Genomic DNA, 126,697 nt, shown 5'->3' with positions numbered 1-126,697 from the left:
TATAAACTCAATCAGATGAAAAATAACAAGAAATACACTATATTCCCCAAATTATTCACTCGCCCATCCAAATCATTGAGTTCAGGTGTTCCAGTCACTTCCACAGGTGTATAAAGCAGCACCTAGGCATGCAGACTGCTTCTACAGACATCAGTGAAAGAATGAGTCGCTCTCAGGAGCTCAGTGAACTCCAGCGTGGTACCGTGATAGGTTGATACCTGTGCAACAAGTCCAGGCACTGCTAAATATTCCACAGTCAGCTGTTAGTGGGATTATAACAAAGTGGAAGCAACTGGGAACAACAGCAACTCAGTGGGTTGGGGTCAGTGGATGCTGAGGGTCATAGTGCACAGAGGTCACCAACTTTCTGCAGTCAGTCACTACAGACCTCCAACCTTCATGTGGCCTTCAGATCAGCTCAAGAACAGTGAGAGCTTCATGAATGGGTTTCCATGGCAGCTGCATCCAAGCCTTCCATCACCAAGTTCAATGCAAAGCGTTGATGCAGTGGTGTAAAGCACGCCGCTGCTGGACTCTAGAGCAGTGGAGACGTGTTCTCTGGAGGGATGAATCACACTTCTCCATCTGCCAATCTGAGGGAGGAGTCTGGGTTTGGTGGTCGCCAGGGGAACAGTACCTGTCTGACTGCATTGAACCAAGTGTAAAGTTTGGTGGAGGGGGGGTTATGGTGTGGGGGGTGTTTTTCAGGAGTCGGGCTCGGCCCCTTAGTTCCAGTGAAAGGAACTCTGAATAGGATGTTCAGGAAGGCCTTGCTTCCTGGGAGTGGGTGTAGCTCAGGCATCCACGGGCCAGATACTGAACCCCAAGTTGCTCTCCAACCGTCGGAGTCTGAATGTGTGAATGTTCGACACATCATAGATACATCATCTCATTTTCACTGAAGATACTGACAAACATGCAGTACATGTACTTTATATACATACTACTGAATGTTTTTCATAATAATGCAACATAAATGCAGGGATTTGGATTAAATATGGGTGTCATGGTTAAAAAAAATAACACAGACACCTGCATTTCTTATGTATTACAAACTTTAATCGGATAAAAACAAACTCCACACAGGATTTCCAGAATCATGAATAATCATGTTTTTAGTATAATCTATCTGTAATCTAAGATTTTACTTCAAACACAAATAAGAAAACACAGAACGGTGGTCTGAGCAGAAAGCGTGCTCAGAAACTGAGGATCAGATGTTGTTGGTGACATCGTGGAGATCAGCCTCCATCTGTGGGCATTCAGCTCAAAAAAAAAAAAAAAGCTTATTTTTCAGGCTAAAACGTTGTCATATCCCTACAGTAAAGGTAATAGTGGCACCAACATTGTTTTTACACGTAAGCTTTGGCATCTGGATCTGATTTGGCTGTGGCCGTGTAAACCTTCTGTGGTGCATTTCCATAATAAGCGCTGCAAAACAAGAAGGACCAAGTCAGAGTGAGATTCTCAAAGCAGCGAGAAACACAAACCGAAATAACTGAAAATTTAAGAGTTCAAAAATAAAAAGTGATGAATGTGGGTTTTTACCCTTTCTTGCCACCAGGTGATGCCCTTTTACACGCACTGCAGAGAAAACCTCCGCCCAGGATGGCCAGAGAGGCTCCACCCCATCCCAGGTAGAGGCCAGTGCCGAGCTCAAACCTGCAAACATGTGATGAGTTTTAACCCCCAAATCAAACTTTACTTGATTGATTTCTGTCTCAAAGTTAAAATATTATAAAACAATATCAGAAGAACATTTGAAGTCCTGTCATATTAGTTAATAGCAGCAAAAAATAAACTGTGAATTTTGAGCCCTGTAGGAGAAAATAAAAACAATTTTATCATTAAAAAAGGATTTCAGTGTCATTCATCATCAATCACATTTTTTTAATCTTGGTGTGGGTTAGTTTAGGTTTGGTTAGGTTAGGCTAATGTAGGAGTATTGTTTACCACTATCATCTATTATCTGTACTTTCTGTACTGCAATCAGAGGCCCATTCAATATTTTGTACTGTATACTGGCTGGGCCTTTCCCACTGGCAGTAGCCACACTCTCATTGCGTCGTATACTGGGCGGGACTTTCCCCTGCCCACAGCAGTGGGACATCCATCATTCCATTCTATGGACTGTGAGGGCCACTCTTCCACTGCCAGGTGGGACCCATCCATTATCTCAATACTTTACTCTGCTTTCCCCATGGCTAATTACTGGCCTTGTTCCCAGGGGCCTCTGATGAGTCATTGCTACTTTCATTTACCATAACAAGATTCAAACTTGTGGGTTTGAATCTTCGGCCAAAAGGAACATGGAGACCCTAAGGAAATGTCACCAACACTAACCCCAACCCTCCCCGTGCAGTCGGATCAAAGTGAAGCCTCTGTGCGGTAAACTGACCTCATTCCACCGTAGAACGGGTCATTGAAGTCGTGGATGACTCTGGCTGCGTACCAGGAAACAGCTATCATACAGCAAACACCTGCAAACACAAACACAAACTATTACATCCTTACTTTCTGCTGTGGCCTGTGAGTGCAGCCAGAACATCACAAACACACTAAATGTTTTTTTTTTTTCTTTCAGTATATTTTTGTTTTGTTTTTATAAACTGTCCAACCACAGCACCGTGTCATTCAGCGCTCCAGGTACATCAGGTTTGGAGACTTTACATAAATCTCAGTTTTGCAGAATTTCACTTTATAAAGAAAGAAAAAACTTGTGGAGCTTCCAAGCAGTGACACAAACACACACAAGACGATTAAACTTCCTGTTATGAACATTATTTATCTGACAATAAATACAAAAAGTGCAAATGGCATAAACAAGAGTTCAATGTTTTGTATTTAGTACATGTGAGATGATATGAAACATTCTATTATGTGATGCTGTTTGCAGGGCACTGAATTCACTGTTGTCAAAATGTCTCTAATGGTTTCAGATCATTATGATGCACTCAGTGCCTAATGACCATCCATCCATCCATCCATCCATCCATCTATCCATTCTCCTCAGCTTACGATTTTGAATCAGTGTCTTAATGATAAAACAGTGGATTGCACTTTGCTCATTTTCCCTTCAGACAGCCTTCTTTTTCAGTGTTTTGGTGGAAAAATCAACCCCAATGAGCCAGAATAGAAACAGGAAGTGACTCACCAGCGAGGATGCTCAGGATTCCCCCCACCATGGTGAGCTTGCCCTTTGATTGGTCGGTGGCCGAGCCGATTTTGATGCACTTGAGTCCGAGCAGAGCGACGATCATGGAGCTGAGGCCGAGCAGCAGGCAGATGATCATCAGGGCACGACAGGCCTGTACGTGAACTGCAGAGACAGAAAGAAATCATCAAATAATTATTCATACACTAATACAAAAAGAGGTCCAATATACTACCAGCTAAATGTCTTTAATATATAAGGTTGAAAATAAGTGAAATTGTTATATACAATAGATTTTTGTGATTTTAGTATGACAGTGCCAGTGCCTCAAACAGAACAAGATCTAAAATAAAAGGTCAAATATTCCTGCTATACAGGAGAGGAGCACTGTAGCATTAATAAGACAAACAAAAAACACTGGGAGAGGGAGACAGGACAAAACATGCTGTGGAAGAGAGTCAGAGATTAATAATGATTAATGATTAAATGCAGAGTGGGGTATAAACAAAGTAAATAAGGTGCATGAAAAGAAACAGTGCATCATGGGAACCCCCCCAGCAGTCACCTGATCCAGCCCTAACTATAAGCTTGATCATAAAGGAAAGTTTTAAGCCTAATCTTAAAAATAGAGAGGGTGTCTGTCTCCTGAATCCAAGCTGGGAGCTGGTTCCACAGAAGAGGGGCCTGAAAGCTGAAGGCTCTGCCTCCCATTCTACTCTTAAGTATCCTAGGAACCACAAGTAAGCCAGCAGTCTGAGAGCGAAGTGCTCTGTTGGGGTGATATGTTACTATGAGGTCTTTGAGATAAGATGGGGCCTGATTATTCGAGACCTTGTATGTGAGGAGAAGGATTTTAAATCCTATTCTAGATTTAACAGGGAGCCAGTGAAGAGAAGCCAATATGGGAGAAATATGCTCTCTCTTTCTAGTCCCTGTCAGTACTCTAGCTGCAGCATTTTGGATCAGCTGAAGGCTTTTCAGGGAGCTTTTAGGACAGCCTGATAATAATGAATTACAATAGTCCAGCCTAGAAGGAATAAATGCATGAATTAGCTTTTCAGCATCACTCTGAGAAAGGATGTTTCTAATTTAGAAATATTGCACAAATGCAAAAAAGATGTCCTACATATTTGAGCATGAGAAGATCATTGGTAACCTTCACTAATGCTGTTTCTGTACTGTGATGAATTCTGAAACCTGACTGAAACTCTTCAAATAAACCGTTCCTCTGCAGATGATCAGTTAGCTGTTTTACAACTACTCTTTCAAGAATCTTTGAGAGGAAAGGATGGTTGGAGATTGGCCACCTTGAAGGCTTGTGGTACAAATCACGCCGTGATTTGGTGCTATATAAATAAAATTGAATTGAATTGAATATAGCCAACTAATAAAGACAGATTGATCATTTTTAAGATTGAAGCATCAATAATTGGAAAGACTTCTTTGAACAGTCTAGTAGGAATGGGATCTAATAAACATGTTGCTGGTTTGGAAGAAGTAACTATTGAAGTTAACTCTGAAAGATCAACTGGAGCCAAAGAGTCTAAACAAATACCAGCAGTGCTGAAAGCAGCTGATCATGAAGACATGTCAGGAGGTGATACTATATCACAGAGAGAACCAACATCAAGTGAGAGTGCCTCCAGTCTTAGTCATATGAGGTCCAAGAACAGCTGCTCCCAATTATAAATGACTGCACATGGACATCATCTGCTTTCGACTGCAGCTTTCCTGCCTGAACTGATGGTTCATGCTTCTACTCAGCTGGACTTTGCTGAGGGCCACTGAATCCTTTTAGCTCTACCTTTGGTGAAATACATTTCACCAAAGGTCCCCCCTCCACATGTATGTACTGTAAGGTTATCCAGCAGCTGACTTTCCAGGTCTGAGTGGCAAAACCAGAGAAACCAAGACCACAAAATACCCCAGAGATCAGTACTGTAATCAAGAGACATGCTTGTCTGGAGTTGTTGGTATCAATAAAGAATTTCTTCTAAACTATATTGAAGAATGTTTACATCTAAAATAGGTCGACTCCAAAGCAGATCAAACCTCTGACCTGGCAACCAGAGACTGGCTGTATGATGTGGTAGCTGTGGGCTCAGCCCAGTCAAAGTTACAAATGTCATTACACAGATAAAATAACAGTCCAGACAGCGACAAAGATGTCAGTATAATTTCTAACAGCTCCTATATTTAAACACATTAACTGATCTAATTTTTCCATATAGGTCAGTCTTTGCTATCCTAGTTCAACATTCAGTCTTTACATGAAACAGGGAGAAAATGACACCAGCTTCAAATCCACAGTCTCTGAGCTGATTTCTTTCTCTTTAGGCTAAATCTGCACCTCAAGTTTCAGACACATTGTTTCTATAAGCCCACCCAACAGTCTAAAACTAACCCTGACGGTGCAGCAGAGTAAAGAGGGAGGGAAACAGCTGCCTGTACCTGTAAAACTCCCTCATTGATATGTTATATTAATGTTTTCTTATTAAAAACACACAGAATGGTCAGTCAGCAATGTTAGGCGTGTGTATGTGTGTTTTACAGCTTGTGTGATCATTTATTAACCAAATGACTTCTGCTGATCATAAATAAAACTGCCGCGCCTCTTTATGAGCTTCAGGGAGTTTCAGGAGAGACGAGCAGAAAGCTGATTAGGAGTCATACAGGATAATAATTTGGCTTCAGTGACTGTTAAGATGTCACCTGGTATATAGTATAACACTAACGCTCATATAATAAAGAAAACCTTTGACTAAGAATGCACAAAAACAGTTAAAAGGACAGCAAAGAACAAAATCTGTTTTAAATATATTTTAAATTGGTGTAATTAATTAGGCAGGTGCAAAAACATATTTACATATTTATCACTGCTGAGGAAAACATTTTGGTTTGATGAGCAACAGTAAAACTGCTTTAGGGACATAAGACCATCCATATAATATCTGATTTCTACTTTCATACATAAACATGATACAGATTAAAGTCAAACAAAGTAAAGGAAGCATAAACAGAATGCACTGCTTTGTTTGGGTTTTGTTGGTTGTTATTTGCATCCATTTTGCTTTTAATGGAGGAAGTTCAAAATGGCGCCCAGAAGATCTTTGTGTGCAACAATTAAAGGCGGGAAAAAAATCAACCAAAGACAATCTAATGATAAATTAACCAAATTATTATTAACTAAATGAAGTTTTTTTCTGAAGGTGATTTTGGGACTTTATAACAGTTTGATTTTTGGCGGGAAAAGTCCGGTTGTAAAACTCGCCAACCTTTAGAAAACAACTTCTGAAATGGTGCCACGCAACATTCATTTTCTGATCTACCAAAGTGACGAAGGACATACTACGATGCAACTTCAGGTCTGGTAGGAGCTACGCTTTCTGACCAGATCCAGTTTCCTGGGAGATAACTGTTAGATTCTTTGGTAGCTTCACAGTGTCATTCATAGTAACAATATAACATTTGTCATCAGATTTGATCAGTGTATCTATTGTCACATCTCTTTTTTCAGATCTCTCAACAACTCTCGGCTTCAGGTATGAAACTTTAGGACTTGAGACTCCGGTCTTACCAGGGAGGGCGAGCATGGATTCAAAGTCCCGACATTCAGCAATCCCGGCGCTATTCTCGGCGCAGGCGTGCCACAAGTTTTCAAACTGCCTCTGAGAGATGATCACGCTGCCGGACACGGTGGAAACCTTCCAGTAGTCGTTAACCAGCACGGCGCCGTTAACCAGCCAGCTGATTATACACATGATGAACCCGGTCACCTCCAGTGCCGTCGACATGGTTGCAGGGTGTTCCCACAAAAATCAATTGAAATAAAACTACAGCGACCTTTCAAGACAGGCAGCTACCACAAACAGCCTAAAACCAGAACACTCACACAAAATTAACAGGAAGTAACTGTGTCCTCTAAACTGAAGCCTTCAGGTAACGTCAGAAACAGGTCGCAGGTGATCGAGGCTCTGGTCTCTCTCTTTCAGTTACGTCCTGTTAATCTGACATCTATGGCTCCAGCATGAGGACTTTACACTCTGACGGGGGCCATAAACAGCAGGGCCACTCCTTGTATTACCCCCTCACCGAGCAATCACCATGACTGATGACACAGGTGAGTGTTCAGCCACACCTGAGATACAATGATGCACAGGTTTTTATGCTGTTGTGATGGTTTCTGGGGTACTCTGCAGAGGATAGTGGGCATTTCTATTTCTAGATGGTTCGAGGAGATCACGATGGCTCGTGACACTCCAGCACTGGTTGAGGAGATGCTGGGACATTACACAGCTTAGATGGTTTTAATCATATTAAAATACTTTAAAAGGATTTTACAAACTATTGCTATGAGAGTCCAAAAATCTAGATATCAGCTAGCATTTAGCACTTCTAGTCATTTTTTAATGGGTTTGGTAAGTTTTATTTAGAATAGAATAGAAGAATAGAATAGAATGCCTTTATTGTCATTATACAGGATGTACAATGAGATTGGAGGGCCACTCCTGTTCAGTGCCATGTAACAGAAAATCAAACTCTCTAAAATGAAAATAAAAATATTATAAAAATATTATAATCTAGTATAATCAATATGATCAAGAGATATACAGAAAATAAACAATGTGTAAAATATACAAAAAATACTTCGACCCATTATCAGCAGTATAAACTCGGTCACCTACAACATTTCCAAACACCTCGCCACCATCTTATCACCGCTTGTTGGCATCACACCCCACCACATTGAAAACTCTACAGATTTTACTAACAAGGTCCAGAATCTTGTACTGGATCCAGATGAAACCATGGTGTCCTTTGATGTGGTTTCACTTTTCACTTGCATACCTACAACTGAGGCAGTGGAGACCGTCAGAAGACGACTACAGGAAGACGATTCCTTACTGAACAGAACCAGCTTCACCCCAGATCAGATTTGTGCACTTTTAGATCTCTGCCTTACCACAACACATTTTAAATACAATGATGGATTCTACAGACAGAAGCATGGATGTGCCATGGGCTCCCCAGTGTCTCCCATTGTAGCCAACCTTTACATGGAGGAAGTGGAAAGTAAAGCTCTTGGTTCTTTCAAAGGGAAGGCACCTAGCCACTGGTACAGATATGTAGATGACACCTGGGTCAAAATCAAAACCCGAGAAGTAGAAGCCTTCACTCGTCACATTAACTCAGTGGATAAATACATACGTTTTACCAGGGAGGACACCAGAGATAACAAGTTACCATTCCTGGACTGTGCGGTGCTTATCGAGGAAGATGGAAGCCTCAACATTGAAGTTTACCGGAAGCCCACACACACAGACCAGTATCTCCTCTTTGACTCCCACCACCCTCTGGAACACAAACTTGGGGTGATCAGGACCCTACAACACCGTGCGGAAAGTGTTCCCTCTAAGGCAGAAGGGAAGCATAAGGAACACACACACATTAAGAAAGCCCTCAAAACATGCGGTTACCCCAACTGGGCCTTCATCAAATCAGCTAAGATGCACAGGAATGAAGGCCAAACACAAACTACAGAGAATGGGAAGGACAAGAGGAACAACATTGTCATCCCATATGTGTCAGGCTTGTCAGAGAAACTCAGAAGAATTTTCTCCAAGAGTGACATCTCAGTATACTTCAAACCAAGTCACACCCTAAGACAAAAACTGGTTCATCCCAAGGACAAACCCGCCAAACACAAGATCAGCGATGTAGTGTATGCTGTTCAGTGCAGTGAAGAGTGCTCGGACCTCTACATTGGTGAAACCAAACAGCCTCTTCACAAACGAATGGCACAACATAGAAGAGCCACTTCGACAGGACAAGATTCAGCAGTACATCTGCATCTGAAGGAAAAAGGGCACTCTTTTGAGGATGCCAATGTCCACATTTTGGACAGGGAAAACAGATGGTTTGAAAGAGGAGTGAAAGAAGCCATCTATGTCCACTGTGAACAACCATCATTGAACAGAGGAGGTGGATTACGTCACCAACTTTCCCCCGCTTACAGTGCTGTCCTGAGCTCCCTTCCCAGACGTCTCAACCCCCATTCACACCTTTGTTCCAGTGACCTCAATAGGCCACAGGAAACAATGGAGCGGAGTCCTAAGTTGGTTTCAACTGAAACCACTGATTAAATATGACCCACGCCCCCTTCACACCTGGGCACATGTGTTCAAGCACATGATCAATAGAGGGTCATAACCACCTCCAGGGGACTACGCCCACAGGGGTTTAAATACCTGGGTCTCTCCACCATTTGGTTGAGAACTGAAGAAGCCTTTCGGATGAGAGGTGAAACGTCTTCAAGAAACAAAAAGAAGTCCAGTCGCCTTTTTCAAGCTCCAGAGACTACTATGACCTGGATAACTGAGAATCTACACAGATATACAAAAAATAGAATGTATAAAAATATATACATACATTGGTGCATCTGTACATTGTAAGAAAGTAAATGTGTGTATACATATAATAATGAAGATGATGAATATTGCACTTGGTGAATGAATATTGCACTAGTGAATGAATACTGGATATTACACAATATAGGAGTGATAGATATTGTTCAGTATGAATAATATAATATTGCACAGAGATGTGGGTGCTGCACAGTTACGGTGGGTGAGTGTGTGAGTTCAGGGTGGTGATTGCTCTGGCGAAGAAACTGTTCCTGAGTCTGTTTGTTCTGGCTTTGATGCACCTGTAGCGCCTGCCAGAGCGCAGCAGGTCAAACAGGTCAAAGCCAGGGTGTGAGCTGTCCTTGATGATGTTCCTGGCTCTGCTGATGCAGCGGGAGGTGTAGATGTCCATCAGGGAGGGGAGAGGGCAGCCAACGATTCTTTGTGCTGTCTTGACTACCCTCTGAAGCCTGACCCTGTCTGCCTCAGTGCAGCTGCCGTACCATACTGTGATACAGTACGTCAGCAGGCTCTCAATGGATGAGCGGTAGAAGGTCAGCAGCAGGTTTGAGTCCAAGTTGTTCTTCCTGAGGACCCTCAGGAAGTGAAGTCGCTGCTGAGCCTTCTTGATAACAGCTGTGATGTTATCTGACCAAGAGAGATCAGCAGAGATGAGGACACCGAGAAACCTGAAGGTGTGGACCCTCTCCACACGCTCGCCGTTGATGTAGAGGGGAGCTGGGTCAGTCCTGTGCTTCCTGAAGTCGATGATGATCTCTTTGGTTTTCATGGTGTTCAGTACCAGGTTGTTCTCTGAACACCAGGCTGTCAACTTCAGGACCTCCTCTCTGTAAGCTGCCTCATCTCCCTTTGAGATGAGTCCGACCACTGTGGTGTCGTCAGCAAATTTGACGATGAGGTTGTTATTGTGGGCCGGACTGCAGTCATGGGTGTAGAGGCAGTACAGGAGGGGGCTCAGCACACAGCCCTGTGGGGAGCCAGTGCTCAGTGTGCAAGAAGTCCTTGATCCAGGAACATGTGAGAGGGGGGAGGCCCAGGGTGTGCAGTTTGGTGGTGAGAATGTCCGGGATGATTGTGTTGAACGCTGAGCTGTAATCCAAAAAGAGCATGCGAGCGTAGCTCTGCTGCTGCTCCAAGTGGCTCAACACAGAGTGGAGAGCTACAGCGATGGCGTCCTCTGTGGATCTGTATGCAAACTGATGGGTGTCGAAAGTGGGGGGCAGATGGTCTTTGATGTGCTGGAGAACCAGCCTCTCAAAGCACTTCATGATTACCGGTGTGAGGGCCACAGGGCGGTAATCATTTAGGCTGGTGACAGATGACCTTTTGGGCACAGGGATGATTGTGGCTGTTTTTAGGCAGGGGGGGATGACTGCTTGGGCCAGGGAGAGGTTGAAAATCCTGGTGAGAATCAGGGTGAGCTGGTGGGCACACGCTCTGATCACCTTGCCAGGTACTCCGTCTGGTCCGGCAGCCTTCCTGGGGTTCACTGCCAGGAGCACGCGCCGTACCTCATGCTCCTGGACAGTGAGTGGGGTGCAGCCTGGTGGGGGGGGCAGGACCGGAGCAGATGGGTAGTCCTGAGGCATCTCAAAGCGAGCAAAGAAACAGTTAAGTTCCTCTGCTAGTGACACACTCAGGTCTCCTGCAGTCACATCACAGCCTCTGAAGTTTGTGATGTTCTGAATGCCCTGCCACACCTCCCGTGTGTTATTGCTGGACAGATGGGACTCTATTCTCCTCCTGTAGTCCGTTTTGGCTTTTTTTAATTCCTCTTTTCAGGTCAGCTCGAGCAGCACTGTACAGAGCTCTGTCGCCTGACCTGAAGGCAGCATCACGGGTTTTGAGGAGTGAACGGACCCGGCTGTTCATCCAGGGTTTCTGGTTAGGGAAAACCCGGATGTTTTTGCTAACAGTCACATTTCCGATACAGAACTTAATGTAGTCCAGTACCGTCCCTGTGAATGTTTCTAGGTCCTCGTGTTCGAATAAGTCCCAGTCTGTATATGCAAAGCAGTCCTGTAGGTCGGAGAGTGCGTTTTCAGGCCAGGTTGTAATGGTTTTACAGTAGGCCTGGCTCTCCGTCTGAGGGGGGTGTATGCTGGGGTGAGCAGCAGGGAAAGATGGTGGGACTGGCCGAGGTGGGGGAGGGGTTTGGCTCTGTAAGCGTGCTTAATGTTGGAGTAAACATGGTCAAGAGTGTTCTCCCCTCTTGTAGAACATTTGACATGTTGGTGGAATTTCGGGAGTACAGTCTTTAAGTTGGCCTTGTTAAAGTCTCCCGCGATAATAAGAACACCGTCGGGGTGGAGCCGCTGCTGTTCATTAATGGCGTTCAGCAGGAGAGAGAGCGCCATGCTAACGTTAGCATCGGGAGCTATATACACAGCTGTGACGATCACTACTGTTAGCTCTCTGGGTAGAAAAAAAGGCCGACATCTTACAGACATGTACTCAAGGTCTGGGGAACGTTTGTCTATGATTGTTCCGTTGTTACACCAGTCCTCATGCACGTAAATACAGAGACCCCCTCCCCTGCTCTTACCGGAGTCCTTGGTCCGATCTCCGCGTAGCAGAGTGCGGCCTGCTAGCTGCACGCTAGCATCGGGAATCTGTGGGTTTAACCAGGTCTCGGTGATAATCATTACACAGCTGTCACGAACATAGCGATTTACAGCCAGCTCTAACTCTAGGTTGTCCGTTTTATTTACCATGGACCTGGCGTTGGAGAGATACAGGCTTGGCAGAGGAGGCCTGTGTGGTTGGCATTTCAGCTTCAGCATATAGCCGGACCTGCAGCCCCGCTTCTGCTTCCTCTCCCTCCGCTGTCGGCGGCGCCTTCCAGACCCGATAACAATCCACGGAGCCCCCGGCGGTCTCGCTATAGCGTCTGGGATGTTATGAGTGTAGTGAAAATCACTCGATACTGATATCTTGTGCCGGTAGCCAATGTCCACAAGATCCTGGCGTGTGTAGCAGTTGTTTGCAGAGACAAATGCACCAAAACTAACAAATATGAAACACAAAAAGTACAAAAAAGAGCACCGAAAGGAAGAGCCGTGAGACGCTGTGTCTGTGCGCGCCGCCATCTTGAAAAAGAGATGTCTGAAATTACGTTTTTAGATTAAAAAAATATGTGAAAAACATGAAAATGTTTTTATACCACATAAGATACATTAGTAAATACCATCATGAGACAGGGACTCAATGGTGAAGTCAGGCAGCCATGGTCCACATCATTTATAGCCTAACATTAGCATGAAGTGAAATACACACAGAATTGCATGTCTTTATATAATCAGCATATGATCTGTTGTGTGCTGTATACTATTGTCATGAACTGGCTCAGAGTAGGTGAAAAAAAGGGAGTCATCAACCTGACCACGAGACAAACGTCACCAACGGGTTGATGCAAGGTGGAGTGGAAGAGAGAGACTGAGCAGTTCATCTGGGCCATCTTTTATATCAGGTAATCCTCCCAGCCAACCATCAGAAACAGTGGGAGGGTCATCACAACAAAACACATTTGTTATAATAATTATATTTATAATCACATATTAAAGATAAACATTTGCTACTTATTGTTGAAATACACAAACTTTGTGTCTGAGAGCCTAACCTGAGATCTTATATTTTAACAAGAATACATATTTTTTCAGCTTTGACTATCACTCCAACTGCTCAGACCAATAGACCCTTTTACAGTCTATGTCATCAAAGGATGCGTGCACACTCTGGCAACAGAAGTGAACAGCTCAATAAGATCCATAAGAACAATGAGACTTTGCAGCGATTAAATGTGATTTAAAAGCGATATCAGCATCAACAAGTCTGGCTGTTGCATGTTTGGCTGTCAGAATTTCTCCTCTACCAAAAGCAGACTGAAATTGTACTGAATTCCCACAGGATCAGAGAAAACGGAAGCGCCTGTGATTGCAAGCCATCAAATGTATTGATATGAGGACACGATCAGAAATGCTCGCGTTTGAAGCACCCGTTTTATATCAGGAAAAGTTATTTATCTACTCTGGTTTAACTGGGATGTCAGGTCTAGATAAATGCTAATATCTAAAGTAAACAACATTAGCTGGTTGGCTATTTAGCTTTTAAACTGTAGTGTGGTTGGCTATTTACAGGTGAGGTATCGCCTCCTTCGTGAATTGCCACCTTGTCGTGGTGGAGGAGTTTGCATGTCCCAGTGATCCCAGGAGCTATGTTGCCCGGGGGCTTGTCTCCCTGGTAGGGTCTCCCATGGCAATTTGGTCCTGGGTGAAAGGCCAGACAAAGAGTGGTTCAGAAGACCCCTATGTCTACAACAACGAGGGAACAGTTTACCCTGCCCGGGATACGATTACCTGGAACCAGGCCTGGGGAGGGAGCTCGAGGGAGAGCATCTGGTGGCCGGGCATTAGCCCGTGGTGCCTGGCCGAGCACAGCCTGAAGAAGTTACATGGGCCTGCCCGCCTGTAGGCCCACCACCCGCAGGAGGTGTTGTAGGGGTTGGGTACAGTGTGTGTCAGGCAGTGGCTGAGGGCGGAGGCCCTGGCGGACCAATCCCCGGCTATCAAGACTGGCTATTGGAGCATGGAATGTCACCTCTCTGGTGGGAAAGGAGCCTGAGCTAGTGCGTGAGGTAGAGAGATACCAGCTAGATGTAGTTGGGCTCACCTCAACACATGGCCTGGGCTCTGGAACCACTCTCCTAGAGAGGGGCTGGACTCTGTTCCAGTCTGTAGTTGCCCTCGGTGAGAGGTGGCGAGTATTCTTGTACCCCCCCCCCCGGCACCAGTGGACTAGAGGGTTGTTTCCCTGCGCCTTCAGGCCAGGGAATGGATCCTGACTGTTGATTGAGCTTATGCGCCGAATGACAGTTCAGAGTACCCACCCTTTTTGGAGTCACTGGGTGAGGTGCTCGAAGGTGCTCCTTCCAGTGACTCCGTCGTCTTACTGGGAGTCTTCAATGCTCACGTGGGCAATGACAGTGAGACCTGGAGGGGCGTGATTGGGAGGAACGGCCTGCCCGATCTGAACCTGAATGGTGTTCTGTTGTTGGACTTCTGTGCCACTGTTTGTCCATAACAAACACCATGTTCGAAAATAAGGATGTCCATAAGTGCTAATGGCACCAGGACACCCTAGGTCGATGATCGATTTTGTAATCGTATCACCAGATCTGTGGCCGTATGTTATGGACACTTGGGTGAAGAGAGGAGCTGAGTTGTCAACTGATCACCACCTGGTGGTGAGTTGGATCAGGTGGTGGGGGAAGATGCTGGACAGACCTGGCATACCTGAACATATTGTGTGGGTGCGCTGGGAACGCCTGGCAGAAGCCCCAGTCCACAACATCTTCAACTCCCATCTCCGGCAGAACTTTGACAGCATTCTGAGGGAGGCTGAGAACATTGAGTCTGAATGGACCATGTTCCGCATCTCCATTGTTGAGGCTGCTGCTCAGAGCTGTGGCTGCAAGGTGGTTGGTGTCTGTCGTGGTGGTAACCCCCGAACCAGATGGTGGTCACCGGAGGTGAAGGGAGCCATCAAGCTGAAGAAGGAGTCCTCTCGGGCTTGGTTAACCTGTGGGACTCCAGAGGCAGCTGACAGGTATCAGCAGGCCAAGCAGAACACAACTCAGGCAGTGACTGAAGCAAAAACTCGGGTGTGGGAGGAGTTCGGTGTGGCTATGGAAAAAGACTTTCGGACGGCGTCAAAGCGATTCTGGCAAACCGTCAAGTGACTCAGGAGGGGAAAGCAGTGCTCCACTCACACGGTTTATAGTGCGAGTGCGGTGCTGCTGACTTCAACTGCAGCTATAGTTGGACGGTGGAAGGAATACTTTGAGGACCTCCTGAATCCCACTGACACGCGTTCTGCAGTGGAAGCAGAGTCTGGGGACGAGGGGGATGACTTGCCCATCACCAGGGTGAGGTCACTGAGGTGGTTAAACAACTCCTTGGTGGCAGGGCCCCTGGGGTGGACGAGATTCGCCCTGAGTTCCTGAAGGCTCTGGATGTTGTAGGACTGTCTTGTTTGACACGCCTCTGCAACTTCGTGTGAAGATCTGGGGCAGTGCCATTGGATTGGCAGACTAGCGTGGTGTCCCATCTTTACGAAGGGAGACTGGAGGGTGTGTTCCAACACTCCTCAGCCTTCCTGGTAAGGTCTATGCCAGGGTGCTGGAAAGGAGGGTCTGCCCGTTATTCGAACCTCAGATCCAGGAGGAACAATGCGGATTTCGTCCTGGTCGCGGAACGCTGGACGAGCTCTTTGTCCTCTCAAGGATATTCGAGTGTGCATGGGAGTTTGTGCCGAACCAGTCTACATGTGCTTTGTGGACTTGGAGAAGACATTTTAATCGTGTCCCTCGGGGCATCCTGTGGGAAGTCCTGCGGGAGTATGGGGTGTCTGGCCTGTTGTTGCAGGCCATTCAGTCTCTGTACAGCTGCAGTGAGAGCTTGGTCCATATAGCTGGTAATAAGTCAGACTCGTTTCCAATCCAATCCAATCCAACTTTATTTATAGAGCGCTTTAAAAGACAACAAAGTTGAACAAAGCACTTTCCAGATAAAAGACAGCAATACAATACAGCACAAAAAAAAAACAAAAAAAAAAACACATAAAATAATAATAATAATAATAATTTAAAAGGATAAACCATAAAAGGAGTACTTAAAAGAAAAAAACAGTTCCCAAAATGACTCAATACTAACATAACATAACATTCCTGTGGGTGTTGGACTCCATCAGGGCTGCCCTTTGTCACAGATTCTGTTCATAATTTTTATTGACAGAATTTCTAGGTGTAGCCAGGTGGCCGAAGGCTTCTTCCTCAGAGTCTCGTCTCTGCTCTTTGCAGATGATGTGGTCCTGTTGGCTTCATCAGGGGTGGCCTCCAGCTCGCAGTGGAACAGTTCACAGCCGAGTGTGAAGCATCTGGCATGAGAATCAGCACGTCTAAATCTGAGGCCATGGTCCTCAGCCGGAAAAGCGTCCATCCGGGAGGGGCTCAGAGTAGAGCTGCTGCTCTGCGCTGCATTTGATTAGGATGCCTCGTGGTTGCCCCTTGGGTGAGGTGTTCTGGGCATGTCCCACTGGGAGGAGGCCCCATGGTAGACCCAGGTCACGCTGGGGAGATTATAATACTCTCCGCTGCCGTGGGAACACCTTGGCGTCCCTCCAGATGAGCTGGAGATGGTGACTGGGGAGAGGGAAGCCTGGGCTTCTCTGCACAGGCTCCTGCCCCCATGACCTGGCCCCAGATAAGTGGCAGAGAATGGATGGATGGATAGATGGATGGATGAATGAATGGATGGATGGATATATGGTATTGCTGGTCTCAGAGAGTCCTGATTTTTAAATTAATATTTAATTGCACTATAGATTCCAATATGCAGTGCCATTCAAAAGTATGAGCAGACTCACATATGAATGGTTGAGTGTGTCCAGACTTTTGACTGGAACAGTATATATATTTTTTCCTTTGTAAATTAATGAAATCTGCAGCTGGAAAACTCTCAGCAAGCTAGACAAGCTATCTGATGAAGTACTCGCTCTGCCACACAGGTACAATTCACTGTGAGGATGTAGTTCTCTGACTTGTTTACAATGACCCAAGCCTCATACACAGTGGTCGTATTTCCTTGTCACTGGCTTGGAAGAACTTCTGCCTTCAAGACACAAAACTCAGCATCTGTATTATAATATTTGACATTCGGTACATGGACGCAAACAACATAATTGTAAGCATCCAGTGACTTGTAGGCGTTTAACTTCTCTCTCTGTGTACACAGGGTTTCTCCACAAAATACACGTATAAAACCAGTCACTGGATACTGGGCCACTTGCTAACGTACCACAGGGATCGGGGAGTCGGTTCTGGTGGTCAAAGTTAATTTTTGCAGGTAGTTTTCACGATCTTTCATTGAGAATCCCGTCTTGTAGATTGAAATGCTATTGAACTCCACCATATTTCTGTTTCCAAAAGGCATCCATCCATCCATCCATCATCCATCCATCCATCCATCCATCCATCCAAAGAAGTTTCATGCAGATTTAAAATAAATTAAAGCCACAAGCGGCGATGATCGGGCCCTCACACCTGGTGTACGTTGACCCGTGCCATGCTCGAAGGCTGTCGCTGACAGGAGAGTCACGGGCTCATCTGGATGCTGTCATCCCAGCAAGCTACCTGTATCTTGTGTCGTTCAGCTACCAAACATCTCCCGTGTCCACCAGGTGGTGTCGGTGAACGCCCACTAATAAAATGTCATGATGCTGTATGTAATGGCTGCACTATCAATGAAATTGTAATGATCATAGGATGGTGATTATCAGTGCACTGCTGATTTCCTGTCACCACTAGGTGGCATTATGAATGTGATACAAAGTTCGTAGATGGGTGTGTCCTGACTCACTCACCCAGTCATGAATCATGTGAAGTTTGGGACAGATTAGACAATGTACATTTGAGACGTGACAATTTGGTGACCTGTGGTATATGATTGAATTCCCAAATTCAGACGGTTGCCACACAGTTGGAGATTCTATAAAACTTTGAATAACTTTTGATGGGCTATTTGCGTAGATAATCTGGAGCCATTTTGGTGTCACTGCGTGAAATGCCCTAAGAGAAGATGATTCAAATAGCAGTCTGCAAATGGCAGAAAATGCTGCAAAAATGACACATTAATTTGAAGATGCCGGACTTCCTGTTGGGTTTCAGGTATGGGTCTAAGAGACGTTTTTGTACATACACACACACACACACACACACACACACACACACACACACACACTGGAATTCCAGCCCGAAACGTCACTTTTTTAAAATACTGATGGATTAAAATTTCTCAAGGAGCTTTTTGGTGTGCGAACCTCCTTTTTCATTGAGTTTTGCTTGGTCCAGCACCCTGGTTAATTTTTTGGATGTGCGTGTTTCTCTTTTATTAAGTAAAACACTGAATTTTGCCATCCTGCCAGGGTCATGCCCTTTGTCAAAAACTCACCATTTTTGAAGTCTAGATTCCCCCTGGTGTGTAGATAAGACAAAACAAATATGAAGTTGTTAACATCCAAAACCATCCAAAGTTATTAGAGAGAGTATGAGGGCAGGAAATCGCTAAAATCAGCCATTTAATTCAAAATGGCAGACTTCCTGTTGGGTTTGGACCCTGGGGTCTTTTTTGTTCATCTGGACATGTTACATATGTGTACCAAATTTCATACACGTACGTGAAACACAGCAGTGGGAACTGAACTAAAGGTGGCGCTGTAAAACCATTTTGAAAGGGCCGTGCCTGAAACCATTAAAACACTTAAATGTTCACCAGACCTGACATGTGTGGAAAATTTCATGAGTTTTTGAGCATGTTTAGGCCCTCAAAAAAGCAATTAATTTGCCTGAATGTCCAAAGCAATTACAATAGGGCCTTCGCACAGGTCCTAATTAATGCAGAACCTCAAACTGAGTGAAGCTGTTATTGCTTTGAGACTGAGATAAGTTTTATTAATGATGTCTGTGTAAAACCAAACAATGTAACCACCACAAATATATTTATAAAAATATATTTATATCTTCCTTTGACATTTATTCAGCTTATTCTCAAGGCTATATTTTAACTACATGGGAAAAGAGTAAAAACATACTTGATGAAAGGAGTTTTTTTATGAGCCATCTGTGCTGGTTTCAAGCTAGCAGATGATAAGTTAGCAGGCTGTATGAGATATTCTGTGTTTTATGGTTTTATGGTTGGTGACAGTTAATATTTGATCATCATGAGAGTCCAAAGTCTGACTCGTCACACTCTGTTTTCTCTCCACAGTCTGAGAAAAAATCTCTAACATGAACCTGAACATTCAAAACAGAAAAAAGTTGTGCAATTAGATCCAGATAAAAACATTTTATGCTTTTATTTCTAAATGATTCATAGCCACAAACGTAGAGCACATGTATGAATAACTATCATTTTAGAAATCCACCCTTGCTGTTAAGAGGCCTGTTCAGCCTATAATACACATATTCAGCTTTGGTACTCTCATTTCTTCTGCATCTCTGAATCTCTGTTTTAATAAACTAATTACATCACATCAGGTGTAACCGGTCACCGTGGTAAATAAATAGATGAGCAGCTTGCAGCTGATGGTAAAGGTCATTAATCTTATCAAAACATGTTCTCCCTCAGAGTGTTTCCTGTAAGCATTTTTACAGCCCTGTTTTCACTTTATGAAATGATTTAAACCCCACAGCAGGACCTGACACACTGGTCGCTGGTTCTACATAAAAAAGAGAGAAATGTTAAATTGTCTTTTGAATTTAGATCATATTGTTTTATATAATTTGTTGTAAAGTCTGGATAAAGACATGAAAACAATGATCCTTAAACGGATGAATGTGGTTTGATGTGGAAGTTTGATACCTGCACAGTGACTGAGAATGAGCTCACAGCCATGAAGGAGTCATCTCAGAGCTGCTGAGGTGTTGTATCATTTTTGCTCCTCCCTGCCTACAGGTGGCGCTGTTCGCTTTGTTCTGGGTTGTGTATTTATGTAGGCTCAGAGCAGCAGTGGCCATTGGTGAGAGATGGAAGCACCAACTTTAAACTTGAATCTGATGAGGCTGACTGGGCTCTGACTGCTTCCTGATTCCTAACCAGACCGTGTGTGTGTGTGTGTGTGTGTGTGTGTGTGTGTGTGTGTGTGTGTGTCCATCCTGTTGTACATGAAGAAAAAGAACATAAATAAAACTACAAATCTCGCTGTAAAAATCATCAGAGTTTGATCTCCTGGGAATGAGGCTGGGTCAGGATTAAAGTCACTCCTGAGCAGCGTTTGGTGTGACTCAGCCGTCCAATCCATGCATGACATTCTTTTCCACACAATTTACAGATGAACTTTAAGAGCTGGTCGGGTTTGCTTTCTGTCTCCTTTGTTTTCTTCTGTCCTCTGATTGTTGATAAAACCTTTCATATATGGCATCCTGCCAGTGACTGCAACTTGCAGAGTAGTTCACCTATTGGTCGGAAGCAGTGGCGGATGCTGGTCTTTCAAGGAGGGGAAGCTCAATTTCGGCCTACATCATAAAATGTGTGTTTATTTATACAGCAGCACCCGCTGGACAGAAACTGCGATAGAAGTCAGTCTCCAAACACAAGGAGCTACAAAAAAACCACCAGAAATAGAAGCTCGATTTGTCGCTAGTCGTTTTTGTTTTTGTTTGTTTGTTTTTTTCGCTAGTCGTTTTTAACAACGAAAATGCCGCTAAGAGGATTAGGAAAGTCTCGGTTCAACTCAAAACAAAAGCTCCCATGGATGTTTACACCAAAAGATTGTTGATTCGCTCATTTCGCTGTCAATCAAAAAGGGATTCAGCCTCAGACAGATCATCCAATCATCATGCAGAAGCTGAGTGTCCGGGCCGGCCGAGGCCAGCCCACTGCCCCATAGACCCCCAGAGACGCTGAGCGTCCGATGGGCGGGACAAAGCCCAGCATTTATCCAATGACTCGTCTCGTTTCGCTGCTTTCTTTGCTTCGCTATTGAACTCTACGGACGCTCAGCGTCCACACTGTTTAAAGCACTGTGAAGCTGCGGGAATGAGTGAGAGGAAAGCCGCGTCGTTACCAGTGATAAGAAGCTGATTCTGAACAAAAGTTGAGTGCGTTGGAGGGCATATTTAGTCAATGACATGTACACGCAACAGTATATGTTTGATCACTTATTTTTTGACATTTTAGGGGAAGCTGAGCTTCCCTTGCAGTCTTAGAGCAATCGCCTCTGGTCGGAAGGTTGGCGGTTCAATTCCAGGCTGCATGCTAAAGCATCCTTGGGCAAGATACCGAACCCCAAGTTGCTCTCCAATGCAAGGGTTGGAGTGTGATTGTTAGACAAAAAAAGCATTTAACTTAGTTACTCATGGAAGTGCTTGTATGAATGGGTAAATGTGTTGTGTGAGTGCTCAGACAGAGTAGAAAAGCGCTATATAAGAACTAGTCCATTTACATCTTTGAAACACAGTGCAAGGTCACCTACAGACCTCATAGTACCATATCACCCCAACAGAGCACTTCGCTCTCAGACTGCTGGCTTACTTGTGGTTCCTAGGATACTTAAGAGTAGAATGGGAGGCAGAGCCTTCAGCTTTCAGGCGCCTCTTCTGTGGAACCAGCTCCCAGCTTGGATTCAGGAGACAGACACCCTCTCTATTTTTAAGATTAGGCTTAAAACTTTCCTTTATGATCAAGCTTATAGTTAGGGCTGGATCAGGTGACCCTGAACCCTCCCTTAGTTATGCTGCTATAGCCCTAGGCTGCTGGGGGGGTTCCCATAATGCACTGTTTCTTCTCATTCACCTTATTTACTTTGTTTATACTCCACTCTGCATTTAATCATTAATTGTTATTAATCTCAGTCTCCCCCTCACAGCAGATGACCCCCCCCCCTCCCTGAGCCTGGTTCTGCTGGAGGTTTCTTCCTGTTAAAAGGGAGTTTTTCCTTCCCACTGTCACCAAGTGCTGCTCATAGGGGGCCGTTTAGACTGTTGGGTTTTCTCTGTATTATAGTAGGGTCTTTACCCACAGGTGACTGTCTGTTGTGATTTGGCACTTTATAAATACAACTGAATTGAATTGGTTAGCAGTGGTTAGCACTGCTGCCTCACAGTTAGAATAACATCTGAAAGGTCTGGGTTTGATTCCACCTTGGCCCAGGCCTCTCCCTCTCTCTGTGTGGAGTTTGCATGTTCTCCCCGTGTCTTCGTGGGTTTTCTCCAGGTACTCCGTTTTCCTCCCACAGTCCAAAGACATGCACTTACTGGGGTTAGGTTAATTGGCTACTCTAAATTGCCCATAGGTGTGAATGAGAGCGTGAATGTGAGTATGAAAGGTTGTCTGTCTTTCTGTGTTGGCCCTGCGACAGGCTGGTGACCTGTACAGGTGTACCCTGCCTCTCGCCCCATGACAGCTGGGATAGGCTCCAGTCCCCTCGCGACCCTGAACAGGATGAGCAGAAGCAAATGGATGGATGAATAGAATAGAATAGAATAGAATTGAATTCAATTCAATTCAATTCAATTCAATTCAACTGTGCGCTGTCCTTTGACCAGCTCTTTATACATAATGTCTTCTGGAGTCAAGCTGTCCAGCATTTCATACACGTGCCCCAGCCAGTGTCAATGGTGTTGGCATAAAGCGCTTTCAGTGCTCAGCTACAGTACAAAAGGGCTATTTAAGAACTAGTCCATAGGAGGAGGTGCATATTCTGGGAGCCAGCTTCTTGCAGCGCAGCAGGATTAGTGAGTTTGCATTGCCATGTGATGGTGAGAATCCTTCATAGGCAATGAAGGTGGACGTTTTCAAGGTATTTCTCCTGAATGGCAAACTAGTCAGACCGCGTTTCCCAACTGTACAACAAGCTACTTAGCATGCATGCCTGATTACTTTGAGTTTGGTTATTTCTCCATACTCTCAGTTTTGTTAATACATCTTCTGCTTTTGCAATGCGGTTGTCTCTGTCAATGGACAGGTTGTTAGTGATGGAATGTAGATAAGTAAAGAGGTGATGATGCTGAGCAACAATGGAGGGCACCCAATCTTCTTCACAAGTTGAAACAGACCATTTGTACTCGCAAGGTCGAATGCCTCTGTGAGGCTGATGAAGGCGATGAATGTGAGGCAACTTTCTCCTGAAGTCAGTAAAGATCTGCAGATACTTCAAGACCACATGAGTCTACTAAGTTCAGCACAGAGATACATGATAGTTACAATCTCTGTGGTTGCCTTTCTTGAACAGTGTTACTATTGTTGCATTGCACATGTCTCGAGGCACCGTTGCTCCTCTCCAACAAAGAAACAAGAGCTCATAAAATGGTTCCAGTACCACTGATTTGCCACATTTGATGATTTAAGATCCTCGCCTGGTGCTTTACCACTGCGTAAGGTGTTAACGACTTTAATTAAGCTCTTCCACAGTAGGTTCCAGGTCCAGTTCCTCCGAGATAGGAAGGTCCTTAAAGCTGCCTAGTCCTTCATGAGAAACTTTGACCCATGAGCCCATTTGTTTGCTTTTTTTTTTTTTTTTGCCATACTGTAAATAGTTTTTGCAAAGAGACTTTCATATTTGATCAAGCAGCTTCTTGAGCTTATCCAGCTATGCAGTCTTGGTGATGTTAATTTTGAGCTTGCATTTATTCTTGGAATGGTAAAGTCTCCTTGGTTTCATCAGTTCTCTTAGAACAAGGACCAAGTCCACAGTCTGCATTAATGGCTACACTACAATAAACTCCTGAGGACAATAACTCTGCCCCAGTAGTTTTTTCTGTCACTTCTGAACACCCACCGACTCACAGGCAGGTAGGATTTGGGTTCAGCCAACATCCAAATCTTTTATAGATTTTCACCTGTTAAGAATTCATGGAAACAGAAAACCTGAACGGGCAGAATGAATGCACGACACTTCATTAGGAAGGTGAAAAACCGAACCCTAACCCTTCACAGGCTACATGTGACCTGGTGGACATTTTCAAACCTCAGCAAATGTCATGGTCCTGGGTCTCTGATCCAGAGATTTGAGGAAGGCTTTTTGACCTCTGAATTCTTTATTATTTAGGGTTCTGTTTGGTTCTTATTGATTTTTATGGTCTTGCTAAATATCTTAAGGCTCTGGTTCTCATATTGGCTGCTGTTTATTTCCACTAAGGTTAGGGCTCATTGGTTCTTTGTGTTATTTTCAGCCATATGGACTTCAGCATCTTGCATATGGGTCCCAACTCCTGCAAACTGCATTAGTTATTCACTCTGAGTTTAATTAACTCACATTTTAAGTGTTTCCACCCTCTGCGCTCCAGCTGACCCCGAGGTGAAGTGAAGGTGTGGATCAAATAAAATGTATTCTCTCTGCTGAAGTGCAAAATGAGTGCTTGTTATCGTTTGCATTTTAACTCAGATTCTATCTGAAGATGTTATTTACTGAATTAGAGGCTCTGTTTGTCTATACTCTGGAGTTGGGGGGGCACTTGGTGCTGCAGGCCACGTGCTGGGGGTCCATAAAGATTTACTATTTGTTGTTGACCGCAGAAACCAGCTGGTGTCAAACAGACACTTGTTTGCACTCCTTTGAGTGGAACAGAAACACCGTGTACTGACCACATTAATGCTGATAATCATCAGCACTGATCAGCTTTGTTTGTGTAGCAGGAGCTCAGCAGACACATTATGAGTTTAACCTGTGAATTACTGTTGACAGCTGTGCACCTCGGGGAGCTGATAACAGGTCGGACCGGATCTGCAGCCCTGAGTAACGCCTCAGCATCCAGACACACCAGCGCTGCAGATCAGAGAACAGCTGATTTATGGAGGAAGAAAAGCTGCTTCTGCCGCATGTGGAACAAAAAGGAAGACGGCGGAGCTCAAACTGAAAGCTGTGAATTCACTGCCATTAAGGTCTGAACGCCTGAGCTGACATGTTCACAGTGTGAAAAAAGGCTCCAGATTCTCTTTGGCAGGTTGTATCCTGACAGATTATTACATTGCCTGCTGTGGATCAGCCCGTGTGCTGGTCACTGCTGGGATCTGGCTATGAGGGAACCAACGCGACCATTTCCTTTCCTTCTGTCCTGGAGATAAACTCTGCAGTCATGCCTGTGAGTCTGCTGCTGCTGCTGATCATCACTCTGCCGAAAGGTGAGTTTACATTCAGCTGACACAGAGACCTCATTCCCACCTGGTCCCTGCACACCTTCACGTGGAGGCTCTGCTGTGTGTAATCCAGATCACCATGAGTGATGCGTGAGAAACTGAATCTAAATGAGGTGGTAAACACAGAGCACACAGAAAATCTCAGTATGTGATCAGAAATAAATCCAGAACTGCTGTCAAAAACATGCTTCCTGTTTTTAGGCACACGTGCAGCTCTGTGGGATTAAAAGTAAAAGTTTTTATACTTACATTATCCAAAGTAAAAGTACTCCTTATGCAAATACATGGCAGGTATTACTGCATCATCTCACTTTAATGTTTCAGCTGGAGATGCTTATAATTTACAGGCCTTATCTATAATAATGCAGTAGAAAAAAAAAATAATAATAATAATAACAAACATACACAGCTTTAATTAATTTTTAAAAAAAAAGTATTTATACAGGCAGTCCCAGTGAGACTCAGTGTCTCATTTGCAAGTGACCTGTCTCCAAAAACATAATGAATTTATAACAATAAATAAGTACAATAAATAGTAAGTAAAATGCCAAATGTGTACACAGTGATATTAATTAATTATAATTAATGTGACTGTATGACTGCAGGATGTTTTCATAGCCGTTTCTAAAGATTAGCTGTCATAGCTTCATATCTTTGATGTTTTCATTTTACTTAGTTGTGGTTGAACAGGTTTGTTTGCTGCACGATGTAATCAAAAGCAGTGATTGTGTTATCGTTCTGATCATTTGATATACAAAAGTATTTATTGAGCTCAAGTAAAAGAAACCCCACTCTAATAATCTGAATGCAATGGTGGCTTATAGAAGGCCTCTGACCTCCACATTTACATATATATATATATATATATATATATAATCAGTGAAGAAGGTCATCTGCCTAATAAACCTGTAATCAGCTGGTGTATCAATAAAACCATAAATGAAACCATTAAGCACCTTGTGTTTAATGGACAGATGCAGGTTTGTAGGTCGCTGCTGTTTGGTCTTTAATTTCCTTTTATTTTACATCCATTTGATGTTGAGATCATTCATTTGGAATCTCAGGATCTAATCTGGTTAATATTTTTATGATATCTGAAATATGACATTTAATCTGTGACTTCACTGCACTTGCAGATATTTGGATGCTGCCGGCTCCCAGCAGTGTTTTCATGGAGTCTGTCGACATGAGGCACATGCTGAGGTGGCGCCCCCTGCAGGCTTCATGCAACACTACTGTTTTGTACTCTGTCCAGTATCAGGGGTAAGATAAAAAAACGAAAAAAACTACATTATGAGAGCAAATATTTGCTTACAGTCAGATGTTTAATCTCACATACTGTGGCCTAAAATACACTAAAGCGCTCTGGATAAATGTGCCACTGAAACCATCCTTCCATTTTCTTCTGCTTATTCTTTTCAGAGATGTGCGTGTGTGTGTGTGTGTGTGTGTGTGTGGGGGGGGGGGGGGGGGGGGGGGGGGGGGGGGGCTATTGCTAACACAGAGAGATGGACACCCCTGAAACTAGTTTCCAGATCAAACACTGAAGGTTTATTAAAAGAGTAAACTGTATTGTGAGGTGTTTTTATGGATGTACAAGTTGGTAAATTTGGATGCCACTGCACGCATCCTCTACTCTACATTTTATGTATCATTAAATATTTTCAAAATAACTTCTAAATTGACAAAAACAAAATCCTGCTTTGAAAAACAGAAGGTAATCATTTTTATCACTCATATTTTTATTATTTATTGTTTGAGGCACCTAGAAAGGAATGCATTTTAAATTTCGTTGTGCAACTTGTACAATGACAATAAAGATTCTGATCTGATCTGATAATCATTGTGAGCAGGTCCAGAGAGCCTCAGCTTTCATATTTAGACTCTGCAGGTCCTTTTAAATGACTTGCACTATGGTTTCTGGCATGTACCACAGTTCACATGTTCTCCCTCAGAGGCCTCAGGGGGCCGTGGTGAGCAACCCCACGACTCCTGAAAAAGAACAACAAAAACCAAAAACAGTCTGATCCTGTTTCCTGCTCAGCTGACTCACTGCCTTCAGGCTGCTGTGGAGTTTCTGCCTGAAGACTAACAAAAACCTGTGAGTGGCAGCTCTGGAGTCAGTGGTGTTCACAGTGTGAGTTTAACAGGACACCTGGGTGGAAATATAAAAACAGCAGCTGTACTAGAAGCTGCGTGGATAGATGTAATCAAGCTTTTATCACACCTCACATCACAAATGGTTTCAGCTCCCAAATTTAGGTTAATAAAAACTGTTTTAAAAAGGGGGAACTTAACATGCAAACATATATTTGGCATAAATGGAAGCTCACACAGGTACACTGTATTTGAGATCTTATTTAAAGTGCTCCCGACTAAAGAGGACTAAGTTTGGTTTCGTTTTCTCAAAGACAAACAGATCACATTAACACAGCAGCCAGAGCTCATAAATAACAGCACAGCTTCATCTGTTACATATTTGCATTTGTACGTGTGACCTATTATGGTCCTCACAGAGAACCACGAAGAATTCACTGTGATGCACTTTGTCAAAGTGAAATATGTGAAATATGCTGCTGCCTGCAGCGTTATTGTGTTTGGGCGTTTCCACCTCACAGTTGTTTATTGAACAAATTCAGTCATGTGACTTAATATCTAAAAACAAATAACAGCTGTTGAATAATCAGCAGGTGTGTCTTTTATTCAGGTGATCAGTCTAAAGAAGATTCCTGTTTCTCTGTGAGCTCAGGATGAGTCAAAGTTCAGGAACAGCTGAGAGATGTTCCCGTGTCCCCATCACAAAGTCAGAGGTGTCTGAAAAAGAGAAAATAATATAACATCAAATCAATAACAATGACCTTATTAAACCTGCAATAAAATCCTCCCCTGTCCTCGGTGAGGAGGCCACGCTCACTTTCACTCACCGGTTTGGTTTGGACACCAAAGTCCTCGGTTGGTTTAGTTTGGATTAACAGCTGATGACAGTAACACTGTAACCTGGTGGATCAGGGTCTGAACACTAAGGACACAAACAGTGTTCACAAAAGTGAATTATTTCACACCATGAGAGTGAGAGTGGCCCGATCACGCAGATGCTGAAAACACGCAGCTGTGCTGCATATTTTACACATTTTACTGTAACATGAAATTCATCTTCGTTATAAACTTATAAACCCAAATTCAGCTTAAAATCTGTAAGAGCTTACTCAGAGGTGAAAGACGAGCAGGTTTCAGCCACACCTGTAAGCTCTGATGTCTAACCTGGGATGAATGCCGCCTGACAGGTCGGCCCTGCCTCAATCATGAGTCATTATTCTGCATAATCTTCATGTAAACAAGAAAAACAATGAGACTGTGAAAGCATGTCAGTGTGCAGGAGGCAGGACTGCAGCCAGGTGGTTTTAGAAGGATTACGTATGATGAACAACACACAGAGGAATTGACATAATTACCTAGTAATTAAAAAATCGCTACAAGTGCTCCTCGCTAAAGGAGGCATGACAAAGATTTATATCCACTGCTACATTGAAGAGTACATACTATTTATGGTTTTCAGTTTCCTGGAGAGGAAAGGCTCAAAATTTCATCAAATCAAACAGTCAGCATCACGTGTAGCTCATTTGTTCAGAAGTCAAAGTCAGCTTTATTGTCGAATCAGCAATATGTACAGGATCGAAATTCTGTTTCTCTCAGATGGTGCAACAATAAACAATAACAATAAACAGTAAACCTTTCACTAAACATCAGTAAACATTACCATAATATAAGAAAAAAATATGATACTATCTAAATTGTAAAAATATAGCAGGATAAATATATAAACTATAAAAGTATATATAAGTATAGAGGTTGTTGCATTGACATCTGTGTAAAGCGACGTATGCAATAAAGTGAATGTACACAGTATCATGTACGGAGAAGGAATCAAAGAGATCAAAGGTAGATTTAGAGCTTCCATCAATCTGCATTTTTAAATACAAAAGCTTCAAACAAGCTCCAGAAATCTGTGTCAGCAAATCAGATTAGCTGCAGTGATGCCCGGCAGAGAGCAGCAGCTGTCTGTGTCAGCATCCAGCTGTCAATCAAAGCTACTGCACCCCTAATAATGCACACTCTAAGCCTTCAGCCCCCACACAGTGCAGGGGTCAAACCATCCACTGACACTGATACCTTTGTAAAAGGAATAGACTTGCCCTGAGACAGGAGGTGTGCTGCCTCTCACTCTGTGGCAGCTGGGAGAGGCTGCAGTGTACGCAGTGACCAGCCTGGTCAAATTATAGCATTTGGTCACTGAATTTTTCATTTTTCAGCCTCAGTTATTTCCTGGCTCTCATGCTGCTGTCAGAATTATTTTTTGTGTCGTAGCTGATTTCCAAGCCCAAACTTCCTTTTGTTCACAATGTGGGCAACTTTTATAAACTGCCTGTGGTGATATGAGAAAGACTGTGACAGATGAGCTTAATGAACACAGAGGAGGAGGCAGACAATAAAGAAATGGAGATAAAAGAGGGTAAGAACTGGGCTGAGATTGAACAGACAGGTGCTGGATGAAGAAATAAGCATGTTTGTAGGTTTGTTACATCAACTAAGATCTGAGGGAGAGTTTCTGTTCTGTTCCCATCTGAAAGTGACTGAACTCTGTCTGTGTTTGATGCCCTGCAGCGAGTTTGAGCTGGAGCATCAGAACGGCAGGTGGATGGACGCTGCAGAGTGCCAGCTGATCCCCGACACGTGCTGCGACCTGACCTCTGACCTGGGATCAGACTCTGACTACAACATCCAGGTCGGAGCGCAGTGCGGCTCGCGGCGCTCGGCCTGGACCAAACTCAGCCGACCCTTCAACAGGAGACAAAGTAAGACATCAGCTGCCAGCTGTGACTGATGTTCAGTACATTTGTTCACCTTCAGCTGAGACCTGTTGTCTGTAATTGTAGATACTTTGAACAAACAAAAAGTATTTTATAATAGAAATAATAAAAAGAGAGAAACCTGTGTGCAGCCAATCTGATGGTGCCGAAGATGACAGTTAGGCCAGCAGGTGGCGCGCTTCAGGTGTCCTTTGACAGCCTTCCTGTGACCTCCACCGTTGATGTGACCGTTTGGAAAAAAGGCAACGAGCTGCAGGTCTTTATTGCATCTACTTTTTCTACTTTGTTCTTCCTCATGTTTTTATTCTTGTGTTTCATCCCCTCTTTAGAGTTCTTTCTTTTTTCTTTAACATCTCACATCAGGATTTGTCCTGTTTCCATTTCCCTTAATCCACCTTTATTTCCACGTTTTCCTGTTTTTCCTTCTTTTCCAGCCTGTTATTCATTCTTTTCCCTCAGTTTCTATTTTCCCTCCACTGTTTCATTCTGGCTTTGATTCTTGCAGCATTTATTTTTCATGTCTCCTCTTTTCTAACTTCCTTTGATGATCACACAAATGAAACTGATATTTTTTTTGTCTCTTTGTTTTCTTTTTTAAACACTGATTTTTGATCTCTGTCAGGCTGTCGTGCACTCAGTGCCCGCCGAGCAGGCGGAGCTGAACATCGCCGACCTGCAGGAGGGAGCGGTGTACTGCATCACAGCCCAGACTGTACTGAGCTCGACGCTCCGCAGCAACAACACTGCCCCCCAGTGTGTGTCCATCACAGGTGCTGGAGTAACACACACACACACACACACACACACACACACACACACACACACACACACACACACACACACACACACACACACACACACACACACAAAATGTTCCCAGATCTCAATTAAAACTTAAAATTAAATTTTTAGTAAAAGCTCTTAAGCTCAGAAAGAATCTTTGAAATGTTCTCTTCATAATATTTGGTGCTTCTCTGGAGTTAAAACATTTTTCTGAAATTCCAAGTCTCTGCTGAAATATCACTTTGCATAATAAATGTCTTCACTTTTCCAAATATTCTTTAAAAATATCCAAATTTCTAAATTTATTCTCCTCTAGGAAAAAAATGTCCTCGCCATCAAACCATCGTCTTCATAATCAGCTTATAAAGTCGTCGCTTCACACAAACAACATTCATGCTGATGTTTTCTGAAGTTTTGAAAGAAAAAATCTACTCACTCACTGAAAGCTCACAGAATAAAAAAAAAAACATTTGAAGAGTAATAAAATGTGAACATTAGAATCAGAGAAAGAATAAAATCCAGCAAGAACTTGACCAGAACTCAAAACCATCACAGCTCATTCCTGAACGCTCCTCTTTCCAAACTGTTCCAAGTTTTTACTTCCTTAAAATGTAAAAACTTTCCAAAATTTCCTTAATTCATAAAATCTGAGAATAAAATCTATACTCTTCTAAAATGTTCAGTTCCAGGTGTCCCAGGTGTTCTGATCCTTTGTGGATCCACCTTTAAAGCAATAATTACAACTTCTGAAACATCCCCACTCTCAGGATGATGATTATAAATGTATTAATAAACTATACTGTGGGTAAAGATGTTGCCATCATTAGCTGTGCTAACAGGTCTGAATCCAGTTCTGACATAAACAGTCTTTTTTAGAGCTCCAGTGAGCTCACAGACAGATGTTTCGTTCCTGACTCCTCTGCAGGTCCAGGCGCTCCTCCGTGGAAGACTCCGACCACGCTGACGGCCACTGTCATCGTCACGGCGGGACTCCTGTTTGCTTTATTCTGGTCCATCGTTCACTGCCGCCCAGAAAGCTGCAAAAAGTATTTCCAGAAAGACCCTCTGCCTCAGTCACTGGTCAGTGCCTACTGTCATCTTCACAAACACAGACACCCACAAAAATAAAAGATCTGTGGCAGGAAGTCAAAGTTTAACCATCAGAATTAACAGCAGCAGTACTTTAGCACCCCCTGCTGGTGATACCCTGTATTTATTGTTTCTGTTCAGTTAAGTTTGTCAGTCAGAGGCAACCTGACACCCAGAGCATACATATAACCATACATGACCAGTGTTACTGACTAAATTACAGGTTTAAGATGTGATCATTTTAAAGTAAAAAAGGTCTCCTGTTTAATGACGTTTCTGTTTCTGTGCAGAGAGGTAACTGGGACATTCAGATCCCAGTGAGCCCTCAGGAGAAGGAGCCCTGTGAGCAGATGGTGGTTGATGTTGCACTGATAACACATAAGGAAGACTAAACCTAAGGACTTCCCATTAGCCTCGGACTTTATCCATCCAAGCTCTCAGAGGAAGACTGCAGAAGAGGAAAGAGCATCACACTAATGACCTGCACCTCAGCTGCTGGAGGGTCCCACTGAGCAGCAGCAGCATTTTGTTGGTCCGTTTATGACTTGCTGAGCAGAGTTGGAGGAGGATCGTGAGGCTCCTGTGATTTCTGTTTTATCGATGAAGATGATGTTTCCTGGTGGCTTCTCTCCAGAGGGAACACTCAGGGAACGTGTCAATTCAATTTTATTTATATAGCGCCAAATCACAACAAACAGTCGCCTCAAGGCGCTTTGTATTGTGGGTAAAGACCCTACAATAATACAGAGAAAACCCAACAGTCAAAACGACCCCCTATGAGCAGCACTTGGTGACAGTGGGAAGGAAAAACTCCCTTTTAACAGGAAGAAACCTCCAGCAGAACCAGGCTCAGGGAGGGGGGGTCATCTGCCGCGACCGGTTGGGCTGAGGGGAGAAAAAAGACATGCTGTGGAAGAGAGCCAGAGATTATTATCAATTAATGATTAAATGCAGAGTGGAGTATAAACAAAGTAAATAAGGTGAATGAGAAGAAACAGTGCATTATGTGAACCCCCCAGCAGACTAGGCCTATAGCAGCATAACTAAGGGATGGTTCAGGGTCACCTGATCCAGCCCTAACTATAAGCTTGATCATAAAGGAAAGTTTTAAGCCTAATCTTAAAAATAGAGAGGGTGTCTGTCTCCTGAATCCAAGCTGGGAGCTGGTTCCACAGAAGAGGCGCCTGAAAGCTGAAGGCTCTGCCTCCCATTCTACTCTTAAGTATCCTAGGAACCACAAGTAAGCCAGCAGTCTGAGAGAGAAGTGCTCTGTTGGGGTGATATGGGACTATGAGGTCTTTGAGATAAGATGGTGCCTGATTATTCAAGACCTTGTAGGTGAGGAGAAGGATTTTAAATTCTATTGTAGATTTAACAGGGAGCCAATGAAGAGAAGCCAATATGGGAGAAATCTGCTCTCTCTTTCTAGTCCCTGTCAGTACTCTAGCTGCAGCATTTTGGATCAGCTGAAGGCTTTTCAGGGAGCTTTTAGGACTTATAGCTCCATGAAGCCTCAGAAGGAGGTCAGGGTTGATTCAAAGTAGCAACAGGCTGCCAGCTGTGAAGTCCTGAGGAGGAGACTTTGTTGTGCCTTTTAGCAACAAAGCTACTGAAATGTAGTGAAGACGGAAGGAGCACATTTTCACTGAAGTGCATTTAAAGACTTCATTTGTTAAATATATTACTTAAAGATTACATCAATAAACAAAAAGAGGGGGAAGAAAAACATCGTCCAGGCTCTACAGTAAAAAAATAAATAAATAAATAAAAAGTGAGTATGTTTCATGACCGAGGCATGCATACAGACACACACACACACACACACACACACACACACACACATTACTACAAACCACAGGTAGATTGTGTGTATGTGTGTATAGACATGTGAATAGGTTTTTGTATCTATTTTTCTGTTTTCTCCCCTTTTTTTCTTTCCTTCTCTCGTTCTCTTTATCCTTCTTCTTACCCCTTCCTTCCTCCCTGTCAGGCCTGGCATGAATAAATAAAATAAAAATAAAAATGCAAACATTAATTAACAAGAGTAGCCTGTAGAAAACTTTTAGAGCTGCTCTTGTTAAAGAAAATAGGTTAGTTACACCAGTGCATTCAGATGATCATTCTGCAGTGACGTGCAGTCAGGGGAGGCAGGTGAGGCACGGCCTCACCTGTCATCGTGGAAATATAAAATTAAAAAATAAATTAAATGGTTATATTCATTCAGTGATTTGTATTTTAAAGTTCTTTTCCATTTAACTACACCATTTTTAGATTAGTTTTTTCAAAATCGCTGAATTTTCGCATTTGCCGGTCAAATACTAAGAGACGAACGGTGAGGCACCAGCCCGGCGAGCCGCACCACGGATTGCGCAATCCGTGGTGCGGCTCAGTATAGTCATTGCCAATGACTACTAACTGTGCTGGCATGCTATGCAGTGAGACCGGATTACTTTCCCTTTGCATGTGGCTATTAAAATGTTCTAACACTTTTACTATATGAACTAAATTTCCATATTTTAGCTGGTGTATATAATGCACAGTTTTTTTTTTGTCTTTTTCATTAACAACTGTATGTGTGTGTAATGCATTCTTGTGTTGAGCGATCATGAAACTGCTGCGAAGAGACACTAGGTGAGGCACGCAGTTCTCGTGCCTCATGGTAGGGGGCGCTGGTGATCCCAGGGACTCTACGACTCCTCGGCGGCAAGCTACCATAAACAGTTAGCAAGGCCAGTTAGTTTTTCCTGTTGCTTGGCCTTATGTTCAACATGGAAGATTACATAACTCAACTGAAAGAATTTTCTAAACTGGACTTTCAATCGAAGCAGAAGATAATAATTAAAGGAAGACCAACACCGGAGCTAAAAGGTTTGCTTCAGACTATGTTAATGTTAAACAAAACAACTGTTGCCAATCAAATGGTGAATAAGCTATATGTTTGTAAATCTGATGTGATGACGTCAGTGCCTCACCAGTCACGACCCTCACCGCACGTCACTGTCATTCTGATTATGAAAACTGCTGCCACACTTAGCAGCATGCTGCCTAAAATAAATAATTCACTTCAATTCAATACAGTTTTATTTATATAGCACCAATAAGTCGACTGAGCTGCAGCAGCAGCTCCGACTGACTTCATCAGCTTTTTAGATCTTCTTGGTATTACCAGTTAGTTACACACTTTATTTATAGTATTAAAAAATGTTGATTAAAAACACTCTGATGGTACCCTCTGTACTCAGGATCTTTCAGTGCTGATGCATCTTCTTTCCTGTGAAAGCAACCTGTGTTGCTTCCTAGCTGCCTCTAAGTTCCTGTTTCCTTCACTAACACCTAATGACCCTGCAGTGAAGCATAAATCATCACTGTTGTTAAAGTATTATTTTATTTATCAGAAAATGTGCTGCAAGGATGAAAATATATCAGAGCACATACAGTGTGTCACGCTACTTTAAATAAGCTCTTTTTAATTGTGTGTGTTATTGTTGGGTGTTGTGGTTGTGTGTTGTTGTGATATTTATTTTCTGGTGGGTGGACCTGATGGTTCAACACAACCTCGGTAAGAAAACTGGTATCAGAAAGATGAGCTCGGGTTTGTGCCCTCAGGAGAGAATCAGTGAACTGTTTGCTCCCTGATGATTCAAACAGACTTTGAACATAACCTGCTGAAAGTTATGGGCTTATACTGAGCCCATAACTTACAGGGCTGGTTAAAGGACCTCAGTGACATCAACAGTCCATCTGTTTCATCTGTGTGTGAGAGTGTTGTCATTGTCATTGTATTGCTAGTGTTTTTCTTTTTTGTTTATTAATAAATCCTAACAAACTAAATTCAATGAATCACTGATTGTCAATTATGTACAATTGAATCTGCAGTCAAAAGAGAGTGCAAAGCAAAGACTCACAGCTTTGGCTAACCGCCTGAAGAGATATACCAGAGAGATAGAAACCAGGAAAAGAAACCAGATGTTCTCCATGAACAGCCACTGGCACTCTCAGTGGCAGGGGGACAATATGAGAACAGCACCCCCAGCAAGGCTGGAGATGGAACAATACTGGAAGAGCATATGGGAGAAGGATGCAACACATGACACCTCAGCTCAATGGCTAGCAGACCACAGAAACCTCCCTGAACAGGCTCCAGTACCCATCACAGTGGCGGACACCCAAGAAAGAGCTGGACAGCACCAGGCCCTGATATGATTCACACCTTCTGGCTAAAGAAGCTAACTGCACTCCATGAACACCTGGCAGCACAAATGAATCAGCTGCTAGAGCCTAAGACACACCCAGAATGGCTGACTGAAGGCTGGACGGTCCTGATCCCCAAGGACCCCCAGAAGGGACCAGTCCCATCCAACTACCAGCCCATAACCTGCCTCAGTACAACAGGGGAAACTCCTGTCAGGCATCATAGCAGCTAAGATGAGCAAGCATGTGGCACAATACATGTAATGACTTGTAATGACTTGTCATTCTGTAACTGTGATCATGGCGCCCTCCGTGGCAGACGTGTTTGCGACGCGCTCCCTACACCAATTTTATTTGTTGTTTATTCTAGTGCTAGTTTGTGTGGCTAATATTCAGTGCTTGTACTCAAGGATCACGTACAGCAGAGAAACACTATTGGACATTGGAAAAGTTTCCCATGGGCTTAGCTTAGACCTTTTGGACCATAGCCTTCTTCTGTGTTTGGATCATGCCAGCTCCAGCCAGCAGGCCGTAACACCACGATCACGCTCAGGCAGGCAGAGCAGCCGACAACGAGCGCATCCAAGACGGAAGCGTGGCAAGAGAGGAGGGCTACATGCTAAACTAAAGGCTAGAGCCACACGACCACCATTGCCTAGCCTTTTGGTAGCTAATGTCCGCTCTCTCGAAAACAAGATGGACGAGCTGAGAGCTAGGACAATAGCTCAGCGGGAGATCAGGGAGTGCTGTGCTCTGATCTTCACGGAAACCTGGATCACTGCAACTACGCCGGACTCGGCCATTCAACTACAGACCCACTCAGTGCACCGCGGAGACCGCACATCTGCCTCGGGTAAAAACAAAGGTGGCGGTGTATGTGTTTATGTCAACAAGCGATGGTGTGTGGACGTTCAGGTGGTGGAGAAACACTGTTGTACTGACATCGAAGTGTTGATGGTGAAGTGCAGACCCTTTTATTTACCGAGGGAGTTCAGTGCTGTGTTAATGCTGGCTGTTTATATCCCGCCGCGAGCCGATCGGACCACAGCGCTAGGAGTACTGCACGACATCATCAGCAAACATGAGACCGCCCACCCAGATGCTGTGTTTGTTGTTGCCGGGGATTTTAACAATTGCAGCCTCAGGACTGTTCTCCCTAAGTTCCATCAACATGTGAGCTTTCCCACAAGGAATAACAACATTCTGGATCACGTGTACAGCAATGTGAGGGATGCATACAAGGCTGTGCCCCGCCCACATTTTGGACAGTCCGACCATATTTCTGTGTTCCTCTATCCAAAGTACAGGCAGCTCCTCAAACAAGCCCCCCCCAGCAATTAAAACCATTAAAGTTTGGAGTGAAGAGACTGATCTGCTGCTTCAGAACTGCTTTAATGCCACAAACTGGGATGTGTTTAAGAATGCTGCTCTGAGAGAGGACAGTTCTGTGGATTTAGAGGAATATGCATCAGTGGTTACCAGTTATATCAGCACATGCGTTGATGATATTGTCCCCACCAAATGCTGCAAGATATATCCCAACCAGAAACCATGGATGAACTGTGAGGTACGCTCCATGCTGCATGCACGCTCAACTGCATTTGCCTCTGGTGACACGGAGGGCTACAGAAAGACCAGATATGACCTACGTAGATCCATCAGGGAAGCCAAGAGGCAGTACAGACTGAAGCTGGAGGGATATTACAAACACTCTGATTCCCAACGCATGTGGCAGGGCTTGCAACACATCACTGACTTTCAGCAGAGGAACAGCAGGATCACAGCCTGCAACAACGCCCTACCAGATGAGTTGAACCAGTTCTATGCTCGCTTTGACACCCTCAACTCCATCCAACGTAGAGAGATTCTACTACCGGAGGCAACACAGAGCTCTTCACCCACTGTAACATCGACTGAGGTGTGCAAGGCCCTGAGGAGGACCAACCCCCGAAAAGCACCTGGCCCCGACAACATCCCTGGCCGTGCTCTGAGGGTCTGCTCTTCAGAGCTGGCCGAGGTTTTTACAGATATTTTTAATTTGTCCCTCTCCCAATCATCTGTGCCCACATGCTTCAAGTCCACCACTATAGTGCCCCTCCCCAAGAAAACCAACACAACCTCTTTGAATGACTATCGTCCCATTGCACTCACTTCACTTGTAATGAAGTGCTTTGAGAGGATGGTCATGTCCCATATTAAAGGATCCATTCCAGACACATTAGATCCCCTGCAATTTGCATACCGTCAGAACCATTCAACTGATGATGCTGTTAATGCAGCCATCCATACAGCCCTCTCACACCTTGAAAATAAGGACACTTATGTTCGAATGCTGTTTATAGACTACAGTTCAGCTTTCAACACCATCATCCCAAGAAGGCTGGTTGAAAAGCTGTTCACCCTCGGAATACCACCCTCCCTCTGCCGCTGGGTCTTGGACTTCCTTACAGACAGACCTCAGGCAGTCAGAGTTGGTACCAGGACATCAGAAACAAAGACAGTGAGCACTGGGACCCCACAAGGCTGTGTGCTCAGTCCTCTCCTGTACACCCTCTTCACCTACGACTGCATCCCCTCCCAAAGCAACACCTCCATCGTCAAGTTTGCTGACGACACCACCGTCATTGGGCTGATTACTGGGGGAGAGGAAGCAGCTTACAGGGAAGAGGTGGCCCAGCTGGTGTCCTGGTGCCAGAAAAATAATCTCTCCTTAAATACAGAGAAGACTAAGGAGATGATTATTGACCCGAGGAAGAGAAGAGACCAGCATGCTCCATTATTCATCAACGGGACTCAGGTGGAGAGAGTGAAGACCTTCAAATTCCTTGGCACCCACATCAGTGAAGACCTCACTTGGACCTACAACACAGCACAGACTGTCAAGAAAGCTCAGCAGAGACTCTTCTTCTTAAGGAAACTGAGTAAATTCGGATTATCCCCCAAGCTCCTCAGCAACTTTTACAGATGCACTGTGGAGAGCATCCTGACAAACTCCATCACGGTGTGGTATGGAAACTGCACTAGTCAGGACAGGAAGGCTCTCCAGCGTGTCATCAAAACAGCACAATTCATCTGTGGAGCTGCCTTCCCATCACTACAGGACACTTATAATACCCGGGTAATAAAGAGGGCACACAACATCATCAAGGACCGTACCCACCCACAGCACACACTGTTCACACTCCTGCCATCTGGCAGATGTTACAGGAGTGTAAAAGCAAGAACAACCAGACTAAAAAACAGTTTCTATCCACAGGCCATCAGGCTACTGAACCACTGACTGATTACCAAACTGTGATTACCTGCCTTTCTTTCATCTGTATATATCTGTATATATTGCACTTGCTTTATTATTTATTTATTTTTATTTTCTACTTTTACTTTCCTAATATACTAGTTCTTAAATTTTATTTTAACTTAGTTGCTTATTTCAATTGTTTGTAAAGCAGTCGCAAGTAAGAATTTCATTGCTCAGCATAACCACAGTGTTTTGCGGTGTACATGACAATAAACTTCTTGAATCTTGAATCTTGAATGAGCGAGGACCAGAAAGGGATAGGCAGAGAGACCAGGGGAGCAAAACACCAGCTTCTAGTAGATAGAGCAGTCGCTCGAGACTGTAAGACCCGACTGACCAACCTGTGCACCGCCTGGATTGACTACAAGAAAGCCTATGACTCGATGCCATACACATGGATCCTGGAATGCCTAGAACTGTATAAGATCAAAAGGACCCTAAGAGCCTTCATCAAGAACTCAATGGGTATGTGGAGAACAACACTAGAGGCCAACTCCAAGCCCATTGCACAAGTCAACATCAAGTGTGGGATTTACCAAGGAGATGCCCTGTCCCCACTGCTGTTCTGCATAGGCCTGAATCCCCTCAGCCAGATCATCAACAAGACTGGCTACGGATACTGACTATGAAATGGAGCAAACATCAGCCACCTCCTGTACATGGATGACATCAAGCTGTATGCTAAGAGTGAAAGAGATATCGATTCACTGATCCACACCATCAGGATCTACAGCAATGATATCGGCATGTCATTCGGACTGGAGAAGTGTAGTCGGATGGTAAGGAAGATGGCCACAAAGGATCATGTGCTTGGTGAGTACCTCAGGCAGAAGAAACCTGAGAAAGAAGAGGAGGAAGAACAGGAACCATCATGGAAGGACAGGCCTCTGCACGGCATGTACCACCGGCAGATAGAAGAAGTGGCTGATATAGAGAAATCCTACCAATAGCTGGCAGAAAAGTGCGTCAGGGAGAAAGTGAGGCAGGGACGGAAAGAAAGAGTTTCACCACATCTATCATGTGTTCAAGATGGCGCCTCGTATGGCCGCCTCGGTACCGTGCTCTCTAGTACTAAGCTGGTTTTGGCTTATTATCTGTAATTACGGATATTCAAACCCAACAACCTATTCGAGAGACTAACTGCTTAACATCAGATAGTCAGTCCCAATCAGTTTTTCTCCAGTTTTCCAAACCCAGAAAGTTTTTTGGAGATCCTGGTTGGAGGTGCAGCAGCCTTTTCTGGGACATGAAAAAGACACAGACGAGGTAAACGCACCGGAGCGCTTGTAAAGCTGCGACAGCGGGGATTCCGAACTGCGCTTCCATCCATTCACCTGGCGAATCTCCGCTCTTTACCAAACAAAATGGAGGAACTACATCTACACAACAGGATAAATAAGAACTTTGCGTGTTCTGCTGCTCTCTGTTTTACTGAAACCTGGCTCAGCGAATCCATCCTGGACAGCGGACTACAACTGTCGGGTTCGCACGGCGGAGCTTTCAGGAAAAACTAAAGGCGGCGAAATTTGCTTCTATATTAATGAAGGTTGTGAAGGAATTTAAATAACAAGAGTGTGTGCTGCTTAAGCCTTTAGGTTTCTGCGTGTTTGTTTATCGAACAGGAATGACACAAAACAACAGAATAAGGAGTCTAATTATTAAATTTAATAAAACTATTTCAAACAGTTTACAGATATCTGGGTCAGACTGCATGCCATGCCTGTGTGAGATGGCATGAAGTACTGGCACTTTCTAATTCAGCTTACAGTTTCATATAGTCACAGCATATCAGTCTTAATTACATCATTTACAGAACAGAATGTGGAAAACAGAGAATTTCAACAGCAGGGTGACCTCGAAGTCTCCATTTCTATCATTGTATAGTCTCCATCAGTGTGGCTCATTGTACAGTCAGAACACAAAATTTATGATGACACAGAACATCATAAGCTTCTGTAATTTTAATCAGTTATGCTATTTTCCAGACAAATTTCTCAGGGAAGAAAATGTACATAAGATATATATGCGGCATATACCATGATTATTCCAACAGTTTGTGTTTAGATGTCAAAATTCTGAACAAATCCTGCAGTCCAAACTTGGAATCACTTCATAAACTGTAAACCTTTTTATTCACTGTGGGAGTTTTCCTCTTTTATCCTGGTTGGAGTTTACATCCCACCTCAGGCAAACACGAGTCATTCACTACAGACTCTAGCAGATCAAATAACTGGTCTGGAACTGAAACACCCAGACTCACTTTTTATAATACTTGGGGATTTTAACAGAGCAAAATTAAACCACGACCTGCCAAAATATAAACAACATATTAATATTCCTACCAGGGAAAATAACACATTGGATCACTGCTATACAGTACGTAAAAACTCATTCCGCTCTGTTCCCCTGGCAGCTTTGGGACATTCTGATCACTGCCTGGTTCATCTCATTCAATATACAGGCAAAAGCTAAAATCTGCAAAGCCTGTTGTGAAGAAATGGAGCAGGAAGACAAAGCAAGAACTGCAGGACTGTTTCGACTATACTGATTGGAGTGTCTTTGAAGCTGCTACTGAAAATCTGGACCAACGGACTGACACTGTGACATCCTACATCAGTTTTTGTGAAGATGTGTGTGTGTCAACCAAGACCTTTTGCACATACAGTAACAATAAACCATGGTTCACCGCCAAGTTAAAACAGCTTTGTCAGGATGAGGAGGATGCCTACAGAAGTGGGGACAGAGACCTGTACAAGCAGGCCAGAAACACACAAGAGATCAGACGGGTGAAAAGAACATACACAGAGAAACTAAAAAACAGGTTCACAGCCAACAACCCGGCATCATTGTGGAAAGGCCTTAAACACATCACAAACTACAAGGGCCCACCCAGTACCCAAGAAACCCTCCATCACAGCACTAAATGACTACAGGCCTGTCGCACTGACGTCTGTGGTAATGACGTCCTTTGAACGTCTGGAGTTGGCTCACCTGAAGAATGTCACAGGACTCCTGCTGGACCCCCTGCAGTTTGCCTACCCAAACTACACCATAAAACCTGATATCCTCTCCTCCAAACTCTCTCAGCTCACCGTACCTCCTGCCATCTGTCAGTGGATCACCAGCTTCCTGACAGACAGAACGCAGCCAGTGAGGCTGGGGGAAATCACTTCAGATACACTGTCATCAGCACTGGAGCTCCACAAGGATGCGTCCTGTCCCCACTGCTCTTCTCCCTCTACACCAACAACTGCACATCGACAGACCCGACTGTTAAACTCCTTAAGTTTGACACAACAGTCATCGGACTAATACACAACGGTGAGGAGTCTGCATATCAGCGGGAGGTTGAATGGCTGGTGCTTTGGTGCAGTCAGAACAACCTGGAGTTAAACACACTTAAGACTGTGGAGATGACAGTGGACTTAAGGAGACACCCCTCATCATTGATTCCCCTCACTATAACCAACAGCCCTGTGATGACTGTGGAGACCTTCAAGTTTCTGAGAACCACCATCTCTCAGGACCTGAAATGGGAGCTCAACATCAGCTCCATCCTCAAAAAGGTCCAACAGAGGATGTACTTTCTGCGCCAACTGAGGAATTATGGTCTACCACAGGAGCTGTTGAGGCAGTTCATTGAACCTGTCCTGTGCTCTTCTATCACAATCTGGTTTGGAGCAGCAACAAAACAAGACAGGAACAGACTGCAGAGAACTATGAGAACTGCTGAGAAAATCACTGGTGCTCCTCTGCCCAACCTTCAGGACTTGTTCACTTCTAGAACCAGGAAACAGGCAAAGAAAATCATCTCAGACTCCTCGCACCCTGGACACAGTTTATTTCAGCTCCTTCCCTCAGGCAGGAGATACAGATCACTGTACACAAAAACTACTCAAACAGTTTCTTTCCTCGTGCCATCAAACTCATTAACAGCTGATCAGAAACATTGATCTCTACATACATTGCCTAAATGCGTACAGAATAGAAATATTGATGTTATACCACAATGCACACTACACTTTAATTTATTAGATTTGTATATTGTATAGTATAGTTCTTAAATTACACTGCACCTTCCTTCCTTTTCTTAGATTTGTATTTGTATATAGTATAGCATTTATGTTGAATTATATGACACTCTATAGTAGTACAGAGACACAATCAACTGGAACCAAATTCCTTGTGTGTGTAAACATACTTGACCAAAAATAAATCTGATTCTGATGTGGAAAAGAAACTACACCCTCTCTCAGGTCTCAGGATTTGCTGATCAAAACATGAAAAACATTAAACAAATCATTTGATCCTTACCAACGAGGTGAACCTCAGATGAACAACGTGCGGTTTGCTGAAGAAAGCATGCGTATAAACAATGACTGAACTTTGTTCCACATCATATGATGTTGGAGCTATTTGTGGGTTATTTGTGCTTTTTGGATTAAAGTGTTGAGTTTATTTTTGCTAAGGTTAAGTTTATAGTTTATTTTTCTTCTGGTAAATTTGGGTTCACTTTTTGGGTTTATGGCTAAGCAGGCGTACACTTAATTTACTTAAGCAGGTCAAGTGGGAGGGGTCAGCAGGCACCGGGTCATATGTTTTTTTTACCAGGCGACAGAGAGGCTGCAGACCAAACTGCTTATGTCTGTAAGTTTGCTGCGTAATGGAGAATAAACCGACCCAAATGCACTTTTAAATGGACATTGTGTTATTTTTAAGACTTTTTGACCTGCGTAAGATCCGGTCCTGAGGGGCCTCAGTGGCCATTTGATTTGTTGGGTTTTGATGTGGACAAATGGCCACTACATATGATTTTTATAAAACTGACCCAACAGTAGGTTATTGTCTGAATGTTCTGGAAATTTAGAAAATATATTATATTATATTAATAACATTATATTAATATATTGTTGTGACTTTCAGCACAGTGTGGGTGAAGTTTGTACAGCTGGAGGAGTGAGTTTAGTGCATTGTGGGTAGATGGAGTCTTCTCATGTCAAAGGCTTATTGGTTGTTGGATTTAGATTTGAACTCAAAATGAATAATGTAGCTCTTGTGTCACTTTAAGACAGATGTATGAGCTACTGGACCAGTTCTAGGTTCATGGGAGCGGTGGAGCAAAGCACAGTGACGAGACCAGAACCAGAAACCCTTAAATGGAAAGCACTTTTAATAAGACAAAAACATTGAACAAAAAACATTCACAACTATTGTCAAGTAGTAGTATGAGAAAAATCTACTTTAACAACAATAACAGCATGAAATATAACAATGTTCAATATTATAACTCACATTCAGTTCAGTTCAGGGAAAATTTAGAATCCTGCTTCCATAAAGCTGCAAAACAGGGGCACACAAAATTGTCTATGAGCAATATCAAACCGTATTCTGTTGATCCGGTTGCTGTAGTGTCTTTAAGCTCGAGTCTCATGGGTCAGGCTCACCATCTGATATCCTGTGTGCGTGTCGTCTTCAGCCACCGCACGAAGAAGAGGAATAGGGAAACCCAGGCCTCGTCCAACACCCACAAAGCTCTTCCCAACAACAGAAACACACACAAAAAAAATCCTGGCCAAAACCTCGCTGGTTATTGTTCCCAGAGTCTCAACAGTCACCTCAGTATTTCCAGAGAAAATGTTTTCAATGCGCACAGCTACATCGCTTCTCTGGCATCACTGATTGCTTTCCCTCCAACACTAACTACACTCATGGGAAGAAGGGGGAAGGGCACATTAAAGGGGCATTCCCACAATTCACTTTTTGATTGGTGAACTAATGTTATGTTTCAACCTTCTTTTACAAGATATTTGCAACATGAATTATATAATTAAAACTAAATATTTAATGTCATTTATTGTGACAATTTTCTGTTGCATTACTGCAATAGTTGTAACCCATGTTACATTAAAATGGCAAGTAGTTTGAGAACCTCCATGGAGCTCTGAAGTGCTTTATGACTGTGTGAAAGTGTGAGCAGGTAATTGAGACTGATAGAAAGTGCTTTGAGTGTGTGAGTAGAAAGGCATCATATTAGTACCACTCAGTTCTGTCACTGTAGTTATTTTTAGGAAAAATAGGGAGAGCTCAGCAGTATGATGATGACCAAAGCAGTGACAACACATTAAAATAATGTGAGCAGGATGTACTGATGGAGGTGCAGTGAGGTGTTAATGAAGGATCAGCACAAAAGCTGAGTTAGTTACATTTTTATTACACTTTGTTACTAATGTCTCCATCATGCACTAGAAGCCATGTGATTTCTACAGTAAAATATAACTCAAAACAGACATTTCATCCATCAGTAACATTTCAGTTTACATTTATCCCAGATTTGCAAAATTTTTAGGCTTAAAAGGGGAAATATCATTTTTAATTAAATTATTACATTTTAGTTCTATATAAAGAAACAATATTATGATGCTAAGAGCAGCGTGTGTCAAACAAACAGGAGTAAAAAAATTCTGTTAAACCAGTAAATAAAAGATAATTACTGTCATTATGACTTATTTAGGTTTTTAGTTGCTTGCTGTAGTGCAGACAAGTGAAGCCCATATTTATTAGAATTTAAAAAATGCACAAATTACAAATTGCTGTAACTCTGCCCTGTATCACTGTTTCACTCAGTATGATTTATGGCTCAGGTTTAACATCAAGTGATTCTTGGTGATGGAGGAGTTTCTCTCCTTTCTCTACAGTAGCCATAGTCTCTGCTTTTTCCTTCATCTTCATCAGAGCCTGAACTCGTTCCTTCCAGCCTGGTTTGCCCTCATGTTTCTCTCCTTCAATGAGCATGTCGATGTACTCTGGAGTGGACAGAGGGTTTGGCTTCAGTGCGATCTCTTTGAGTCTGTTCAGACACTCTGCAGATCTCTGCATCAGTTTCACCACCTCATCCTGCAAACTTTTATACTCATCCTTAAGGTTGTCAACCACTATCTGAACAGTCATCTTCTCTCCTTTGGCTATCCGATACTTTTCTTCCAGCTCTTTTATTGTTTTTTTTTCTTTGACGTCTTCATATCCCCATTTGTACTGCTGATTATAATGTACATACCAGATACATTTGCCTGGGCACTCTGTACAGCATCCATCTGGTCCTATTGCTACACACTCATTTTTTTCGGCATCATTTGGTATGTAACAGGGGAAGTGACAGGTGACATGACACTGCTGACAGTTGGTGATGAAGTTTCCAGTGCCAGAAATATCCTCCTGAACAGGTTTTTTGACAGTAATTTCAAACTCAAAGTCCTTGTTTCTGCTGATCTCTGCTTCATTTTCTTTAAGTTTTTCACTCATCTCTTTTAACTCCTCCATCTTGGCTAATCCAAGTTTAACTTTTGTCTGCAGATTCTCCACTGAATTCTCGAGCTGCTTTCTTTCTCTGAGGACCTCCTTTGTCATTGTCAAACTTTTTGTATTTATGATATTCAGAGCAGCAAAAAATCTCTTCATGCTTTTTGTCCCCATCTCCCAAAACATCTGATCAAAGCTGCCTTCATCATCATCACTCACACTATCAGCTTCGGATGATTTGTTGTTTGCAAACAGAGCTGAATTATTGAATTTGAAGTGAGCTGGCTGCCCGTCGTTGGTTTTAGGACATGGGACTCCTGAAGCATTGATTGCCTCTAGAACTGGAGGTCTCTGACCATCTGCAAATGTCACCAGAATCCTGATGTTTTCTGCCACATCTTTGCCAAAGATCGAGAGCACTGAATCAAACACATATTTCTGTGTTGCTGTGAGTCGTGCTAAAGAAGCCTGAGCTACAAAACACACAGCATCAATTTCACTGACACCGTGCTGAGCAGAGAAGAGGTTACGGAGCTGTTCTACAATCTCGCCATCTCTTTCTATGCCTCTCGTATCTCCAAATCCTGGAGTGTCCACAACGGTCAGAGAGAACGGGATTGTAAAATCCTCCTGGTGGTGGATTTTGTACACAGTGGCTTCAGAGGTCTGACTGTGAGCTTGTGATGCTGACTGATCTTCATCAACTAACTTAAAGCGATAGTCATCCTCCCATTTAACACCTAGAATATAATTGATCATCCCATTGATGAGAGCTGACTTCCCAGCACCAGTTGCTCCAAGAACCATTATAGTGCGACTGGGTTTACTGGACTCTTTCCCAAACCTGAAACTCCTGCATCCATCTACACTGAATTCTTTGTCCTTTTCCAGAGGAATCAGATAAACTGGCAGAGATCCTGAATGGGATTTTAGTAGTTTGCTGTTTTTTTTAACAGCATCTGAAATCCTCTTGGGACTATTGTCTCCTTTGAGAATTCTGAGCATTTCCTGTTTTGATATATGTTAATTATTGAATGTACTGTTAATCTTTCTTTCTTTATAAAATGCTAACTGAGACTTCTGTGTAGTCAGGCTTCTGCTCTTCAGGTGTTCTTCAGGCCCAAATCTGCAAAACATGAAATATACAAAAATACACAGAATTAAACTGATGAAGTTTTTAATAGGTTGGGGGTTTGAATCCTGGCCAGTAAGGGTCCCCAGGCTTGGCCCCTCATGCTACCAAAGCCTACCTCAGAATATAAATATGAGCAAGAGATACATGACTGAAGCCATACTAGCTCGGACTTCACCCGGATTAACAAGGTCCATGTCAGGTGTTGAGGAACCAGGACCTACTAACCATGATGGGCTAATGGAACAAGGATACAGCATAAATGGGCACAAAATGACATTCAGGAACTCTTGGAATGCTACTACATGTAATCCCAGTAAAAGGGGTTTTATGAAGAGAATCTGGGACCTCTCCTCCGTGAATTGCCACCTTATCGTGGTGGACGGGTTTGTGTGTCCCAGTGATCCCAGGAGCTATGTTGCCCGGGGGCTTGTCCCCCTGGTAGGGTCTCCCATGACAAACTGGTCCTGGGTGAGAGTCCAGACAAAGAGCGGTTCAGAAGACCCCTATGTTTGTAACAGCAAGTGAACAGTTTACCCTGTCCGGGATAGGGTTACCGGGGCCCCAACCTGGAGCTAGGCCTTGGGAGGGAGCTCAAGGGAGCGCATCTGGTGGCTGGGCATTAGTCCGTGGTGCTCGGCCGGGCGCAGCCCGAAGAGGTTACATGGGCCCGCCCTCCTGTGAGGTGTGTGTCGGGCGGTGGCCGAGGGCGGAGGCCCTGGCGGACCGATCCCTGGCTATCAAGACTGGCTACTGGGACATGGAATGTCACCTGTCTGGTGGGGAAGGAGCCTGAGCTAGTGCGTGAGGTTGAGAGATACCAGCTAGATATAGTTGGGCTCACCTCAACGCATGGTCTGGGCTCTGGAACCAGTCTCCCGGAGAACAGCTGGACTCCGTTCCAGTCTGGAGTTGCCCTCGGTGAGAGGCGGCGAGCTGGGGTGGGTATTCTTGTATCCCGCCGGCTTGCTGCCTGTACGTCGGAGTTTTCACCGGTGGACGAGAGGGTAGATTCCCTGCGCCTTCGGGCTGGGGAACGGGTCCTGACTGTTGTTTGCGCTTATGCGCCCACCCTTTTTGGAGTCACTGGGTGGGGTGCTGGAGAGTGCTCCATCTGCTGGGAGATGTCAATGCTCATGTGGGCAATGACAGTGAGACCTGGAGGGGCATGATTGGGAGGAACGGCCTGCCCGATCTGAACCCGAATGGTGTTTTGTTGTTCTGTGCAAACCACAGTTTGTCCATAACGAACACCATGTTCGAACATAAGGATGTCCATAAGTGCACATGGCACCAGGACACGTTAGGTCGCAGGTTGATGATCGATTTTGTAATCGTATCATCAGATCTGTGGCCGTATGTTCTGGACACTTGGGTGAAGAGAGGAGCTGAGTTGTCAACTGATCACCACCTGGTGGTGAGTTGGATCAGGTGGCGGGGGAAGATGCTAGACAGAGCTGGCGCACCAAAATGTATTGTGAGGGTGCGCTGGGAACTCCTGGCAGAAGCCCCAGTCCGGGAGACCTTTCCGAGTGAGGCTGAGGACATTGAGTCTGAACGGACCATGTTCCACATCTCCGTTGTTGAGGCTGCTGCTCAGAGCGGTGGCTGCAAGGTGGTTGGTGCCTGTCATGGTGGTAACCCCCGAACCAGATGGTGGTAACCCCCAAACCAGATGGTGGTCACCAGAGGTGAAGGGAGCCATCAAGCTGAAGAAAAGAGTCCTACCGGGCTTGGTTAGCCTGTGGGACTCCGGACGCAGCTGACAGGTATCGGCAGGCCAAGCAGAATGCAGCTCAGGCAGTGGCCAAAGCAAAAACTCAGGTGTGGGAGGAGTTCGGTGAGGCTATGGAAAAGGACTTTCGGACGGCATCGAAGCGATTCTGGCAAAACGTCAGGCGACTCAGGAGTGGAAAGCAATGCTCCACTCACACGGTTTATAGTGCAGGTGGGGTGCTGCTGACTTCAACTGAGGCTATAGTCGGACGGTGGAAGGAATACTTCGAGGACTTCCTGAAGCCCACTGACACGCCTTCTGTAGTGGAAGCAGAGTCTGGGTACGAGAGAGATGACTTGACCATCACTGGGGGTGAGGTCACTGAGGCAGTTAAACAACTCCTTGGTGGCAGGGCCCCTGGGGTGGACGAGATTAGCCCTGACTTCCTGAAGGCTCTGGATGTTATAGGGCTGTCATGGTTGACACGCCTCTGCAACATCACGTGGAGATCTGGGGCAGTGCCATTGGATTGGCAGACCGGGGTGGTGGTCCCCATCTTTAAGAAGGGAGACAGGAGGGTGTGCTCTAACTTTCGGGGGATCACACTCCTCAGCCTCCCCGGTAAGGTCTATGCCAGGGTGCAGGAAAGGAGGGTCCGTCTGTTAGTCAAACTTCGGCTCCAGGAGGAACAATGCGGTTTTCGTCCTGGTTGCGGAACACTGAACCAGAGCTTTATCCTCTCAAGGATATTTGAGTGTGCCTGGGAGTTTGCCCAACCAGTCTACATGTGCTTTCTGGACTTGGCGAAGGCATTCGACCGTGTCCCTCGGGGTATCCTTTGGTAGTCCTGCGGGAGTATGGGTTGTCTGGCCCGTTGTTGCAGGCCATTCAGTCTCTGTACAACCACAGTGAGAGCTTGGTCCTGGACTCCGTCAGGGTTGCGCTTTGTCACCGATTCTGTTCATAATTTTTATGGACAGAATTTCTAGGTGTAGCCAGGTGGCAGAGGGCTTCTTCCTTGGTGGCCTCAGAGTCTCATCTCTGCTCTTTGCAGATGATGCGGTCCTGTTGGCTTCATCAGGGGGTGGCCTACAGCTCGCAGTGGAATGGTTTGCAGCCGAGTGTGAAGCGGCCGGAATGAGAATCAGCACCTCTAAGTCTGAGGCCATGGTCCCCAGCCGGAAAAGGGTGGAGTGCCCTCTCCGGCTCAGGAACGAATTCCTGCCCCAAGTGGAGGAGTTCAAGTATCTCGGGGTCTTGTTCATGGGTGACAGGAGAAGGGAGCAGGAGATCGACAGACGGATCGGGGCTGCTTCTGCAGTGATGCGAACGCTGCACCGGTCTGTCGTTGTGAAGAGGGAGCTTAGGGTAAAAGTGAAGCTCTCGATTTACCGGTCGATCTACGTTCCTACCCTCACCTATGGTCAAGAGCTTTAGGTAGTGACCGAAAGAATAAGATCGCGAATACAAGCGGCAGAAATGAGTTTCCTTCGAAGGGTGGCTGGTCTCTCCCTTAGAGATAAGGTGAGGAGTGCGGCCATCCGGGAGGGGCTCAGAGTAGAGCCGCTGCTCCTCCACATCGAAAGGAGCCAGTTGAGGTGGCTTGGGCATCTGATTTGGATGCCTCCTGGCCACCTCTTGGGTGAGGTGTTCAGGGCATGTCCCACCGGGAGGAGGCCCCGTAGTAGACCCAAGACACGCTGGAGAGATTATATCTCTCGGCTGGACTGAGAACGCTATAACGTCTGGGTTGTGTTCGGTGGTGAAGAGGAGGCGGCGGGCGTCCTTATCAGGCAGCCAAAAACGCACAACCACACTGGTACTGGGAATTCCACAGTGTTGTCCTTTAATAAAGGTATTCCTCACCAACCTTATAAAGCCTGGTTGAACGGCTGCTACATTACCACACATGAAAACAAGCAGTGTTCATACAACCCGTGACGATACAAAGAATTAAGGAAAGAAAATTAGAGGTCCGCCTCAAGCCAAATGTCCGTCTGCAAACGTTTCTCCCGCGCTCTCTACCGAGGAGCGGTGGGCGCACACTGGTGACATCATTAACGAAAAGCTTAGACTGTCGTAAAGAGACACCAAAATTACGACTGTTACAACGCCTTTGGGTCCTTCCAGATGAGCTGGAGGAGGTGGCTGCAGAGAGGGAAGCCTGAGCTTCTCTGCTTAGGCTCCTGCCCCCGTGACCCGGCCCCGAATAAGTGGAAGAGAATGGATGGATGGATGGATGGATGGATGGATGGATGGAATTTGGGACCTATGGATTCTTCGACACCCAACATCCATGCTGACATTGAAGTAACTATTAGTGTTCCAACATCTGCAAGAAGCATCTGCTAACACAACTAATTTAAACTGGGCAATAAAAACCACACCTAATTTGCTAATGTATTTACCTGTGAAAGGCTACACAGGTGTGCCTTTTTCTCTTTTCGAGCTCTCTCAGCAGCACAGGATCCACAGGTGGATTCAGCCTGGAGACTCTGCAGTGAGACAGCACCCCAACACTGAGATTCATCGCCCTGAGCTTTACCTGCTTTATTTGATTCTTAATTTTAATAAAGCAAAGATCACACATCCTAGCAGTCTGATTTTTGTAAGAAAAAAAAAAGAAGATGTGGTGCTTCAATATGGTTCATTTACACCTTTGTTGTTTAAGCTAACCAGTTTTCTCATCTTGGTGTCAGAGGGATAACACCATACTCTTATGTTTGTGTGAATGGAGCATCTCCATACAGTGCAGCACACAACAACATGTATACAAGGATAACAGCAGGAAAAAGACATATAAAAACTGTAATATACAATCCATTTCTCTACTTTCTTAGAGATTCACATCATTAGCTCATGTGGTAACAAACTGAGGTAAAAGATAAAATGTACATAAATCAAAGTATCTCCAGGGCTGGACTGGTACCAAAATTTGGACCTGGCATTTTTGGCTTAGACTGCCCCGCAACTACCGTATTTTCCGGACTATAGAGCGCACCATACTATAAGCCGCACCTACAAATTTTTTGGAAAAAACTGGAAACGTACATATATAAGCCGCACCGGGCTATAAGCCGCTGGTATCTCCGCCGCTCTCGGTTTTCCACAATTACTCGGCACTCAGCAGAGGGGGACAGACAACCCCAAATTTGAGTTATAACAAGTCAATTCACCATTGATTCGTTCACGCCGAGCTTACGTGCAGCGGCTCTATTTCCCTCCTGTAGTGCCAGGTCGATAGCCCTCAACTTAAAAGCGGCATCATAGGAAGTTCTTTTTGTGGTTTCCATGATGAGGGAGTTTGAAAAAAATCTCTTTTGTGCCTGCTGCTAGCACTTGTTGGCGCTTTCTTCTTTGATTTCCAACTTTGACGTCCCATGATTCATATCCTGCTAAAGAGCCCCCTGGTGGTTAAAGAAAAATCCACAGAAACGCCGCACCGGGCTATAAGCCGCATGGTTCAAAACGTGGGAAAAAAGTAGCGGCTTATAGTCCGAAAAATACGGTATGTCTTAAAAGCATTTGACACTGTTTTAATCTTATTCAAGGTGGGCATACCTTTTATACTTTTTTTTTTAAACTTACTTTAGTAATGCTTATATTGCAAAGCTTTTACATATCATTTAGTAGTTTTAAATTGTGTTATTTCACTTGTTTGAGTGCTTTTTAAAACATGTTTAACCACAGCATAGAGGCTACAAATTCAAACTACTATACAGCCTTTCAAGACACCATTAACTTAAATATCTAAAATGCCATGATGTAGCCTAAAATGGACACTTGCTGCTCAGCCAACACTTCTCGGCCTTGACCGTTTGCTATTTTATCAGATTAAAGTGCCGTGGCTGCCAGATTTCGGAAGTATGGAAATACCAATAAATACTGATACTAATCAGTCACCATTGCTCATCATTCTTATGTAATAGAGCTAATGTTACCTCCATCACTTCAAAGTCCCTGAATTATCCTAACGTTACTACCTGCTTACATACTACACTTTGCAACTCACTCTGTCCCCCGGGTTCCCTTTCAAAAGCCTGCGTCTCTGGCTGCTCCTCTCCCTGTCCGCTGCTGCTGTCTTCACCTACAGCAGATCCGGCCCAAGCCTTGAAGTGGCACTAAGCAACATTTGATTTGGGGCCTCCTTCATACCACTTCATTGTCCCCTGATGTTAATCGGTATTAATTCTGTAGGGTTAAAGTTGATTATTCATTTTTTTAGGATGCATTACTGCTTCAGCCTTTTCAATTCAATTTTACTTATACAGCACTAACTCAAAATAAACAGTTGAGCCAAACCACTTTATACTGTAAGGTGCAATAATTACAGAGAAAACCCAACAGTCATCCTAATCTTAAAAATAGAGAGGGTGTTTGTCTCCTGAATCCAAGAAGGGAGCTGGTACCACAGAAGAAGGGCCTGAAAGCTGAAGGCTCTGCCTCCCATTCTACTCTTAAGTATCCTAGGAACCACAAGTAAGCCAGCAGGCTGAGAGTGAAGTGCTAAATTTGGATGATACGGCCGGCATGTGAAGCGGCCGGCATGAGAATCAGCACCTCTAAGTCTGAGGCCATGGTCCTCAGCCGGAAAAAGGTGGAGTGCCCTCTCCGGCTCAGGAACGAGTTCCTGCCCCAAGTGGAGGAGTTCAAGTATCTCGGGATCTTGTTCACGAGTGATGGGAGAAGGGAGCGGGAGATCGACAGACGGATCGGGGCTGCTTCTGCAGTGATGCGGACGCTGCACCGGTCTGTCGTGGTGAAGAGAGAGCTTAGTGTAAAAGCGAAGCTCTCAATTTACCGGTCGATCTACGTTCCTACCCTCACCTATGGTCACGAGCTTTGGGTAGTGACTGAAAGAATAAGATCGCGAATACAAGCGGCAGAAATGAGTTTCCTTCGAAGGGTGGCTGGCCTCTCCCTTAGAGATAAGGTGAGGAGTGCGGCCATCCGGGAGGGGCTCAGAGTAGAGCCGCTGCTCCTCCACATCGAAAAGAGCCAGTTGAGGTGGCTCGGCATCTGATTAGGATGCCTCCTGGCCGCCTCTTGGGTGAGGTGTTCCGGGCATGTCCCACCAGGAGGAGGCCCCGTGGTAGACCCAGGACATGCTGGAGGGATTATATCTCTCGGCTGGCTTGGGAACACCTTGGGGTCCCTCCGGATGAGCTGGAGGAGGTGGCTGGGGAATGGGAAGCCTGGGCTTCTTTGCTTAGGCTCCTGCCCCCGCGACCCGGCCCCGGATAAGCGGGAGAGAATGGATGGATGGATGGACGGTACTATGAGGTCTTTGAGATAAGATGGGACCTGATTATTCAAGACCTTGTAGGTGTGGAGAAGGAGTTTAAATTCTTTTTTTTTTTTTGGAGTGAGTGTGAGTGTGTGGTTTTCGTCCTGGTCGTGGAACGCTGGACCAGATCTTTATGCTCTCAAGGATATTCGAGTGTGCCTGGGAGTTTGCCCAACCAGTCTACATGTGGTTTGTGGACTTGGAGAAGGTATTCGACTGTGTCCCTCGGGGTATCCTGTGGGAGGACCTGTGGGAGTATGGGGTGTCTGGCTCGTTGTTGCGGGTCATTCAGTCTCTGTACAACCGCAGTGAGAGCTTTGTCCATATAGCCAGTAATAAGTCGGATTCGTTTCCTGTGGGTGTTGGACTCCATCGGGCCTGCCCTTTGTCATCGATTCTGTTCATAATTTTTATGGACAGAATTTCTAGGCATAGCCAGGTGGCGGAAGGCTTTTTCTTTGATGGCCTCAGAGTCTCATCTCTGCTCTTTGCAGATGATGCGGTCCTGTTGGCTTCATCAGGGGGTGGCCTACAGCTTGCAGTGGAACGGTTTGCAGCCGAGTGTCAAGCGGCCGGAATGAGAATCAGCACCTCTAAGTCTGAGGCCGTGGTCCTCAGCCAGAAAAGGGTGGAGTGCCCTCTCCGGCTCAGGAACGAGTTCCTGCCCCAAGTGGAGGAGTTCAAGTATCTCAGGGGCTTGTTCATGAGTGACGAGAGAAGGGAGCAGGAGATCGACAGACGGATCGGGGCTGCTTCTGCAGTGATGCGGACGCTGCACCGGTCTGTCATGGTGAAGAGGGAGCTTAGGGTAAATGTGAAGCTGTCAATTTACCGGTCGATCTACGTTCCTACCCTCACCTATGGTCACGAGCTTTGGGTAATGACCGAAAGAATAAGATCGCGAATACAAGTGGCAGAAATGAGTTTCCTTCTAAGGGTGGCTGGCCTCTCCCTTAGAGATAAGGTGAGGAGTGCGACCATCTGGGAGGGGCTCAGAGTAGAGCCGCTGCCCCTCCACATCGAAAGGAGCCAGTTGAGGTGGCTTGGGCATCTGGTTAGGATGCCTCCTGGCCACCTCTTGGGTGAGGTGTTCCGGGCATGTCCCACCGGATGGAGGCCTCATGGTAGACCCAGGACATGCTGGGGAGATTATATCTCTCGGCTGGCCTGTGAATGCCTTGGGGTCCCTTTGGATGAGCTGGAGGAGGTGGCTAGGGAGAGGGAAATGTGGGCTTCTCTGCTTAGGCTCCTGCCCCCGCAACCCGGTCCCAGATGAGCAGAAGAGAATCAAAGGAACGGATGGAGTGTGAGTGTGCTCATGTGTCCATATCTCTGTGCACATACTTGCCCATGATTTTATGGTCTGATAGAGATGTTTGAATAATTTAATATTATCATTCTGACGTATTGCTTTGGCTAGTGGTTCAATGAAAATTGCAAAAAGGAAGGGTGAGAGTAGGCATCCTTGTCTGGTACCGCTCTCCAGAATTAAATACACTGCTTGATGTAATGTTCTTAAAACAAGTCAAAATGAGGCTCAGTATTGTGTGTGGCCTCCACGTGCCTGTATGACCTCCCTACAATGCCTGGGCATGCTCCTGATGAGGTGGCAGATGGTCTCCTGAGGGATCTCCTCCCAGATCTGGACTAAAGCATCTGCCAACTCCTGGACAGTTCTGTGGTGCAACGTGACGTTGGTGGATGGAGCAAGACATGATGTCCCAGATGTGCTCGATTGGATTCAGGTCTGGGGAACGGGTGGGCCAGTCCATAGCTTCAATGCCTTCATCTTGCAGGAACTGCTGACACACTCCAGCCACATGAGGTCTAGAATTATCCTGCATTAGGAGGAACCCAGGGCCAACCCCACCAGCATATGGTCTCACAAGGGGTCTGAGGATCTCATCTCGGTACATAATGGCAGTCATGCTACCTCTGGTGAGCACATGGAGGGCTGTGCGGCCCTCCAAAGAAATGCCACCCCACACCATTACTGACCCACTGCCAAACCGGTCATGCTGAAGGATGTTGCAGGCAGCAGATCGCTCTCCACGGCGTCTCCAGACTCTGTCACGTCTGTCACATGTGCTCAGTGTGAACCTGCTTTCACCTGTGAAGAGCACAGGGCGCCAGTGGTGAATTTGCCAATCCTGGTGTTCTCTGGCAAATGCCAAGCGTCCTGCACGGTGTTGGGCTGTGAGCACAACCCCCATCTGTGGATGTCAGGCCCTCATACCATCCTCATGGAGTCGGTTTCTAACAGTTTGTGCAGACACATGCACATTTGTGGCCTGCTGGAGGTCATTTTGCAGGGCTCTGGCAGTGCTCCTCCTGTTCCTCCTTGCACACAGGCGGAGGTAGCGGTCCTGCTGCTGGGTTGTTGCCCTCCTACGGCCTCCTCCACGTCTCCTGGTGTACTGGCCTGTCTCCTGGCAGCACCTCCAGCCTCTGGACACTACACTGACAGACACAGCAAGCCTTCTTGCCACAGCTCGCATTGATGTGCCATCCTGGATGAGCTGCACTACCTGAGCCACTTGTGTGGGTTGTAGAGTCTGTCTCATGCTACCACGAGTGTGAAAGCACCACCAACATTCAAAAGTGACCAAAACATCAGCCAGAAAGCATAGATACTGAGAAGTGGGCTGTGGTCCCCACCTGCAGAACCACTCCTTTATTGAGTGTGTCTTGCTAATTGCCAATAATTTCCACCTGTTGTCTATTCCATTTGCACAACAGCATGTGAAATTGATTGTCAATCAGTGTTGCTTCCTAAGTGGACAGTTTGATTTCACAGAAGTTTGATTTACTTGGAGTTATATTGTGTTGTTTAAGTGTTCCCTTTATTTTTTTTTCAGCAGTATATATGGATATGATCCCAATCGTGGTGACTGTGGCTTTTGGTGAGTTATACAGAGGTGTTATCCAGAGAATCAATGATTTTCCAAACCCAAATTTGTAAAGCGTTGCGAAGAGGAAAGACCAGTTAACTTTATCAAAGGCTTTTTCTGCATCTAGTGACAGTACTATTGCTTTTTTTTTTTTTACGTTGTGTCAGGCTAATAAGGTTGAGTAGCCTTCTAATATTGTTGGCAGAGTATCTTCCTTTGATGAATCTAGTTTGATCATTAAGGATTACTGAAGGAAGCACTGTCTCTAACCTAGATGCAAGTGCCTTAGCAATTAATTTAATTTCAGTATTGATTAAAGACAAAGGCCAGTAGGTAGATGTAAGAGTAAGCTCTTTATCTGGTTTAAGTAACAATTTTATTGCTGCTGTGTTCATATGGGAAGGGATTAGATGGTTATTTTTTATGTCTGTTACAGTTCTGAAGAACAGTGGTGATAATATGGACCAAAAATGCTTAAAAAATTCTGCAGGGAATCCATCAGGGCCTGGTGCCTTGCCATTAGGCATTTGGTTTAATGCACACTGTAAGTCACTGGAGGACAAAGGTAGTCAAATCAAGTCAAGTTTATTTCTAAAAGCACATTTAAAAACAACAGCAGTTGACCAAAGTGCTGTACATTTAAAATAAATAAAATAGGGCGCCTGGGTGGCTTAGTGGTGAAGCCAGTGACCACATACACATGCCATATTGCGGTGCGGGCGGCGCGGGTTCATGTCCTGGCCTGTTGCCAATTTGCCTGCGTGTCTTCCCCTGTATCTTTTCCCATTTCCTGTCTCTCTCCACTGTTGATAAAAGCTGCTGTGGCCAAAAATGCAAACACAAGATAAAGGAGACAGTTAAAGCAGGAAGCATAAAAGAATAAAACATAAATAAAAGAAAACAACATCACTAATGTATCCAGGACTCATTCTGATTTAAAAGCCAAAGAATAAAAATGGGTTTTCAAAGGTTTTAAAGATGTCAACTGTAGGGGAGGTCCTGATACGAAGGGGCAACTTTTTCCACAGTTTCAGAGCCACAACTGCAAAGGCCTGATCACCTCTGTGTTTTAGTCTTGACCTCGGTACAGTTAGGAGCATTTGCTCAGCAGACCTCAGTGATCTAGTGGGAGTACGCAGGCTTATAAAATCAGAGAAGTAGGAAGGTGATAACCCAGGCAACGCCTTAAAAACAAATAGTAAAACCTTAAAATCAATTCTAAAACTGACTGGCAACCAGTGTAGAGATGCTAGTTTGGGGCATATATGGTCTCGTTCACGAATGCCAGTTAGTAACCGTGCTGCTGCGGTTTGGATCAGTTGTAGTCGACGAAGTAGCGTCAGACTGACACCTGAATAGAGACGATTACAGTAGTCGTCAAGCCGGGATGAAATGAAAGCATGGATAGCTCCCTCAAAGTCCATGAAGCAAAAAAATGGCTTCAGCTTTGCAAGTAGACAAAGGTGAAAGAAGCTAGATTTGATGACGGTATTAATGTGTTTGTGGGTGTTCATCTCAATAACAAGCTGGACTGGAGTACAAACACAGACGTCCTGTATAAGAAAGGCCAGAGTCGACTCCACCTGCTGAGGAGACTGAGGTCCTTTGGTGTCTGCAGGACTCTGTTAAAGACCTTTTATGACTCAGTGGTAGCATCTGCCCTTTTCTACGCAGTGGCCTGCTGGGGGGGGTGGATGCACCGAAAGGGACAGGAGCAGGATCGACAAACTGGTGCGGAGGTCTAGCTCTGTGTTGGGATGTCCTCTGGAGTCTGTGATGGTGATGGGTGAGAGGAGGATGTTAGCAAAGCTGACATCCATCATGGACAACCCCCATCACCCTCTGCATGAGACCGTGGGTGAGCTGAGCAGCTCCTTTAGTCAGAGACTGAAACATCCTCACTGCAGGAAGGAGCGCTTTCGCAGGTCATTCATCCCAACAGCAGTTAGACTGTACAACACTTCATAATGTCTTGAGTCACTTGGACACTTTACCTCCTCTGCCATCACTTTATCCATACAGTCAGATACATTTTATTTATTACACTCACCCATATAATGCATACTGTGTATGCTGTGTACCTTACCGGCTACAAATGTATATAATATTTTGATATCTTTATATAGTGTTTGACGTGTGTGTGTATATGTAAATGTGGGTATTGACACTGATATATATATTTATGTATATAGTGCTTATCAGAATCAGAATCAGAAGGTTTTTATTGCCATATGGGTGAACAGGTTCACAGCATTAGGAAATTGCTGCGGTACTTCGTGCTTACAGAAAAAAACAAATAAGTACAAAAACTATAAGACAATATACAAGTATACAATTGCAAATATACAGAGATATTAGAGCTATAACTATAGCACAATATTACAAAATTACAAAATATACAGTGCAGAGACTAATTAAAAGATAGAAGAATGTAGACTATATTCCACTAATATGTACATCAGTGCAGTCAGACAGGTGCATAGACATAGGGTCATCAGCGTTTGTGGAGGGTGGTGGTAACAGTCTTAGGGTTATTGTTCATGAGTCCAACAGCAGAGGGGAAGAAACTGTTCTTATGGCGGGAGGTTCTGGTCCGTATGGACCTTAGCCTCCTGCCTGAGGGGAGAGGGTCAAAAAGTCTGTGCCCAGGGTGAGAGTGGTCGGCTGTGATCCGACCTGCACGCCCCAGTGTCCTGGAGGTGTACAGGTCCTGGAGAGATGGGAGGTTACAGCCAATCACCTTCTCAGCAGAGTGCACAACGCGCTGTAGTCTCTGTTTGTCCCTAGTGGTGGCTCCAGCGTACCACACAGTGATGGAGGAGGTGAGGATGGACTCAATGATGGCAGTATAGAACTGCACCATGGTCCTTGCTGGCAAGTTGAATTTCTTCAACTGCCGCAGGAAGCACATCCTCTGCTGGGCCTTTTTGACAACAGAGGTGATGGTGGGCTCCCACTTGAGGTCCTGGGTGATGGTAGTTCCCAGGAAGCGAAAAGAGTCCACTGTGGTGATGGGGGTGTCAGTCAGGATGATGGAGGGTAGAGGGGCTGTGTGCTTCCTAAAGTCCACTATAATCTCCACTGTCTTCTGGGCGTTCAGTACCAGGTTATTGTGGCTGCACCAGGACACCAGACGTTTGACCTCCATCCTGTAGGCCGACTCGTCCCCGTCTGAGATGAGTCCGATGAGAGTCATGTCGTCTGCAAACTTAATAAGCTTGACAGACTGGTGGTCAGAGGTGCAGCAGTTGGTATACAGGGAGAAGAGCAGAGGAGAGAGGACACAGCCCTGAGGAGTGCCAGTGCTGATGGTCCGGGAGTCCGAGACATTCTTCCCCAGCCTCACGTGCTGCTTCCTGTTCATCAGGAAGTCAATGATCCACCTGCAGATGGGATCTGGCACGTTCATCTGGGACAGCTTGTCTTGGAGGAGATCAGGGATGATGGTGTTGAAGGCAGAGCTGAAGTCCACAAACAGGATCCTGGCGTAGGTTCCCTGGGAGTCCAGATGCTGTAGGATGAAGTGCAGAGTCAGGTTGATGGCGTCGTCCACAGACCTGTTGGCTCTGTAGGCAAACTGCAGGGGGTCCAGAAGGGGGGCTGTGAGGGACTTGAGGTGGGACAGCACCAGACGCTCAAATGACTTCATGACCACAGAAGTCAGTGCCACAGGTCTGTAGTCATTTAGTCCAGTGATCCTTGGCTTCTTGGGGACAGGAACAATGGTAGCGGTTTTAAAGCAGACAGGCACGTGGCAAGCCTCCAGTGAGGAGTTGAAGATGTTCGTGAACAATGGGGCAAGCTCGTTAGCACAGTGTCTCAGTGTGGCAGGTGAGACACCATCTGGACCTGGAGCTTTGCGAGCTTTGACACTCCTGAACTGCTTTAGCACCTGGTCCTCCTGAATACAAAAGACTGTGGGGGTGGGGGAGGAGGGGGACTCTGGGGTGGGAGTCCTTGATGATGTGGGCTTCTCTGAGGTGTGGGGAGTGGGGGAGGTTGGGGGGTGAATATTTGTGTTGGCTGTATTGTAGTTGGGACTGGTGGAGGTGTGAAGGCTGCTGAACTGACCATCAAAACGACAATAGAACTCGTTCAGTCTATTTGCAGTTTGTAGGTCGTCTGTGGAGTGGGGGGTTTTAGGCTTGTAGTTGGTAATCTGCCTAAAACTTTTCCATACAGAGGCCGCGTCGTTCGCTGAGATCTGCTGCTGTATATTCTCAGAGTGATGTGATCTAGCAGTGGCCACTTCCTTGCTAAACCTGTACTTGGCCTCTTTGTAGCAGTCTTTGTCCCCACTTTTAAAAGCCTCCCTCTTCTCTATCCACAGCTGCTTCAGTTTGGGAGTAAACCAGGGTTTGTCACTGTTATAACTCACCCTGGTGCGTGATGGCACAATGCTGTCCTCGCAGAAGTGGATATACGAGGTTACAGTGTCCGTGTAGTCATCCAGACTGTCACAGGCAGCCCTCATTGAGTCCCAATCTGTAGTTTCGAAGCATGTGCGGAGCTCCTCCACAGCCTCACGGGTCCACTGCTTTGTTGTCCTCACCACAGGTTTTGAGAGCTTCAGCCTCTGTCTGTACGCGGGAATCAGGTGGATCATGTCGTGGTCAGAGAGGCCGAGTGCAGCGCGGGGCACTGCGTGATAAGCCCCGCTTATCGTGCTGTAGCAGTGGTCTAGTGTCTTCTCCTCTCTGGTCGGACATGTGATATATTGTTTATATTTGGGAAGTTCCTGTCTCAGGCTGGCTTTATTAAAGTCCCCAAGTACGATGATAAGAGAGTCCGGGTATGTCCGCTCCATGCACAGAATCTGCTCTGTGAGCGCGCACTGGGCCTCGTGCACGTCCGCGTCCGGCGGGATGTAAACAGCAGCCAGTATGAATGAAGCGAACTCCCGCGGAGAGTAAAACGGTTTACAGTGAATGAAAAGATATTCCAGTGAGGGAGAGCAGTGCTTAGCAATCACTGTCACATCCGTACACCAGCCACTGTTTATGTAGAAGCAGACTCCTCCACCTGTAGCCTTGCCGGAAAGCGCAGCTTGCCGGTCTGCGCGGAGGAGATGAAATCCCTCCAACTGGAGCGCGCAGTCCGGTATCTCCTCACACAGCCATGACTCCGTGAAGCATAACACACAGGATATGGAAAAGTCTCTATTCATGCTCCTCATCAGTGTCAGTTCGTCCATTTTGTTCCTAAGTGAACGCACGTTGGAGAGGAAAATCCCAGGTAAGGCTGTGCGTAATCCACGTCTCCTTAGCCTCACAAGGACGCCAGCGCGCTTCCCTCTCTTTCGGCGTCTCACTTTCTGGGCCAGAGTGTGTAATAAATCCGCCGCAGATGCGACAAAAACAGGAAATAAATCCGAAGGTGTTGTGGACCTAATGTTGAAAAGCTCTTCTCTGGTGTAAGAATACCCAGAAGAGTGTCCAGACACAGAAATAACGCACAAAAACAAACAAAACAGAGCGCACCGAAGTACCAGGGCATCCATTCGCGGCGCCATCTTGGATCAGACCTATATATATATATATATATATATATTAATTACAAAGCTTGTAATTAATTCGATTAATTTTTTACTGTATACATTACTGTATACACATATACAGTAATGTATATGTGTATAGATTTTTGCTATTTTATTTTATTCTATTCTATTTTAGTTTTAGTTTAGTTACTTGTTCTTACTCATCCTTTTCATTTTTTCTCTGTATTGGGCTGCTGTAATGCACAAATTTCCCCGTCGTGGGATCATTAAAGTTTTATCTTATCTTATCTTATCTTAACTAAGATTGGTGCCAAAGATCACCCCCAGGTTCCTTGCAGAGGGTTTATTATATATCTTTAAGGGGCTGAGATCATAGAGGTCAGAGGTACCAAAGACAATGAACTCAGTTTTCTGCTCATTCAAATTAAGAACGTTTAGAGCCATCCATGTTTTAACTTCCTCCAGACAATCCAGTAAGGCCTTCAAAGGACTCATAGAATTTGTTTCAGTGGCAGACAGATCTGCGAGTCATCTGGGGCACCCCACATGAGAGCAGGTTTTCAGAGAAAGAAGCATCTCCCAGCCTAACTGTAAAACTTCTGTTTGTTAAATAGGATTTAAACCATTCAAGTGCAACAAAGTGCTCCAGTCAAGATAAAAGGATACATGATCTACAGTATCGAAGGCAGCACTAAGGTCTAAAAGTACTAAAATGGCAGAGTCCCCCAAGTCAGTAGTAGTCAAAAGGTCATTTAAAACTTTTAAAAGTGCAGTTTCAGTACTGTGATGTGCTTTAAACCCAGACTGGAATACTTCAGTAACACCATTATGGTCTAAAAGTCTGGAGCTGAAGGAGGACAACTTTCTTCAAGACTTTCGAAAGAAATGGCAGTTTAGAAATCGTCTGAAGTTGGATAAAATGGTTGGGTCAAGATTTTGGTTTTTAAGAACAGGCTCTACCACAGCCTGTTTAAAATCAGCAGGGATACACTCAGAATTAAGACTGCTATTGTTAATAGACAGCACACTTTTTCCCATTGTGTGAAAAACATCCTTTAGTAGGCTAGATGGAATAATATCCAGAGGACATCTCGTGGGTTTCACTTGGCTGACTACTTCATTCAACAGTGAGAAAGACACGGGCTCAAAGAGGTCAAAGGTAACAGAGGTTAGTGTGTGAGCAGATGGGTCAGTGACAGGAGGGATAATATGAGACCTAATATTAACAATCCTATCAACAAAAAAACGGGAGGATTAAGAACAGAGTTACTAACAGTGAATAAAATGCTGGGTCTGTGACAGTTATTAGACACAATCTCAGAGAGATACTTTGTTTTTGCTGCTCTTACAGCCTTCTGATAGTTCAGCAAATATTCTCTGAGCACATCAAAGGACACCTGAAGTTTATCCTTTCCATTTTTGTTCAGCCTTTCTACACATCTGTCTGAGTTCTCTGTGACTCTGTTCAGCCAAGGCTCAGTTTTAAGATTTGGTCTCCTGGTTGTGAGAGGAGCGATGGAGTCAAGGATTTCTGAGCAGGTGGAATTGAACAGAGAAAGTAAGTCATCAGTGTTCAGACGGCTGGGCCAATCAGAAAGTACTGCCTGGTTGCTATTTTGATGAGAACGAATAAAGTGATCAGCAGTAACCGAAGTAACCATGCGAGATCGGTGTGTAGGCACACCAGGTTTGGCTGTCTGACATGAAAGCGAAATCTCAAATATTACAGGCATGTGATCAGAAAAATTATCTTCACAGATTTCAGTGTCACAGAGAGGCAGGCCACTAGACAGCACAAGATCCAGAGTATGTCTACGTTCATGTGTCGGGCCTTTAACTGACTGCACAAAATTAAAAGAGTCCAAAACATTTAAAAAATAATTAATCAGTGGCGTATTTAAGCAGCAGACATGAATATTAAAATCACCTAGGATTAAAACACTGTCATATTTCAGAATAATTCCTGCCAAAAATTCAGAGAAGTCCTGGATAAAGTCCTTGTTGTATTTCAGTGGTCGGTAAATCAGTGCACACAGTACAGGTGTTGACAGCTTGATTTCAAATAACTGCAGTTTGAAGCTGGAGTAAACATCAGCTGTTAACTGCCGGCAGTTGAAGCTGTTTTTATAGACAGTAGCTAGCCCTCCGCCTCGGCCCGTTGACTGAGGAGAACTGAGCTAGTGACAGCCTGGAGGGACAAGTTGAGAAAATGGGCTCAACTCACCCAAGCTTAGCCAAGTTTCTGTCACCAGGAGAAAATCCAAACCTCGAGAGGTGAAGAAGAAGAAGTCATTCAGAATAAAATTCTAAAAGTTTTCATTTTCTGTGGCATTTCTTGTTAGCACGAAGACAAAGTCGGCCACGGCGAAGGTACAGAGGTACGGTCTCCAGTACAGGTGGGATTTTAAAATCCTGTCGTCCTGGAAGCAGTCGATATTGCTCTTCAATGACGACTTTGATAGTTACAAGGAATTGTGGTCATAAACCAAAAAAGTGGAAACATTACTGAAGAAAAACAAAGCGAAATAAGCAAAACATGTAACAGCTGACAGCAAGCCACACAAACCGGCGCCATCGTTCTTCAATAGCAGAATTCATAAAGGTAGGTCTAAGAAATCTTTCTTCTTTAGATAAATGAGGTAAATTTAAATTATGGACTGAATATCTTCTGAATTAGGTTTATTTTCGGCTGAATATAAATTCCGGCTATAAAAATCTATAAAAAGCTTTAAATTCTATTCTAGATTTAACAGGGAGCCAATGAAGAGAAGCCAATATGGGAGAAATCTGCTCTCTATTTCTAGTCCCTGTCAGTACTCTAGCTGTAGCATTTTGGATCAGCTGAAGGCTTTTCAGGAAGCTTTTAGGACAGCCTGATAATAATGAATTACAATAGTCCAGCCTAGAAGTAATAAATGCATGAATGAGCTTTTCAGCATCACTCTGAGACAGAAATATTAGAGTGTAGCCTACTCATTAAATTAGTGTTGTTACAAGTGTACAAATCTGGACAGTTAGGATAGTCTCTTCTTTCTTTTAGGAAATTGTCATTTGTAAAAAAAAATAAATAAAACAAACCTAAAAAGTAGGGGTGGGACTCGATTAAAAAAAATTAATCGAATTAATTACAAGCTTTGTAATTAATTAATCGAAATTAATCGCATTTTAATCGCATTTCAATATTTGACATGAGAAATATTAATTTAAGTTTGGTTGATGAATGAATCAATATACATAAGCTTAAACTTCAAAATTTTGTTTATTTTCCCACCAGTCTGCTACACAGACCAACGAAGGGTGGAAGTGCTCCTGTGATAAGCAAACTCCTGAAATTAAAGTTAAGCATCATAACTGGATAGTTTTATTCAACATTAATGTCTCACTTAATATAGCTGAAAATTAATCATTCTCTCAGCTGTATTCCTTGATGTTGAAATGTGTTATGCTTGTTTTAACAGCTTATTTTGAATTAAAGACTTAAAATTAAACCACAAAAAGGAGAAAAAGTTCGTTCTCCGTTTAACAGCTGCTTTTACACAGCTGTACTTCACACTCACGGTTGCTAGGCGACATGAGCTACGCAGAGGTGACGGCAGCTGATATGAAGGCTAGCCGCTCACTTCCGGCCTTTGTGGTGTTCGTGGGCTGCGAAAGACGTGGGCCGGGTCCTTCGCAGGATGCGGCCACTGAATTTGGACATTGTGCGTCGATATAATCTGTATGCCGGGAACTCGCGTACTGAGAAACGTTCCACAGTGCAAAGTGCGATTAAAATGTGTTAAAATTTTTAACGCGTTAATTTCCCCGTAATTAATTAATCGAAATTAACGCGTTAAAGTCCCACCCCTACTAAAAAGTTTCATGACAAATGTGGATGAGCTTGGGGGCCCCCTGGTGGTCAGAGGGCCCTATGCAGCCGCATATGTCAGCTATGCCTCGCGCCGGCTCTGCCTACAGCCTGCTGTTGCTGGAGCATTGCTGTCACAGAGGATGTGGAGGCTACAGCAGCAAATATGTCTGTGATCTTTACACATTTTGTAGCATCTACAGTGACATTCTTCTATTTCTTTGCACGTAATTTCTCCGCACCCCCTTTCTGCCGCTTCGGTTTCTCCATGTTGCCTCTCCTTACATGGGCTCAACACTGAAACTACTAGCGGCACTGTTGCCAACTCCTCTGTAAGGAAAGAAGATATTGGCTGTCCTAAAAGTTGCTAGAAGTTGCTAAATGACATCATCACCTAATTTGCATAATTGGTTATTTGCATGTAGTTGCAATCGAGGCTGCAGGAGAGAGGAATCACATCTTTGGGGAGACAAAAAGTGAATAAAAAAAACACCCTAAATATGTCTAGAACTATTAGTTCTAAACATATTTCTATTTAAACATTTACTACTATATTTTTTCTTCCCAAAGGTATAAACAAAAAGGCACTTCTGAGTCAAAGCTACATGTCCCAAATGTCACGCAGACACTTTTATTAACATTCAGCTGTAGATGTACATGAGAAATTGCTCAAAAATAAACTACTGGCATATTTAAATAATAATACTCCTCAAATAAATTAATGCTTTTTCCTTCATAACAAAAGACTCTCAGCCGTGCTATTAAAATGTAAACAGAAAAGATCCAGAGCAAAAATAGCAAAAGTCTGACTGATTCTTTAAAAAGCCAGTCTGCAGTGAAGTAGACTTCATCAAAGTGCTTCCTCCTGTGTAAGTTAACCAGAGGTGGCAAAAGTACTGACATTCTGTACTTAAGAAGAAGTACAAGTACTTGTTTAAAAAAATAATAATAATACTTTGGTAAAAGTCAAAGTATTGGTTCCACTTCTTTACTTAAGTAAAAGTAAAAAGTACAGGCTCAAAAGGTGGAGGAACCCTAAGATCAGCTGTAGTGGCTCTGCATGGGGAGAAGAATCACAGCTTTCTATTGTAGCTGCAGTAAATGATGTTGGTGTGCAGGCTGTGATCAGCTGACCTGCTGCTGCTGCTCTGAGGTTTACTGCTCTGTGTGGATGAAGTGAACTCACAAAGATGTAACCCTGTATTTCACAGCTCTCTGAGCTGATCTTCATCCCCTACACTGACAGCATACAGGCTGTAGAAATGTTGGATTCAGTGAATGAATCTCAGCATCAGCAGCTTTGATTCAAACTCATCTCTGCTGCACTGATGTAACCTGTAACTCTGACCATGAACACAGCCTCTGTGCACCAACATGGAGCTTTACTGTAAATACAGTACAACAAGCTGACCTGTTTATTACACACTAAACTGCAGTATTTCCATACAATCTTTGAATTACACAAAGTCAGCATACTTCAGTTTGTTTTGCAGTCCTTACCTTTAATTCTAGCCTCTCTTCTTCCTCTCCTGTCCTCTTTCTCCATCTGAGTGAACTTCTCGCTCTTTGCTCTCCCTGAAATACAGCAGCTCTTCTTTTAGCTAGCAGACACACTGTGTGACAAACTGCACACACTTTGTGTGTTTGCTGATATTTGTTGAGCATTTAGAAACGTTGCATTGTCCTGCCACACGTTACTGCCTTTATGCTCGCTCCTCTTCAGTAGCACTAGCTAAGCTGTTTATGTCCTACGAGCACAACTTACGGACTTGGTCCGGCCCGCTGTGACCCTGATTATAGCGCTATATATGATACATAAATTATAAGGGTTTCCCTATTTAATCTGCCAGTACGATTGTCTCTTATATGTTATTATTACTCTTTTTAGGCTCAGATTGTTTGATATTTGACTCTCTGATGTGTTAAAAAGTAACAAGCTTGTTATGAAAATGTAAGAAGTAGGGATGCGCCGATCTGATATTCAGTATCGGTATCAGTCCAATACTGGCCTAAATTACTGGATCGGATATCGGAAAGAAATGAAAAATGTAATCCGATACATTAAATAACATTTCGCTCACATCAGCTGCATTACAGGGCTCCGTTGGTGGCTTCTTCATCCTACTGGAATGGAGTGGATCAGGAGTTAGAAAAAAACCCTCCTCAGATTCTATAAAGTTCTCCCTCGCTGCGACGGATTCCCTTTGCCACAGAGCGATCATCGCTGACATGTTTTTCCACGTCCACCGCTCTCTGCCTTGTTTGTGTGTTGTGGTCACTGTGCTGAGAATCAGCTGTTTTTTTTTTTTTTTTTTTCTCTACTTCAGCTCTCGGACATACTGCTAGCGAGCGCAGCTATTAGCACTGGTGACCGTCCGGTACAGAAGGACCCCTTCCCCATCAACATATTTTTGATACTCTAATCCCTGATTAGTGACTAAATATAGACCTGCAGTAGAAACGTCTTTAGGAGAATGCTTGTGAATATAAAGCATTAAAAGATTGCGCTCACGCAGCCCTTAGTTTTTCACCTGAACACTGATGATGCAACAGCAGCAGTCAGCTGATTTACGTGCAGTCTGTCTGCACAAGCGCAAAGAGGCGGCGCCGGCGAGCTCAGATGGAGCAGAAGGAAATGTTTTTCAAGTGTCCAAAAGAAGCCTTTTCTTCCCTGTAACCTCCATTAAACCTTTACTGGGAAACAGCTGGAGATCCTTCATCAACCACCTGATCAGTAAGTGAAGAAATCCACCCTGTTTGTTTCACACAGGGAAAAACTGCAGTACGGAAGTTAAAATATGCAATTGAACTGTTAATATGGAAAAAAGTATTTCTTATCCAGTTACTTGGGTAATCAATATAAATAGAATACACAAATGGTAAAATAATCGATAGTTGCAGCCCTAATGAAATTTGCAACATGCCATAAGCATCACCTTCTCACACAGAAGCAACAGGATTCAGGTGATAGTTATTGTTGTTAGTAAGTAAAGTTTATTTATATAGCGTTTTTCACAGACAGAAAGATGCTGTACAATAATTAAAACACAATATAACCCCCCAGAAAACACTATGTTAAAAAGATAATAACATTACCATATTAAAAGAAAAAGAATAAAAATAAAGTCAGAAACCAGAAAGCCTGGTTAAACAGAAAAGTTTTCAACTATTTTTTAAATGACGCCACAGAGTCATCTAAATGGAGCTGGAGTGGTAAACAGTTCCAGAGCTTTGGTGCCACTGCATAAAAAAGCTCTGCCCGCCCTGGTCCTTAGTCTTGTATGTGGGACAACTAAAAGACTTTGATTTTGTTGTGTGAGAGATTGTTGACTTCTTTTTTTTTACGTTTTTAAATGCCTGGATCAATTTAAAATATCGGATTTATATCGGTATCGGCTGATATCCAAATGTAAAATATCGGTATTGGTATCGGACATAAAAAAGTGGTATCATGCCATCCCTAGTAAGAAGTAAAAAGCACAGATATGTGTGTAAAAATGTAAGGACTAAAACTAAAAATTACCGCCCCATTTCATTATTGAATTTGGACATGAAAATTTAGACCCTCTCCATTAGTATTATCGAAAATCCCTCAACTAACTGTTCCGACAGGGAAATACTGAACATTACATTTCATTAAATGCTGATGATGTTATTTTCTTATCTCACCCTGAGCAGTCAGTGCCTGTCCTTTTAGATCTTATACAGTCATTTGGCGAGGTTTCAGATTATACTATTAACTGGCAGAAGAGTGAATTTACAGTGAGCACAGAAAGTATTCAGACCCCTTTAAATTTTTCACTCTTTGTTTCATTGCAGCCATTTGCTAAAATCAAAAAAGTGTAATTTTTTTCTCATTAATGTTCACTCAGCACCCCATCTTGACAGGAAAAAAACCCAGAAATGTAGAAATTTTTGCAAATTTATTAAAAAAGAAAAACTGAAATATCACATGGTCATAAGTATTCAGACCCTTTGCTCAGTATTGAGTAGAAGCACCCTTCTGAGCTAGTACAGCCATGAGTCTTCTTGGGAATGATGCAACAAGTTTTTCACGCCTGGATTTGGGATCCTCTGCCATTCTTCCTTGCAGATCTTCTCCAGTTCCTCAGGTTGGATGGTGAATGTTGGTGGACGGCCATTTTCAGGTCTCTCCAGAGATGCTCAATTGGGTTTAGGTCAGGGCTCTGACTGGGCCAGTCAAGAATGGTCACAGAGGTGTTGTGAAGCCACTCCTTTGTTATTTTAGCTGTCTGTCTCATTGTCTTGTTGGAAGGTGAACCTTCGGCCCAGTCTGAGGTCCTGAGCACTCTGGATATCTATATCCTTGGCCGCATTCATCTTTCCTTCAATTGCAACCAGTGGTCCTGTCCCTGCAGCTGAAAAACACCCCCATAACATGATGTTGCCACCACCATGTTTCACTTTTGGGATTGTATTGGGCAGGTGATGAGCAGTGCCTGGTGTTCTCCACACATACCGCTTAGAATTAATGCCAGAAAGTTCAATCTTCATCTCATCAGACCAGAGAATCTTATTTCTCATAGTCTGGGAGTCCTTCATGTGTTTTTTGGCTTTCACATGTCTGCACTGAGGAGAGGCTTCCCTCAGGCCACTCTGCCATGAAGCTCCGACTGGTGGAGGGCTGCAGTGATAGCTGTTTGTGTGGAACTTTCTCCCATCTCCCTACTGCATCTCTGGAGCTCAGCCACAGTGATCTTTGGGTTCTTCTTTACCGCTCTCACCAAGGCTCTTCTCCCACAGTTGCTCAGTTTGGCTGGACGGCCAGGTCTAGGAAGAGTTCTGGTCCTCCCAAATTTCTTCCATTTAAGGATTATGGAGGCTGCTGTGCTCTGAGGAACCTTGAGTGCTGCAGAAATCCTTTTGTAACCTTGGTCAGATCTGTGCCACAATTCTGTCTCTGAGCTCCTTGGGCAGTTCCTTTGACCTCATGAGTCTCATTTGCTCTGACATGCACTGTGAGGTCTTATATAGACAGGTGTGTGCCTTTCCTAATCAAGTCCAATCAGTTTAATTAAACACAGCTGGACTCCAGTGAAAGAGCAGAACCATCTCAAGGAGGATCAGGAGAAATGGACAGCATGTGAATTAAATACGAGTGTCACAGCAAAAGGTCTGAATACTTATGACCATGTGATATTTCAGTTTTTCTTTTTTAATAAATTTGCAAAAATTTCTACATTTCTGTTTTTTTCTGTAAAGATGGGGTGCTGAGTGAACATTAATGAGAAATAAAATGAACTTTTTGATTTTAGCAAATGGCTGCAATAAAACAAAGAGTGAAAAATTTAAAGGGGTCTGAATACTTTCTGTACCCACTGTATGTAATTTGGTGCAAACCTTACTTCTGAATTTTTAAACAGTTGGACTCAATAATCTTTCCCTTTGTTTGGGGCTTTAAAGCCCATCGAATAGCAACAATTTATTTACATAAACAAAGAGAGATGGGTGGACTGGGTTTACCATGGTTTCAACACTATTATTGGGCAGCAAATGCAAGGGCCCTGGTCTACTAGCAGGAAGGTTACGCCCAGGAGATTTTTGCAAATAGGCCCCCTTGGGTCGCCATTGTAAGGAGCACTGTTGAGAATAGTTCACTCCCAGCTCTTCTTTTCACAGCTCGTACATGTTCCACAAACACTGAAATAAACAGCATGATTGTTTTAAATTGTTTGCAAATATGGAAGCAAATTAATTTATATTATAGGCTACCAGAGACATCAGTTTATGCCCCAATTTACTGCCTTCACTCCTTCACTATCAGATACATCATTGAGAGGTTGGAGATTAAAAGGCATAACTACATTGAAAAACTTGTATATCAATAAAAAGTTTCCTTCATTCGGGATGTTAACGGATTGTTTCTCTCTTCTGGATGCTGATTTTTTTCAGATATTTACAAATTAGAAATTATGTTCATCTTAACATTCTGAGTTTTGTCTCTCTTCCAGAGGAAGTGAGGCTATGCAACTTGATGCTAGAGCCTCCAAATTCTAATAAATTAATTTCAAACTTTGTTGACATCTTTACCGAGCAAATGAACTTTGCCATCAACTCCTTGAGAGTTGCATGGGCGGAGGGGCTGGGCTTGTAGATTGGCAAGGAGGTTTGGGAGGAATCGGTCATGTTCTATTAATGTGAAACATCAGCTGATTCAGTTCAAGGTGTTTCACAGACTTCATTACACGAAAATGAAATTGCAGAAAATATATCCTTTAGTTTCCTCACTTTGAGATAAATTGAAGTTGGCGGATGGCTCCTTGTCACATTTTTATAAAGTTGATCCAAATGCTCAGCCAGTTTCTTGATATGCCACCCATGTCTTTTTAGACAGGCACCACCATCATAGAGTACAAATGGAAATGTGAGTTGTGTGACAAGTGACTGGTTATGTAGTTAACTGTCCTGACATGTCTGTTAGTGTTTTTTGTTTTTGTTTTTTGGTTTGTTTGCTTGTTTGTTTTGTTGGTTTGTTTTATTGAAGGTTAAATAGGTTGTTACTGATTTAATCTTTATGATTTTTGTATATACCTTTTTTACTTTCTCTTGAAAAATTATATATATTAAAAAAGGTAAAAATTAGTCAGAAAAATAAATACTCAAGAAAAGTACAGATACTTGAGAAATCTACTTAAGTACAGTAACGAAGTATTTGTACTTCGTTACTTCCCTCCTCTGAAGATAACACAACATGTAAACAGACTGAATGCACAAACTTCCATCCTTCAGTCAGCAGGATTTCAGCTAGCTCAGTAAATCTCAGTAAATCTCATTGTACGTCCTGTATAATGACAATAAAGGTATTCTATTCTATTCTATTTTATATCCATAGACATATACGCTAACGTATCACACTAACGGGCTCACCCGCTCAATACGGCGCCGTATCCACCAGCTGCATCAAAATGACATGAATAGACCCACTTCCACTATTAAGGTCACGTGACTTACGGTACATACTAACAGCCAGGAACTCTTGGGGATCCGGGCAATGCCAAAGCGTCTGAACGGACGCAGTACGAAGGTTCTATGTACAAAAACACAGCAATAGCGGAAGATTTCAGGTTAACCAAAAACTCTCCAAAAGTCACAGACCTCACTGGAAAAAACTGGCTAAGTTTGTCATTAGTCGCTTTTTGGGGAAAAAAAAAAAAGTAATTACGGGGGTCTGAAAAGCCGCTAAATCTAGTCACTAAGTTGGAAACACTGACTAGCGGGAGTTACAGTAACCACGCATAGAAAGGGTGGGGCCGCTTTCATCCTATATCCTGACTGGCTCCATCCACTGTCAATATTAAAGATGGGCCAATGGGCCGCCCCTCTAAATTGTGGACCGGTCTCTTGGGGGGGGGGGGGGTCCTGAGGAGTGTCAACCCACCGGGGTTGACACTCCAGATTACCAGATTACCAGTCCAGCCCTGAGTATTTTATAATAACACATGTCCTCTAATGCCTGTTACAAAGATGCCTGCTGACACATGACACACAGTGTTCTGCAACCTGAAACCTCCCGATGAGTCTAATTCTATAAGCAGATTTCTCCACATGCAGCACAGAGAAATTTCTCCCTGTCACAGAAAAAGTGGAGAGAAAAAAAGTGGCATTTTGAAATTGAATATTTCATGTTTAAACTATTAGGTAAGAAATGCATTTCCTAAACACACATAACTGCACACTGGTTCACTGAGTCATTATGCTGTCAGCTGACATTATTGATGGTCACCCGTCAGCCTCTGAAAGGCTGAATATCTTCAGATTAACTTGTCATTAAGATTTTTTCTGCCTGGGTGAAAACAGAATAGAGAAAAGCTGGTGGTTCATTTTGAAATATTTAGCCCACCAAAATGTTGCAACTGCTGCTGATTAGCATACAATGTTAAAATAATCATCAGCAGTATGCTCTGAACATGGGAATACAAAATTAGAGAGGTACGGCTTGTTAACACTTCCTGTTAATACTAATCGTTTTGTATTTTCCTTGCAAATAGGTATACAAAGATTTGACTATATGTAATTAATTTTGATATAAAAGTTGATGTATATCAATGCATTTACTGATTACTAATAACAAAAAACACTGAACACTTCAGGGAACCAAACAAAATCTACATGAAGCATTTGTTAACCCTCTCTGATGTGACTCCTAATATTCAAAGTCTCAGGACATTTTTAATTGCGAGTTTATGCTATGGGCCAAATTTAAAATGATAATGTAAAATTATAAAATAGAAACTGAAATGAAATTGTTCTGCAAAAGGCCCGGTGCTTGAGCACCACCTGTGGTCTATTTGTGTACGTGCCTGCAAACAAGTCCAAACACCCCGTGAGATTTAAATAATATTCAAAAAGATCGCAGTTCTACTAAAAGCATGCAGCTATAGTTATAGAGCTCAAAAACAGATGGACACAGTGAAACAACCGCTCAGAGTTTGATAACTTACCAAATAGTTTCCTGCTGACCAGAAAGGGAGCTGAAGCTCTGCTTCACTCTGAGACTCCTTTCCTGCAGCGTGCACACAGTGCGCTCCTTTTATGCAGCGTGAAAACAAATGGCAGAGCACAGTTTGGATGCACTCCAGCAGCACTACACCTACACCTGAAAGAGGGGGAAACAGTTTCTACAGTCACGTGTGAGAAGTATAACTATGGTGGCTTCAGTGCGGGCTGCTTTTGCGTATTTCTCTCTATTTCATTGTCACAAACCTGGCTAGTGATAAAAAGCATTATACGTGGCAGTTTTTTGCGGCGGATGGGTGAACGCGATTTAATGAAAATAAAATATGTGTTACTAACTTGATCTTTAATTAAAGTAGGGTTTTAAAACGTAGTGCATACAACGATGAGCAACACAGCGCCCTGGCTGTTTTCTTAGTTAAAACACCGCATTGGACCGTCGGCCGGTGATCAGCTGACGCGGAGTTTCTGTTGTTTGGATTCATTGTTACAAACCAGGCTAGGAAGAAAAAGCTTTATACAGCAGTTTTTGAGGCGGACGGATTAATGTGCCCGGCTCCGCCAGAGCAAAGACTCATGGGAGTGTTCATGCTGGTGTTTATGTGTTTAGTTACAGCGTCATCAGTTATTCCACTTATGCTGTGTCTGTCTCTCCCTAATTTAATAAAAATAAAATATCTATTACTAACGTGATCTTTAGTTAAAGTAGGTTTTTAAATGTAGTGCATACAATGATGAGCAACACGGCGCCCTGGCTGTTTCTTGGTTAAAACACCACAAACTGAGTGTCTCTCTGACTCCGCCCCTCCTGCTGCACCTGAACCACCTGTCTGACACTCCCATTCATTTCCTCTTTCATAAAGTGGCTGTCAGAGCGTCAGAGGAGCGAATTCATCTGCAGACATTTATGTTTCTACGAGCACTGAAATCCCAGTTAGACGTTCATGTTTTTGTACATAATATGAAGCTTTTACAGTCGTTCACTCGTCAACAGGCTGTAAGCACGGAGACAGCGATGATGTCACGGATTTATAATGAGGCAGCTGTCAGACTGTCAGTCAGTTCCTCTGAAACATTTACTGTAGTTACTGCAGCACCACTGTTACATCACACTGATCGGGATGAAGCTGCTGACACAGAGCACACTGTGGATGGAAAAATGTCTGGATCTTAGACATGATGTGAATGTCTGAGTGAAGATGTCTGTAATTCAGAGTATGAATCTCGACATATTTTCCATTGAAAAATCACCTAAATTGTTGATCATTGGTTTTATAACGATCATTGGTTTTATAAGTGAGGCTGATATTCCATCAATAGATTCCATTTTTACTGTATGATTATTTAAACAATTAAATGGCCATAAACTGAACAGTCATAAACTGAACTGAACGTTTCTTCGTTTTTGGAACAACTCTATGGCATCATCTTATCACGTAATTAGAGATGCATCATACCTTTTTTTGGCTACCTGTTACAACATGTTCTTTTCTTTGTTTTTAATAACATGATACAAAACACATTAAACGTTAAATACAAGCAAGCAGACGTTATTACATGTGTACAATACAATAAACAAAATGTTATCATGAACAAACAATAAAGAAAAGAGAGAGAACATGTTTAGTGGTGGGCGGATTGATCCAAATATCGATAATATCGATACCAACACTGATATTGATCAATATCAGTGTAATGAGATGATACTTTAGCTTCAGTTTCTCTCCTGTATGCAGCGCTGCGGTTTCATCGAAGATACGAGCTGACCGTCTGTTTAAATGCCGCTCCTGTCACAGCACAGATCAGGCACACTTTGCTCCTCCCTCTCTGCAGTGTTTTGACATTATGCCATCACATGATACATAACATTTTTTACTTCGGGGGGAAAAAAATGAATTTGCTTTAAATGTTTTATAATGTTGTGGATTTTTTACAGCTTGTTTTTTCAAGAAAAAATCCAGAAATTTAGTGAATGAAGGGATATTTTTATTACATTTTTTTATTATACTTTCTGAACCCTCTACCTGAAAAAAAGTTTTAATTTGTTCTTGAGTGATCATTTTGTACACTTTATTTAAGAAAAAAATCCAGACATCAGAATGTATAGAGAAAATTGTTGTTACTTTTCTAATGTTTCAGAACAAAACTTTTATTTTCATAAAGTATTTTCTATTTACCTATAAACTTTGCCCAGTTCTATGCTGGTTTTAACTAATTAATGATCCAAAGGAAAAAATCACAAAACACTTAAACTTCATGAAAATTCGGTATCTGTATCTGTGACACTTGCCCTGTATTTACTTGTATCAGATTGATATCAAATCTTGCAGTATCGCACATCACCAATGTTGTTAAAGGAGCACTGATTAGATTTTTTTACTCTAATTAGTGGGGCCTGTGGATTACACAGATAAGTGGACTATGTAGGCTAATGAGCTGGTCAAAAATCAAGAATCAAGTAGGATTTATTGTCATTATATGCCAAGACATACAATGAAATTACATTCCAGAACACCCATCCAATTTCTGTGACAGTCATGAGCATGAAACACAAATTTTTTGCAGTCTCTTAAATTTCTAAGCTCCACTTGTTGGTCAAGTGTAGGGACTGCAGCTGTTTTCACACAAAGTAACGCCATGTTGTCCAACAGGTATGGTGACCCTACAGCCATCTCAGTCACGGTGGATAAACCTCAAAACCAGACAATGTGTTTAATTTACATCTCAAACTAATAATAACAGTGAGAGACTGATACAGTGTAGCAGGTGTATTTAAAATGTTAAGATTCTTTTTTTTTTATATTCCACCAAGAATCCATCCCCTGTTATTTGGTTTTGTTGTTATTTTTCACATGTATATATGTATTTGTTTTCTATGTTCATGTTTTGGGAGCTTTTATTTTGTTGTGTCACTTCGACTTCCTTCCATGTCACTTCCGGTGGTCTCTCCTCAGTTGGCAAGAGGCGCTGCTGAGAAGAGGTGAGGTTACGTTCGTGCTCCTGGTTATGATACGTTCCTGGTTATGGAGCAATTGAATGTGTTAGAAGTGTTAAAATACAGCTCAAACCTTGCTTGTTATGCTCATAAATTAAGTGTTGAGACATTGTTGGTTGTTGTTAGTGTGAATCTTTTTTATTTTTTGTTGAGTACAGCAGTCTATTGCAACAAGCTAGTATTAAGCTAGGTTGCAAGACCATACAGGCAGCTTCTCATGTGTTTCCTGGTTTGTTCTCTTAAGGGTGTGCACGCAGAAGCTCCATGAGTTCGCTGTACTAAATTTATGTTTATTCAAACAGATGTGGGAGAGTAAACCTGCCTCAGTTGGCAAAGAAACAGACGACTCCTTCAACTCTTTATTGCCAACACAAGGCAGAGAGATTGCCCGGCCTAGAGTGCAAAGGCAGAGCGGTGCCGGTTACAACAGCGTAAGTGGAATAACTGATAACGCTGTAGCTAAACATATAAACACCAACACGAGCACTCCCATGAGCCTTTGCTAACAGCACCTCCCTTAACAGAGTGCGTCTGCTGGGTGCGCTGACGCTGGTCCTGTCTGCATCATACTTGGAGTGTGCGATGCAGACTACAATACAGAAAAAAGAAAAACAAGTATCCACGTGCTGGAGGAAATCTTCTTCCTAAGTAAGTTTATGATGAAAACCTCATCTGTGTAAGATTGTTCATACTCTTTTCTAAATTTACCTCATAGTTTTGATACTCTCACAGCGTCTCCCTCCTTAAATTTAAAAGCTGACAGCTCAGGCGGATTCACCTTGTACAGCATTTTACACACTAATTTCTCATTGTCTGTGTTTACGCCGTAGGGTGCCATTTTGATAGATCTGTGGTATGATTTGTTATAAACTTCTAGGATATCCTGTATGACATTTACATATCTATGTGAGTGGACTGATGTCAAAGATTTCCACATACGCGTCTTCAAAGTTCTGTTAAAACATTCAACAAAGGATGCTTGGATCTCGCTAGATGTTGATAAATGTGTGATGTCATGCCAAGCTAACACTCTTTGAAAATGGGTATTATAAAATTCAGTTCCTCTGAAGTTTAACGGGCACACGACCGTCACTCAGAAGGTCCTCAAAAACTGTTGCAACAGCGTGTCCAGACTTTGAGTTAAGGCATCTGACCCATGAGTACTTAAAGAATACATCAATACACGTTAACAAATACTTAACATTATCATTGTCTGATGCATATTCCTGCTTGTCCACCAAATCAGCCTGAAATTGTTTGTTGATTCCGGTCACCAAAACCCTGTTTCATCCGTGCAGGTTTATGGAGGGTATACGTGTCATCTGACTTCAAAGACTGTTTCACAACGTGTAACGTCGGTTTAATATCTGATGACTCATTGGCTGCTATGCGGAGTTTGTTCACACTTGACAAGCCCCCAGGGTGTGCTGGGTTATATTTGACGCAATGTGTTTTCCATGACTACGTCGACACACAAATGAGCAGACTGTATCGGTTAACACGAGTTTTTAATGCGAAGTGTAGTGAGTTTAACAGCCGTCACACCGCGCTCCTTTGGGTATTTGTTGAGATGCAGGAGGCGGTGAAGGAGATGTTGATGGAGGTGTGTCGGGTATGGTCTGTACAGGTAGTGGGGATTAACCATACATGTCCTGGTTGGTTTTAGTGACAGCTGTAATAGAAAAAATGATGATATTATTATTATATTATTATCTTGCTCTCGACGGAGACGGTCGCATCTTTCGCTCTCCCCTGCCCTCCCCTTTCTACCCTGCTGCTGATGGCTGTGAGTGCCTCCCTTACACATCGACCGAATAAGAATCAAAATGGATCTGGCAAACTGGGCCCTCAACACTATCGGGGAAAGGGGAGCCCCCATGTCCCAGTGGAACAGACTTCATTGGATACGTAGTCAACTCTTGGAGTGTGTGGAGACCTGTGTGTCTTTCAGCGCTTTTGCTTGAGGACGTGGAAGACGTACACATATTCGGCTTTTTGGTGACGGTATCTCTCCTGTCTGGGCTTGGAGGATATCTGCTTTACCGGGAAATTAAGAAAATCTGGGCAGCAGTTCGGCACTTGGCGAGACTGCACAACCAGACGGATGGGCTATACAGAACCTTACAGACTCAGACTCAATACCTGATGGACCTGAGCCGCAAGCTGGATTCCCGCAGTCCAGTTGCGAACGTGCTCGCAGGTGAAATGGATTAGATCTGGAGATAAGGGTACACAGTAAAAATGCCAGTGTTAAAATCTTAGGTGTAGTGTTAAATAAAAAGTGTTGGTGTTGTATTAACAACACACAGCTGTAAAATAACACTGCCAGTGTAACTTCTTACATATTTAAGTTGTTAAATTCAAACGTTAATTGGTTGGTGTTGCTTAAGCCACGCCTTCGCTTTACGGCTGCAAAGTGCCGTCTGCTTTCTGTCGGTTGCCAGCAGTCACTCGGTCTGACATTACCGTTTCTTTTAACCTGCAGAAGACAAAATTACTTCCTAAAGGTAAGCTAAATGCCCAGTCTTGATTAGTGTTTTGATGGAAATGTGCTTTTTAGTTTGTGACATCAAAAAATATACTATATTTAACCTATTTTGAATGGAAAGTTCACCAAATTCAAGGTCCCGCCATTTTGCCAAATCTGGGGAGCGGTAAATTTGAATTCTAATGTTATATTTGGTCAGTTGTAGTAGTCATTTTACAGCGTAAATATGACTCGTCTGGCGGTATGGCCTTAAATATTGTCGATGTGTGCATTTACAAAGGTAGCAATACAAACTGCTAATGAGCCTTCAAGAGGACGTGGGGGACGTTCCCTCCAAAAACCAGTATGCTACCTAGCCATTGATCGCCAGGCGCTGAACCTTGTTGAGGCGCCCTCGCGCACGGCTGAGGATTTCATGGTTTTACTTTTGGACCTCTGCTGTCACTGCATTTAACAAACGGACTCTGCCTGGGCTAGCTCGCTATCATCGCCATTTGCGCTTATATCATTTAAACAAAATTTGCAATCTACCACAGAGCAGGGGCAGTTTCATTCACAATGTGCACGTTTGATCTTGCTACGGGTGTGCGCACGCTTGATTTCGTGGGCTACAGAAATCAAAATGACAACCGGCATAAACGGGAGAAGTTAGAGGAAAAGGGAAGAGCAAAGGAAAATTTCAGGCTTTCTATTTAAAAAAAAATAAATAAAAAATCAAAGCATGAAAGGTAAATACCAACTTTCATGTATTTTGATACACAAATTGAACATTTAATGCAAAATTTAGGGCTGCAACAATTCCTCAAGTAACTCAAATAATCCTAAAAATCTTCGATACAAATTTGTTGCTTCGATGTTTCCTTTTAATGCTGCAGCTTAGGTGTCTCCGTGTAAGTGGAGCATTTCATTCACATTAGGGACCCTTTAACAGGAGTGGATATTCGCTGACAGGTTTTTCCCCGCCCCCACTGCGCTGTGCTGTGAGTGTGCACATGTGCGTTGTACTTGCTGTGCAGAGAATGTTAGTTTTTTCTTTTCTTTTCAGCAGCTGTTTTAAGTGCTGTCTGCACTTGCACAGCCATTACTGAGATGGTGAGCTCAGGTGGCCTGAAAGGAAACGTTTTTCTAGTCCAAAGCAGCAGGGCTTGTTCCTGTAAACACAGTTACAGACTTACAGAGACACAGCTGGAGGTCCTTCATCAACCACCTGATCGTGAAAAAAATAAATTAAAAAAATAAAGCTTTGTAGCTGCTCCCCCCACCACTGTTTGTTTCACACAGAGAAAAATGAGCAGTATGGAAGTTAAAATATGCAGATGAACTGTTAATATGAAAAATAATTTCTTATCCGATTACTTGATTAATGGATGAAGTAATCAATAAAATACTCGATTACAAAAATAATCCATAGTTGCAGCGCTACTTGTGTTCAGAAAGCTATAGTCAAACATTAGTTTTCAGCACCAGTGCTTCTTTAAAATATCTGTAATGTGTTGTCAAAGCTTGGAGTGTGTCCATTTTTGTTCTGGAGAAATGGTGGTGCAGGTGGAGCATCAGGCAGTCCAGAAATGGGTTTGGGTTCCAGTGACAGATGACTGCTATGATTACTTGAAGTTCATTCAAGAGGGTAAGTTCAGTGCTCATTATGTTGATATGGCAGCTGCCATTAAATAAAGCAAGCTTAGTTTTTCTAACTCAAATGTCTTTCCCCATCATAAAGATAGTTTTTGGCCTTTAGGAATCTGCATTTTAATCAGCACCAGTGCCGTGCCTTTGCCAAGAGTCTGTTACATAAACTCTGGGAAGTCATGTAATGGAGTCGAAAAATGAACAACTCTTAACCAATTTCAAAATGTGTTGGTGGGTTCTGCTAAGTGTAATTGCATGTTGGACCTAAAGGATAAAAGATGGTCACTGCATAAATAATTATTGGTTTAATTACGTTTGGAGGATGGCATGTCAAAACTTGGACAGGGATACTTTATGTTGCTCAAAAAAGAAGATGTGGATTTGTCTAACAATTCTTAGTAGAAAGATTTAGGCCCATCTATGTGTTCCTCATGTCCAGCCTATTTATTAATTCCCCTCTCTTTATTGAAGTAATGAGCTTTGTTGGAGTAATAATTCATTCATTGTTGTTCATAAAAATGGTTATGTAAAATTTTGGTGAACTGTGTGCCAACACTAGAGGCAACACTTCATGATAAAATTTACTATTTTAACCAGCAGCTCATTGTCTGAAAATGTTATTTGAAATATATTTTAATTATAAATGTGATTGTCCCTTTACAGTTCTAACCATGTGTTAAATTAGCAGGTTAAGATGAGTATTTTTGTTCCCTTCCAGTTCATGCTAAATTCAACTTGGCAAGTGGAGTCTCTGTAGACCTGAAGGACTCATCTGGAGTCGATGTGGATGCTGATATTTTTGATGAACTCCTGAGGTCTGCTACAGTATCTTTCAAAGTAGTTACTGAGCGCTTTGGTAAGACATAAAAGCATTAAAACAAGTGTTACTTCTAATGCATTTAAAAATATTTATAAAGCGAAAGTTATTTTAATTTGTTTACTAATGAAGTTTCTAAATTTTATACAGTGGCACCTGTTGATGAGAGTGAGGTCACAGATGCTTCTTCAGTTCTGAAGATGGCTCATTCTCGTCAGTCAAGTCTCCAAGCTCAGCAAGCTCATCTTCTACAGTGATTACAAGGAACACCAAAGCACAGAGAAGACGACTGGTTGAAGGACCACCTGACAGTGAGATGGCAAAAAATGTGAGTTGGTTCAAGGTTGGAAATAGTACATTGATCCATTTTTACAATTCATAGCAGGATGACATGAAATCTGTTGCAGATTGTCTATGTAGCTCTGCACCAAAAACCAGGGGGAGAAGATGTAATGAAAGAGTACAACAAAACCAGAAGTCTTTCTGAACCAACAAGAAAGAAACTTGTCAACATTTTAGTGGCGGATATGATTGAAAGTCATGGGTCTCAGCCATCTGTATGGGGGTGGAATTTAACCTTTATTTTTTCGATTGGTTGCACTGTAATTTCATCTTAGTTAAACACATACATGTATGAAATCCACAGAAATGTCAGAATTATTTGAAAAACAATTAACATAATTATTATTCAAATAGTTTGTAATTGCTGAGAGGTTTTAAGTTTACTTATTGAATACATTAAATATATAATTTCTATTCATAACCCTTTGCACAGTTGGTGTGTTTGTTTAATCCCTATGTGAAATGGCAATATTTTTATCGAATTGTTTTTTAGGAGAGTCCCTCCTGTCAACGTTCGCATTACCTACGCCCTGGGAATTGTCACCCTCTTCCCCAGTTTGAAAGATAATGGCTCACCGACTGGCTATGTGAGTATTAATTTGCAGGAACCCTGAATGTTCTCTTCTTGGGTCAAAATCTGTTTGGATTTTTATTAATTTGGGGGGGGGGGGGGGGGGGGGGGGGGGGGGGGGGGCAATGTCGATTAACCATTGCAGCCCAGCTGTAATTGTCCTTTTGAATGGAATGTAATAGACAGTTTGTCTTGTCTGTTCTGTGATAGGAGCATTACTATGATCCTCTCAGTGGACAGGGCTATCTGGCCTATCGATTGAAAACAGTTCAGCGTAACACTGCAAGTGACTTCAAGAGGAGCTCCAAGTCTGCTCATCAAGGCGGCCCGAGAACTCTGAGGGAGACCTTAACATCTGAACAGCTGTTTGGTGATGGATGCAAAGAAGCAATGTCCATGATGAAACATTCATCAGACCAGGAAGTTGTCAAGGAGAAAATGAAGGCAACATTTAAGCATAGACAGAATATGCTTCATGATCTGGACCAGTCATCACACATCTTGGATCACTTCCCAAGATTCTTGGATACACCAGGCTTAGTAAGAAACTCAGACAGATTTAATTAACTGATTGATTTGTTGAATTGGATTGCGATGGCATTTTTTTTCTCTGTGCTAGATTGAGCAGGACTTCATCGTGATCTTTAGAGAAGACATCTTGGGGAAGTTCATCGCAAGATGGCCAACATTCTATAAAACGAGGGTCACCACTGTCAGCAAAAGCCTTCGACAGAGTGCTCATCTGGATGACCTTCTGTCCACTCAGGAGGAATCAAGTGATTATGGTAGGTATTAATAGAACTCTCTACATATGCATTTGCATGCTGTGATTCTTAAGATGGTGTGTGTTATTTCATTAGAATGGGATAGTGACATGGCAGCTATTCTCCTGCTGGTTCATCTCTTGCCTCCAACCGCGAAGGGGAAAAGACAGGGAAAAATTAGTGCACCTCAGGCTGCTGACCGTATTATCAAGTTCATGAAGGTATGTTTTTGGCATGAATTACTTTGCTTCACTTACAGTAAATAGGTCTCACTTTTCTAAAACTAAATTTAAAAAATGAAATATCCACCCATCCATTCACTTCTGCTTATCCTATTCAGGGTTGCGGGGGGGCTGGAGTCTATCCCAGCTGACATAGGGCGAGAGGCAGGGTACACCCTGTACAGGTCACCAGCCTCTTGCAGGTCCAAAACAGGGAGACAGACAACATCCACACTCACATTCACAGCTATGGGTAATTTAGAGTTTCCAATTAACCTAACCCCAGTAAGTGCATGTGTTTGGACTGTGGGAGGAAACCGGAGTACCCGGAGGAAACCCACGCAGACACGGGGAGAACATGCAAACTCGACACAGGGAGAGAGGGAGGGGCCAAGGTGGAATCGAACCCAAGCCTTCCAGATGGTAATCTAACTGAGGCAGCAGTGCTAACCACCCCCCCCCCCCCCCCCCCCAAAAAAAAAAAAAAAAAAAATGAAATAATAAATAATAAAATGTCCTTAATTTGTTGCTTGTGAGGGAATAAGAGCAATCATTTCTAACATGCTGTCTCTCAATCTTAGGTGGGGACAAGCATGGCGACCTTCCTTTCCAAAGTTGGATCTGTACAGCCCTTCCTCCTCTACGTTGGAGAAAAGAAGAGCAGGATACAGAAATTCTACATCATCCTGGATCAGAGGCCCATTCCCTGTGTGGCACAGACTGCAGTGGCTGCCTTCGATGAACTGTTTAAGGCACACTTTGTGTTTGCTGTGTCCTATGATGCAACCCTCCTCAACTTCTACACATTCATCCAAACAACAGTTTATGGCATTGATGTTGCAACAACAAAAGAGAGCCCCAGAGTCAAGGAAATTAGAGTGAGGATTAACAACACTTGAATATGCTAACATGTTACATTTGTAAGATTCAGCACAGAAATTGTTCAACTCTTTTCCAGCATTTGAAATTTAGTCATGCTTTGTATCCAGGGCACAAATTGCATTTGAAATGTGGGGAACATGGCTGTTCATCTGTTTTTTACACATATTCTGGGTTCAAGAAGCACTTGCTGAAAGCACACGGAAACACATTTGCCACAGATTCTGTTTATAAGGACAATGTTGGTACAGATAGTGTTGAGACAGATGATGTTTCTGCTCATGACCCATTGAGTAGCTCTTCTGTTGGTCAACAAAGTCATGCTAAAAAGAGGCAGTTAATGGATATGTGTAGCTCTGTTATTGCCCAAGTTCAAGCAGCTGGAGTTTCTGAAAATATTGTGCAGTCTTTAACTTGTTCAATGGAGGAGGTTGTTAATGATGTCCATATTTAAGCCGTTCTTAAGTGTCTTTCATCTGAGGTGAATGAACAAACCTTAAACAAAGTCAGAGAATGTTTTGAGAACATAGAAAATCCATTCACACACCTTAACACTGAAACAAAGAGGCAAAAGTATTTTGAAAAAAAATGGAAAATTGTTGAACCAGTAGAGCATGTTCTTGAAGTACGTTATGATACATGTTTGGATAAAACCACAGGTGTATACAGTCAAATTCCTGTTTATGACAAATTTATGTATGTACCTATTTTAGGAACACTTGAGTCATTGTTCACCAACCAAGAACTCAGTACCTGCTTTCAACAGGTAAAGTGTCATGAAGATGGGATATATAGAGACATCAATGATGGTTCCTATCTCAGAAATCACTCATTATTTTCAGAGCAAGAACATGCACTCCAAATACAGCTGTATTACGATGATTTTGAATCCACTGGGACCCAAAAGGGGTTCACATAAACTTGGCTGTATTTATTTTATTTTGAGAAATTTGCCAGCTAAACTCAATTCAGTTTTGATGAACATTCATCTAGTTTCTCTTTTCCATGCCGAGGACTTAAAGAAGTACGGTTTTGGTCCAGTCTTGCAGCCTCTTGTTAATGACTTGAAATGTCTCGAGACAGAAGGTATTAAGGTCCCATTTTCTGATACACCGTTAAGGGGTTCAATTGTTCAGGTTACTGGTGATAATTTGGCATTGCATAGCCTTTTTGGCTTGGTTGAATTGTTCAGTGCAACTTACTGTTGTCGATTTTGTTTAACTGATAAAGTTTCAGTCAGTATTCAGTGAGGATGACCAAGACCTAATTTTTCGCACAAAAGAGCTCTATTCAGAACATTTCAATGCTGTGGCACAAAATCCCATTCTTGTCCATTCTTTTGGTGTAAAAAGAGAATGTCCTCTTAATGCACTGCAGTATTTTCATTGTTCAAACAACTACGCAGTTGATATTATGCATGACCTTTTGGAAGGTGTTGTGCAGTATGAACTTCAGCTTCTTTTTCAGTACATGGTTAGGACTTCCATAGATTTAAATACCCTTTCAGAAAGGATACAGAGCTTTAACTATGGATACCTTGAGAGAAACAACAGACCTAGTGCAGTCAAATTGATGGTAGCAATGACCTCAATGCTATTCAGTCATGGTGCCTCTAGATTTTTGGAGATATAATTGACAGGAATAACAGCTACTGGAGGGTAATTCTTCTCTTGATTCAAATTGTCAATACTGTGTTCTCACCAAAAATCACAGACGTATGACTTATTTCTTAAAGCATTTGATTTCTGACCATCATAAACTCTTTAAGTCCGTATTTACAGATAAGAAGCTGATTCCAAAACATCATCTGCTGGTTCATTACCCCAGATGCATCAGAAAAATAGGACCACTCATCCATGTGTGGTGTATGAGATTTGAAGGTAAACACAATTTCTTCAAGAAATCTGTAAAGAACTTTAAGAACATAACCAAAACACTGGTAAAGAAGCACCAGAGGCAGCTGGCTTTTCATTGGGAGAATTTTTACTTTCAGAGGTTTCAGTTTGGTCCTCTTAAAGATTACCCAATTGTTACGACCCGTCTAGGGGCCCGGAGCGCAACATGAAGAGAACACCATTCGCCCCCCAAGACCCAAGCAGCCACACAACAACCGTCTATGCAAATAATCATTACAGAAACGAGAGGTGTCGTCAGGTTTTGGAACCAGAACACAGGGAGAACTCCAAGCACTAGCACTGGGAATTGCCAGTCTGTGTTTGACCAAATATTCTACCTCCCGCTGCATGATCGTACGCTTAGCAGAGTTAACGCGATACGCGTGTTGCTTGATTGGTGGGTGACCCTGCACATCAATGTCGTGACATAGCCCAGATGTTTGTTGGGGATGGTCAGAGAAAAGCAGCAAGTGGCTCTCTATGAGGGCAAGAATGTCAGCTTTAGCAGGGGCAGAAAGGTCAGCCAGGAATGACTCAAGATTATTCAGTACCTCAGAGTTTGTTAGCCAACCCACTCTCACATCCTCTCTCCCGGTCAAACCATCATCAGAAGGTCTGTAGGAAGACACAGAACACACAGGGACTGGGGCAGCTAAGCTGTCTCTCGAGATATAGCGTTTCAACATGTTAACATGGCAAACTCTGGTTTTCTTTCCTCTATCTGGAGTGTGGATCACGTAGTCTGTGTCACTGATCTTTCGCTCCACGCGATACGGACCTGCAAACTGCACTTGTAAGCTGGATCCTGATAAAGGCAGCAACACTAACACCATTTCACCAGGCTGGAAATCCCTGGTAACACATTTCTTGTCATAACGAACCTTCATCTTATGTTGGGCATGAGCTAAATTCTCCTGCGCTAACTGGCAGGCATGGTGGAGCTTCTCCCTAAAGTTACTAACATAGTCCAACATGTTATGTTGGGCTTGCGGAGTCTCCGACAACCACTTTTCTCTAAGGAGACGCAGAGGTCCACGTACCACGTGACCGAACACAAGATCAGCGGGACTAAATCCTAAAGACTCTTGTGTGGTTTCTCTCACGGCAAACAACAGCGAGGGCAAACCCTCGTCCCAATCTCTACCAGTGTCAAGACAAAATTTCCGCAGCATCATTTTCAGAGTCTGATGAAATCTCTCTAAAGCACCCTGTGACTCCGGGTGGTATGGGCTGGAGGTTACATGCTTAATTCCCAACTCCTTCAGAACCTGTACAAACAGCCTGGGCATAAAATTCGTACCTTGGTCCGTTTGAACAACGTGTGGTAGCCCAAACGTAGAAAAGAATGTAGTAAGGGCCTTCACAACAGTTTTTGCTTTTAGAGATCGCAGGGGAAAAGCTTCAGGAAATCTTGTGGCAGCACACATTACCGTAAGTATGTATTAGTGACCGGCTTTGGATTTTGGCAGTGGGCCCACGCAATCCAGAATGATTCTCTCGAAAGGTTCTCCTATCACTGGAATAGGGTGTAAAGGTGCCTGTGGGATAGTCTGGTTTGGTTTACCTGCCATCTGACATACGTGACACGAGCGGCAATACTTCAGCACATCCGATTTTAACCCAGGCCAAAAGAAACTACGCAACACACGGTGGTAGGTTTTCTTAATACCAAGATGCCCGGCCATACCAGAATCATGAGCCAAACTAAGTACCTGTAACCGATAGGGTTGCGGTACCACCACCTGGGTGATACTGTGCAGGCCACTGGAGTCAGGGGACCATTTCCTCGTGAGGACTCCATCCTGTAGGAAGAAGTAAACGGGGCATCTCTCTTCGCCAGAGGCTGCAGCAGAGGTCAGGTACATACTTAGAGATGAATCGTTTTTTTGACCATCTGCTAACAAATCCCTATTTAGCTCTAAGCTCAACTCAGATCCCTTTTCCAGCACGTCACCCTGAACCGCGGGTGTACTCCCCTCAGCAGGAGTCACTGGAGCAGGCAAGAGACTTTCATCTAACGCAGCCATAAACGTGTCAGCACAGCCAACAACATCAGAAAATTTACGCGACTGCGCACGAGTAACAGCACAAGCGGGGAACACACTTGAAGCATCCAACACTGATGCGTCTGAACTGCAGCTTGAAGCTACAGGCACATCAACCACTTCTGGGGTAGGAAAAACACGTCCACCAGCTAAATCGTTCCCCAAAATAAACGTAACCCCCTCAGCAGGCAATCGGGACCTCACTGCGACTTTAACACGGCCGGTTACTAAAGGCGAATGTAAGTACACCATGTGTAACAGCACACGGATAACACTCATTTCGATTTCCCATACCAGCACATCTGACATACATGCAGTCTCATCAGACAGTGGCAACACAGAGTCCAACATAAAAGACTGATGAGCCCCAGTATCCCTAAGAATAGTGACCGGCGCCATCTCTTTCCCCTCCCCAGTCCTAGATACATAACCTTTGGTGATGAACTGTTCAAAACCAGGTTCCACCCCACAGCTAGGTCGCAACTCATGAGGTGAGAGCATCTCAGGCAGCGGGGAGATTAAACCCACAGACATGGGGGACTTCTGACTCTTCCGCTGTTCTTTTTGTCTAAGCACAGGGCACCTGGCAATTAAGTGCCCTGTTTCATGACAGTAATAACACCCACGGTTATCACCACCCACAGTCTTGTGATTTTGACCAGACACGAACAACCTCACTTTCTTCTCTGAACCCATTTTCGCACCGCGGGAGAGAGCAGTGGAAAATACGGTTTTATGAGTTAATGTGAACTCATCAGCCAAGACAGCTGCCTTGGTGAGCAGTGTCACCTTTTGTTCATTCAGGTAAACAGCCACCTGCTCCGGCAAGCACTTCTTAAATTCCTCCAACAGAATGAGCTCTTTAAGATCATCAAAATCTTTCACTTTGCTAGCCTGACACCAACGCTCAAACAGCCGACTCTTCTCCCGTGCAAATTCCACAAATGTCTGGCCGTCAGACTTCTCACAACTCCTAAATTTCTGGCGATACGCCTCAGGAAGAAGTTCATATGGCTGCAACACAGTCTTTTTAATAATGTCATAGTTAAGACTATCCTCAATAGACAGGCTAGTACACACTTCTTGTGCTTTACCAACAAGTTTACACTGTAACAGTAGTGGCCAACACTCCTCGGGCCAGCTCAGCGCGGCCGCCACACGCTCAAAAACATTGAAGTATGAGTCAACCTCAGCCTCACGAAACGGAGGAACTAATTTTATGTGTTTAGCAATGTCAAATGCTGCAGGAGCAGTGGAGTGCGGGTGAAGGGAGACAGGAGTAGAAGCCACCGGCGGACCATTCCGCTCAAGCTCTAAAGCCCTGATGCGGAGATGCATCGCCTGTATATCAAGTTCCTTTAACCGCAAAGTTAAACGCAGATCTTCTGTGGACATACCCGAAGGAGGACCTAACCCCGCACTCGGCTCCAACCCAGCCGTAGGCGCGCCAACAACCTCTGGGACAGCCTGCGGGTCAACCCCCGCACCAGCCTCCGCTGGTTGCTTGGCAACCACTACCTGCAAAGGAAGCACGCCTTTGTCCACCAACCCTGCACCCAGAGCTGCCATCACATCCGCTTTACGGGCACTGTAAGACACAGCAATGTCATAACAATTGGCGATAATTAACAAATCCGCCTTCCTACAATTCTCCAGCTTATCCCATGAAGGAGCAATAACAAAATCATCTAGAGAAAACTCCATAACATACCCCCACAGCACAAGAAAAAACCACAACCACCAAACAACACACAAAAAACCAAGCGAAGAAACAGAGGACGAGCCCCCAATTCATGTTACGACCCGTCCAGGGGCCCGGAGCGCAACATGAAGAGAACACCATTCGCCCCCCAAGACCCAAGCAGCCACACAACAACCGTCTATGAAAATATATATACACAATGCTTTATTGGTTCACAGACAAACACACACAGAGCGATTCACATCAGGGTGAACGCAGGCCAAAATAATAAACAAAATGGGAACTAAAAACTACCGTGATCCGGCGTCTAACCTAAACCAAAAAGAAACAAAACAAATGACACTTGCTTACCTCCCTGCCTATAACAACACAGGAGAAAACTGAAGAAACACACTGGCGGCTCACCCCTACCCACTCTGGAACAGAACATATGTTTAGTATGGTGGATGGTTGGACGCTTGGGACACAAATGATGCTCTCGGGTCCGTGTGGTCCCTCCAGCCTCCTAAGTAGGGCGTGTCCCTCTATCGCAGCCAACCGTCAGCAGGCGGGAGCACACCGCACCAATCGAGCCCGAGCACCTGCACAGACAAATTAGCATATAACAGAGACACACACACAATACCCTTACAGACGTAACACAATAAGTGAACTAGATTTCAGTGAGTTCTTAAGGTCTTGCCCCAGGTTGAATGTGCCTTGTGTATCCACGGCTTCATGGGTGAAAAACTTTGGAACAGAATACCATATTGGAATGATTGTCTGTACAAGTACTGAAAATGAAATGCCTGTTTTTCAAAAAATTGTTAACATCATAGTCAAGGAAATGAAGCATTTCTTTTGACTGCTAAAGTCATTACAGAGTATTTTGATGATCATCTGAATGCTTTCAGAATAGAGATTGTGGATGATGTGTTTGCTGTTATCTGTATCTCTGATCTGATATATTATCAGCCTTATGACAGGCAGTTTTCAGCTGACAGTGATGAAATAACATATATTGTGCCCCGCTGCTGTTTTATATGAGCTGTGCATTGAAGGTCTTTAATATTTAAATGGGTTTAATAAAAATTAAACTTTCCATTTCTGTGTAATGTTTTAAATATTTATTATATATTTTTCTAGTGGATTTGGTTTGTATTGACACCTTGTGGTGTGCATAATTTACCTTTTTAACACCACATTTTGTTTTGTGAGTAACACTATACTGGTGTTACTTTTAACATTACGTTTTAACACAACACTACTGTAATGTTAATGTGACACCTGGTATTGTTGAATAGTAAACAATGTCTGGTGTTAATGTAACAAAAAAATGGGTGTCAATCTTTTAACACTTTCACAAATGTTATTTTAACACCAGGTACTAACACGAAACTACAGACTGGGACTCAATGAGGGCTGCCTGTGACAGTCTGGATGACTACACGGACACTGTAACCTCGTATATCCACTTCTGCGAGGACAGCATTGTGCCATCACGCACCAGGGTGAGTTATAACAGTGACAAACCCTGGTTTACTCCCAAACTGAAGCAGCTGTGGATAGAGAAGAGGGAGGCTTTTAAAAGTGGGGACAAAGACTGCTACAAAGAGGCCAAGTACAGGTTTAGCAAGGAAGTGGCCACTGCTAGATCACATCACTCTGAGAATATACAGCAGCAGATCTCAGAGAACGACGCGGCCTCTGTATGGAAAAGTTTTAGGCAGATTACCAACTACAAGCCTAAAACCCCCCACTCCACAGACGACCTACAAACTGCAAATAGACTGAACGAGTTCTATTGTCGTTTTGATGGTCAGTTCAGCAGCCTTCACACCTCCACCAGTCCCAACTACAATACAGCCAACACAAATATTCACCCCCCAACCTCCCCCACTCCCCACACCTCAGAGAAGCCCACATCATCAAGGACTCCCACCCCAGAGTCCCCCTCCTCCCCCACCCCCACAGTCTTTTGTATTCAGGAGGACCAGGTGCTAAAGCAGTTCAGGAGTGTCAAAGCTCGCAAAGCTCCAGGTCCAGATGGTGTCTCACCTGCCACACTGAGACACTGTGCTAACGAGCTTGCCCCATTGTTCACAAACATCTTCAACTCCTCACTGGAGGCTTGCCACGTGCCTGTCTGCTTTAAAACCGCTACCATTGTTCCTGTCCCCAAGAAGCCAAGGATCACTGGACTAAATGACTACAGACCTGTGGCACTGACTTCTGTGGTCATGAAGTCATTTGAGCGTCTGGTGCTGTCCCACCTCAAGTCCCTCACCGCCCCCCTTCTGGACCCCCTGCAGTTTGCCTACAGAGCCAACAGGTCTGTGGACGACGCCATCAACCTGACTCTGCACTTCATCCTACAGCATCTGGACTCCCAGGGAACCTACGCCAGGATCCTGTTTGTGGACTTCAGCTCTGCCTTCAACACCATCATCCCTGATCTCCTCCAAGACAAGCTGTCCCAGATGAACGTGCCAGATCCCATCTGCAGGTGGATCATTGACTTCCTGATGAACAGGAAGCAGCACGTGAGGCTGGGGAAGAATGTCTCGGACTCCCGGACCATCAGCACTGGCACTCCTCAGGGCTGTGTCCTCTCTCCTCTGCTCTTCTCCCTGTATACCAACTGCTGCACCTCTGACCACCAGTCTGTCAAGCTTATTAAGTTTGCAGACGACATGACTCTCATCGGACTCATCTCAGACGGGGACGAGTCGGCCTACAGGATGGAGGTCAAACGTCTGGTGTCCTGGTGCAGCCACAATAACCTGGTACTGAACGCCCAGAAGACAGTGGAGATTATAGTGGACTTTAGGAAGCACACAGCCCCTCTACCCTCCATCATCCTGACTGACACCCCCATCACCACAGTGGACTCTTTTCGCTTCCTGGGAACTACCATCACCCAGGACCTCAAGTGGGAGCCCACCATCACCTCTGTCATCAAAAAGGCCCAGCAGAGGATGTACTTCCTGCGGCGGTTGAAGAAATTCAACTTGCCAGCAAGGACCATGGTGCAGTTCTATACTGCCATCATTGAGTCCATCCTCACCTCCTCCATCACTGTGTGGTACGCTGGAGCCACCACTAGGGACAAACAGAGACTACAGCGCGTTGTGCACTCTGCTGAGAAGGTGATTGGCTGTAACCTCCCATCTCTCCAGGACCTGTACACCTCCAGGACACTGGGGCGTGCAGGTCGGATCACAGCCGACCACTCTCACCCTGGGCACAGACTTTTTGACCCTCTCCCCTCAGGCAGGAGGCTACGGTCCATACGGACCAGAACCTCCTGCCATAAGAACAGTTTCTTCCCCTCTGCTGTTGGACTCATGAACAATAACCCTAAGACTGTTACCACCACCCTCCACAAACGCTGATGACCCTATGTCTATGCACCTGTCTGACTGCACTGATGTACATATTAGTGGAATATAGTCTACATTCTTTTATCTTTTAATTAGTCTCTGCACTGTATATTTTGTAATTTTGTAATATTGTGCTATAGTTATAGCTCTAATATCTCTGTATATTTGCAATTTGTATACTTGTATATTGTCTTATAGTTTTTATACTTATTTGTTTTTTTCTGTACGCACGAAGTACCGCAGCAATTTCCTAAGGCTGTGAACCTGTTCACCCATATGGCAATAAAAACCTTCTGATTCTGATTCTGATTCTGATTCAGGTAGTGTGGACACATATAGACACTTTGTCGGTGTTGAAATTAACACTGTGGGTGTTAAATTAACACTGGAATTTTTACTGTGTACGTGTCTGCACAGCAAGGTTGAACACCGAGCAAATTTGGACCTTTGGATATACTGAGAGTGTCCCAGAGAATGTGAAGGCTGCCAAGGAAAACAACAAGTCTGTTCCAAAACATTTGTATTATCAGGAATTTGGCTCCCTAAGCCGGCCTGGAGGCTGGTAATCATATGTCTCCGGGTCGACGTGACAGCAGATGCACTCCCCCCTCTCTTCTGTGATTTGTGTGAACTGGGATCTGGACTACCACGACCGCTGACGTACGTCCATCACAACCAGCAAACTGTTTAGGCGGGAGCAAGGTCCTGGTACCATAACAGTGGTAATTTTGACAGCAAATTTTGATTTCGTTTTTGTTATTGTCTTTTGACGATAATGTAATTTAGTTTTAGTCATAATTTAGTCATCTGAATAGTTTTAGGTTTAGTCTAGTTTTAGTCAACGAAATTATAAGAATATAGTCAACTAAATCTACAGTCGATTTAGTCGACTATATTCTTACACAAAATTAAACATTATTTAAAAGTTATGCAATATTAATAATATTAACATTAGTGTTTCACCTGCTTCCCACACACCTGATCATTAACACCACCTTACTGAGATAATACGAGCGTTTTACAGCAGGACACGCTCTGAAAGGTACAGGGCAGTGTTCAGGACTAAGATTAGGAAAGGCTAATCCACAGTGGTGCGGAAGTTAAAATATGCAGACGAACTGTTAATGTGAAAAAAGTATTTCTCATCCAGTTATTCGAGTAATTGATGGTATAATTGATTCAATACTCGATTACTAAATTAAGCGATAGTTGCAGCCCTACTGAAATTTGCAACATACCATAAGCCAATGCATCACCTTGTCACATAGGAGCAACAGCATTCAGGTGATAGAGCAATTGTTGTAAGTAAGTAAAGTTTATTTATTTAGTGCTTTTCAGACAAAAAGTCACAAAGCACTGTACAATAATTAAAACACAATATCAAAAAAACCCAGATAAAACACCATGTTAAAAACATTAACATTACCATATTAAAAGAAAAAGAATAAAAATAAAGTCAACAGAAAGCCTGGTTAAACTGAAAGGTTTTCAGCTGTTTTTTTTTTTTAAGATGCCACAGAGTCAGCTAAATAGAGCTGGCGTGGTAAACAGTTCCAGAGCTTTGTTGCCACTGCCTGAAAAGCTCTGCCCCACCCTGGTTCTTAGTCTTGTACGTGGGTCAACTAAAAGATTTTGATTTTGTTGTGTGTGAGACTGTTGACATATGTACAATGCATCCAGGCAATTGAAATCCTTTGTTTTTGTTTTTTTAATCAAATTTGTATTGTATCGGCAGATAAAATATCGGTATCGGACCTAAAAAAGTGGTATCGTGCCATCCCTACTATATTTAATTGTATACATGTACTCACTATGGCTTTTGTATTCTAATTTAAACTCAGTCTCTTCAAGTCTCTTTTTGTGGGGGCATCCGTCAACTTGCTCATCCGGTGACGTAACTATGAAATCGCTGGTGTTTCCAAAAGGTTCTCTGCGTGGCAGCTGTGGAAAGGCCTCCATTGTTCAAAGGTCAGGCAAGATGCAGCGGTGATGGCGGTTGTAGACATGGTCCTTATATCCCAAGGCATGCGCATGAGGGCTCAGATGTCCAATCTACATATGTGCTGGGGTGTTGCATCAGGTGTGTGTGTGTGTGTGTGTGTGTGTGTGCGTGTGTGTATGTGTGTGTGTGTGTGTGTGTGTCTTTATCATGTTGTGGGGACCAGGACCTGAGAGCACACTCACGGTGTGGGGACCCACAAAATTGTGGGGACCGAAAACCTGGTTATCAAATTCACTGAAAAAAAAGTAAAAAGAATGCCCTTGTGATTAATCATTTTAGTAACAATAATAATATTGAGTACTTTGTCTGATGTTATGTATTCACACTCTCTATTTTCTCTTATCTGCCTTTGTTGAAATGCTAAAGACAGAAGGTGGTATAGCATTGTGCGCATACGAAAAAAAAAAAAAAATCAGACTTGGCTACAGTGAATATGTACAAATAGACAATGTCACTGGAGGCTAACTCTTTGATTAGCTGCTGACACTAAGCTACATTAGATTTATGGTTTGATCCTGGTGTTGAAGCTGCATCATGGCCACTTTCACACATATTTCAGGATATCAGTGGGCAGTTTGAGCTCTTGTTGGCAGAGCTGGGATCACATGTGAGGAGGCCGAGAATAATTTCAGAGAGCCGAGTAACCCGGAGCAGCATGTAGCTGTGAGTCTGAGGTAAAATGGTATGATTTTATTGTTCCCACATCACTGTATATTCAGTTGGTGCATGTTTTGAGCTATGAACTCACATGTTGCTAAATGCAGCGCTCTGATTGGTCACTTGCAAAAGTCAGAAAAATCAAACTTGATCCAAAAAAAATAAATGCCGCAAATTAGTCCTGTGAAATGACGCAGTTGGTGTGAATGGCTGCATTAAAAACCGGTGAGTCCGAAAAATATTTTTAACGTATAAAACATTCGCACAAAATTTACGTGTCCGGTATGTAAAGTCCTTTACTAAATCTACTTAAACCAGAATGTCTTTGTCAGCCTATTTATGACTTAAATGTTACACGTATCTGAATAATAACCAAATATTTGCTGTATCTAACTCAGAATTATTGTAACTTTTGAAAGCATTATGTTGACTCCTGTCTGTGTTAAACATGAAACTGATGGCTGTAATAATTACAATTGAGAACAAGTAAAGGTCCAATTTAGCAGAAGGAAATGGACTTGTTTACAGCCATGCTACTGCAGACGTCATGTTTATCAGAGATATTTGGCTGTAGCTCAAGGGTAGAGCAGGTCACCTTCCATCCATCCATCCATTTTCTTCCGCTTATCCGGGGCCGGGTCGCGGGGGCAGAAGCCTAAGCAGAGAAGCCCAGGCTTCCCTCTCCCCAGCCACCTCCTCCAGCTCATCCGGAGGGACCCCAAGGCGTCCCTTGGGCAGGTCACCTATTAGTTGGAATGTTATAGGTTTGATTCCTGGCTTCTGCCCAATGCAGCTGTTGGCAGAACTAAAAGATTAAAGATTCAATAATTTGTTGCCTTGAATTTGTTTCGTTTAAACCCCAGGCATCATAAAAACATACACAATATGATACAATTAAATGAACCAATAAATACTAAATAAAACAATAAAAGATCATATAAAAAGTCATAAGAACAACACACACAACAACACAACCACAATTGACAGCATGTTATTAAGATTTATAAAAAAATGCTTCCAGGCTGTTGAGAAGTTGGACAGCCTGTAGCTAAGTACTGTTACAAAATTGGGTTATCTGAGAGGGGAGAAAATTAAACAGACAATTAGCTGGGTGGGAAGGATTAACGCGTTAAAAATTTTAACGCATTTTAATCGCACTTTGCACCGTGGAACGTTTCTCAGTACGCGAGTTCCCGGCATACAGATTATATCGACGCACAATGTCCAAATTAGGGGCCGCATCCTGCGAAGGACCCGGTCCACGTCTTTCGCAGCCCACGAACACCACAAAGGCCGGAAGTGAGCGGCTAGCCTTCATATCAGCTGCCGTCACCTCTGCGTAGCTCATGTCACCTAGCAACCGTGAGTGCGAAGCACAGCTGTGTAAAAGCAGCTAAAATTAGTAAAATTAGTTTCTCTGGTATGCATGAAAATTTTTGTACACAATCCTCAGATCCTCCTGGTCAGAAAAGGCAATCAGACCTATGCCCAATTTTGCACGCCACACGCGCCACCACACCGCAAATGTGCGTTGCGTTTATATGGGGAGCCAACAATTTACTTTCTCAGACATGCATGCAATTCGAGACAAACATTCTTTACCCCAGCACGATCAAAAAAGTCAATGACACCCATGTCCACATTCCCACAGGAAATCCACTAGCTTGGCTTGAAATTCTGTTTTTGCCAATTTTGCACTGTTGGACACCTCGTATTTGCGCGAACTTCTCCTAGGGCATTTGACCCACTAAACCCAAAATGGCTCAGCATTATCTAGAGACATGGGGCATCCAAAGTTATCGAAGGCTTCGTATTCAATTCAACGGGCTTGTCACACGAGGCCCCTGAATTTGGCATTCGTTTGACCAAAAATTTCTGTCCTCTTTCCTGCCATCAATCGCTCGTGCTTTGCCCGATCTGCCCCAAAATGGAATCATTTATGAACACACCTACACTGAATCCATACGTGGAGAAACAATGGCGATTGCTGCAATAGCGCCCCCTGCAGAAGAAACTGAAATTTTGTATGGAGGTCCACCGCATTGGTTTCTTTGAAATGCATGAAAATTTTTTTACATGTTCTTCAGATACTCCTGATCAGAAAAGTCAATCAGACCTATGCCCTATTTTGCACGCTGCAGCCGTGACCACCACCCCAATGTCAAGATGACATCATTATGGAGAAACCACAACCTTCTCACACGTATTGCGCAATCACTCACGCACTCTTTCTGCACTTTGCTTGCAATTTCCTTTCCCTTATGTACTGGACAAGACTTAATTTAGATTTGTGGATTCAGAGCAACAAGTGCACTAGTGCCCCCTACAGATGGAACAAAATCATTAGATGGTGGGAATCACATTTAGGTTTTCTGAAATGCATGACAAAAAGGTAGAAAACTTCGCAACAGTCAAATAGATAGATTCAACAGTGTTATCATGTCCATCCTTGCCAAGATTTTCATCTTTTGCCAGTGGGGATTACATTTGGCAGAACAGGTGGCTCTCTGACAGCTTGAAGGGGGATCTCAGGTGGCTCGCAGGTGGGTTGCAGGCTGTTTGCAGGGCAGGTTGTTCGCAGGGAAGGCAGGTCGCAGGTTGCAGGAGCAGCGGCTCTCGGGCGGCATGCAGTGGGGTTTGCGGGGCTCGCAGGTGGCTGGCTGGAGATTTGCGGAGCTCGTAGGTGGCTCGCTGGGGGTTCGCGGGGGCTCACTTGCGGCTCGCGCTGGGTTTGGCGGTCGCGCACGCAGCGAGGGCCGTAAAACGCCGCTTGCGGCTTTAATTATTTTTCTGTCTTATTTTTACTTTTACTCCCTACATTTTTACACAAGTATCTGTACTTTCTACTTCTCACATTTTCAAACAGACTCATTACTTTAGGTTTAATACGTCTGAGAAAAGTTTGCATTTCGGGTTAAACATCAAACGATCTGAGCCTAAACGGACGAATGACAACATATAAGAGACAATCATACTTGCGTATCCTCCATCCTTGGGGCTTATTGGGTACAAAGGGATTAAATAGGCAAACCCTTATGATTTATGTATCATTTATAGCGCTATAATCAGGGGTTACAGCGGGCTGGACCGAGTCGGTAAGTTGTGCTCGCGGCACATAAACAGGTTAGTTGGCGTTACTGAAGAGGAGCGAGCATGAAGGGAGTAACGTGTGGCAGGTAAATGCAACATTTCTAAATGCTCAACAAATATCAGCAAACACACAAAGTGTGTGTAGTTTGTCACACAGTGTGTCTGCTAGCTAAAAGAAGAGCTGCTGTATTAAAATACTGCAGTTTAGTACATAATAAACAGGTTAGCTTGTTGTCCTGTATTTACAGTAAAGCTCTGTGTTGGTGCACAGAGGCTGTGTTCGTGGTCAGAGTTACAGGTTACATCAGTGCAGCAGAGATGAGTTTGAATCAAAGCTGCTGATGCTGAGATTCATTCACTGAATCCAACATTTCTACAGCCTGTATGCTGTCAGTGTAGGGGATGGAGATCAGCTCAGAGAGCTGTGAAATACTGGGTTACATCTTTGTGAGTTCACTTCATCCACACAGAGCAGTAAACCTCAGAGCAGCAGCAGCAGGTCAGCTGATCACAGCCTGCACACCAACATCATTTACTGCAGCTACAATAGAAAGCTGTGATTCTTCTCCCCATGCAGAGCCACTACAGCTGATCTTAGGGTTCCTCCACCTTCTGAATCCCACTGTAACCCCTGAGTATCCTCATGTTTGTGTTTAGGTGGAGGCACAGTCACCCTCTACTATGGAGGACACAGAGAATAGAGCTGTGTTTAAATTCCGTTTCACAGTTTGTGTCCTACATAACAGATTCAAGTTGAGTGCATTCAGAAGTATTCATATTTAGATTGGAATAATGTTTGTATCTTCATGTATTATTTTATATTATTACAATAATATATAATGAGGTTCAGTTAGCTTTACACAAAAATAGCAGGTAGAAACATCCTCCAAATAGCTGCTTTTACTTTCTTACTTTGAGAATATTTACCTTTTACCAAAGTATTTTTTAACACAAGTACTTGTACTTCTACTTAAGTATAGAATGTCAGTACTTTTTCCTCCTACTGTGGGGCTGACTCAAACTCCCTCCTCAGCTAACAGTTCTGATAAGATGTAGAGTTCATCAGCAGCTCGGTCAGGGAGATCAGTCCAACACAGGTCAGAAGCCATGTGATTCCTAGAGCAGACAATAAAATATAACTGAAAACAGACAAATGTTTCATATATCAGTAACACTTCAGTTTACATCTGCAAAAGGTTTAAAGCTTAGAAAAGGAAATATCATTTTTAATTAAATGATTACATTTTAGTTCAATATAAAGAAATAATATTATGATGCTGAGAGCAGTGTGTGTCAAACAAACAGGAGTAAAAAAAAATTTGTTAAACCAGGAAATAAAAGATAATTATTGTCATTATGACTTATTTAGGTTTTCAGTTGCTTGCTGTAGTGCAGACAAGTGAAGCCCATATTAATTTTATCAGAACTAAAAAATGAACAAGTGAAATTATTGCTGTAACTCCGCCCTCTACCATTGTCTTACTCAGTATGATTTATGACTAATTTTTAACATTAAATGATTCTTGGTGATGGAGGAGTTTCCCTCCTTTCTCTACTTTAGCCATAGTCTCTGCTTTTTCCTTCATCTCCATCAGAGCCTGAACTCGTCCCTTCCAGCCTGGTTTGGCCTCATGTTTCTCTCCTTCAATGAGCATGTCGATGTACTCTGGAGTGGACAGAGGGTTTGGCTTCAGTGCGATCTCTTTGAGTCTGTTCAGACACTCTGCAGATCTCTGCATCAGTTTCACCACCTCATCCTGCAAACGTTTGTACTCTTCCTTCAGTTTATCAGCCACTATCTGAACAGTCATCTTCTCTCCTTTGGCTCTCTGAAACTTTTTTTCCAGCTCTGTTATTGTTCTTTGTTCTTTGACGTCTTCATATCCCCATTTGTACTTCTGATTATAATGTACACTCCAGATACATTTGCCTGGGCACTGAGTACAGCATCCATCTGGTCCTATTGCTCCACACTTGCTTTTATCTTCATCATTTGGTATGGCACAGGGGTAGTGACAGGTGACATGACACTGCTGACAGTTGGTGATGAAGTTTCCACTGTGGGAAATATCCTCCTGAACAGGTTTTTTGACCATAACTTCAAACTCAAAGTTCTCGTTTCTGCTGATCTCTGCTTCACGTTCTTTAAGTTTTTCACTCGTCTCTTTTATCTCCTCCATCTTGGCTAATCCAAGTTTAACCTGTACCTGCAGATTCTCAAATGAATTCTCGAGCTGATTTCTTTCTCTGAGGACCTCCTTTGTCAGTGTCAAACTTTTTGTTTCTATGACATTCAGAGCAGCAAAAAATCTCTTCATGTTTTTTTTCCCCATCTCCCAAAACATCTGATCAAAGCTGCCTTCTTCATCATCATCACTCACACTATCAGCTTCAGGTGATTTGTTGTTTGCAAACAGAGCTGAATTATTGAATTTGAAGTGAGCTGGCTGCCCGTCTTTGGTTTTAGGACATGGGACTCCTGCAGCATTGATCGCCTCTAGAACTGGAGGTTTCTGACCATCTGCAAATGTCACCAGAATCCTGATGTTTTCTGCCACATCTTTGCCAAACATCGAGAGCACTGAATCAAAGAGATATTTCTGTGTTGCTGTGAGTCGTGCTAAAGAAGCCTGAGCTACAAAACACACAGCATCAATGACACTGACACCGTGCTGAGCAGAGAAGAGTCGACGGAGCTGCTCTACAGTCTCTCTGTCTCTTTCTATGCCTCTCGTATCTCCAAATCCTGGAGTGTCCACAACGGTCAGAGAGAACGGGACTGTAAAATCCTCCTGGTGGTGGATTTTGTACACAGTGACTTCAGAGGTCTGACTGTGAGCTTGTGATGCTGACTGATCTTCATCAACTAACTTAAAGCGATAGTCATCCTCCCATTTAACACCTAGAATATAATTGATCATCCCATTGATGAGAGCTGACTTCCCAGCACCAGTTGCTCCAAGAACCATTATAGTGCGACTGGGTTTACTGGACTCTTTCCCAAACCTGAAACTCCTGCATCCAGTTACAGTGAATTCTTTGTCCTTTTCCAGAGGAATCAGATAAACTGGCAGAGATCCTGAATGGGATTTTAGTAGTTTGCTCTTTCTTTTAACAGCATCTGAAATCCTCTTGGGACTATTGTCTTCTTTGAGAAGTCTGAGCATTTCCTGTTTTGATATATGTTAATTATTGAATGTACTGTTAATCTTTCTTTCTTTATAAAATGCTAACTGAGACTTCTGTGTAGTCAGGCTTCTGCTCTTCAGGTGTTCTTCAGGCCCAAATCTGCAAAACATGAAATATACAAAAATACACAGAATTAAACTGATGAAGTTTTTAAATGGTAAAAACTGTGCTTAACAATCTGTACCATCTATCATAAGTGAGAGAAAATGTAAGGCCCTGGAGACAACAGCTCCAGCTTTTACTGTCAACAGTAAGTGAGTTTCCCTTTCCCAGTGAAATCTAAGCACTTTCTCACTTCAGCTGGGTAGTGTAGTGGCAACACTACCTTCTTTGGAACAATAGGTTGGGGGTTTGAATCCTGGCCAGTAAGGGTCCCCAGGCTTGGCCCCTCGTGATACCAAAGCCTACCTCCATGCTGACATTGAAATAACTATTAGTGTTCCAACATCTGCAAGAAGCATCTGCTAACACAACTAATTTAAACTGGGTAATAAAAACCACACCAAATTTCTTAATGCATTTACCTGTCCAAGCTACTCAGGTGTGCCTTTTTCTCTTTTCGAGCTCTCTCAGCAGCACAGGATCCACAGGTGGATTCAGCCTGGAGACTCTGCAATGAGACAGCACCCCAACACTGAGATTCATCGACCTGAGCTTTACCTGCTTTATTTGATTCTTATTTTTAACAAAGCAAAGATCACACATCCCAGCAGTCTGATTTTTGTAAGAAAAAAACAGATGTGGTGCTTCAGTATGGCTCATTTACACATTTGTTGTTTGAGCTAAACAGTTTTCTCATCTTGGTGTCAGAGGGATAACATCATACTCTTATGTTTGTGTGAATGGAGCATCTCCATACAGTGCAGCACACAACAGCCTGTATACAAGGATAACTGCAGGAAAAAGCATACAAAAACTGTAATAAACAATCAATTTCTCTACTTTATTAGAGATTCAAATCATGAATTCATGTGGTAACAAACTGAGGTAAACGATAATACATACATGAGTCAAATGTGTTTATACGTTAAAAACAGAAATGTGTTAAATGCATGTAAATGTAAAAGTGCATTAACGGTACTGAAGTATCTTATAATAACACGTCCTGTTGCAAAGATGCCTGCTGACACATGACACACAGTGTTCTGCAACCTGAAACCTCCCGATGAGTCTAATTCTATAAGCAGATTTCTCCACATGCAGCACAGAGAAATTTCTCCCTGTCACAGAAAAAGTGGAGAGAAAAAAAGTGGCATTTTGAAATTGAATATTTCATGTTTAAACTATTAGGTAAGAAATGCATTTCCTAAACACACATAACTGCACACTGGTTCACTGAGTCATTATGCTGTCAGCTGACATTATTGATGGTCACCCGTCAGCCTCTGAAAGGCTGAATATCTTCAGATTAACTTGTCGTTAAGATTTTTTCTGCCTGGGTGAAAACAGAATAGAGAAAAGCTGGTGGTTCATTTTGAAATATTTAGCCCACCAAAATGTTGCAACTGCTGCTGATTAGCATACAATGTTAAAATAATCATCAGCAGTATGCTCTGAACATGGGAATACAAAATTAGAGAGGTACGGCTTGTTAACACTTCCTGTTAATACTAATTGTTTTGTATTTTCCTTGCAAATAGGTATACAAAGATTTGACTATATGTAATTAATTTTGATATAAAAGTTGATGTATATCAATGCATTTACTGATTACTAATAACAAAAAACACTGAACACTTCAGGGAACCAAACAAAATCTACATGAAGCATTTGTTAACCCTCTCTGATGTGACTCCTAATATTCAAAGTCTCAGGACATTTTTAATTGCGAGTTTATGCTATGGGCCAAATTTAAAATGATAATGTAAAATTATAAAATAGAAACTGAAATGAAATTGTTCTGCAAAAGGCCCGGTGCTTGAGCACCACCTGTGGTCTATTTGTGTACGTGCCTGCAAACAAGTCCAAACACCCCGTGAGATTTAAATAATATTCAAAAAGATCGCAGTTCTACTAAAAGCATGCAGCTATAGTTATAGAGCTCAAAAACAGATGGACACAGTGAAACAACCGCTCAGAGTTTGATAACTTACCAAATAGTTTCCTGCTGACCAGAAAGGGAGCTGAAGCTCTGCTTCACTCTGAGACTCCTTTCCTGCAGCGTGCACACAGTGCGCTCCTTTTATGCAGCGTGAAAACAAATGGCAGAGCACAGTTTGGATGCACTCCAGCAGCACTACACCTACACCTGAAAGAGGGGGAAACAGTTTCTACAGTCACGTGTGAGAAGTATAACTATGGTGGCTTCAGTGCGGGCTGCTTTTGCGTATTTCTCTCTATTTCATTGTCACAAACCTGGCTAGTGATAAAAAGCATTATACGTGGCAGTTTTTTGCGGCGGATGGGTGAACGCGATTTAATGAAAATAAAATATGTGTTACTAACTTGATCTTTAATTAAAGTAGGGTTTTAAAACGTAGTGCATACAACGATGAGCAACACAGCGCCCTGGCTGTTTTCTTAGTTAAAACACCGCATTGAACCGTCGGCCGGTGATCAGCTGACGCGGAGTTTCTGTTGTTTGGATTCATTGTTACAAACCAGGCTAGGAAGAAAAAGCTTTATACAGCAGTTTTTGAGGCGGACGGATTAATGTGCCCGGCTCCGCCAGAGCAAAGACTCATGGGAGTGTTCATGCTGGTGTTTATGTGTTTAGTTACAGCGTCATCAGTTATTCCACTTATGCTGTGTCTGTCTCTCCCTAATTTAATAAAAATAAAATATCTATTACTAACGTGATCTTTAGTTAAAGTAGGTTTTTAAATGTAGTGCATACAATGATGAGCAACACGGCGCCCTGGCTGTTTCTTGGTTAAAACACCACAAACTGAGTGTCTCTCTGACTCCGCCCCTCCTGCTGCACCTGACCACCTGTCTGACACTCCCATTCATTTCCTCTTTCATAAAGTGGCTGTCAGAGCGTCAGAGGAGCGAATTCATCTGCAGACATTTATGTTTCTACGAGCACTGAAATCCCAGTTAGACGTTCATGTTTTTGTACATAATATGAAGCTTTTACAGTCGTTCACTCGTCAACAGGCTGTAAGCACGGAGACAGCGATGATGTCACGGATTTATAATGAGGCAGCTGTCAGACTGTCAGTCAGTTCTTCTGAAACATTTACTGTAGTTACTGCAGCACCACTGTTACATCACACTGATCTGGATGAAGCTGCTGACACAGAGCACACTGTGGATGGAAAAATGTCTGGATCTTAGACATGATGTGAATGTCCGAGTGAAGATGTCTGTAATTCAGAGTATGAATCTCGACATATTTTCCATTGAAAAATCACCTAAATTGTTGATCATTGGTTTTATAACGGATCCGTAATCCGTGTCCGAGTCCACCTGAATTCTCCATTGAAAAAGTAAAGTGAGGCTGATATTCCATCAATAGATTCCATTTTTACTGTATGATTATTCAAACAATTAAATGGCCATAAACTGAACTATCATAAACTGCAGCAAAAACGGCTTTTATTAAATAAACTGACCTGAGGTCAGCTCCCCCCGGGGGTCTGCTGCTGTCTCAGTCTCTAACACACAGGTCGGTCAGTAAACTCAGTCTGAGCTGTTTCTCCACATTTTTATCTTCAATTTCTGTCTCCTGCAGTTTTGATAAATCAGATGTGAAATTAGGATTCAGCTTCATCTAAGGGAGATTTAAGTTTTGTAAATAATGACAGCAGAGATTATAAATGAAATTATATATTTTATAACAAACTTTTATTCTGTCTATGATGATGACAGAGTGGGTCAGGCTGATTAAAGTGACTCGTCATGCTCCACACTGACACGTGCGATCCTCCATCCATCAGATTAAAATGGAGGCTCCACCTTTTATTTACCTGTTGCCATGGTGAATCCTGGGGCCTATTCCAGGAAGCATGTTCAACAAACTGAGTTTAAAAGCAAACTCTGAGTTGATCAACTCTGAGATCGGCAACTCTTAGTTTCCTGTTCCCGAACAGCTGATCAGGGTTAGTTCAATCAGCTCTGTGTATGTTCACAGTGAGTTAGCGCGTTCGTGTGTAAGGATAGAAAGCCATCATCAATGATGCTCTGACACCAGGACTCACCAAGGCAACGGGTAAATAAAGGGCAGATTTTAAATCCATCCATCCATCCATCCATTCTCTTCCGCTTACCCGGGGCCAGGTGGCAGGGGCAGGAACCTAAGCAGAGAAGCCCAGGCTTCCCTCTCCACAGCCACCTCTTCCAGCTCATCTAGCAGGACCCCAAGGCGTTCCCTGGCCAGCCGAGAGATATAATCTGTGTCCAAATTCAGGGGCTGCATCCTTCGAAAGCCACATTTGTAGGCTGATTACGTCATAGCGAGGGGACGCAGGCTGTCCAAATTCAAAGGCTCCTCCAAATGCGGTCGACGATTGTTTCTTTTCTTGAATTTGAAGGATGGGTCCAGTGTATCCTTCGTGGCCTTCCATATCCCATGATTCATTGCGCATCAAAACACAAATACAAAAATGGTGGAGGATAGCGGCCAAAAAGTTTGAAAAATGACTGTTTCTGTGACACAAAATAAACTTTTAAGATGTTTTCAGGCGAGAATGTAAATGTGTAAACCTCAAATGTCAGCTTGCTTTATCAATATATCACTTAATTGCAAAAAGTGTTCCGCTGTTTTCGGAGCTGTCCCTTGCCTCTGCTCTAACAACAGCTCCCCTCACTAGCTGTCAGCTGACCGGGCTATCAAGGCGAGCTTTAGCCGAAGAGAATGCCCTACTGCCACCACATGCTTTTCAAACCCCCGCTGGTTTATAATTCACTCAGATGATCTCTAACGGCTGATGTTTGGTTTATTTCAGTGTTTCATTTGTTCCTCTGCAAATTGGTTTGTCTGTAAATTAAAGTTAAGCATCATAACTGGATAGATTTATTCAACATTAATGTCTCAATATAGTTGGAAATTAATCATTCACTCAGCTGTATTCCTTGATGTTGAAATGTCTTATGCTTCTTTTAACAGCTTATTTTGGTTTGAATTAAAACACAAAATGGAGCAAAAGTTTGTTCTCCATTTAACCAGCTGCTTTTTCACAGTCATGTTTGCTAGGCAACATGAGCTATGCCAAGGTGGGGGCAGGTGACGCAGATATGAAGGCTAGACCGTCCAATTTCAAAGCTGTTCACTTCCGGCCTTTGCGGTCTTTGTGGGCCGCGAAGGACCCGGTCTATGGAGGACGGGTCCTTCGAAGGATGCGGCCCCTGAATTTGGACACAGCTATAATCTCCCCAGCGTGTCCTGGGTCTACCATGAGGCCTCCACCCGGTGGGACATGTCCGAAACACCTCACACAAGAGGTGACCAGGAGGCATCCTAATCAGATGCCCGAGCCACTTCAACTCCTTTTTCGATGTGGAGGAGCAGCGGCTCTACTCTGAGCCCCTCCCGGATGGTCGCACTCCTTACCTTATCTCTAAGGGAGAGGCCAGCCACCCTTAGAAGGAAACTCATTTCTGCCACTTGTATTCGCGATCTTATTCTTTCAGTCACTACCCAAAGCTCGTGACCACAGGTGAGGGTAGAAACGTAGATCGACGGGGGATCGACGGGGGGGAGGCTATGCTGTAGTCACGCGAGACTTTGTGAATCTCGGCAGAATCGTCAATGGCGGCGTGATTCCATTTGCAAACATTTGAGTGATTAGCTTTTTTTCCGCCAATTTATAAAGTAGACAGGCTTAAAACTAACAAATCTAGATAGTTTTTTCAGCCTAACTTAGGCTGAAAAAACTATCTAGCAAATATGTTTGGCACAACAATGCATTCAGATCACAGTTCTGTTTGCAAGATCTGCCAGACATGACAGGCAAAAAAAAAAAAAAAAAAAAAAAGAAACGTAGATCGACCGGTAAATCGACAGCTTCACATTTACACTAAGCTCCCTCTTCACCATGACAGACCGGTGCAGCGTCCGCATCACTGCAGAAGCAGCCCCGATCCGTCTGTCGATCTCCTGCTCCCTTCTCTCGTCACTCATGAACAAGCCCCTGAGATACTTGAACTCCTCCACTTGGGGCAAGAACTCGTTCCTGAGCCGGAGAGGGCACTCCACCCTTTTCTGGCTGAGGACCATGGCCTCAGACTTAGAGGTGCTGATTCTCATTCCGGCCGCTTGACACTCGGCTGCAAACCGTTCCACTGCAAGCTGTAGGCCACCCCCTGATGAAGCCAACAGGACCGCATCATCTGCAAAGAGCAGAGATGAGACTCTGAGGCCATCAAAGAAAAAGCCTTCCGCCACCTGGCTATGCCTAGAAATTCTGTCCATAAAAATTATGAACAGAATCGATGACAAAGGGCAGGCCCGATGGAGTCCAACACCCACAGGAAACGAATCCGACTTATTACTGGCTATATGGACAAAGCTCTCACTGCGGTTGTACAGAGACTGAATGACCCGCAACAACGAGCCAGACACCCCATACTCCCACAGGTCCTTCCACAGGATACCCCGAGGGACACGGTCGAATACCTTCTCCAAGTCCACAAACCACATGTAGACTGGTTGGGCAAACTCCCAGGCACACTCGAATATCCTTGAGAGCATAAAGATCTGGTCCAGCGTTCCACGACCAGGATGAAAACCACACACTCACACTCACTCCAAAAAAAAAAAAGAATTTAAACTCCTTCTCCACACCTACAAGGTCTTGAATGATCAGGTCCCATCTTATCTCAAAGACCTCATAGTACCGTCCATCCATCCATCCATTCTCTCCCGCTTATCCGGGGCCGGGTCGCGGGGGCAGGAGCCTAAGCAAAGAAGCCCAGGCTTCCCACTCCCCAGCCACCTCCTCCAGCTCATCCGGAGGGACCCCAAGGTGTTCCCAGGCCAGCCGAGAGATATAATCCCTCCAGCGTGTCCTGGGTCTACCACGGGGCCTCCTCCCAGTGGGACATGCCCGGAATACCTCACCCAAGAGGCGGCCAGGAGGCATCCTAATCAGATGCCCGAGCCACCTCAACTGGCTCTTTTCGATGTGGAGGAGCAGTGGCTCTACTCTGAGCCCCTCCCGGAGGGCCACACTCCTCACCTTATCTCTAAGGGAGAGGCCAGCCACCCTTCGAAGTAAACTCATTTCTGCCGCTTGTATTCGCGAACTTATTCTTTCGGTCACTACCCAAAGCTCGTGACCATAGGTGAGGGTAGGAACGTAGATCGACCAGTAAATCGAGAGCTTCACTTTTACACTAAGCTCCCTCTTCACCACGACAGACCGGTGCAGTGTCCGCATTACTGCAGAGGCAGCCCCGATCCGTCTGTCGATCTCCCGCTCCCTTCTCCCATCACTCGTGAACAAGACCCCGAGATACTTGAACTCATCCACTTGGGGCAAGAACTCGTTCCTGAGCCGGAGAGGATACTCCACCCTTTTCTGACTGAGGACCATGGCCTCAGACTTAGAGGTGCTGATTCTCATGACAGCCGGTTCACACTCGCCTGCGAACCGTTCCACTGCGAGTATGAGGCCACCACCTGATGAAGCCAACAGGACCACATCATCTACCAAGGAAGAAGCCTTCCGCCACCTGGCTACACCTAGAAATTCTGTCCATAAAAATTATGAACAGAATCGATGACAAAGGGCAGCCCTGACGGAGTCCAACACCCACAGGAAACGAGTCCGAATTATTACCGGCTATATGGACCGAGCTCTCACTGCGGTTGTACAAAGACTGAATGGCCCGCAACAACGGGCCAGACACCCCATACTCCCGCAGGACCTCCCACAGGATACCCCAAGCAGCACTTTTGAATGCCTTCTCCAAGTCCAGAAAGCACATGTAGACTGGTTGGGCAAACTCCCACGCACACTCGAATATACTTGAGAGGATAAAGAGCTGGTCCAGCGTTCTATGACCAGGATGAAAACCGCATTGTTCCTCCGGGATCCGAGGTTCAACTAATGAGTGGACCCTTCTTTCCAGCACCCTGGCATAGACCTTTCCAGGGAGGCTGAGGAGTGTGATGCCCCAGCAGTTGGAGCACACCCTCCGGTCTCCCTTCTTGAAGATGGGGACCACCACCCTGGTCTGCCAATCCAATGGCACTACCCCAGATCTCCACGTGATGTTGCAGAAGCATGTCAACCAAGACAGCCCTACAACATCCAGAGCCTTCAGGAACTCAGGGCGAATCTCATCCACCCCAGGGGACCTGCCACCAAGGTTCTTGAAGTATTCCGTCCACATATGACTATAGCCTCAGTTGAAGTCAACAGCACCCCACCCGCAGCAGAGCGTTGCTCTGTGTGAGATGTCGGTGAAACACATAATAAAGTAGCCTACATGGCTGCTGTTTATGATAAACTACAAGTCTTTGTTCAAGGAGCCTAACAGCTATCGTGAAACACGCTGTTGTTTGGGGTAAAAAGGGTTTTTTGTTTTAAAAAGAAGAGTTTATGACTCCCTGGAACCGGATGCACCATCGTTGCGTCTGATATTGTTGCAAGACCACCTGTGTGACTGTCTCACAAATAAAACAGAATTAATGCAGTAATAGAGTAGGAAATATATATACTAGTATCACACTTTTCTTACTAACCATGTTTGTAACAATGAATCCAAACAACAAAACCTCTGTGTCAGCTGATCACCTGGCCAACGGTCCATGCTTTAACATGGAAAAAACCAGAGCCGGCCCGAGGCATAGGCGACATATGCGGCTGCATAGGGTCCCCTGAATACCAGGGGGCCCCCAAGGTCACCCACATTTACGACGAAGTCTCTGGAGCTTGAAAAAGGCGACTGGACTTCTTTTTGTTTCTTGAAGACGTTTCACCTCTCATCCGAAAGGCTTCTTCAGTTCTCAACCAAATGGGGGAGAGACCCAGGTATTTAAACCCCTGTGGGCGTAGTCCCCTGGAGGTGGTTATGACCCTCTATTGATCATGTGCTTGAACACATGTGCCCAGGTGTGCCCCCTTCACACCTGGGCACATGTGTTCAAGCACAGGATCAATAGAGGGTCATAACCACCTCCAGGGGACTACGCCCACAGGGGTTTAAATACCTGGGTCTCTCCACCATTTGGTTGAGAACTGAAGAAGCCTTTCGGATGAGAGGTGAAACGTCTTCAAGAAATAAAACGAAGTCCAGTCGCCTTTTTCAAGCTCCAGAGACTACTATGACCTGGATAACTGAGAATCTACACAGACATTTACGACGAAACTTTGTTCTTTTTTTTAACATCCCAGTGTCCTAAAAAAGAAGAAACTATTCCACCTCTTGATATTTGTACAATTGTAACAACACTAATTTAATGAGTTGCTGACTGACTGCGTGTGTCAGCGTGAATTCTGGTAGTTTGGGCAGGCATGCGCATCAGCAGTACTCCAGGTGACCTGACGGTCCATCAGTTTTGGTCATTTTTGGATGAAGCTATGAAACAGAAATGTGACAGAAAGGAGCTGTCCCTGTGAGGCAGAGAGGAGGGAAAGGAGAAGATTAGAGGAAGAAAAAAGACAAAGGCATGTTTCCATAAGCAATTACAAGTTTAGTTTGTAACCAACTCCAAACGTACTTAGCTATCGCTAGCTGGTTAGGTATGGTATTTATCATGTCGCTGTGTCTCTGTCAAAAACAAGCTGTCACCTTGCGTCATCATCCTCAGTGTTTATAGTTAATATATGGATGTTATTGTCCTCGTCCTGGCTTTATGACCCAGCATTTTTAATTTTAGGACTTTCATTTTTTTAATGTTAAGGTTTGATTCCTAGTGTCTTGTGTTTTTGCAGTTTTGAATTTTTGTCTCATTCTGGTGATTCTCAGTTGGTGTCATTGTTTCTATTTTCTTTCCAAGTCTTTCCAATTATTGATGCTTCAATCTTAAAAATGATCAATCAGTCTTTATTAGTTGGCTATGTACCACAGACCTTCAAGGTGGCTGTAATTAAACCTCTACTTAAAAAGCCATCACTTGACCCAGCTGCCTTAGCTAATTATAGGCCAATCTCCAACCTTCCTTTTCTCTCAAAGATTCTTGAAAGAGTAGTTGTAAAACAGCTAACTGATCATCTCCAGAGGAACGGTTTATTTGAAGAGTTTCAGTCAGGTTTCAGAATTCATCACAGTACAGAAACAGCATTAGTGAAGGTTACCAATGATCTTCTTAAAGCCTCTGACAGTGGACTCATCTCTGTTCTTGTCCTGTTGGACCTCAGTGCAGCTTTGATACTGTTGACCATAACATTTTATTACAGAGATTAGAGCATACTATAGTTATTAAAGGTACTGCACTGCAGTGGTTTGAATCATATTTATCTCATAGACTCCAATTTGTTCATGTAAATGGGGAGTCTTCTTCACACACTAAGGTTAATTATGGAGTTCCACAGGGTTCTGTGCTAGAACCAATTCTATTTACATTTCACATGCTTCCCTTAGGCAGTATTATTAGAAAGCATTGCATCAATTTTCATTGTTATGCAGATGATACTCAGCTTTACCTATCAATGAAGCCAGATGACACACATCAATTAATTAAACTGCAGGAATGTCTTAAAGACATTAAGGCCTGGATGACCTCTAATTTCCTGCTTCTAAATTCAGATAAAACTGAAATTCTTGTTCTCGGCCCCACAAATCTTAGAAACATGGTGTCTAACCACATACTTACTCTGGATGGCATTACTTTGGCCTCCAGTAACACTGTGAGAAATCTTGGAGTCATTTTTGACCAGGATATGTCCTTCAATGCACATATTAAACAAATATGTAGGACCACTTTTTTGCATTTGCGCAATATTTCTAAAATTAGAAACATCCTTTCTCAGAGTGATGCTAAAAAAGCTAATTCATGCATTTATTACTTCTAGGCTGGACTATTGTAATTCATTATTATCAGGCTGTCCTAAAAGCTCCCTGAAAAGCCTTCAGCTGATCCAAAATGCTGCAGCTAGAGTACTGACAGGGACTAGAAAGAGAGAGCAGATTTCTCCCATATTGGCTTCTCTTCATTGGCTCCCTGTTAAATCTAGAATAGAATTTAAAATCCTTCTCCTCACATACAAGGTCTTGAATAATCAGGCACATCTTATCTCAAAGACCTCATAGTACCATATCACCCCAATAGAGCACTTCGCTCTCAGACTGCTGGCTTACTTGTGGTTCCTCGGATACTTAAGAGTAGAATGGGAGGCAGAGCCTTCAGCTTTCAGGCGCCTCTTCTGTGGAACCAGCTTCCAGCTTGGATTCGGGAGACAGACACCCTTTTTAAGATTAGGCTTAAAACTTTCCTTTATGATAAAGCTTATAGTTAGGGCTGGATCAGGTGACCCTGAACCATCCCTTAGTTATGCTGCTATAGGCCTAGTCTGCTGGGGGGTTCACATAATGCACTGTTTCTCATTCACCTTATTTACTTTGTTTATACTCCACTCTGCATTTAATCATTAATTGATATTAATCTCTGGCTCTCTTCCACAGCATGTCTTTCTCTCCCCTCAGCCCAACCGGTCGCGGCAGATGACCCCCCCTCCCTGAGCCTGGTTCTGCTGGAGGTTTCTTCCTGTTAAAAGGGAGTTTTTCCTTCCCACTGTCACCAAGTGCTGCTCATAGGGGGTCGTTTTGACTGTTGGGTTTTCTCTGTATTATTGTAGGGTCTTTACCCACAATACAAAGCGCCTTGAGGTGACAGTTTGTTGTGATTTGGCGCTATATAAATAAAATTGAATTGAATTGAATTGAATTTTCAGGCTTCTTAGTTTAGTTTTCTGATTTCTGTCCTTGGCTGTTGTTCACTTACTGTTTAATCCTGTTTCAGTTCTCAGGCTTCCTGTTTTGTCAGCTCTGTTTGGTGTTTCATTTTTCTGGTTTGTTCTCCAGTTTAGTGGATTTTAGTCCTGGTCTCGGTTCCATGTGTTGTAGTTTAAGTCCTCCTTTTTTTGTCTATGATCTTGTTGCTGTAGTATAGGTGTTGTAGTCCCTCTGTGTGTCTGCTCACTGTGTTGTGTCAAGTCAGCATTTGTTTCCATGTCTACTTCCTGTTTTACTTTGTATCGTATTCAGTTTTACTCCCCTTGTCTTGTTCTGCTGTGCTCCCTGCTGTGTCCTCTCTCCCTGATCACCTCATGTGTGTATCGTCTGTGTCCTCCTGTTCTTTGTCACATCGTCTCACTCAGGTGTGTTTCCTGGTTCAGTGTCCCTGAGTATTCCTAGTTGTTGACGTATTAGCTCCAGGTGAGCTTTCTGGTTTCCTTGTACCTGATGTGCATCCAGAAACAAGGTTGTATATTTCTGAGTTCATGCTTTGCCTCCTGAGTCCTGTGTTTGGGTCCTTATCGTGCCTGCGACACTGCAAAATCATGACTCTTATATGTCAGAGTTGTTCAGTATTTACAAGGTTCAGTGGACAGGACAAGCTAGCTGGTCATACCTTGGTTTTATTCATGCATGTTCAGATATAACTGCACCCTAAATCACATATTTCCTAAAAGCCTATGGCCTGTAGATTGGATATGGCTTGGTTGATACTTGTGCCACCCTCCTCAATGTCATGGACATAGTTTGCAATTTTTATCATATTGAAATACATTGTTTTTCAATGGGCTAAGACTGACACAGCGATGCATCCCAAAATATTAATATTCAACTTCACCCTTGCGGCATTAATAATGGTTAGGCTCAGGGAACAATGAAGTGGTATGACGGGGGCCCCCAAATCAAATTTTGCTTAGGGCCCCTTCAAGGCTCTGGCCGGCTCTGGAAAAAACATTGTGGCATTTTAACTAAGAAACAGCCAGGGCGCTGTGTTGTTCCTCATTGTGTGCACTACATTTTAAAAACCTACTTTATTAAAGATCACATTAGTAATAGATATTTTATTTTATTAAATTCGGGAGAAACCGACACAGCCTAAGTGGAATAACTGATAACGCTGTAACTAAGCACATAAACACCAGCATGAACACTCATGTGGGTCTTTGCTTTGGCAGAGCCGGGCCATGTCAGGACACATTAATCCATCCGCCTCAAAAACTGCTGTATAAAGCTTTTTCTTCCTAGCCTGGTTTGTAACAATGAATCCAAACAACAAAAACTCCGCGTCAGCTGATCACCGGCCGATGGTCCATGCTTTAACATGGAAAAAGCAATGTGGTGTTTTAACTAAGAAGCAGCCAGGGCGCTGTGTTGCTCATCATTGTATGCACTACATAAAAAAAAAAAAAACTACTTTAATTAAAGATCACGTTAGTAATAGATATTTTATTTTTATTAAATCAGATCTGTTAGTAGACCTGTCCGGACACGTTCCTGCGTGCACCCGCAATGCCGCCAGTTTTCAAAGCCTTTTTTTTTTTTTTTTTTTTTTTTTAGCCTGTCATGTCTGGCAGATCTTGCAAACAGAACTGTGATCTGAATGCATTGTTGTGCCAAATATATTTGCTATTTCAAGATAAGCTCTATAGGTTCTCTATAGGCTCCTCTTGTTACTGTGTGACCCTTTATTTTATATTTGAATTATTTTTAACATGTTATTTAACAAATTGTGCCAGAAATGACAGGCTTAAGAAATAGAAAAAAGAAAAGAAAGAAAAGAGAAAGGGGAGAAAAAAAAAAGTTTTCGAAGTCTACAAGCGCGCACATGCACGAACATGAACGCGGGAGGTGTGGGGGGTGATGGGGTGGAGGGTAGAGGGAGTAGAGGTGGCAGAGACAGTGCATCAGTGTATCTATCAGACTGATCTATTGTGGAGACAGATCAGTGACGTTTGACTTTCAACTGGATTTTCTCAACTGGAGAAACAACAGATTCATCACAGTTATGACTAACTGGCAAGTTGATTATCAGAGTAGCCTTTGGACCTGCAGTTGAGTGCGTAGGCACTTTTTTTTATTGTTTTGTTTTGATATGTGTTGACATTTTAATCGAAACAGATCAATAATGAGACAAAAAAATGCCAAATGTTACAAACGTCAGAAGCACCTCAGAGATGTTTTAGTAGGATAAGTTGGGGGAGTATGATGCTTCGATCCACAGTCCCTATTTACATGTGGCCTTTAATTCTGCAGAGCATTGTTCAGGTGCAGCACTGCATCTAAGGTGAATGAAATCTGCTGCATCTTCCTCCATTGTGTTCATAGCAATCATAAAAATAATTTGTTTCCTCTGTTGTCACATTGGGCCTGTTGCAAAGCTCAATAACATAAACCTTTGTTTCTTAGTTATCTTGGTTATTTGCAGTCCTCACACCAAACCAAAGTTACAAGCTCACGTTTTAGTTTTGTTTGAGCATGTTGCAGATGCTCACAAAATTAAAATTTATTATATCATAGATAGAAGCTGTACTTTCTCCCTGTACAGTCTGCAGGTCATGTGATCTCTCTGTCCTGCCTCCTGAATAAAGATCTGGGGGAGGGTCTCTCTCGCTCACTGAGGACATAAAGTGTCTGGAACAACAGCCTCCCCCGTTCACACGTATTCACAGGTATTTCTGCTGTAAGTACACCAATGTTCTTTTTTAACATTCTTCTGCATGCACTGCTGTGTATAGTTTCTGTGCAGTCAGAGCTCTGTAATCATGGACATTACTCGAGAAAGGTCCTGGACGTAATCCACCAGGCAGTGGTGCACGCTGAGTGCAAACTGAAGGTTAAATCTCTGTTTTTTTATTGTTCATTGTGCTTCAGGCCAGCAGCTCGAGGCCTCTGCCCACTGACTGATGAGCTCATCAAACTAATCTGAAAGTTTTGATTGGTTTTGGTGAGGGTCATTACTAAACAGAAAAAATTAGAAATGTGCATGAGAATATGAAGTTTATATGAGTTATTTTTAAAGCTAAAGTTCAAGTTAACATATTCATATATTTGACATTTTAGTTCTTACATGTGCAGAGTTTAATTTACTAACGTCAGGTTTTAAATCTGATTTCTGTTACACAGAAGCTGGTTATGGTGAAGTATTTACAGGATACTTTACCTCCTCATTCAGGCTAATTATTAATTTATCAACTACAAAGTGAATGAAAATGTTTATCTGGGAGATTAAAATACATCATAATTCTGTGTGTTTGTGACGTGCACCAACTGGCTGCTGTTCTGTGTCCTGTGCAGTAAAGCTCCGTCACCTTCACTCTGCCAGCATATATATATATATATATATATATATCTGAAAATCAGTTTTTAATATTTTTTTATTTAATTACAAGAATTGTAATTTCTATTCAAATTCCTTTTTGACCCACCCATTACACTTAATGTAAGTACAGTAACTTCTTGTTTTATCACCTTTAATCAAATGTATCAGAAAATAGAATTAATATCTTTATATTAACAATATTATTATTATTATTGTTTATATTTAATGTAATTGTTACAAAAAAGATACATCCAGGAATACTTTAATGACTGAAGGTTTAGCAGGAGAATGAAAAATACAATAAGGATATAGATTTTAGTGACATAAGCAACATTGTTGACTAAAATCTTTATCCTTGTGCAATTCAGTTCAATTCATTCTATTTACATAGCATCAAATGGCAATAACAGTCACCTCAATGTGCTTTGTATTGTAAGGTAAAGACCCTAAAATGATTACAGGGAAAACCCCATGATCAGATGACAGCCCCCACCCCGACCCTGATCACTGGATCTCTTGTGCCATCCAAGACAGCTATCAATTTATGCAGGGGGGCAGCCAGCATGGCAAATCCCTCTGCAAAGTGGGATAATAACTGGCAAACCCGAAGAATTAATGCAAGGCCGATATGTTGAAAGGACGGAGCCACTCAGATGTCAACCTTGGTGGGGTCTGTAGAGACACCTTCGCTAGAGATGACATGGCCCAAATTCTTGGCTTCTCGCTGGAAGAAGGCACTTTATCCTTGAGCCCCTCTTCCTGTAACCAAACAAGGACAACCTGTAATCGCTGCAGATGTTGAGACATAGAGGATGAGTAGATGATGATATCATCTAGATATAAAAGCAGTGACTGGAACTGCGTTACACAAACCAAACGGCATGGGGTTCGACTCGAACAAAGGGTGTGCAAAAAGCCATCCTTGGCTGGTCCTGCTCTGAGACAGGAACCTGGTTATGTCCACTTGCTAGAGCTAAGGTCAAAAACCAGCGAGCCCCTGCAAGTGCATCCAGGTTCACCTCAACACGAAGCAAAGGAAATGCATCCTTCCTTGTCTTGCTGTTTAGCATGCGATAGTCCACACACAGGCACAGGCTGCCATCTTCTTTTCAAACCAGCACAATTGGGGAGGAATAAGGGCTGCTACTCTCCCTTACTGAGCCTCCAAGGGCGGATTGATATGGGCCCTCACAGCCTCATAGTCCGATGGGGGATGGGCCTATATCATTGCCAGACGGGAACATCATCAAGCAGTGGTATGTCATGTGAGATGAGATTAGTACAACCCAAGTCTCCATCATGGCCAGAAAAGACAGAACTACACTGCTCAAAAAAATAAAGGGAACACTTAAACAACACAATATAACTCCAAGTTATTTCTGTGAAATCAAACTGTCCACTTAGGAAGCAACACTGACTGAAAATCAATTTTACATGCTGTTCTGCAAATGGAATAGACGACAGGTGGAAATTATTGGCAATTAGCAAGACACACTCAATAAAGGAGTGGTTCTGCAGGTGGGGACCACAGACCACTTCTCAGTACCTAGGCTTTCTGGCTGATGTTTTGGTCACTTTTGAATGTTGGTGGTGCTTTCACACTCGTGGTAGCATGAGACAGACTCTACAACCCACACAAGTGGCTCAGGTAGTGCAGCTCATCCAGGATGGCACATCAATGCGAGCTGTGGCAAGAAGGTTTGCTGTGTCTGTCAGCGTAGTGTCCAGAGGCTGGAGGTGCTACCAGGAGACAGGCCAGTACACCAGGAGACGTGGAGGAGGCCGTAGGAGGGCAACAACTCAGCAGCAGGACCGCTACCTCCGCCTTTGTGCAAGGAGGAACAGGAGGAGCACTGCCAGAGCCCTGCAAAATGACCTCCAGCAGGCCACAAATGTGCATGTGTCTGCACAAACGATTAGAAACCGACTCCATGAGGATGGTATGAGGGCCCGATGTCCACAGATGGGGGTTGTGCTCACAGCCCAACACCGTGCAGGACGCTTGGCATTTGCCAGAGAACACCAGGATTGGCAAATTCGCCACTGGCGCCCTGTGCTCTTCACAGATGAAAGCAGGTTCACACTGTGACAGACGTGACAGAGTCTGGAGATGCCGTGGAGAGCGATCTGCTGCCTGCACCATCCTTCAGCATGACCGGTTTGGCAGTGGGTCAGTAATGATGTGGGGTGGCATTTCTTTGGAGGGCCGCACAGCCCTCCATGTGCTCACCAGAGGTAGCATGACTGCCATTATGTACCGAGATGAGATCCTCAGACCCCTTGTGAGACCATATGCTGGTGCGGTTGGCCCTGGGTTCCTCCTAATGCAGGACAATGCTAGACCTCACGTGGCTGGAGTGTGTCAGCAGTTCCTGCAAATGAAGGCATTGAAGCTATGGACTGGTCCGCCCAGTCCCCAGACCTGAATCCGATTGAGCACATCTAGGACATCATGTCTCGCTCCATCCACCAACGTCACATTCCATCACAGACTGTCCAGGAGTTGGCGGATGCTTTAGTTCAGGTCTGGGAGGAGATCCCTTGGGAGACCATCTGCCACCTCATCAGGAGCATTCCAGGCATTGTAGGGAGATCATACAGGCACGTGGAGGCCACACACAATACTGAGCCTCATTTTGACTTGTTTTAAGGACATTACATCAAAGTTGGATCAGCCTTTAGTGTTTTTTCCACTTTAATATATTTATATAATTTAGTATATTTCTGCAAACAGACCCTTACCTCCTGTTTCTCTGACTCAGCTAATACAGACAAGTCGACTGCATCAATTTTACCCTGGACGGGGATGGAGGCAACTTGGGTGGAAACTGTAGCAAGGGGGGCACTCACCTCTCTAACCCCTGCAGGTAGACTAATGACCACTACATTGCTTAATGTCCCAAGACTGGTCCGTGGATGGATAAGGGCCCCAGCTGTCCCCACACTCGTTACTGGGAGGTACAAAGTGCCCTTGGCAACCTGTACCAAACACCTTAATGGTCCCAACAGGATCCTTTGGAGCTTGTGCTGCAGAGTGATGACACTGCTGCAGGGCCTCCAAAAGGGGGCCTGGAGCCTGAGCTACAACAAGTGGGATAAAGAGGGAATGCTCATACTTTCCAAATAGTTTTTTATAGCAATGGCAAATTATATTCAGGGAACTACCAGGGATAGATGCCGCACCAGGAGGGTCCTTCACTACCAAAATCCCGCAGCCAGGCATGACCTTACCACACAGCGATATGCTAAGGTGTTAACTCTGATGTGGCGTGAGGCCTGCTCATCACACTCCCTGGCAAAATGTCCCGACTGCTGGCACCATCGACAGATCACCAAACCATTAATCGCATCAACTACCTAACTAATTAAAACATCCATCCATCCATCCATTCTCTTCCTCTTATCCGGGGCCGGGTCGCGGGGGCAGGAGCCTAAGCAAAGAAGCCCAGGCTTCCCTCTCCCCAGCCACCTCCTCCAGCTCATCCGGAGGGACCCCAAGGCGTTCCCAGGACAGCCGAGAGATATAATCCCTCCAGCGTGTCCTGGGTCTACCACGGGGCCTCTTCCCTGTGGGACATGCCCGGAACACCTCACCTAAGAGGCGGCCAGGAGGCATCCTAATCAGATGCCCAAGCCACCTCAACTGGCTCCTTTCGATGTGGAGGAGCAGCGGCTCTACTCTGAGCCCCTTCCGGATGGCCGCACTCCTCACCTTATCTCTAAGGGAGAGGCCAGCCACCCTTCGAAGGAAACTCATTTCTGCCGCTTGTATTCGCGATCTTATTCTTTTGGTCACTACCCAAAGCTCGTGACCATAGGTGAGGGTAGGAACGTAGATCGACCAGTAAATCGAGAGCTTCGCTTTTACACTAAGCTCTCTCTTCACCACGACAGACTGGTGCAGCATCCGCATCACTGCAGAGGCAGCCCCGATCCGTCTGTCGATCTCCCGCTCCCTTCTTCCATCACTCGTGAACAAGACCCCGAGATACTTGAACTCCTCCACTTGGGGTAAGAACTCGTTCCTGAGCCAGAGAGAGCACTCCACCTTTTTCCGGCTGAGGACCATGGCCGCAGACTTAGAGGTGCTGATTCTCATGCCGGCCGCTTCACACTCGGCTGCGAACCGTTCCGCTGCGAGCTGGAGGCCCCCCCCTGATGAAGCCAACAGGACCGCATCATCTGCAAAGAGCAGAGATGAGACTCTGAGGCCACCGAGGAAGAAGCCTTCCGCCACCTGGCTACGCCTAGAAATTCTGTCCATAAAAATTATGAACAGAATCGGTGACAAAGGGCAGCCCTGACGGAGTCCAACACCCACAGGAAACGAATCCGACTTATTACCGGCTATACGGACCAAGCTCTCACTGCGGTTGTACAAAGACTGAATGGCCCGCAACAACGGTCCTGACACCCCATACTTCCGCAGGACCTCCCAAAGGACACCCAGAGGGACATGATCGAATGCCTTCTCCAAGTCCACAAAGCACATGTAGACTGGTTGGGCAAACTCCCACGCACACTCGAATATCCTTGAGAGGATAAAGAGCTGGTCCAGCGTTCCGCGACCAGGTCGAAAACCGCATTTTTCCTCCTGAATCCGAGGTTCGACTAACGGACGGACCCTCCTTTCCAGCACCCTGGCATAGACCTTACCGGGGAGGCTGAGGAGTGTGATCCCCCGAAAGTTGGAGCACACCCTCCGGTCTCCCTGTCCATTGGCACTGCCCCAGATCTCCACGCGATGTTGCAGAGGCGTGTCAACCAAGACAGCCCTACAACATCCAGAGCCTTCAGGAACTCAGGGCGAATCTGATCCACCCCAGGGGCCTTGCCACCAAGGATTTGTTTAACTGCCTCAGTGACCTCACCCCCAGTGATGGTCAAGTCATCTCCCTCGTCCCCAGACTCTGCTTCCACTACAGAAGGCGTGTCAGTGGGATTCAGGAGGTCCTCAAAGTATTCCTTCCACCGTCCGACTATAGCCTTAGTTGAAGTCAGCAGCACCCCACCCGCACTAGAAACCATGTGAGTGGAGCACTGCTTTCCCCTCCTGAGTCGCCTGACAGTTTGCCAGAATTGCTTCGATGCCGTCCAAAAGTCTTTTTCGATAGCCTCACCGAACTCCTCCCACACCCGAGTTTTTGCCTCGGCCACTGCCCGAGCTGTGGACTGTGGACACTTTAAAGACTGAGAGCTTTGCTCATGATCTCCCCTGACACCTGAGTCAAATATAGAAGTCATTAGCAGGACTCTTGACTGCATACTGAGGAGGTAATTTAGCCATTTGTTTCAGGTGTGTTGGATCACGGACACATCTAAAACCTGCAGGACACCAGACCTCGAGGCCTGGATTTGAGGATCCCTAGCTTAGTTGCATTTAGATGGCCCTGGTATTTTGCATGCTATCTCATAGAATTAGTTTTGACTGACAGAAAGGGACTATAAATATTTCTCTTCTTTCATATTTTAATGGGCTTTTTAACAGGGCGGAGTCGTATATGTGCTGCACTTAGCATTTTGAGAAGCAGGAGAATAAGAACTGAACTCTTAGTGAAATAAATCACACTGTCTGTGTTATCTAGACTAGAAACAGGGATGGATGCTCAAGCCACCAGAACAATGGAGGTCGCAGTACTCGGTCGGCCCTTCAGCCTTGGAATGCTGTATGACTGCCGCCAGGATTTACTCGTACCTGGTAAGGATTTATATATGTATGTATGGATGGATGGATGGATTAGAGAAAATATTATTCATAACCATCTCAAAGATTTATCTTCATGTTCGGCTGCTTTCAGCACTGCTGGTATTTGTTTAGACTCTTTTGCTCCAGTTGATCTTTCAGAGTTAACTTCAATAGTTACTTCCTCCAAACCAGCAACATGTTTATTAGATCCCATTCCTACTAGACTGTTCAAAGAAGTCTTTCCAATTATTGATGCTTCAATCTTAAAAATGATCAATCAGTCTTTATTAGTTGGCTGTGTACCTCAGGCCTTCAAGGTGGCTGTAATTAAACCTCTACTTAAAAAGCCATCACTGACCCAGCTGCCTTAGCTAATTATAGGCCAATCTCCAACCTTCCTTTTCGCTCAAAGATCCTTGAAAGAGTAGTTGTAAAACAGGTAACTGATCATCTGCAGAGGAACGGTTTATTTGAAGAGTTTCAGTCAGGTTTCAGAATTCATCACAGTACAGAAACAGCATTAGTGAAGGTTACAAATGATCTTCTTACAGCCTCTGACAGTGGACTCATCTCTGTTCTTGTCCTGTTGGACCTCAGTGCAGCTTTGATACTGTTGACCATAACATTTTATTACAGAGATTAGAGCATACTATAGTTATTTAAGGTACTGCACTGCAGTGGTTTGAATCATATTTATCTAATAGACTCCAATTTGTTCATGTAAATGGGGAGTCTTCTTCACACACTAAGGTTAATTATGGAGTTCCACAGGGTTCTGTGCTAGGACCAATTCTATTTACATTATACATGCTTCCCTTAGGCAGTATTATTAAAAAGCATTGCATCAATTTTCATTGTTATCCAGATAATACTCAGCTTTACCTATCAATGAGGCCAGATTGAGAGGACCAAGACCTGGTCCAGCGTTCCACGACCAGGACCAAAACCGCATTGTTCGTCCTGGATCTGAGGTTCAAGTAACGGGTGGACCTTCCTTTCCTGCAGCCTGGCATAGACCTTACCAGGGAGACTAAGGAGTGTGATCCCCCGAAAGTTGGAGCACACCTTCCAGTCTCCCTTCCTAAAAATTGGGACCACCACCCCGGTCTGCCAATCCAATCACACAGCCCCAGATCTCCACGCGATGTTGCAGAGGCATGCCTATCAAGACAGCCCTACAACATCCATAGCCTTTAGGAACTCATGGTGAATCTCATCCACCCCAGGGGAGCTGCCACCAAGGATTTGTTTAACCCTAAAAATCACCAAAAAAGTCTGAAAAAGCATACCCAAATTAAATCAGCATCTGTTCCTGAACTCTTTGGAGTACATGCAAAAGCTTGGTCTCTTTGTGAAGAAAACAAGCTATATTTTTCATGTTGCAGTCAAAAATGCTGTAACTGTAATGAGAATATAGCTATTAAGTTTTGAACACAGAAAAATTAGACAAGTTTTTCCTTGCGTAGATTTTTCCTGTTTGTTTTCATTTAACTACACACTGAGTGTAGAAGGTATGGATTGGAAAATATAACGAAGATGTAGAATTAAGTCTTGTTGA

General features: G+C 43.7%; 6 protein-coding genes across 11 annotated transcripts in view; 3 read left to right on the top strand and 3 right to left on the bottom strand.

Annotated features, from left to right (window-relative positions):
• Nucleotides 1-1,292: 1,292 nt before the first annotated feature.
• On the bottom strand, nt 1,293-7,140 carry cldn15la (claudin 15-like a). Its single transcript, XM_030752003.1, has 5 exons — nt 6,732-7,140; nt 3,155-3,319; nt 2,399-2,480; nt 1,549-1,662; nt 1,293-1,431 (listed from the first exon to the last, which is right to left on the bottom strand). Exons 1-5 carry the CDS (start codon nt 6,946-6,948, stop codon nt 1,353-1,355), a joined length of 657 nt encoding a protein of 218 aa, XP_030607863.1. The 5' UTR covers nt 6,949-7,140; the 3' UTR covers nt 1,293-1,352.
• A 17,818-nt stretch (nt 7,141-24,958) lies between these two features.
• crfb16 (cytokine receptor family member B16) lies at nt 24,959-32,726 on the top strand. The gene is made up of 7 exons (XM_030751994.1): nt 24,959-25,253; nt 26,405-26,531; nt 29,931-30,121; nt 30,268-30,392; nt 30,759-30,906; nt 31,845-31,999; nt 32,299-32,726. The coding sequence occupies exons 1-7, from the start codon at nt 25,208-25,210 to the stop codon at nt 32,398-32,400; spliced, it is 894 nt and encodes a 297-aa protein (XP_030607854.1). The 5' UTR covers nt 24,959-25,207; the 3' UTR covers nt 32,401-32,726.
• A 13,295-nt stretch (nt 32,727-46,021) lies between these two features.
• Nucleotides 46,022-75,735, bottom strand: LOC115795822 (uncharacterized). Of its 3 annotated transcripts, XM_030751930.1 has the most exons (4): nt 75,627-75,667; nt 74,686-74,753; nt 52,051-52,137; nt 46,022-47,919 (listed from the first exon to the last, which is right to left on the bottom strand). In XM_030751930.1, the coding sequence occupies exon 4, from the start codon at nt 47,796-47,798 to the stop codon at nt 46,128-46,130; it is 1,671 nt and encodes a 556-aa protein (XP_030607790.1). In that variant the 5' UTR covers nt 47,799-47,919; nt 52,051-52,137; nt 74,686-74,753; nt 75,627-75,667; the 3' UTR covers nt 46,022-46,127. The 3 variants fall into 3 exon arrangements, with proteins under 3 accessions (XP_030607790.1, XP_030607789.1, XP_030607791.1); XM_030751929.1 differs by lacking the exon at nt 74,686-74,753 and having other exon boundaries at nt 75,627-75,735; XM_030751931.1 differs by lacking the exons at nt 52,051-52,137; nt 74,686-74,753 and having other exon boundaries at nt 75,627-75,664.
• A 2,863-nt stretch (nt 75,736-78,598) lies between these two features.
• LOC115795855 (uncharacterized) lies at nt 78,599-86,799 on the top strand. 4 transcript variants are annotated; one of them, XM_030751974.1, is made up of 12 exons: nt 78,599-78,619; nt 78,937-79,065; nt 79,159-79,282; nt 82,654-82,749; nt 83,470-83,607; nt 83,719-83,896; nt 83,976-84,112; nt 84,404-84,497; nt 84,692-85,021; nt 85,101-85,266; nt 85,342-85,466; nt 86,048-86,799. In XM_030751974.1, exons 6-12 carry the CDS (start codon nt 83,885-83,887, stop codon nt 86,363-86,365), a joined length of 1,182 nt encoding a protein of 393 aa, XP_030607834.1. In that variant the 5' UTR covers nt 78,599-78,619; nt 78,937-79,065; nt 79,159-79,282; nt 82,654-82,749; nt 83,470-83,607; nt 83,719-83,884; the 3' UTR covers nt 86,366-86,799. The 4 variants fall into 4 exon arrangements, with proteins under 4 accessions (XP_030607834.1, XP_030607837.1, XP_030607836.1 ...); XM_030751977.1 differs by lacking the exon at nt 83,976-84,112 and having other exon boundaries at nt 82,654-83,607; XM_030751976.1 differs by lacking the exons at nt 78,599-78,619; nt 78,937-79,065; nt 79,159-79,282 and having other exon boundaries at nt 81,941-82,749.
• Nucleotides 86,800-102,597: 15,798 nt separating this feature from the next.
• Nucleotides 102,598-106,421, bottom strand: LOC115796272 (uncharacterized). Its single transcript, XM_030752597.1, has 4 exons — nt 106,381-106,421; nt 105,440-105,507; nt 104,812-104,897; nt 102,598-104,386 (listed from the first exon to the last, which is right to left on the bottom strand). The coding sequence occupies exon 4, from the start codon at nt 104,263-104,265 to the stop codon at nt 102,598-102,600; it is 1,668 nt and encodes a 555-aa protein (XP_030608457.1). The 5' UTR covers nt 104,266-104,386; nt 104,812-104,897; nt 105,440-105,507; nt 106,381-106,421.
• A 12,292-nt stretch (nt 106,422-118,713) lies between these two features.
• Nucleotides 118,714-126,697, top strand: part of LOC115795801 (uncharacterized) — a 19,924-nt gene continuing 11,940 nt past the window's right edge. The window contains exons 1-2 of the mRNA XM_030751893.1: nt 118,714-118,814; nt 125,039-125,151. Coding sequence (XP_030607753.1) covers nt 125,052-125,151 — 100 coding nt within the window. The 5' untranslated portion in view covers nt 118,714-118,814; nt 125,039-125,051. The remainder of the gene's footprint in view (nt 118,815-125,038; nt 125,152-126,697) is intronic.

The sequence above is a fragment of the Archocentrus centrarchus genome, chromosome 17, assembly GCF_007364275.1.
Source record: "Archocentrus centrarchus isolate MPI-CPG fArcCen1 chromosome 17, fArcCen1, whole genome shotgun sequence".
NCBI classification, from domain to species: Eukaryota; Metazoa; Chordata; class Actinopteri; order Cichliformes; family Cichlidae; genus Archocentrus; species Archocentrus centrarchus.
Note: the sequence above shows the minus strand (reverse complement) of the source record. Positions and strands in the feature narration are given on the sequence as shown.

Excerpts from the sequence above, each read along its gene's own strand:
- cldn15la (XM_030752003.1), bottom strand. The coding sequence starts at position 6,948 with ATGTCGACGGCACTGGAGGTGACCGGGTTCATCATGTGTATAATCAGC. Across the intron at positions 1,663-2,398 it reads CCGTTCTACGGTGGAATGAG|GTTTGAGCTCGGCACTGGCC; the intron begins GTCAGTTTACCG and ends ACATGTTTGCAG. Across the intron at positions 1,432-1,548 it reads TCACCTGGTGGCAAGAAAGG|CGCTTATTATGGAAATGCAC; the intron begins GTAAAAACCCAC and ends CTTGTTTTGCAG.
- crfb16 (XM_030751994.1), top strand. The coding sequence starts at position 25,208 with ATGCCTGTGAGTCTGCTGCTGCTGCTGATCATCACTCTGCCGAAAG. Across the intron at positions 26,532-29,930 it reads TACTCTGTCCAGTATCAGGG|CGAGTTTGAGCTGGAGCATC; the intron begins GTAAGATAAAAA and ends GATGCCCTGCAG. Across the intron at positions 30,907-31,844 it reads CCAGTGTGTGTCCATCACAG|GTCCAGGCGCTCCTCCGTGG; the intron begins GTGCTGGAGTAA and ends ACTCCTCTGCAG.
- LOC115795822 (XM_030751929.1), bottom strand. The coding sequence starts at position 47,798 with ATGCTCAGAATTCTCAAAGGAGACAATAGTCCCAAGAGGATTTCAGAT.
- LOC115795855 (XM_030751974.1), top strand. Across the intron at positions 84,113-84,403 it reads GATATGATTGAAAGTCATGG|GAGAGTCCCTCCTGTCAACG; the intron begins GTCTCAGCCATC and ends ATTGTTTTTTAG. Across the intron at positions 84,498-84,691 it reads ATGGCTCACCGACTGGCTAT|GAGCATTACTATGATCCTCT; the intron begins GTGAGTATTAAT and ends GTTCTGTGATAG.
- LOC115796272 (XM_030752597.1), bottom strand. The coding sequence starts at position 104,265 with ATGCTCAGACTTCTCAAAGAAGACAATAGTCCCAAGAGGATTTCAGAT.